The following is a 118,988-nucleotide window of genomic DNA, read 5'->3' as shown; positions in this document are numbered from 1 at the left end:
GTGTCACTGCACAACTGGACATCAAGAGCTCACATCATAAGCAGGCAATGAAAGGAGACACAGTTGCCATCTATGTTTTGCTGCAAATAGGAAAACATCCACTGTAAGCATGAGTTAATGGGAAAAAGTGAAAGTGACTTGCAGAGAGTCATGCAGAAAAAATGGTTGATTTCAAAGTTAAAGCCGTGTCTGAAAGCATGGATACTTTTCTCTGAAGACAGCCTGGAGTAGGGAATGATTTTATTCAAATGTTTCCCTCTCCACAATTCTTCATCTTTGAGACCTAGACTTGTGTCACCCCCTACTCAGCCCAAGCCCCATCAGGTGCACATCCAGACCTGAACTCAAGTCTGTGTTGCATTTGCAGTATTTTGTATGTTTGCATGTAACACCCTGCCCTGTTCCCGTCCAGGGCCTTGGACAACAGGATCCTTGTTCTGCTGCGCTTCAGTTTATTGTCTGTTTGCATGAAGGGGGAGCATTGCTCGCCCACATTAGCCCAAAGCAGCGTCTGGGTCTCCTTGCCAGCCTAGCCAGTGCCTTGTTGCTGTGTGCACATTTACATGCGTATGAAAATGTCACTGGGCTTCATTAACGCTCCTTTAAAGGTGCCTGGGCACTCGGTTCAGTCTGAAACTGGAGCGCTGGATGCTGTGCTAGGAAATCAAATTCCTTGTCCTAAAGGTCAAAAGTCTTCAGTGTGTGTTGATTTAACAAGTGGCATGAACAGATGGGATGGAGATAGGGCAGCATGGAAATGTTGGCTAATATCTAATGGTTGCACTGAAGTCATGTTCCTGTTGGAAATACTGTCCCTTTGTAAGCTGGGTTTGGCTCCTGGTCACAGCTGAGACCTTGTGTTTTCAACTTGTTTCAGAGTTAGCTTGTTCTGTAGGATCTCATTTTCACTTGTTTAGCTGGAGGCAAGAGTAGGGTGGTGAGGCCCTTTCTTTAGCCTGTGGTCTGCTGGATTTAGGCACTGACCTACTCTACTGCTTTTGGGCAGAAGCAGGAGGCTCTCACCAAACCTGTGCTGTGATCCTGGGGGCTGACACTGTGAGGTCTTGCAGCTAGCCTGGGGAGAGAGATGGGGGAAACTGCGGCCCCATGGTGCGATAAATTTGGCTGACTCTTTGTTTCAGAGCTTCACAGGTCTGTTGTGTTCCTGGCCTCTCATCCCGGTGCCACATTACACTCACTGTTGTGATCGACAAGAGCATTCAGTCCTTTTCTCCAAGGTGCAACAGACTCACTCCTGGCCCTTGGCCTTTCTCACCTCTACGCTAGGTAATTGCAGTTAAGCTATCTAGAGTTTCCTCATAAATTTTTTCAGAAACTGTAGATAGTGGGGAACGTGATAAGCTGCTTAAATAATTGCCTGCCAGCTGGCTTATGAGAACTTTTAATGTGTTTGCTTTTGGCCTATAAAGCTCTAGTAATTTGGAATCTGGCCAAAACATCCTTTCTTCTTGAGTGGTGGTGTGGCGGCTCTGATTTTCAGAGGCAGGAGCTCTCGGGGGAGCCGGCATTAGTTTCTCTTTTTGTTTTGCTGGAGCTGAGCCTCAGTGTTGAAGCATAGCTTTATGGTTTGGGAGTTCCATATGGGCATTCCTACAGCCCTGCTCACGAGCTGTCACATAGCAGGAGACAAGCGTGCCAGGGCTGGCCGTGCTGCAGAGAGCGGGAATCCTTTCAGGGAATGTCCTTCAGGAGCTCTTGGGTGCCTAGGGCTCACATTTCACACACGTGCCGCTCTGCATCCTCCTGAGCAGCCCCCCAAGCAGCACATATATATGTGTATATACATATATATGATATATATCTCTGCTCCCTGAGCTCTGCAGAAAAAACAGGTGAATCAGGCAGACGTGGCCTGTCAGGCAGGATGGGAAGAGAAGCATTTTCTGATCAGTATGGGAGAGTTGCATTAGGTGACAGTATAGGTTATTGTCATATGAATTCTGGTATCTGTGTACAGTGCTCTTGTTTTTGATATCCTGCCATGCCCAAATCCCCTTCAAAAGCACTGGGCCCCCGTTCTGTTCAATTTGGTGAGTTAATTGGGCTGCTTTGTGCATCTCTGTCTCTCCGGTGCTGCATGCTGTGCTGCTCTGCGGCTGTCCTAGCCTGTTTATCTGTGTGCTTCAGCAGCCCTGACCAGATGTCACCAGCTTATTTAAATGCTGGCATGCATCCAGGTGTGCCTCATTGCAATTCCAGCTTGTGAGAGTTTACACATCTGGAACATGGGATGTGGCCTCTGACACACTCAGCGGTGTCTGGAGAGGACTGCTGATGAGAAGGGGGTTGATGTGCTCTCATCCCTTGCAGACACCACGATACAAAATACAGATGCAAGGCTGCATCTTGCCCATTGCACCTCCAGAGTGAAGGAGCATTGTGAAATTACAAAAGTGTAACGGACAAAAACAAGAGCTGTGATTTCCCGAGTACCTTTGTCCTTTGTATTTGCCAGGCTGTGACCATGAAATCTCACCCAAGAGCTGGCTGTGGGTCCAGACCCAGGTCTTGGTATCCCCTTGGTCGAGAAAAAACAACACTAGTGGAGTGAACCTGTGAGTGCTACAGCACAGGATATTTGCATTGTGATGCTTTACTTGAGCACTGACAGCTGATGAGATTCCCAAATGTGTTCTGGGTGTGAGTTGGGGCCACCAATTTGGGGTGATTATCACTCTGTGGGAGGGCTAGAGGAAAGCACCCTTCCTTCCTTGCTGGTTTGCTCAGAGTTCCCATTCTAGCTGCTACAATGGCTTGTTAATTTTGCTGTGCTGTTTTTGTGTGATTGCTTGATTTTTCAGATCAGAAGTAAACCTGATTGTTGTGGAGGCTCCTCTTTATAGCTGGTAATTCTGGTCTGACCCAGACACTGGCTTGGAGCTACTGGCCTGAGAAGCATCTTCTCCTTGCTAGTCTTTGAACTGCATCTTCCCCTGCCTCTGAAGGATGCCCTAGGGCTCTTATCTTCAAGTGTAAGGATGACAATCAGAGGTGCAGGCAGCAGTTTCTGAGTGCTAGAGGCCAAGGAAATAAAGGTAGGACTGGCCTGTGCCTCTCCTTGATTCCTGGTACACTCAAAATGGGGAAGTAAAGAAGTTAAAGACACTTTAAAATGAGGATAGTAAGGGAATGCTGTTATTGTTGGCAACTGGAAAGTACCCATGCACACTCTGAGGATACAGACAGGTGTGGACCTTGCAGTCCACCCAGCTAAGGACCAAATGGGCAAAAGTGGGAAGAATATTCCTACCTGGGGTGTGAATAAAGCTGAAGAGCAGTCAGTTGGCCAGAGTCCATGGACAGACATTCAGTAAAGAACTGTAGATTACACAAGGAAGGTGTTAGGGTTCCTGAAAAGTGAAGGTGTCCTTGCAGTTTGTTAGTTTGATCCATAGTCAAATGTTTTGGTGGGTAATTTTGCAGGGCATGGGGAAAAAAATGCCCCAAATCTGTGTCCTAGACATGGGACACAGCGCTCAGGGCAGATACCACCTGCCCCCCTGAGCATCTCAGATCTGTGGTACATTATTCACAAAGCAATTGGCTTAGATTAGTAAAACAAAGCAAAAAAGATGCATTGTTTTGTCATGATCACAACTATATGACTGGGGCAGGGAAAATACACCAATTCAGTTTCTATACAGACTAACCCCAGGCCCTGGTAACCTTCTCCTGAGGGAGGCAGCGTGCCCAGTGTGTTCTGGGTGGTGGGAAGCAGCTGCAGGGCTTCCTCGGGCTGTGACCCTCCCACCCTGTGTTCTGGATGGGGCCCTGGGGTGCTGCTGGGTCCCCCCTGGCTCCCTAGCACTGCTGGCGTCTTGTCTCTGCCTCACGTGGAGCTCAGCTCCTGCCTCCTCAGCCCCACGTCCCAGCCGTCCCTGCCTGATAGCTTTCAAACCAGCTCCTTTGTGCTCGGTCCCATGTCGCCCCTCACACAGAAGCTGGATTTCCTCAATGTTTGCAGTGTGACCTGATTATTTTTCTTGTCCTTCCTTGCCTTCCTTTTTAATAATGTCTACAGAAAAGCTGGCAGAATTCAGTTGTATCAGTCATGCTGACTGATAGTGCTGCCTCTTCTCTTGGGATTCCTCCTCTTTTCTGTTTCTCCAGCATTCATTTCAGATTTAGCTATCAGCCCTCTAAAGACAGGGTATTGCCTTTGTTCTGTGTTTGTACAGCATGGAGCACAGTGGAGTCCCCAGCTGTGACCAAGGTTCCCAGTGCCACAGTGATAAAAGTGAATAGATCAGTAACGAGAAGAGGCAGCTGCTGCCTTCTAAAAAGATTCAGTTTTGGTGCTGGTTTCAGTGAAATCAAGATTGCATCTAAGGCGCCTCTTCTATTGCTGCTCCCAGTAGGGGTTTATATTAAAATAAAGACGCAAACTTTAGACTGCATTGGAAGTCATGAAAATTGGAGCAGCATCGTTATTTAATGCAGTTACACTGTGTTATTCTGATGTGAAGGCAGGCATATGAGCTTGCAGGTCTTTAATGTAAAGTTAGTGGGTTTCTGGCAGTAGCTGTGCTTCTGTGTATTTTTACAGAGCCTTGGGTAGGTGGCTGAGCCATTACACAGCGTGGGATCATCCAGAGCTGTGCTGGTGGTGCTAGGAAGGAGACTTGGCGAGGAACATCGCCATGAACGTGCGGCTCCTCACTAAGGCGCCTCTTTTCATCCTGCTAGCACTAGAAGGCATCTGGATGCTCTGATGTTGTGGCGATGGCTGATTGAAGTATTGCTTTGTTGACTTCAAAATATTCCAGTGGCTATTATTAAAGATATCATAGAAGAATTCACTGAGGTCAAACTTGAGAAGTTCATACTGAAATGCAAATCTCTTGATGTTTCACACAAATTGAACTGTCTTGCTATTGCAGTTTTCTTTGACACTGGTAATATGTTGCATTTTCAGTTTCTTCCAAAGTGAACTTCTCTCCCCCTTCTAACCCTTCTATCTTCCCAGATAGGTCTGTCTCCAGGTTCACATCACAGATGTGTAACTGATACTGCAGAGGTCTGCTTTGAGTCCTTTACTGAGACAGAATTTGAATTCATAGGTTACAGCAGTAACTTGGATATCCTCTTTACCTGGTGTCCAAAAGATGGCCAGGTGTTACATTAGTTCCAGGTTGTCCAGCACAGGCTGCCATCAAATAATAGCAGCTTTCTTTCCCAGCTCTTTGCTGCATATTATTATGTGGTTCACATAGCTAAAAGACTTCAATCACTCCGTGTTAGCTGTTTAAATGTGAAGAAAGCAAAGCAAAAATTTAAAAGGCAGTATTATCTAGTATGGCTTGCGTGTATCAAGTCTAGAGACAGCAGGCAAGGGCTGGCATCCACTGCACGGTGCTCTGTGTACTCATCTCAAAAGGACTCTGCCTCTAAAGACCTTGTAAGTATAACACTAGGCAAAAATTTCTGCGTCTTTTTCTTCACATTTTTCAGAGACAAATCAGTCATCCTATGAAGAGTCACTGTGCCAAATCTGAGGCCTGAATGTGATCTTTGTTATGTTGTTGTACAATAGTGTCAATCTGAAGTACAGTCCTTAAAGCAACCTTAACTGTGAAGTCACTTCTAATGTCTCTGTGGTCCATTCCCATTAGACTTCTTTGTACATATACAGTTTTTTAATCTATAAAATAATTTGTCTTCTAGTGCTCTTGTACTTAAAATGATTCCACATAATTCCGCCATGGTTCTTTCATCTCTTTGCAAAATATGGAATGGCTCCTATCTGGCTCTGCAAATACGGTCTTCAGACATCCTCATTAATTGATTCCTTACTCTGGCACAACATCGGAAATGATGCTGCCTCTCTCTCCCTGGGGAAACGCGAGCCTGTGTGCATCTGTCCTGTCTCCCTTTGTGCCTAGCCAGGCAAAGAATCACTCAGGTTTTGTGTCCTTTAGCATTGCAGCTAATCGCTCTGCTCTCAGTATTTGGTAATAGCCTGGCTGTTTCTCACAGTCTAAAGATTTTGTTATTATAGAAGGAGATATTTCTTCCATTATCTGCCTTATTTTCAAAAGCTTTTTAATCCTTTTACTCCCCTATGGTAAGACTCATCTACTGTGGTGTGTCTGAAGTGTTAGCTCTTTACCAACAATGTATGAAGTGCGTAAAATGTCACCAGAGGTGGATTTTGCCCACTGAATGGGGTACATCAGACTCCTCCAAAATCTGCAGTTTCCAGCTTTTCTACTTTCCCAGCTAGGCAAACACAGCCCCAAAGGTACCTCTTCCTCCTCTTTCTTGGCTTACTTGTATTCTCCTTATGTTTTGTTTCATCTTGCTGGACCCTCTTTCTACCTTCACATAGGTGGAGTTAGAACAATATAAAATCTGTAAAAGCCACTAAAACAGTCAGGTCTCACCTATCTGCAAGCTTGCTGCCACGTGACCTAAATCTGCTGGCTTGCAGAGCTCTTGCACCACAGGTTCAATCACCAGGTTTTGCCAGTTAAAGTTTCATTTTTGTCTTCGTTTCCAAGGCATTTCACTGGCCTGGTTCTAGTTACCTTAGGGATTAATTGATCCATCATGATTTTGACCTCCTGCACCATCCACTCCCCATGAAATGATGGGGCTGTCATGCCTGAAGCAAGAACGTAGTGTGTGACAGACAGCTTTCTTTGTGACTTGGCTGGGATCACAGGCTTCGCTTCTAAAAGATACTAGAATGGCAAGAATCTCAGCACAATATAGGACCCATTTTTTTTAATCTGCTGTCTTAATCACAGCCCTATTAGTACAAGGTTTTATTATTCATTGGGATTTTATTTTATTCATGGGATCAGAGAGGAAGCTATTTATTCCTTTATTTTAATGTCTTTTGAGGTGTTGTAAAGCAATCTGAGATCATAGCATATAGAATATACAACTGTAATTGCAAACAAAGAAAAAAAAAAGGCAACGAACTCCCTGAATACATGTTTGTCTTCCATTTGCTGCTGTGATATAAACTGTGAGTGTAGGTAGAGTACATCCATCTTCTTTTCTTAACACGAAAACAGCAGATGGGGCACATGGTTTTTTCTGAAGGTTATAGTGCGTGCAGCAGCGAGGATTGGCAGGGTTATTGTGTGTAAAGCCAGTGGGGGCTTTATCTTTGCTCAGAAATAGGGGTTTGCTTCACATTTCCATTTTGATTAGCAATAATGATACAAAGGCAAATTTTCTGAGCGAGGAAGAGCTGCTAATAAAGTGACCTTTCAAAATTAAGTAGCTCATTGAAGTGCCATACCACAATAAGAGTATACAAGGCTGGAACCAGCTGCGGCAGGCGGGGAAACTGGACAGGAATCCAGAGAGATGTGGAACGGGAAGCCTGAGGTGGATGAACAGCACACAGTGGCACAGTGCTGGTAGCAAAGGGCAATGGCCAGATGCTGTTTCCAGCTCAGGGGGGGCTGATCTACGTGCTTGTTCTTGGAAAGGATCTAAAAGTGTGAAAGACAGAGGCAGAGAGTGTTTCTAGCAAGGTTCCTGGGCATGGGGTGTGCAGTTAAGGGACTGGGTTATGGTCCTGCCCGCGCCTTAACGTCGGTTGTGTTTGGATGCTGTTGGGAATGTGTTTGCATGGCTTTACCCATGGTAAACACCGGGTGGATTTGGGGCTATTTTATGGATTCCTCTTGGATACAGGTGGAGAGCACTTAATACCATGCTGGTCCTGATTCAAAACCTTGGTTTCTATGTAGGAATTATTTGCCGTTAAACTCCAGCTACGCAGCCTTTGGCAAGAGACATGAATCAATTTGTCCAGCTTTTCTTTTCTGTTTTGTCTCTGTGTGAAGGCTGATGCCCAGTGTGTGCCAAGGGGGCCTTTCAGCCCCAATAATGCGCCCTTGTGTCTCGTAGCATGCGTGGAATTTGCATAGGCTGTGCTGGGACAGGCAGGTTTCTTTTGTTGCTGGAAACAAGGAGCAAGTTCTTTTCCCTGTCTCCGCTTCCTAATGCCTCTCCAAAAGCTCTCGGCACTCATGTAAGAAATTTACTTTTTATCTATTTATTTTTGCATTAAATGTTGTTAAACTTTGTGCAACTTGTAACGCTGGCTGTGCTGAGAAGTTATGTCAGTCAGTTCTAGTTGACAGAATTGTTTAATTTTCTTTCTCTGAATCTAGATATCTAATTGTCAGAGGGAGCAGATAATCTGTGATGCTTGATGTAACTGCTGCAAAGTATTTGCATATCTCCTCTGTGGGGAAACAAAACTGCTAGTGAGTGAATAACAGTGCACGGATCATTGCAGGCAGGGTCACTGGGCCTATACATTTGCTATTAACCCTTCTCAGGATCTGTATTGCCACAGAATGAGTTGTCATGGGTTTCAGGCAAAGGGCTTGCTCCACATTATGGGCAGAGCTGGCATTTGTTTGTGTATTGTGGCTCAGTGCAATGAAATGCGAATATGATCAGATCGATCGGCAGTTGCTTTTTGGCAGCTGATACCAAGTCGTTGTGTTTCAGTCTTGATTTATTGCAGATAACAAACTGCTGAAAAACAGACTGGGAGGTACTCAGAAAAATATGGCCCCCATTTGGAGTCGGCAGCATGCTTGCTGGGCCACTCTGAGCGATGCAGCTGGGAGCCTTTAAGAGCTTTCTAAAATTTTAGATGACCTGGCAGATTGCCTTGCAGTCTGCCTTGCAGACCTTCCTCCTCTCCATCCTCTTGAAGGAGGCTTTGACATCCATGGAGAGCAGTAAAAGGGGGGAGAGGGTTTTGTGCAGATTCTCACACTGCAAGTGTCCCTGAGAGCCTTCTTTCTTCTGATTTCAGAGAGTATCCTTCTCCTTGTGGAGCCTGAGTTCTTGCTTTTATTCTCTTATTCTGATCGCACAACCTGGAAATCACACCAAAATGGTCTTTCAGGTCAAAGATGTACAGCAGCAGCTCAGATAACTGTTGGGTTCACAGGTGCTGCGTGGAGGCAGGCTGGAGTTCAGGTGAACTGCCAGTATGTGCTTTGTTGTCCTACCCTTCGTTAGCTACTGTTGGTTTACATCAGAACAGTAAGTCGCTGAGATCTCTGAGCTAGTAGCTGAAGTGCTCTGCTGCTTGAACTAATGGATGTCAGGTCTGGTGTGCTGCACATGTTGTCGGTGGCAGGAGTGCTCAGCAGTGAGCACAGATGCCCAGTGTGGTCCAAACAGTGATGTGGCTTTCACCCCTCTGCAGAGAGGAAGGCCAGGGTGCTCTGGTTTTCTGTGGGAAAGCCTGCTTTGGGGAGAAAGCCTTTGGTGGCCCGGGGGGAGATAGGCAGAGCTTATGCATCCCCTGGGTACCACACCATGGAGGGATGGAGTGATCCCTGGGGCAGGAGCACAGCCTTGCTGTTTGTTACCTGTGTGCCTGGCAGCTGCTCTTGGAACATGGTGTTTGGTGGGAGCTCAGAGCACTGAGGAGGGGTGTTGGGACAAGGGAAAGCATTGTGTAAGAGCCCAAGAATGATTAAGGGTTGGGGAATGCCAGGCTGGGTGGGCAGGCAGCCTTCACCCAGAGCCCTGGGAGAACTGGCACTCCAACTCGCAGGGCCAGAGCATGACATTGGGGCAGTAGCCTGTGACTGGAGAATAATGACACTAATCCTCACATTTAAGTAAAAGAGGAACAGGAGAAGCAAGCTAGGCAACTCTAGCCTGTGGGCTTGACTTGAGAAGTGTGTGTTTGAAACAGGGGTGGGAAGACTGTAATGGAAGACCTAGAGGTAGATGGAAATTGGGATAAGCTTTAAGCGTGAGCATTAAGAACACTGACTAACCTGAGATAGCTCTTCATTTTGATTTTAGACATGGTAAGTGTAGCTTATCTAGCCTCTGGAAGGGCTAAGCGTATTTTACAGAAAACTTTTATTAAAACAGTGTCTTGGGTGCATCCCTTTTTCCCGTTCCACATGAGAAGCTATGAAACGAAGAAAGTAGGCATCAGCAGAGGATAGGGAGGTTGGGTAAAGGACAGCCTGAAGGAGACACAAGAATTGGATGAGCCAAAATGAGATGTTCTAGAAGAAAGGTTAGTGGGGGTTCCTCAAGGCCTGATCTTGCATGACTCCTGCTACTACTGATGAGTTCACACTCGCTCCAGACTTGGAGTGCATGTGTATAATCTTAAAAAAAAAGTCCCAAGACGTGGGAACCATCCATTTGTTGATAGGAAGATAGGGATGATGGAATGGCAATGGCAACTGATGAGTATAATCTGGCTGTGAAGAAATTTAGGTTGGGATTGAGACTTTCAGGCCACTGGGAGTGAGTTTAAGGGCAGTGAGACAGAACCAAACTTATTCATGACTGAGTGTGGTAATGTAATGTAAAATATTTGGTGTCATATCTGCCTCAGCTAGTAGGTTGTTGACACAGTGCAAGTCTTAGTTGGGTGCTGCCACATGTCACGTATGTTACCATCAGGCCATAGAGTGCTAGTCTTGGGCTGTGTTGTACAAATAGGCCAGAAATATTTTTGCTCCAAAGGGAAATGTAACTTCACTGTGCTGAACACTCACCAAAGACGTGCTGTTGGTGCAGACTGGTAGCTCCGGTGTCAGCAGATGTCTCCTTCAGGGCATGTCAGCTGGCTGTTAAAAAAAAAAGTAATGAGGAGTTACTTTATTTTTTTTTTCTCCTTCCTTTTTTTTGCAGTGATGCCATCTGCAATTTTGTCATTTGCAATGACTCCTCCCTCCACAGCCAGCCGATCATTTTCAATCCTGACTTCTTTGTGGAAAAGCTGCGCCATGAAAAACCAGAGGTGTTCACTGAGCTGGTTGTCAGCAACATTACCAGGCTCATTGACCTGCCAGGGGCAGAGCTGGCCCAGCTCATGGGAGAGGAGGACCCAAAGCTGCCTGGAGCAAACAGCACAGCCTCTGGATTTTTTCGTTCTTTGATGTCTCTGAAGCGCAAGGGTGAGTATGGCATGATGTCTGGTGCCCACCTTGAGGGTGATGCTGACTGTCATCATCTGTTATGTGTTGTTTACAAAGCTTTCAGTGTATGACTTGTTTTGAGTTGATGTTGGATGCTTAATACTGTAGGTTTGTAATCATGGGGATGCCACCTCTAGAAAGGAGCAAAACAGAGGCCAGGAGGTTCACCCAGGAAATGCCCTGCCACTTTTGTAATAGAGTACCTTCTCCCGAGGTTATTGCTGTGGTCTATGTCAGGTTGGCCTTGGTGGGTTAGCTGCTCTCTGTGCTCAGTGCAGCGCACACCACAGAGATATCGCTGTGGTCCTTGGGTGTTTCTGGTCTGACTCTGTGGATAGCACTGAGCTGGAGAGAGGTGCCCAAACAACCTGCAAGTTCTTCCAATACACACCAAGGTGTTCTTGTCTCTGCTTGTTCCTGTCCATGGCAGTCCATGCTCTGTTTTCCTTAGCTCATTAGCTTTCCATATAAATGATAGAATGTCAGTAAAGGCTGAGACCATCAGGTTTCATGAAGAACAATAACGCCCAGGTTTTCTGCACAACTGACTTCACTCAGTGCCCACTGTTTCATACAGTAGCTGTCCCAGTTCTCTGGAAGGTCTTGTCTGTGCAGCTCAGAAATCTGTAAGCTTCTCCCATCCAAATGCCAGTGTCACTCTGATCCACACCCCAGTCCAGTGAGTCAGTGACAAAACTCTGCAGACTGACTCTGCTCAAGTGCAGATTCAACCGGGGCAAACTATGTATTTCTCTTTTGCTCTGAGATGAACATTCATCTGAAACTTTCTTCTGGCAAATGGATAATTCTTCTCTTTCAAGTTCAGCTGTCTTGGTTATGAAACATTAGCCTCAGGCACCTTCTTGCAAGTCTGAGACTTGCTTTTGAGCACAGTTGTATTCAGATCCCCTCCTCTTCACTGGGTGGCATTTACCAGTGTGTTTTGTTGTAACTAGAAGGGTGTGTGCTCTCTCCCACCTCTGCCCACATTCAGTAGAAGCCTGGTTCTCCTGATAAGTTCAGTTAAACCTTCTCACTCATCTAGAGAGAAACTGCCTCTATCTGGACACCTCTCGCATGCCTCATCAGCTCTGGTTTCCTAGCTAGACTGGCTGGCTGCTGCCAGAGAGGCTGTGGGCAGCTGCCTTCAGATGTTGGCAGCCTGAGGTTGAACTCTTCTAATTAGTCCTCCCTTCCTTTGAGCAATTCTGCTGTGGTGAGTACCTCTGAGAAGGGAGCTGTCATGATGTCTGTACATGGCTTTTTTGGTCTTCAACTTTTATATAGTTTCTCTAAGGGTTTCTGATTCCACCAAACCTATTTGTCCACTGTGTTTCATAAGGACAAGCCCTGCAGCCCCACTGCTCAGGCTAAATTGTCTGGTGCTGGCTTCAGCTCTTGGCTCCTGGCTCACTCAGTGGGAACCCTGGTAGGTGCACTCACTTCTGCCTGGACAGCACTGCAGGGGTAAATCAAGCCCTTTAGCATCCTTAGGTGAGAATTATTCAATATTGCCATGACCTACCATGCTGCTCCATAATCACAGGTCTTCACATAGCCCCCAAACTGTAGTTAGACTGTGTTCATACCTGTCATTGCTCCTGCCTCAGTTCAAGGAGGGTAGCAGGACACCTTAAATTCAGACACTTGCCACCTGACAAACAGAAGTGAGTGGGTAACCAAGCTAAAAGTGTTTTCTTAGCATGTATGGAAACTTCCCTGTTCTTCACAAAACCTTCTGGCAGGGTCTTGTGAGCCTTTTCTATTTTTATTTTTTTTTTTAATCTTAAATTATCTGTACTCTGCTGGAGCACTGCTCTTATCAGATCTGATGTCTCTCGCGAGCTCTTCCCCAAGAGTTCCACCTTCCCCCATTCAGATGTTTCCATGGCTGTGTGTCTCACCACAGCTCCAGCTAGCAGATGTTTCCAAGCCTGCTGGCTGCTCTCCCAGGCTGCAAAGGCAGCGTCTCCCTGTGCTGACAGGCACTGTCTGTGAACTCCTTGGCCAAACCCTGAGAAAAAGGAGTTTGTGCCTATAGAGAAAATCAGTTTCATGTACTGTGTGTTTCATCTTGGAGCCATCATTTGTTTTCCTTTGTGTTATAGACCAGCTAGAACAAACAGGTTTTATTTCTTCAAAGCCAGAGGCCATGGACCACAGAACTCAGAGCTGATCAAACTGCAAATACTTACAACTTCTTTGAGTGTCAGGAAATTCAATTTCATGCTGCTGCTTAGTTTCAGAAGCAATTGTACAATAACATCTAAGCCTTCGTAAGTCAGCATCCATTTTCCAAACATGTCTTTCAAGTTTCTTTGAGAATCAAATTCTCATTCAGATATCAACTTCTGACTTAAAAAGTAAATCGAATTTGTCAGGCCCTGCATGTCTCAAGAAAATGTGTTTTCCTCTTCTCTTTCTGGCCACTATTCTATCTGTTGAACGTCTAACGAGTTTAGTTTTCTTCAAGGATGAGAATCTTTTGCCAACTGTTCTCTGCCTTTGCATTCAAGCTTTTCAGATCTTATGTGTGGATCAAAAGGTCACATTTTCCTCCTTTCTTGTGCAAGACTTTCTTGTGCATGCACTTTCTCAGAAAGAGGTCAGAAAGTTCTTGATTTAACAGGAGGCTGGAGTTCCTGGTGGCTTACTATATATTTCAGAAGTCCTGGAAGAAAGTAGAACATTCTTCAGGTGGAATAAATTTAGTTGCATGGGGAGGCTGCTAGAGAAGTGCACAGGGTTAACCAAGTCTTTCCCACATGCTGTGAGCATCAACACCACAGAAGAGTAAGATCTGTAGTACAACAGACCAAAAGATAGTAAAATCAAGATGTGCTATGATGATGGGGAAAAAGGGCAAGAGAAGACTTGCGAGTGAGATAACTTTTATCATACCAGCCAATGCACTGCTTGGATTACTGTCAGCTGTAACAATAAGGGGGAGAAATCTTCAGCCACAGAAAGCTGGGATGCAAATGCCCAACTTGCCCTCAAAGTGGCCCATGCTCCTGGCAGTGAGGTCACAGAGAAGGGAGAAATATTCTTTTCCTAAATCCATTGGCTCTTTGAAGCCTAAGTGCAAGGGCAGGACAAACCAGCTCTGTACCTGGTTCCAGTTGTCAGTCCCAGTCAGCATGTTGCAGTATGGCCTATCCAGCATCTTGTCCCTGGCTGTAGCCAAAACCTACACGCATCTGAGGGAAGAAGTGGTGCTCAGGGCTCTGGTTGGTGCTAGTGATGTCCCTGGGAGTTGCCTCAGCTTTCTGAGGGACAGAATGTGCTGGCTGTGTGTGTTTGGGAAAAGACATTCACTAGCAAGACTGCACTTACTAGAAAATACTGTCCTGCTGGATAACCACTGTCTTACTTGGGAAGTCCCTCTCTAGACAAGAATAGTTTTCTGCATTGGTTCAACAAGTGCCTTTCAGTTAAATGGGATTTTCATCTAATGTTTCCTCCTATGCAGGGATCTCCTTCCTCTCAGCTCCATTGCTTCTATCTCCTTTTGAGACTGTAGCCTGTATCTCTTCCAGCTGATGGAAGAGAGATTCACTGGGATCAGGGGATTTCAGGGATTATCCATCCCTGAAAAGGAGACCAGTGTGAGCCAATTGGATGATGTCTGCTCTCCCCAGTAGTGCTTGTTCTGCTCTGCCACAGTCTCATGGCTGAACTGCTTCTTTCTGCTCCACTCCATGTCAAGCCTCAGTGAGGATTAACCTGGACTTTCTTTCCCAGGTGGGGAATATGCCAATGTGGCAGCATCTGGGCAGGCCAGGCTGTCACATCTGCCCTTCTGGCTTCACTGTTTCCATAAGGTCCAGGCTTGCAGATGATGTGCCCTTTAAACTGAAGCATCTGTTCTGGTGGTGTTTTTTTTTTCAAGAGCTAGAGATTATTTCCTTTAGCTGATAAAAACTGTAATTAAGCTGAGGTAGGAAGCAAGATGATGAAGCCCTTGTAAGTACAGCATGGTGAGATGAAGTGACTTTATTAGTGCTTGTGATATCTCACGTCTCTGGGGGAGCCTTGTGACCTTCACCCTTAACATTTTGGGACACTGATCTTTGCATGCTGAGATGCCATTCTCTGGGGACCACTCGTCTCTGTGACTGCTGGGCTCTGCACTGTCTGAACACATTATCTTCTGTTCTGCAGAGAAAGGAGTGGTGTTTGGCTCGCCACTGACAGAAGAAGGCATTGCACAGGTCTCCCAGCTAATTGAATATCTGCATAAAAGTAAGTGGCTCTGTCTTGCTCTCTTCCTGTCCCAAGGGGTATCTGTCTGGCCCCTTGGGTCTCTGGTGCAGACTGAGGGAAAAGCTCTGAGGTCTCTAGCAGCAGAAGTTTGGGGCTGGACTAGACAACTGTTTCCCAGAATTGCCTAGCAGATAAGTTGATCTCTTTCCCTCTGAGCATGGACTCTTACCACTGGTGGGAACCAGCTTGGAGTCATGTCTCTGAACACAGCTCACTGAGGCTTGCTGTCAAAATCTGGAAATGGGAAGGAACTGCTTTAGTAAGAATATGGGAATCAGCCTCCGATTAATCAGTGGGTTCTTTTCACCATTTTGCTGAGCAGATCTACGAGCAGAAGGTTTGTTTCGGGTGCCAGGCAACAGCATCAGGCAACAGATTCTAAAGGATGCTCTGAACAGCGGTACAGATATTGACCTGGACTCTGGGGATTTTCATTCCAATGATGTGGCCACCCTGCTTAAGATGTTCCTGGGTGAATTGCCAGAGCCGCTGCTGACACACAAGCACTTCCATGCCCACCTCAAAATTGCAGGTGAGTAAAGCAACAAGAGGCAGCAATGAGCAGAGGGAATGGAGCCAGCTTCCTAGAAAGCTGGTAATACTACAGAACTGCACACTAGGCTTTGGAAATGCAAGCCTGAAGGCAGATTAAGAAAGAATCTTCCTGCTATCTCAGCCTCATGGTGGAAAGACTAGAGCGGAAAGTCCTACGGTATCAGACCAAGTCTGTCTAGCCCAGTCTTCTCTCTCCAGCAGCAGACGTAAACAGATGCCTACAGGAGTGGAGCCCACATTGGGTTTCCATCTGTTTTAAGCCTGGGTGTCTGCTGAGCTGGGTGTGGGGTTTATGTACTTAGTAACCACTGCTGAACTACTTTATGTGAACTTCCATCTTGCCTTCAACCTATCACAACTCTTAGCAGCTCTGTTGTCCTGTGGGATGAGTACCCATCAGGTGCGGAGCTTGAGAGCTGGGGGGAGAGAGATGAAGGTTTAAGAGCTGTGCAGGAGTTTGGAAGAGATCTGCATGTAAAGAGGGAAGGGTAACCAGTGTCAATAGGCCTGTTGTTAAGGAAGGTAATGGATGTCCCTCATGTTCTGCCTTGTAATTTGGCAGACTTGACGCTGTTTGATGAGAAGGGGAATAAGACCAGCACTCCAGACAAAGAGCGCCAAATTGAAGCCCTCCAGCTGCTGTTTTTGATCCTTCCGGCGCCCAACCGCAGCCTGCTCAAACTGCTGCTGGACCTGCTCTACCAGACCGCCAAAAAGCAGGACAAGAACAAGATGTCTGCCCACAATCTTGCCCTCATGTTTGCACCCCACATCCTATGGCCCAGAAATGTGAGCAGTGCTTCAGTATTTGTGGGTGGGATATTGCAAGATAGAAGGCAGAGACTTGGCAGGCATATGGAAGAAGAACCAAGATGGGAAGATTAAATATTGATAGAGTGATGTGAAGGTTGGAGGCTGGGGTGGTCAGGTAGAGCTTCCTGGCAGGACTCCCTCCTAGTGTTCAGTCCAGGCCTGCCATAGGTCTCATTTGCAATTGACGCTTTATCTTTTTCAGTAAAATTGAAATGACAGCACAGTCCTTCTTTTAAGAAGGACAGCTCTGGACAAACCCTGCAGATCTCGCTGCATGGCCTCCTGTGCTGCTGGTGAGCAGTTTGACCCCAGAATTCTGTAGTTCTCCTCTCAGAGCAGCTTTGGCTCCATGAGCTCTGCTTGTTGGTGTGCTGTGAGCCCTGACTGCCCATCTCCTCAGAGCCAGCCTCCTGCCAAGGCAGGAGATACACTGCGTGTATCTATGTCCCAGAGACAGCAAGGACAGCAGGAGACCCTTCCTCCTCCCTTTCTAGCTGCTGCATCTTTGGCTGTGTCCCCTTGCCAGGTGACAGCAAATGACCTTCAGGAGAATATAACGAAGCTAAACAATGGAGTGACCTTCATGATTAAACACTCTCAGAAGCTCTTCAAGGTAAGTGTGCTTTGAGGACTTGCTCTCCTTTGCCCTTCAGCAGGAGACTGAATGCCCCTTGTCCACACAGATTGTCAAGTGTATATTCTGCATGGTCCTTCTCCGGAAGGAGAAGGAAGATTTCTACAAGAAACTGTTTCTTTAGAGACAAGGGAGGAGGTCTTTTCTGGGCAGGCAGTGCCAGAGGTGGCTTTGCCTGGCAGGTCAGCAGCAGTGTGCTGCCACCCTCTACACCCTGGCTGGGAAACTTGGTGCCTGGAGATGGGTAGCAACTGGGTTCCCCTCGGGTTCTGGCAAGGTAAGGAAACTGAAGTGGCTTATTCTGGGTGAATGCTACCAAAAGCTGAATACCTAATATGACAGGTCATTTTGTTGTGAACTTTTCTGCAGGTCATAGTCAACCCACTGCTGTTACAGACACAGTCTTGGGCCTCTGTCCATCTCACAATGGGGTGCTGCAGTAGGACAGTTAAGGATGTGTGAGGCTTTATAGGTTCCTCCAAATAAGTGTTTCTGCAACAGTCAGTTTCTTGACTTCTTGGGACCTTCCTGGTCACTGTAGGGATCTGATCCCTGCAGAGTCCTCCCACAGAAAGTTCCCCTTCTGCCCTCTTCATCAGGCTTTTGTTTGGCCAGCTCAGAGCTTGGGGAATTACTTGGAAAAAAGCTTCTTTGGAACATTGCTCCTACTCTGTGCTGGTTGCCTGCATCAAAGGGAAACTGTGATCATGGATTGCACTGGGGACATGAAATCCCACTGCTTTGTCTGCCCTGAACTGCTGAGTCTCCATGGAAGTGGCTTTTTTGGTATTGTTGAAGAGCAGCTCTTATGGGCCCACTCTTGCCCCAGGGTCAAACATACTAAACATATGTTTGGCCTTTTCTCTGCTCGTTGTCACAGGCACCAGCGTACATCCGGGAGTGTGCCAGGCTGCACTATCTGGGACCCAGAGCCTACACATCAAAGGTAAGGCCAGCAAATGAAAAAGGCAGAGGCTGTGATACTATGAGGAGATCCTTGTGAGTGAAAGAAGCTGGAAGCAAACCAAGTTACAAAAGAGCATCTGTCAGAGAGCAGGAGTGAGGGAACCATGTGGTATGGTAGTGCAGGTGGCTGTATTAGGGAAACTGGGCAGAGTTGAAGCATCTGTTAATCACAAGCCCAGGGAAAGCTACTAGCCCCTGTTTAGCAGCAAACCTGCTCCCTGTGCCCAGCACATGCAGCACCTGCTCCTTCATGGGCTTGTGCCTTCCAAACAGACAGACGTGCCTGCTGCCATGGCAAGGCTGCTTGGAAGAGGGGCTGGGATTAAAGGCTACTTGCTGCCACTGGGACAAGATCTGTCTGTGTCTTGCCAGCAAATGCTTCCCTGCCTCGTATAGCTGCAGAAGAGGGAAGATGCATTGCAAGGAGCTGCACTGACCCTTCTCAAGCCTGGAAGGGCTTCTGCAGCTGGCATCCAGGAGGGGAGGGAAGAAGCAATGGGGTCACCTTTGTATTGCTATCACCTCTTCCTGGCACAGGGCCTGCTGGTGCAGTGCTGCTGCAGATGGGTAGGGAAAACACAGTTCTGTGCATTCACTGGGGGTGAGGCAGCTCAAGACACTCTTCCCAGCCTGGCTCAGATGGGTGGCTCGTTTGGATTAAAGAATGGCAAGCAGCTGCTGTCTCCACTTTCCCAGGACGATCTGGATTTGCTGACAGCTCCTGCCTCCAAGGAACTACAGCCCCTCAGGTCTCAGAAGCGAAGCCGACTGGACACTTGCAACCAGGAGGAGACCCAGCAGCGCACAGAGGAAGCACTGAAGGAGCTCTTCCGCCACGTCCACAATATGCCTGACTCTGCAAAAAAGAAGAAGCTTATCCGGCAGGTAGTGTGGGGAGGAAAGATATCTTTGGGGTGTGCTTGTCAGCACAATCCTGTGCACAGGGCTAAAGGCAGGGCCTGCTTGAGAGCTGCTCCTAGCTCTGGGCAGGCTGGGGAGAAGAGTGGGTTTTGGGCTGTGTAAGGGGCAGAGCTGTAAGATGGGAGGAGGAGGCCTGTCATGGATGTGGCTGACAGTGGAGCTTGCTGCACCAAGCTGTGCTTTGAGCTCTGTTTTCCAAGTCAGGGACTTGCCAGCCAGCAGTTCCCCAGTCCTGATTATGGCACTGTTTGAGCTTCATTGCTCAGAAAGGGAAAATCCTTTTCCCGCTTGCCTGCAGGGGAGTGGACAATTGTTTCCTCTTGGTCCAGTGAGCATTCCCAGCCAACCTGCTGCTCCAGAGAGACTGGGTGGCATGGTCAGCACTGGTCCTGGCTGCCAGACTCCAGCTGCTGCCCAAACCCCTTTCTGATCCAACAGCTATTGATTTTGGCTAACCTGGTAGCCAGCACAAATCCACCTCTCACCTAAGTTCCCCATAATCCTGTGTTGGAGACGTGGCCTCCATCTGCTTTCTTATGCCTGCAACTCTGAGCTGCTGTTCTCTTTTGGAGTGCAAAAGAGCCAAACTGAGGTCTAGGCAGAGGGCAGCAGGTAAGGCAGCACACAGCAGCAAGGGACTGGTTTAACTGTAACAGTAGCTGTGCTAACACACTGCCCTCATATTTCCTCCTAGTTTAATAAACATCCTACAGCTCTCACTCCTGGCTCTGATGTACCCACATCCCCAGCACCGCGACGCACCCGCTCACGTTCCTTCAGCGGCCTCATTAAGGTAAAGGCGGCTTCTGACCCGTGGTCTCTGCTGTGAGTTTCTGATGTTGCTCTCTGCTTCTGCCTTGCCCTGGTTTGAATGAGGCCCTCAGAGGTAGGGACTGTTCAAAGTATTAGGTGCCAAAGAACACAGATCCACTGGGGACAGAAAAGGCAGCATGGTGAGAATAAGCCTTGCTAGTATAAAGTGTAATTATCTATGAAATGTGTGACTGTAGGATATTATGCATCTTTCTGAAGGACTGGCTGCTTACTGAGATGAGGACTGACAGGGAGCTGGTCATGTAGTCTGGCCCGTTAGCACAGATGTTAACACACTGTAGGCTGCCCCACAGCAGTATATACCTGCTTCTGACAGGCTGGGCTCCTGACCAGGCCTCAGGTCAGGTCCCAAACTGTTTACAGTCAGGTAGGCTCTACCTAGTGCTGAGGTATTTCTGTTGATTCTGCTTTGCAATCTTTGTCCAAGCCTGGCTTCCTTTTTTCTTTCCCAGCATCCAACTGCTTACCAGCAATGCATCCTGCTCCTTCCCCTTCTTTTTCACTTTGCACTCTAAGCACTAGCCAACAGCCCTCTCTTCTTACGGCAGCGGAAGGTTTTGGGAACCCCAGTTATCCTGGAGAGGAAGAGCAGGGATGCCACACCAGAGCCTGAGCGAGTCAGCAAAGAGAACGTCCACTTGGTAAGGGCTGCTTAAGACAAGGTTTCCAAGTTTCTTCTGTATGATCAGATAAAATCTTTGGAAGCTGCTCTGGGGACACCACAGCAGATGGTGGGGGCAGCATTAGGACAGGGGTGGCAGCACTGGGCCTCCATTCCAGCCTTGTCCCTCTGACTTATCTGTGCCCCTGCCCTGGGACATTGGCTTGTGCCCCCTTTGCTCTCTCCCATCCCCCTCAATAAGCCGTACACAGCCTGCTGCCTGTGAGTAGCAAGGCTGTCCCACAGCCCAGACAAACCGAGAGTGAATTTGGGTAGTAGCTGCTCCCTGGTGACACAGGCTGCTCCCAGGGAGGGCTGTGGCTGCTGCTTCATTCCCCTGCTCTCTACTCCTATTGCGCTCTCTTTCCAGTTACAGAAATGTGGATCTCCAGCTCACATGTCCCAAGCAAAGCTGAAATCTTTGGAGGGCCGAAAAGAGGTGAGACACACATGCCCATTGTCCTTCCCATGGGAAACCTCCCCTGCTGGGCTTAGAGACCTGCTGAGGCAATGGTGTGCACACAAGGCTCTGTCTCAGGCTCCGTGACAGTTGTGGTCCCCTGGATTGTAGCAGTCTGCTCCGTGCCAAGCCACTGGAAGCCTGGGCTTGAAGGGCTTCACCTGAGCAGGTGTGTACAGCCCTTCTGCCTGTGAGCTGGCAGGCTGGCTGTCACTGCAAGAAGAGGGAAGCTGTTGTCATGGGGTAGTGCTAGCAGCCTGTCAAGGTGGCAGTGGGACGAGAGGTTTGTACAGCCCAAGACCGACTGCTGTGTTTGTTCCCACTGCTCACTGCCTCTTGTCTAATCTTTTGTTTTGGTAAAAGGCGTGAGAGGCAGATTCCAGTAGGGGAGTCCTTGCAGGGGCAAGACAGCACCTTAGCCTTTTCTTGCATTACATTCTGTGTCTCAAGCATTCAGTTGCTCTAATTCTCTGCTCCAGGAATCCTGCAGACGCATGCGAGCCCACCTGCTTTCCAAGGATTCGTCATCCCTCTGAATCACCTCGCACCAACACACGGGTGGGGAATGCCCAGCTTCGAAAGCTGTGAATAATGTGCTGCACTGAGAGGAGTGCTGCAGGCTCACAGCAACCCTCACCAACACGGCAGTGCTCTTGAAACCGGACCTTTGCAAAGACTGCAGGGACTTGTTTCTTTCTGTATATAAATCATATTTCATTCTACTATGGGGCAAACCACTATCTAACCAAAACTTGTGCAGCATGTCTGACCTGCTGGCTCTGGGAAGAGCTGGAGTGCTTGCTTACAAGGAAAACCCTGTGTATTGTGGGATTGTTTGCACTCTCAGCTTTCTCTGCAGTGTTGCTAGGCTGTATTTCTTTGCTTTTCTGCTCTGAAGTTTTAACATGTTGGCTTGTTTTTGGTCCGTCTCCTCTGTTAGCAGTAAGAATGATGGACTCCAGCCTTTAGCCACATCCTGACAGCTAAGCTTACCTCCAGGCCTCCTCTGGAGCCGTCCTCTCCTCTACTTCCTCTGGGCCCCATTTTGTCCTGCTGTCCCCAAAGATCTGGAGTGCACAAACGGTACAGAGCACAGGCTGTGCCTGGGCAAAGAGGAGAGGCTCTGGGTGCCATGATTTTAACTGGGCCCAGGCAAAAGCCACTTCCCCAATAAATTTATTCCTCTATTTCAGCTTGAACTGGAGGCAGCCCTTGCTTGCTGCCTTTGTGTTTCCATGGCACAGTGTGGCTGCCGGGCTCTGCCTGGTGAGCAAGGAGTGCCTCTGCTTCGTGTTCCCCCAGGGAGGCTGAGCCGAGCAGGGCAGGGGACTGGCAGAGGCTGTCTGGGGCAGGACAGCCCAGGCGCTGGAAGCTGGGGTGCCTGGGGCAGGCAAAAGTTGGCAGCTGTGTGTGCAGTGTACGAACAGCATCAGCAGCATGAGAGGTGAGGAAGGGCTCTGGCCATGTGTGATCTGCTGCAGATGGTGCCAAAGGCTTTGGCTCAAGATAGCTGGATGGCTGATTAGCCATTAAACCGGGGGGAAAGGACTGGAGCTGGGTTCAGCTCTTTGGCCTGAGCTGCAGAAATGAGATGAAACCACCTAGATACGGGATAAACCCTCATCACAGCTGGCCAATGTCAGCTGCCTTGTTAAGCTAAAGTGCTCAAATAAGCCAGTCTTGCCAAGTATAATACCTGTCTGCAAGCACCCTATGGCAGGAAACACACCAGGTCACTACTCTGAAATAAAGATTTAATCAGCTGGGGAACCATCTCAACACTTCTCAACCCTTCTCAGTGAAGCAAATAATCTCTGGAATCCAATTATAGTTTTCTTCTAATCTTTAAGAACCAGCAGCCAGCAGGAGTTAGAGATCTGTCCTTGACAGCTTTCAGAGACACGTCATGGCAGGAGGTGTGAATATTGGGATGTGAGCAGGGAGTTCAGTCAACTGGCTAGAGCTGTCAAACCAGGGCATCAGAGCCCTGTGCAGCTTAGCTGGAATTTGTCACTTTTTTTTTTTTTTTGAGGAACAGAGCTATGTACCTCACACTATTCTGTCTAAAGGGATGTTGCTGGTAGTTTATTGGGGGTGCCTGTCCCCAGTCTGACCCCAAATTGTAGAAGCTGCCTTGAAAATGTAGGAGGTAGTGAGACAGTAAATGTGTGAGTTAGGAGCTGCTGGTGTTAGGAGCCTCTGTCGCAGCAAAGAGCGAGCTCTGGTTCTTCAGGGACTGGGCAGGCAAGGATGCTGTGAGGAAGGACAGAGGCTGTTTGCTGTGGTAGTAGTATGTGCTGTTTGGATGTGTCTGTAGTCCTTCCCTCTGGAGGCTAAAGCTGCCTATGTGCTCTTCTCTGAAGGGCATGGCATGTTTTGCTGACTGCACTTCTACCCTGCCCCTGCGGTTCGCTGTTAGCAGAGACCTGGTGATCTCAGCTTTGCCTCTGAGCAGAGATGAGGCAGAGCTGGAGGTTAAGAGGCAGCGCACAGAGAGCTGGGTCTGGTCCTGCTGCCTCTGCTTTTGTTTACATCGGGGGCAGCTGCTGAGTAAAGCATTTGCTCATCCTGTTCCTCCTCTCCATTTCCCCTAGCTTACTTGGGCATGTATCTCTGTATGGGTGTCTGCTTGGCAAGGCAGTTCTGTTCCTCAGACTGAATACACTGCTTCTGTATAGATGAGAGAAATGTAACTCTTCTCTCCACTGTCGCCCCTTACTGATGGCTTTAGCTCAGGGACTCTGTCTGGCTTCTGGCACAGCTGAGATTTGCTTTGCTCTAAGAAAAATTATCTATGAGGCTTTAGCCCAATGTTCTCCGTGTCTCAGATGCTTTGCCTGCCAAAGCGGGGGTGCAGTCTCCAGGCAGAGCAGTCCCAGGAGGCGTTTGGTGCCCATGGTGCTGTCCTCCCTGTGCTGAGGATGATGGTGGCTGATGGATTCAACCTCTAGGGCTCTTGGCTGTTGCAGTCTCGATGCATTCACACTGTCTCACAGGCGAGGGAGAGTTTCAGTCATGCTTGGATGTGCCTCATTTGTCTGCCCTGTGTGATGACTCACAAGGATGCTTCCTCCCAGAGCAGCCACTAACTGTTCCCAGAGTCTGTAATTTCCAAAGTATTCTTAATCTCTGTGCTTATTTATATATGCTATGTATGTACTGTTTCAGACTGTTGCCTTTCTGTGTGTTCATGTGAAAACCCCATATTAAATGCTTTTATTTTTAGTGGTTTTGTTCAGGGGTTTAAGCAGTTTCATTGGGAGAGCGAGGACTTGGTGGTGCATTCACCTTCAAAAGGAAGGAAACATCTGCTCAGAACCCCAGAGCCCCTGTGCCGAAGTGTGGGGGTGCTTGGTGCGGCACCTGTGGGGACGGCACCGGCTTCCTATGGCTCTGGGGCTTGTTCCGTCTCCGGGATCCTGGTGTGGTGCAGGGTGCCCAGAAGGGCTGTCTTTCCCTTGGTATGAAGTTAGACCTCTTCTTTTCCTGTCTCCCCCCTGCTGTCATCCAGGGTGATGGGAAATGCGATTTACAAAGAACACTTTATATCAATAATGGATCAAATGAATACATTTTTGTCTGCAGGACCATTCTTCTCTTGCCACTCTTGGCTGCCGAGGGAGGATGGTTTCTGCTTGCATTTTCTTTTCCTCCTTCTTAATAATGGCGCCTCAGATTTTATGCAGATTATTTCTCTGTGAAGTTCTTCCACGTTTGAAATGCCCTGGGCTTGCCTGCCGTGGCTCAGACACTCATTAGCATCCTTGCAATGCAATTGAAAAACAAGCAGGAGAAGCAAGCGGGCTCAGTACGTTTGAAACCAGCGCTGCCTTCCTGCAGGGTGAGCTTCAAGCGGGTGTCAGCCAGGTGTCATGGGACTGGTGTGCCCCATCTCCCCAGGGCTCGGGGAGCGGGAGGGGATGAGCCTCTCTGCACTTGAAAGTAGGCACGGGAGTCCAGAGAGACATTTCTGTTCTTGAACATGGTGAACAAAGGAATGCAAAAACTCACAGTAACTATTTTGAATACTGCAAACCCAAATATCACCTCCCTGATAAGCTGTGATTCAAAGTGACAGCTTTGTATGGCTTACATAATTTAAATAAATGAATAGTTTTTAGCCCCTGAAGCCAGAACCCAAGCACTTACGCTTGGCTGCCAGTGAAAGGGCAGCAGTCATTGGGACCAAACACTGGGGGAAGGTACATATTTAGAGATGGATTGCTCAGCTTTCAGTGTGTTTGCTTTGGCCTGCTGGTATTCCTGCACAGCAGTAGCGTTACAAAACAAACAAGCAGAGCTCATCCTTCTTTTCATTAAACAGTTTTTATCTCAAATTGCACAGTACAGACTTGCAAATAAGTTCTGTAGAGTGTCACTGCTATCTAAATCAATTTTTGCAAGTTGTCTTTTTTTTTTTAAACTGTTCTGCGCTGGTTCAGAGTTGAAATAAGATATTTTTTTCTCTCTTAAATTGTGTGGCTGAGAGCTGTCATGCTGCTACTGCATCTCACTGCCCAGGGCAACAGTGTAGACAAAAAACATGAGTACTGCTAGCGATAGATGTTGGCACCAGCCAGACCACTTATCAGGCTTTACAATCTCATTGGCTTGGATTAACTAATATTTTTTTGTGGAGCGAATGAATTACCATGTTTAGTTCTGTTTGCTCATTCCCCCAGGGAGGGTTTTGTGCTGAAGCTCATAAATTGTACAGGCACGTAGATGGCAAGAGCTCTGTACTGGGTCCTGCACTGACCATCTACTTGTGATGTAGACCAGGGTGGGGTCTCTGCTGGCAACAGCTCTTGGGCCCAGCTTTGCTCCTGGGAAGTGCCCACACGTGAGAAATGCCGTCGGGTTGTTTCTGGGCTCTCATGTCTTGATGCAAGGAGAAACTGTACCCAGCTGTACATCACAGGATGAGGTTCAGATACTTCCCAGGACCAGCCTTCGAGATGCTGATTCCAGTTTGGGGGAGCAGAGCTTTCCCTTCCCTGCTGAGTCCCAGCTGGGGTGGGCATTGCCATGTCTCCTCCCCAGTCTCACCTCTTCTGGATTAAACTGGGGTCCTCTTCCAAGCTAAACCGTTCTCCCCTCGCTTGCTACTGGGAAGGATTTAATAATCCACCTCCCAGCCCCCTAATGATGCATTATGTGATTTTAAGCCTGGCTTCTTCTGCACCAGAGAGGAGAACTGGGTCCCACTTCATCCCCTCTGCTTCTGGCTGAAGCTCCTGTGCTGCTGGGGCTGAGGATTGGGATGAATGGAGGTGCAAGCCCACGTTGGCCACTGTGACTGAGTGCAACCGGGTGCATGCACAGCTTTATGATGTGGGGGTGTTTGCATTGGCCTGAGACTGTTTTAGGGTTTGTTTCTTCTAACCTTTTCACTTACAAAGCCTGAGCCTTGCTCCCCTGGGGCGAGAGGATGGGAAGGATGCCAGGCCAGGAGCAAAGCTCCCCAGGGGAGCAGGATCTCAGCAACTTCCTGCATAAAATCCTCTGGCTCCATTGTGCCTCACTAAGGCCGTTCTGCAGCAGCAGCACAAGAGGGGGCTGGCAGCACACACTGCAGGATGGGACCCCCTGCCTGCCCGGCAGCACTGAGGGCCCCAGGGTCAGATGTGCTGAGTAGGGGGGAGCAGGACTGGAGATGCCTGGATCTTTCTTCCTGGCTGCATCTGGGGGATGGAGCGGATAGGAATCTGAGGCTATAAGTAAGGTAAATAAGAACATAAAGAGCAGAGAGAAGCCTGAGGCAAGAGGCTGGGGAGGAACAACTTATTGCAAAGGATGGAAATCAGCTCTACAGGTGGTCCTCCATCTCCAGTGAGAGTCCCTGCCCGCATCTGGGGCTGAGCAGAGCTGTCACAGAGCAAGCTAAACCCTTTCACTCTCCTTTTCAAGTTGTTTTGGCTACTGGCATCTTCTTGCCATCCTTCAGAGCAGGACCCTAGCAGCCTCTCACTTGGGCTCGTGCCTGTGGGGCTGTTGCTCCTTCCAGCAGCGCCTGCACCTTGAAAGTGCCTCCTCTGCGGTGTGGGAATTTGGGTGATGAAGGCAAAGTGGGACTGGCACCACCTTCCCTCATGGAGCAGGATCTGACTTTCTTCCAGCCTCTAGGAGCTTCTTACCCTGTAAGGGCTGGGGAAGGAGGAGTGAGGATACAGAGTCACACACTGAGGGACCAGCAAGGCACAGAAAGGCTGCCCGTGACTGCAGAAGCACAATGAGCCCAAGCAGGCACACAGCTTATCAATTATATCCCAGCATGGGACCAGCTGCCTGTTAGCCATAAATATAGAACCTCATCTCCACATAGGGCATCTTCATTAACAAAATGAGGACAGAGCCACTGCCTCCCTCATCCATCAGGCTGAAGCGCTCCTTATTTCTCAGGTTAGATGGTTTCCCAGCTCGGGGATATCAGTGCAACGAGGATCACAACAAGTAGAAGGGTTTGGTAGGAACAAGCCCTGTTCCTCTAAAAACAAAGCCCGGTGTATCTGTTCACCCCATGGTCGAGGTCATCAGCTGAATCTTGAAAAGCCACCTGCTCCTATTGGAGTCAGGGTTTTATGGCAGAGGAGCGGCAATTTATGGAGAAATATGTTAGATGTGCTTGGCGAATGGAAAGATAATCTATTAAACAGTAAATTATCCTTCCAATGCGTCTCCATTGAGGAGGGTTAATGAGTGGCTCCAGGCAGAGTGAGCAGGGAAGACCATGTATGTACAGTGCAGATGTGGAATGATTGCTACATCTGGGGACCCCCGAGCCCCTGATCCCACACTGCACCAACAACAGATTTTCCGCATGCAAGGTGCTTCACAAATACCTCCTCACGTGTGGTTCATTCAAACCAGCTTGTGCTGCACCACAGAGCTCCCAGAGGGTTGCTGTGTCCAGCCATGCTGGGAACAGCATCTCCCCATCTGCGTCTGGGCTGCTTAGTGGAAATATTTTCCTCGTGGACTAGAGCTGGTTTTGGGAACCCAGGGTGTGGGGCTCGGCCCCTCTGCTCATCTGTGCAATGAAGCAGGGATGCAGTGCCTTGTTGATTGTCCTCTTCTTGCTGTTCTGCAATTGTTCAAGGCAGCAGGACAGGCTGAGTGCCTCCTGCTCAGACAGTCCCTGTTGTGTGAGGCTGGGGCAAAATTCACCTGCTTGGAAGCCTCAGCATCTCCCACACCATCCTGGAGGACGTGACTGATGCTGCTCCCTTTACTCAGTCCCAGTGGGGAGGTACCCAGGCAGTGGAGCTGCCTCTCTCTCCTGCAGCCAGCAGGGCCATGCTCATCAAGAGGTGCCAGCCATGTCTGCAGGGTGATGCTGGCACAGAATGATGTTGGCCATGTTCACCGGGTGAGGTTGGTGGTGTCCACAGGGAAAAACTGGCAGTGTTTGCCGGGAGATGCTGGCGGTGTTCGCAGGGTGTTGCTGGTGATGTCTAGAGGGTCGTGCTGGCCATGTTTGCAGGGCAATGCTTGCGGTGTTTGCAGAGTGATGCTTTTGCTGTTTGCCAGCGAGGTAGGGCTTGTCCCTGGAGAGGCACCAGAGAGAGCGCATCCCAGCCCTGCCTGCTGCTGCTGCTAACCAGGAGAGGTTTACTGTGATCCCAGCGGCCTCAGCCACCTGCACCACTCCATAATAGACCCATCAAGGGCATTGTCACACTGCACAAGCCCAACAGGTGCCCTAATGGGACTGACACGCCAGCCTGCTCCCACACAATGCCTCACTCTCCAAAGCTGAGCATGTCTTGTGGGACAAAGGCAGCCTGGCTGTCCAGCACGAGCCAAGCTGGCCAGGCGTGACAGATGTGGCCCCGGCCAGCGGAGGGGCAGCCTGCCCTGTGTGGGGTCTCTGGGGGACACTGGGCAGCCAGAGGTCACGGCCACTCTGCTCCTGGCATGTCTCCAGCTGGGACTTGTGGCTGCTGCTCCCAAACCAGATGTGTGAGAGATGTTGCTGGTGGGAAGAAGGGTTGGAAGCACAGCCCTGGTGCAGGAGGAGCCAGATCTTGCTGCTGGCAATGCTCCTCAGCAGGAGAGTTGGAGCAGGCAGCATGCATGCATGCTATTGACCATGTTTTCATAGAATCATTTTGGTTGGAAGAGACCCTCAAGACCATTGAGTCCAACCATTAACCTGACACAGGCACTAAACCATGTCGCTGATGCTTCTGCTCTGCACCAGTGCCTAGTCCTACCCTAAGAAGGGTTGGATGCTGCTGTGGGCTAGTGGAAGCCATGACATGGCTACAAAGTGCCATGTAAATGCCACAACAAGCATGGTCTGGGACGTGCTGTCTCCTCCCCTTCACACCGAAGCACGGGCTGCAGCAGTGCAGTGTGGTGGCCTCGAAGCTCAGGTGTGCTGGAAGGTGCTACCAGCTACTGGTCACTTCGATGGGGACCCAGTGCCTGCCTAGACTGTGAGAGAGCTAACAGGGGCAGGCTGTGACCCATCCCAGGGTGGGTGGAAATGCCTGGATGCTGCCCTGGGGGTCTTGGCTTAAAACTGGCAGCAATTTTTGTTTGAAGCTTTGTAGCTGCTTCGTATCTCTTTGCACGACAGGTCTGGCGCATACCCTGGAATCTTTCCCTGGATCTTCCCATGAAAACCCCTTTCCTGCAGAAAAAGCTTCTGCTTCATTTTAACTAAACCCAGAGCCCATCAGACGATCCAGATGGTCTCTCTCTCTATCAAGGAGTTTGGCCCAAATCCCGGTGGCAGACGGCAGGACCAGGCCTCCCCCGATAAAGAAAAGTTTGGGTTTTATTTTTCTCCCTGCTCCTCATCCATATTCAGAGGCATCCTGTGCCTTTCCCGGGCAGCTGTTGCTCTCTAAGGCCCGCATCACCACATGCAGCGTGCCTGGGAAATTTGGGATCGCCCAAACGCACCAGGGAATGAGGTGTGGGAGCGGGCTCTTGGCTCACAGCCTGTCCCCTCACCCTGCTGTCCTGGCTCCCCAGGATCACTTAGTCCTTACTGTGTTGGCAGCCCTGGAAGGGGGTTGCTTTTTCAACCAGAGCAGCTGCAGAGCAGTCGGCTGCAGCCCAGCTCAGTGGGATCCTCCATGGTGCTGGGGCACTGGCTGTTAGGCAGGTGGTAGCAAGAAGCTCCCACAGGAGAGCAGCAGTTGAGGTACCTGCAGGAGAAAATGTGGATGTTGTCCTGAAACGGGGTTTTCAGCCTCCCAGCCCTGTACTTCCACTGGAACTGGAGCAGGCAATTGTGACCTCCAGGCAGCCCCCTGCCAGGTACACCCACCACTGAGACCACAACCCCAGCTGTAAAGTGACTCGATGTTTCTGCAGCTGGACAGAGAGACAGAGGGAGCCTATTTATTCTGCAAATCACAAGGATTTGCCTGGGGCAAGTGCCTGCAAAAGGGAGGAAACAAGATCCCTCATCCCATTCCTGCTTTCCTGCCAGCGTCAGAGGTAAAGGGCAGGTTAGGAAGACCCAGCTCTGCTCTGCTGGCCAAGGGGGATTTTGGGTGGAAAGAAAGGGAGCTGTCAGTATCGTACCAGTAGTGGCCAGCTTGGGGTACACAAAGCCACTAGGAAACAACTTTCACCCCTAGAAATCTAGCAGAGGTCTTTGGCACAGGGCCCCTTAGGGTTTTCTGTGGTGCCACTGCCACTGGAGTGTCCCTGGGAGACCCAGGTCAGGCTGCAGGGCCACCTCTGCTGAAGCCATGCCAGTGAGGAGTTGGCTCCTAGAGTCCTGGGAAGCAGCTCATCTTCCTCGCTGTCAGGACAGCTGGGTAGCAACAAGGAACAAACCCCTTTCATCCATCTCAGGCACAGCTTCCTCCTGGGATTTGGGCCAGAGGAAGGAGATGTCACAAAAACGTAGACAGATGATGGGAGTCTGCATTTGGAATGGGAAAGGCTGCTGATCTGGGCCAAGCTGGTGCAACCCTGGCTGTGAAGTGGACCTGGAGCTCTTGCTGGAGTGAGACCCTGTGCAAACATTTCCTTCTTGCCCTGACTGAGGAGCTTGTGGAGCTCTCTGTGCAGGGGTCATTGATTTAAGAGGCGTTCCTGCCTGCAGGACCTGCCACCATCCCTGCAAATATCCTGCTGGCTGGGGAAATGAGTGCACAGTGGAACGCCTATGCTCACACACCTCTCCTCCTGCTACCAGAGTGATGTGACAGGCTCCCACCTGCCCTCCTTCCATGGGTTCCCTCTCTGAGGAGGACATTGGCAGCAGTTGCTACCTGCAGCCAGGGCTCTGTTGGGCACCTCAGATGTTGTTTTTCTGAAGGACTCAGCTCTTGGAGCCATGGGGTTATAAGAGTTTCGGGTGTCATTAATAAAACAGGTGACCAGCCCTCCTGGTTACACCCTCCTGCTTTGCATTTGCAGACCTCAGGAGAAAATGGTAGGTAGTAAAATGAATGCAAGGCTCTCATTTCTGAGATGTCACATTGGGGGACAAGCTCACAGGATTTCTTGGCTTTGCTTTTTTTCTTGTATTGAAATAGGTATATTTTGCCTCATACTTCTGTGTGGGTTAGCCACAAAGACATTTTGGTGTCTTTGATATTATGATATTCCACTGGAGTGGAAAAGCACATAGCTAATGCCACAGCCAGAACTCCAGAACCTGCTGTCTGTGTCAGGGAGGGAAAGAGCAAAGCAGAGTTGCATCTCCAAATGCTCCCTGCGTGCTGGGGTGCTTGGCTGCAGGGTTCCCATGAGCAGAACATCCCAGCTGACCAGTGCCAGCCCGCTGTGTGGTCCCCGTGATCTGCTGCGAGACTGTGCCTCACCTGGGTTCTGCATGGTGGGGCTGGGGCTCCAGGCTGCCGGGTGGGAGAGAGGCCGGGCGTGCCTGGAGCACACCGGGGGATGCAAAAGCTTCTGGCACCCTCCGAGGAGAGGGCGGCAATGCTCTGCCTGCCGCCGCTCCGTTCGCAGGTGTTTCTCCGGTCTCTGCCAGACCCCGGGGTGCCTCTGCCCACACGCTCCCCGCCCGCCCTGTTGCACCCCGACATCCCGCAGCCATCTCGCGGCGGGGGCGGGGGTCTGTTGCCCCGCGGGCCAACGTCGCAGTCTCGGGTGGGGACACCGAGCCGGAGCCCACCTTGATGCCCGGCCGGGCCCGTTCAGAGCCCCGACGGCTCCGGGTGCCGGCGCCCTGCCCGGAGCCGGGGGCGCGGGGAGGGGCGGTGGTGGCGGCGGGGGGGCCCGTCGGGGCGGGCAGGGCGGGAGGGAGGAGCCAGCGCGGAGGCTGTGCCTGGGCTGCGGGATGGGGCGGCAGTGAGGGCGGGCGAGAGGGTGGGTGTGCGTGTGCCGACGGGGCTCTTCGCCCCGCAGCCAAACCGTACCCGAGCCGTGCCGAACCCAGCCCTGCTCCCCGGTGATGCTTAGTGACCCCGCCGCCTAACCCCGCTGTCCGCTGCCATGGCGGCCCCGACCCCCGGGGGCGCGGCGGGGGTCCCGGCGGGGCTGCGGGCCACTGCCTGGCTGCTGGTGTGCGCCGCGCTGTGCCGGGGCCGCGCCGCCGCCTGCCCGCCGCTTTGCGCCTGCAGCGGCACCACGGTGGACTGTCACGGCATGGCCCTGCGCGCCGTGCCCAAGAGCATCCCCCGCGGCACCGAGCGCCTGTGAGTACCGCCGGGCTTTGTCCGGAGCGGCGCGGGTGGGAGCGGCCGCCGCTCGGGTGTGCAACGGCCTGTGTCGGGGGCAAGGGCTCGTCCTGGGGGGTGTGCGTTCAAAAGCGTGTGGGGAGTGTGGGAAGTGCCCGGCGGGGGTATACGTGTTTAAGAGCCCGTCAGGGGATGCGTGCGCAAGAGTCTGTCCGTAGAGGCGTGTGTGTGCGACAGCCTGTCTGGGGGGTGTGCAAATGCCTATCCAAGGGGGTTGCTTATGTTTGTAAAGGGGAGTACTTGCGCAAATGCCCGGGGGGGCAAGTGCAAAAGGCTGCCCAAAAGGTGCTTGTGCAACAACCGGGGTGGGTGCATATGCAGCGTCCTGTTCAGCAGGTAAGTTGTGTGTGTGTAAAAGTGCCCATCCCGGGGACACGTGTGCAAGAGCCTATCGGGTGGGTGCGTGTGCATCATCCCCTCCATGAGGTGGGTGCAATAGCCCGTTGAGGAGGGGAATGGTGCGTATACAAGAGCTCGCTGGGGCGGGGTGTGTGTGCAGCCCTTCATCTGTGGGAGGCGTGTGCAAGGGGTGCTGCGTGTGCAAGGGGTGCTGCGTGTGCACGAGCTTGTGTGTGTCAGTGAGTGTGTAAGCACTCGAAGTGGGGCTGGGATTAGAGCTGTGCCCAAGGGGGTGGGTTGCTCGGTGGGGGGCATTTGTACTGGGGCAGCCCGGAATGGGCTGCATGTGTGGGGCTGCATACACCATGGCACCCACAGGCAGGTGTGTGGCTCCTGCTGTTACTTGTCATGGGGCATCCACACAGCTGGAGGGATTGCCTGTGGCTCCCCACCACCCTGAGCCCCTACCCATGCTGGGCACCCCTTTGTCCCTGGTGAGCCCTCCTGGGGATGTTGTACTGGGAATCTGCTTGGGATCCTCTTGGTGTGACCAACCTCCAGCTGTGCACACAGCTCACCTAGCCCTGCCAGTCTCCTGTCCCTGCACCTCCTTGCTCATCACAGCCCCTGCCACATCCTCAGGGGTATTGGGGCTAGTTCTTGGGTCTCTCAGCTGAACCCCATAATGAAAGCTTTCTCCCATGGAGCACAGTCGTGGTTCAGCCAGCTGCAAGAGTGCTACAGTGTGCGCTGAGCTCCCCTGAGCAGGGTACCCCTCTGCTGTAGGCATGTCTCCCTGCTTCAGGGTCCTCTAGCTGCAGCAGGTCCCTACTCTGGTGAAAGGGTCATGAGCTAAATGTGTTCAAACTGCTGCTGGTGTCTCCAGTCCTGGGAGGAGAGCTGAGCTGTCCCCAGTCTTTCCCTTCCACTCAAGGGCAGGGGGTGCCCCATCCCAGGGACTGCAGTGGAGCCTGTTAGCAGAGTAGTCCTCTCCAGCCCCAGCTATGCAGCCAGGCTGCCCAACATCCCCCGTGCAACACAGGGCAGTGTTGGGCTGCTTCTTCCTCAGGGCAGCATGTGACCTGGGACAGTCACACACATGGGGCTCCTCCTGCCCCTATGCTCCTCTGCCTCTGGCTACTGGGGTGTGAATGTGCCCTTTGGCTGCAGCTGGGGAGAGGCCCCATGGGCAGGGACTGCAGGCAGTCTGGCAGCTGCCAGGGCTGCACCCAGCATGCAGCACTGGGAGCTCTGTGGGACACTGCTTTAAGTGGAGTTTTCCTTCTCCCGCCATAATTATCCTCATACAAATGATTATTACCCAGCACAACAGCCAGGCTGCTGTGAGCTGCAGTCCCATAGAGCTGGTTTTTGAGCTCAGAGACAGAATCCACCTTCCCTTCACACCCAGGATGGAGAGGAAGATTTGCGCACGGCCACACCTGCGTGCACTGGTCCTTTATGCCCCTCGGGGAGCTCGGTGGGCTCCACAGCATCTGCTTTCCACACACCCGGGTGCACGGCATTAGGGAACACAGATAGCAAGCCACCACCTCTGCCCACTGAGCAGGTGCTCAGCACCACTCAGAAGAGATGATGCTGGAGTAGACTGACAGAGGATGCCCTAGGGTGGGTGTCTCTTTCCTGTCCCGCAGGACATCTCTGCCTCTCTGAGAGCAGGTCCTTCTGCAGTCTCCTGTTCTGCCTCCACTGAGCCTGTCCTCTGTGGCTGCTGCCACTCGGTGATGTTGGGTTTTCTGTATAGTTATGCATCTGGATGTGCTGGCTGGGTCAAACTAGACATGCTGCTCTCTCATGGGTGTTGGCTGCTGGATAACTACTTCCCGCTGTGTTGCGCGCCCTTGCAGGTGCTTGAAGACATCAGTGCAGAGCAGGTCTATCACTGAGCAGTGATTTTCCTGCTGTAACAGTTTGTGAGTTTGAGTTCCCTGTAAAGAGGCTGCAACCTCCCCATCTCCAACTTCTCACTCCTTGACAGAACAAGCAGCTGCAGGGGAGCTTGCAGCAGGGTCTGTGCTTGGAATTTGCTCTCTCCAAGGGATGACTTTCTTTGGGAACCCAGCAGACCCTTACTGCTGCCCTTCGCTGCTCAGCGCTTTCCCCAAGCCCCAGGATATGCAGCATAAGTGATGCTGAGCTCACCTTGTGTCCCACAGTGCCAGTCTTCCAGCTGGTTGAGCCCCATGGTGATAGGGTTTTGAACTCCAGGATGGGGCAGCACTGCTGTTGTGGCCACATGTGCTGACAGTGCCGGAGTCATCACAGGGACTCAGACAGCAGCATCCTGTGGCAAGGTCTAAGCTCCATTGCTTTTGAAAACCACTGTTTTCCTTTGAAAAAGAGGGAATTATTTCCCTTGCAGAGTCACTGCAATTTTGGAGAATCATGGGCTGAGGTAAAATTATCTTGTTTGCTGCTCGAAGGTTTCCCCTGTGATGTCTCCCCAGTGCTGTGCTGTTGGTACAGGGTAAGGGCTGGAGATGTGTCTAGGAGAATGAATGGTAGCTGGGTGGGGGGGAACAGCGAAACCCTCTTTCCTTGCACCAAAGCACAGCACGTTGTTCCCTAAGTGCCTTCTAGTCTGCAACCTGATGTAAATACCAAAGGGTGCTCGCATCCCTCCCAGCCTGAATCAGGCATGGAGTGGATAGGCTTATGCTGCAGCAAGGGAGGAAGCAGCAACATCTCTGGGTGCTTTGCACGGCCTCCTGTGCTCCTGCCTATGCCTCTGGCAAATGTGATAATGCAGGTCCTGGAGGCATGGTAGGCAGGACAGGGTGATTGATAATCCTCCAGCACTCCAGTGTTATTTGCTCCCAGGAGTACCTCAGGTCTCAGATGCTGAAGGAGAGCTGTGGGAGAAGGCAACAGTTTCCTTCCTTCCTTCCTTGGTTCCTCTGAAGAGCAGTCTATCCCATTGGGGCACTGGGCCACTCTCCCCATGCTGACAGGATCGGTGTAAATTTGCCACTTTCAAGTGGCTGCTTCCAGCCCAGCTCTTTGCTTGTGGGAGATGAATTGAGCTGGATGGTGTTGCACTCACCCTACTTTTGAAGTTCTCAACTCATAGCTGATAATTGTCCCACTCACCCATTTTGTCTCCACTGTGATGGGCTGAACAACACCCATCTCACTATTGGCTGTGCTATGCCACTCTCCCCTCACATGGGGGGCAGCAGACCTGGGTTTGGGGGTCCCTATTGCTGTAACCCCTTGTCTCCCTCTTCTCCCTTCCAGGGTCCCTGGCCTCAGCACGTGGCTCCCATTAGCCTTGTTTCCCCAACCTGGGTTTGCCTGTGCTGAAATGGGCCTCATCTAGACTGCAGACAGCTCTGCTGTCTCCCCTGCCTGTGTGCTCTTCCACCCAGCCCCTTGGCAGGGGGAAGAAGGGGTGCTGACCTCTAGCCCTTGCCTACAGGAGCTCGGTGCCAGGGCAGCCACACCAGAGGCACACTCGTGCACTGCCTAACCATCCTCTGCCGAAATTACAGCAGCCAGCTCTTGTTCAGCGTGTGTTTAATTCATGCACATGCATCTCCCTCTAGCTGGTTGATCAAAATGTCTTGCAGCACCAAAGCTGGTGTATCACAGCAGTGCTCGTGTATTTGACACCAGTTATTGCTCTGTGTCTCCTGGTGGTGCTTTGAGGGACATTAATTCTTAGGAAGTACCTCGGGAGGGGCAACCTGTCCCTCTGCAGGGGTACCTGGGCAAGTGTTTGGTGTTGCAACTGAGCAGACTGGCTGCAGGGGCAGTGAGGGAGCGTGCAGGCTCTGCAAAGCTCTGGGGTGGGATGCAGGACTGATTTCCAGCCAGGGCAGTGCTTGGCTGGCCGTGCTGCCTTTGGCTCTCTGGAGAGCTAGTGCTGGGCACTGGGAGGATGCGGGCTGGCTGGGGAAGGCAGCCTGCTCAGCCTGCTGCAGTGGCTTCCTTGTGAGCCTTAGCGGACAGAGGAAATTTGCAATTCTATTCCAATTTTTCCCTTCAGCTACGTCCAAGGCAGATGCTGTCTATATATCGCCATGGTAACACTGCGTTCTTGCTCTCCATGGAATTGCATGCTGGAAAAATATTAGTTTAAAAAACTGTGTTGTGTTTGTATTAACTGGAGCTGAGGCTGATAGCAGAGGATCTATTGTGCCCTGCTTGGGAATAGTCACCGGTACAGGCAATAAAGCCAGGTAGATTGGCCTCTAGTGACCACTTCTCACCCTGCACAGCAATTGCTTCCCTATAAACCCTTCCCTGGCTCTGTTTTATTGCATCTTTTAAAATAGATATTTTTGCCTTAAATGTGTTGCCACTTTGTTCCTCGGGGGTGATGCATTGTGCCACTGGCAATTCCTCACCTCACTAGGAGAGAGGACGGGGAATTGTTCCTGGCTATAATTGTGAGTCCCTCATGTGCACTTTCAAACACCGTTGCTGCTGCAGCCATGTGCTGGGTATGGTGGCAGCGGTGCTGGTGCAGGAGAGCACCCGGTGCGCACACACACACACATATAAACTGTCTAGCCGGCTCATTACGGAACCCGCATTTGCTTTGAGTTTCATGCTCCCCTGCTTCATTGTTTCCTACTGAACCTCCAGCCAGCAAAGGAGTGAGGCAGCTGTGAAATGGAAATGATACTCAAGAGCAGAGCCCACAGCCCAGGGGAACAGACTGGACTCAGGATACCACCGAGGCAGTGTGGGCAAGGGAAGGGTGTCCTGTCCAGGGAAAAGTGTATGACACATGACCCTGTGGTGAGACAGGCCTTTTCTCCATTCTTGCTCCCATTTTCTCCCCAGGGAGCTGATGTGGGCAGGCAAGGCAAACGCTGGAGCAGGACGTGTGCATGTGTGTGTATGTGCATGTGTGCATGTGTATGTGTGTTCATGTGTGCATGCACGGGAGGGTGAGGGGGGCAACCCAGGAGTTGTCTTTGTCTTGCATCTGAGCCCTTCATGGTTCCGTGCCTGCTTCAGAGGTACTTAGTGCTGTGAACGCATCCCCTTTATCTTCATTGCTACCAAAATAACCTTTCATAAAACCTGAAAGGCAAAGTGATGCTTCTGTGGATATTTTTCTAAAAGGCAATAAAAACCAGTTGTGTGTTAGCAAATGGCACCGTCCCAGGGGATGCCAGACCCAGATCACTGCTCCCCAGCATGCTTCCAGCACGGGTAATGCCAAGGTCACATCCAGCAGCTGGTCCCTGTCCCCACACGGGAGACAGCCAGGGATGGCTGCAGCGGTGAGCGGTTTTCCTGCTGTGGTGCCAGGCTGCAATTAGCAATGTGGGCAGTGGGAAGGGATCGTTTGCAGCCTGGTCATTAGGTTTGAGGTGCTGCTGGAAGTGCGAAGGGAATGAGATGGGATGGAAAGTCTTTCTCTGTGGCATCGGTGAAGGGTCAGTCCCAGGTTGTCCCCCCCGGGAACACCTCAGGCCTCCCTGTCACATAGAGCTTCTGAAGCTGTGCTCAGTAGCTGTTTTCCTGCCATGCATTTTGGATGCATTTGCTGCTCAAAATAGTGGAGGCAAGTGTCCTATGGGGGAGAAAGGCTGCTAGGAGGAGAAAGATCAGAAAAATGGGAAGATTAATTTTTTAAGCGATGCAGCTGAGGAGCAGCCCTGGGCACCAAGAGTGGGGCAGATACAAGCTCCAGGCTCCGAACATTTCTCATTGGGAGGAAGCTCCAGCTCTAAAATGGGATGCTCCAGGAGATCCAGCTGGTCTGGGGTTGAGCGGGCAACCCGTAACTGAGCCGTTTGGGTGCACTTGTCCTCCTGTCCCTGCTGTGAGTTGATCCAGGAGGGATGAGCAAAGAGGATTTGCTAGGAAGATGCAGGGTGGATTGGACCTCGATCTGCTGAGTGGCAGGATGAAGCCTGAGGGCTGGGCTGCCTCCCCTGCCCTGGGAAGCAGAGGAGCCACAGGATCAGCCATCCTGCTTGCCAGGTCAGTCAGCACAGCACAAAAAAGCCCAATTTTGAGGCTATCCAGGTAAATCTGAGTCTCAGTTTCTGCATTTATGAAACAGAAACAAACTGCTGCCTTTTCTCTCTCACATCGGGGTTGGGCAAGGTTTTTTATTTATTTTTGACCTGAAAGTGACACACGACAATGCTGCACAAGTGTATAGCACTCCCTAAGTGAGAGCGGCTAATGGTTGTGGCATGAAAACCCCAGAGAGAAGTTAGGAAAAGCAGAAAGCCTTCCAGATCCTCACCATTACTCGCACAATCGATGCTGTTTGTAACGCTTAAAAATTTATTGTGATGCTAACCTGCTTTAGTACCTCATAAAAGCTTACAGAGCATCCCATGCTCTGGGGGCCAATGCTGTGCTCGGGGCTGGGTTCCCTTTGGCTAAGGGCAGTTATTCTGAGATGACCCCAGATAGCACATAACTGCTTTTGGAGCTCTCCTTTTTGGACACAACACCCTGCAGGTATCTGGTAGGGGGAGTGCTGGCAAGGCATTCACCCCGGCAGATGTGCTGAGTGTTCCTCTGTGCTGGTGGTGGAAGGGACCAGCTCTCCCTGGACTGGGAAGGGCTCTGCCCTGCCTGTCCCTGCTTGGGCAGCTCCCCACGAGCCTGTGCCGGGACTCAGTTATGTTCAAACAGCTGGGTGAAATCTTCAGAAGACTTGAAAAATGCAATAAAAGTATAGGATGAAAGGTTGCAGCTGCTCTGTCCCCCAGTGCTGAGTGCAGAGGGATCAGTCCGGGGTCTGAGCCTCGTCTGTTTCCATTAGCAGTCTGTGTGATGGGACATGAGCTTCTTATGGCATTGGCAGATGCCATCAGGCTGGGAGAGATGCAAGAGGGCTGAAGGACAGGCTGAAATTTCACGGTGGGCTTGGTGAACAGGAGGAAAGGGCCGAAAAAAATGTTGCTGTTGCCTGGGAACTCAAGGAAGGGGTTTGATGGGACAGAATCACCAACAGCACAGATGTGGGCTGGGAGCGTGAGCTGAGCAGGTCCTGCCCCTGCAAGGCAGAGAGGCCCTGGGGGAGGGCTGCACCCCTGGTGCTGGGGGCTCACTGGGGGGAATGAGGCAGGGAGGGGGGACTGACATGGGCAAGGGAGCAGCCTGGTCTCTGCCCTGTGGTGACCAGACAGGGATGGGGTTCATCTGCAGTGAGAAGGGTTCAAGTCGGAGTTTTGGAAACGGTCTTTGAGGCAGGAGCAGTGACACGCTGGAGTAGGGCACAGGGAGTGTCAGTCCCTGTCCCTGAAGGATCTGTGTACCTGTCTGTCAGGACTGATGGAGGGCTGCAGAGACACTGCTGTGGGGTCTGTGACCTTGCAGCCTTCATTTCCCCGCTTCTCTGATTATTATCTGGCACTGGTGGCTCCAGCTGGGGTCAGGGTTCTGGGACAAGGGCTTACGGAGCTGCTGGGAGGGGAGCCGAGTCCCTAAGGGCTGGTGCTCTGAGCCAAGAGCAGGGTGATGAGGACCATGGAGGAAGGGATGCATTGCAGCAATGGTGCCACTGCTGGCCTCACCAGGCACCGGGCCAGCGGGCCAGCCCTCAGAGCAGGGCCCGCAGGAGCCCAGACAGCTGGAGGCGTTGCTGGCACGGACCCCTCCTATGCCAGCCCCTGCCTGGGTGCTGTGGGTGATGCTCTGTGCTGGTGGGGCCGGGACGAGTTTCTCTACTTGTGCATGCAAATGCAGGGTTTTGCATCACAGACTTTCCCTCTGTGTTCTTAAAAGCGGGAGTTTGGGGAGCACAGTGCTTAGGATTTGTGCCTTGGTGGGAGAGCAGAGCAGAGCAGAACACAAGGACAGGACTCACGTGTGTGTCAAATAGCTGATGCTTTGCAACGGAGTACGGATAGCGGGATTGTGCTGTCTGCTCCTTCCCCTTCCCACTCCTGATAAATCAGCGCCCAGGGAAATATCACTCATGTTGGCTGTATTTAATAAATTACCTCTCAGCATTTGCGCTCTCTGAGGTTGTTACTGAGTTAGTGTAGCTCCAAACCCTGCAAAAGGAAAAGACGCATCAAACCCCTTGGGAATGGAATAAGCCATCCAAAGCTAGAAACCAAATATAAACGCAGACTATGCAAATCCAGTCTAACGAACCCTGCTGCAGCACAGACATCCCATCTGGGAGTGGGATGATCCACAAGCAAAGGAGCAAAGGGACTGCTTGTTTTAACGGCTTTCCTCTTCCCAAGGAGAAATGGGAGGATTGTTTCTGAAACTTGAAGGTTGCAAATGAGAAGTCACTGCCTCTCCAGTGGCAGTGTGAGATGTGGGGTGCAGAGGGGCGGAGGAGGGCAGCCTGAATGAACATGATAGTGCTTTCTGGCATTAAAGCCTATGGATTAACGGAGGAAGAGCACGTCCTACATCTCTGCTTTCAAATCACAGTCCAGAAATGCAACCAATCTGCCAGGCAGCTCCCCAGACACATCAGTCCTATTGAAGCTCTGCTGTGCGGGGCAGGGCAGGGTGTTTCGCTTCACTAGGAAAGGGCATGGAGGCAGCGGGTGAGGAGCTGAGCAGCAGGGATCCAGCTTTCTGGGCACAGCAGACTCTAATTTATCTCCATGAGAAACTGAAGGGGATTTAGAGGGGAGAAAATGTCACGAAGTTAAATAGCAGTGTTGCCTCGGCATCCTTACAAATTAGCTTTACCTGCTGTTCGTTTCCATCTTGGTTGCAAAGGCCATAATTTACCCGAACAAAGGCAAGGGGGGATGCTGAGAGCAGTTGTCAGGGAGGACACAGGGCCACTCCCTGAAGGAGTGAGGCTGCAAAGGGGCCCTGGGACACTGCCCTGCCCACAGACAGCCACCAGCCCCAGTGCCGGCACACCCTGAGGATGCTCAGTGAGCAGAGCCTGGAGTGGGCAGCACAGCTACATCCTGCCTGTACCTTGGTTGTGCTGAAAAGTCTTTGGGTTCAGGCTGCGCTGTCCCAGAAGGTGCCTGGGAGAGAGAGCAGAGCCTGGTTTTGTCATGTGGGGGGATTGGCCATGTCTAGTCCTTGGCTGTTTGGTGTTTCTGTGTGTCTCCATGCTGCTTTGCCTGTGCTCTTCCTCTGGGGTGCTGATGCTCAGAGGACCCCAGATGTGTCCAAGCCCACCTTTGGGCTTTGCAGGCTGAGGTATAAATCTTGGCTTTCAGGTTAAGCAGTTTTTAAATCAAGCTTCTCTGCTCTGTCCCTCTGCAGAACTAGAGATTTCCTAACTTCCACTTACATATTGCAGCCAGAGTAATGTTATGTATGTTTAAAAGAAGGTGAAATGGGAGGCCTGCCAGGGACCCTCCCTTGCCAGGAGCTCGGATGGGTGCTGTTACCTCCAGCCCGGCCATGGGAAGCTTCCAGGTATTCTGCTTTTGCAAGGACTCTTCAGGACACTTGGGGAAAAACACCTGAAGCTGGGGTTTCTCCCTGCCCTTAGCTGTCCCCGAAGCTGTGGTCCATCACAAGGTGGGCACATGTCTATGTGTAATCCTTTCAATACTTAAAAGGAGGTTATAAGAAAGACAGAGACAGACTTTTTAGTAGCACCTGTAGCAATAGGACAAGGGGTAATGGTTTCAAAATAAAAGAGGGAAGATCCAGAGTAGACAAAAGGAAGAGATTTTCTACTGTGAGTGTGGTGGAACACTGGCACAGGTTGCCCAGAGTGGTGGTAGATACTCCATCCCTGGAAACATTCAAGGCCAGGCTGGATGGGACTTTGAGCAACATGATCTTGTTGAAAATGTCCCTGCTCGTGGGAGGGGGGTTGGACTAGATGAGCTTTGAAGGTGCCTACCAACCCAAACTATTCTACAATTCTATACCAAGACACTCCTCCTGTGATGACAGATGCCCCTAAAATGCATGACCCACTCCAGCACCTCGGGATTTACAGCTTGGCTGTGGGTTTTGCTCCCTGGAAGAGGGGCAGGAGGGAGCCCCTCACAGTGCAACTTTGTGGGCTGGAGCCCCATCCACGGAAGCCAGATGTGCTCGCTGGCCGGACAGGGAGCCGGGCGAGCCGGGGGGCTGCAGAGCCGGAGCGTGGGTTTCCGTTTAATCGCAGGGGCTGAGAAGCCGCTATTCATTCCCCGCTTGCATTCATCTGTGTCCTAGTAACGTGCTCTCCCCCGCTCCTTCCCAGCCACAGGCACACACGGCTGGATAATGGCAGGAGCCCGGCAATCTCGGGCGCTGAATAGCAGTGTAATTACGAGGCTATGATGGCGAGCTGGAACTCATTAGCCATTATCAGCCGTTTCAGCAGGACAATGACAGCACCCCGGGGTGCGCGGCTGCGCCCGGCGGCCCCGCACGCTGCTCGGCGGCTCCGGGGTCAGCCCGCCGCTGCCCTCGGCCCCTCGCATGGCCGAAGAGCCCGGGGAAAGGGGGCTTTGGCTCTGGATGGTAGTGACGGACTTTGTATTCAGCCCTTCGTGTGTCGTGGGGCATTCCTGCTCCGTGGTCCCGCTGCTGGGGCTGGGGGATTGTAGAGCCCTGGGTGCTGGTATCCTGTCTGGGCATTGCAACCTGCTCCGGGGGGACAGCCTCCTGCCCCTCCCCTGTCCTGGCTCCAGCAGCTCGTCCTTCCCTTGACTGCCACCCCCTCCTGTAGTTTGCTTCATCTTTATGTGTCTGCATTCAGTGCAGGTAGCAGGAGTCCAGCATGGGAGCCCTCCCTGGGCTGTGCGTTGGCACGAGCATCATTCATCCCCAAGGCATGCTGTGGGCAGATTGGCTGTGTCCTGCCATGGGGTGCTGCACAGGGACTGCCAGTTCTGCAGGCTGTGGGTCCCAGAGCTGATGGTCCACCTTTCCCTACAGCGCTCACAGCCCATAATAAGGAAAGGCACTGCAAAGCTGAGGCTGCGAGGCAAAAATCTCTGCATTTTAAAGCAGGATAATCCTAGCAGGGGCACGTTGGAGAGCGTGGCAAGAGTAGCTGTCAGGCTGGGAGAAGAGTCCCTGCCAGGTGTGGGTCCGGCAGTGGGGAACACCTTACCCTGGCACAAAGCAGAACCTGAGCAGGACAGCAGCCGTGGGGTTGCTGTAGACACCCCATGGGCTGCCCCCTCCCCTTGTTTCCACCAGTGGGGTGAGCAAGCTGGGACAGCATCTCCCTTCTGGCTGGAGTGCCTTTCCCTGCAGTCACCCTGGGCTTTTGCATGAGAGAGCAGTGTCAAGAGAAGCAGCCTGTCATGTACAAGTGTCTCTTGGCAGGTGAAACTTGAAGTGTGGCTTATTCTCCTGGCAGGTGTGAGATGGCTGTGCACTGAACTAGTTGTAATGCATGTAGGTGACCAGCAGCTGGGTGTCTGGAGGGATCCTGCTTTCTGGGGATGGCTGTTTGCTTTCTTATTAACCCTGCCCTCTGTAAGCTGCTCTGTGTGTTTAGGATGACCCTACCAGGTGTTTGCTGCATTTCCAGAGCAGGGTAGTGTGCATCCAGCCAGGCAGCTGCTGGTGTCGCTGGGCTGCTCATTGCACTGCTGATGGCTCTGTGGCTTCTGTCTGAAGGGAGGCATTCAATGTGGGGACAGGGAGATGGGGGAGACGGGCAGACCCTGCCACTTAATACTTTATGGTCCGTGAAAGACGCCAGCTTACCCATTCCTGGCCAGCCAGACTTCTGTGTGTCTAGCACTGCTGGTCATTGAGGATGAGGTCCTCTCTGGAGCCAGCAGGCAGCTCTGCCGTTCCTGGTGAGGAGCACAGAAATGCAGCAGCCACTGCAGTCCTTTGGGCTCTGTCTGCCCTTTGTGAGAAGCTATTGGGGAGCCCCAGTGCCTGGCTACCTCCTGAGTGCTTCCTTGCTGATCTCTGTCTCTTCTCTCTGCAGGGAGCTCAACGGCAACAACATCACGCGGATCAACAAGAATGACTTTGCTGGGCTGAAGCAGCTCCGCGTCCTGTGAGTTCCCAGTGAGGGGCCAGTCGCCCCGACCTTGGTGGGCGCTGTGCTTGGCTCACAGCCACTCGTGGGGCTGGTAGAGATGATGCTGAGCCCTTTGCTGGTGGGGCTGGAGGGCATCTGCTTTGGGCTGAGCATGGTGGGCTTCCCACCAGTGGGGCAGTGGGGAGAAAAAGTCCAGGTTTTATTGAGGGGTTGGTGGGAGTGAGGTGGCCCTGGGTCTGCAGGAGCACTGGGGACACCACCAGTGAGCCAAGGGCACTGGGGACCACCTTTCCAGAAAGCTGACCCCTTCTCTCCACAGGCAGCTAATGGAAAACCAGATCAGCACGGTGGAGCGTGGGGCATTTGACGACATGAAGGAGCTGGAGCGGCTGTGAGTGCCTGGGCATGGAGGCAGGTCGGCAAGGGGCAGCCGGGTTTAGTTGCAGAGAGCATCCTTTCTTTTTTTCCCCTTAGACCATAATGTATTGGTGCTGCCTGACTTCAAACAGCTTCTCTGCTGGTATTTTATAGTGTGGGAAGCAAACCTATTTCTGTTTCTATAGATCCTAAAGTCCTTTCTAATGCTTTTGAGGTGAGGGGCAGGTTAAACACAAATCGCTCTCACTGCTATCAGCTGTGTCCTGTGCCTTAGTGAGAAAGCTGTAAGTTCCAGTCCAGTACTCAGTAAAATAGCTCAGCAGTTTAAAAATCCTGAGCTGCTCATGCAAATATGAGGAGCTGAACAAGCAGCAGGCTAACAGCACAGTTAAATAGCAGTCAGCAGTTAACAGCTCAGAGTCCTGTCTACATGTAATTACAATATTGTAAATCTATTAATACCCTGTTGGTTGCCCCTGCCCTGGAGTATGTGAGCAGGACAGGGGTGTCCTCAGCAGGTGGGATGCTCTGCTTTAATGGCCTCTCTGAGTGAGCCAAAGAGCCCCAGCTGAGCCCAGAGCTGCCAGCTGGGTTGCAGGCAGGATGATTGCTTTGCCCCCGAAACCCTGACCCTTTCTTCTTTCCCTGCAGACGGCTGAACCGCAATCAGCTCCACACCCTTCCTGAGCTCCTCTTCCAGAACAACCAGGCGCTGTCACGGCTGTGAGTACCTTTCGTGCCCGTGGGGGTTGCTTGTGGGACCGTTGAGGGATTTGGGGCGGCACTGGCATCCCAGAGGGTGCTGCTTCTGGGGGTTTGTGCTTGTGGTTACTGGTGTTTGGTCCCAGTGAGCACCCAGTGTGTGGCAGAGGAATGCACCCTGTTTCTGAGCAGCTCGAGTGTGCAGCACAGCCAGGAATTGGCTTTGCCCGGCAGAAGCCCTGAGACCGGTACTGTTAAAGTTGGTGTTAGAAGCCCTTGTAGTGCATGAGGATGTGGCAGGAGGTGCTGGTGGTTTGGGCTGGGGCTGGTGTTGCGGAGCTGGGCTGTGCCTGCATGGTGCTGGTTGCAGAGGCACTGTGAGCCATGCAGCTTCCTCTCTGGGTGCAGGTCACAGCCTTTGATTGGGTTGTCACAAAGGGAGGGTGAAAGAGGATGTCCCTGGGGGGGTCACATCCTGCCCAGAGAGCCCCATGGCCCCACTCTAGAGCTGCCTTTCTGCTGTTGTCTGTGGCAGCCTGGGGAAGGAGGGGAAAGCCCTGCCTGGGGCAGATCCAGCCCCTCACTCCTGCTGCTCCCTCCCTGCATAGCTCTGCCTGCCTCTGTCCCTTTCTGTCCCCCTACACCTGCAGAAACACCCACAGGGACCATTTCCTGTCATGCAAGCCCCAACTCTGCAGATCCCTGTGCTCTTCTGTCCGTGCAGCAGCAGGCTGCCTGGGGAGGGCTGTGGGTTTTGATAAATGTTCTCTTTTCTATATTGCCTTTCCCTTGCCTGGGGCTGCTTTGATCGGGCAACAGTGCCATTGGCACTGCCAGCATTGTTCAAACTGCAGGAAATCCTCTTAACAAAGCGTTTACTGGCACTCAGCTATGTCAGGCACGATGCACATCAGGAAGGGGGCTGTGAGGAGCAGAGGGTGCCAAACTGAGGTTGGGTGCTCTGCATTGCTCAGAGAAGATGCTTACAGCCTGTGGCTGATTTGCAGTGGATAGGAGTTGGGAGGTTGTGGCTGGGACACAAGGTCTATCTTGTATCTCTGTTTCTCAGTTGTGAAATGAGGATGCCAGATCCCTGCTGGAGCAGGTCAGGAGTGGATGAAATAACTGAATGGGCTGAGACATTGCCAGGAAAGGCATGGCCTTGTCGGGGCCAGACAGCACTGCCCGCACAGGCAGGCTGTAGCTGAGCCATTTTGCTCAGCGCTGGTGCTGGTTTCTCTGACACAGCCAGGGACTCAGTCCCGGCGTCCAGCCTTAGGCGGTGTAATGAAGGGTTAAAACACCATGTGGGTTGCCAGCGTGGGATGTGTGAAGTGGTGGACCAGCGCCAAAGATGGGCCTAGGTAATGGCAGCTGATAGCACAGGCGTTCAATTAATTATCAAATGGCATTTGTTGAGCTCAGCTGTGCCATATTGTGGTGCCAGCAAGGGCCCATCCTCCTCTAGCCACCCTGTGCATAAAAAAAACATGGCCAAGAGAATAATTGTACAGACATTAATGTTTCCCTTTTAATCTTCTCTAGATTTGAATATCATGGTCTTTCAAAAAAACAAACCCCAACAATTCATCAGGGAGATGCAGAAGGGCACCTTCCCAGGTGGGCTGTGTGGTGTGACCCTCTGCAGCCCCTGGGCTCCTGTGGAGCTGGCGCTGTGCCGCAGTGTGCATGGGGCTGTGTGTACCCCCACGGTGTGTGTATGGGGTGGTGTGTACTGCTGTGGATGAGAAGAGGTGTGCAAGAGTCTCCTTGCAGCCACCCTATGCACAGGTGTGTTTCAACCTCTCCTGTTGCTTTACTGTCACTTCCTGCAATGTGGTGGTTGTTTTGAACCAATTTTCCCCTGCCCAAAAACTGTTTTCTGGCCATCTCTGCTGTGACAACCACTGCCTGTACACCAGCACCCTGAGCTTTTCTTGTGCAACCCAGGGCTGTGTGAGTGGGCTCAGATTTTTGCAGCTCTTCAGCTGCAGGCAGCGCTATGTCTTGGGGATCTTTGGTGCATCCTCAGAGCAGAGGGTCCCTGGGACGTGCTGTGGGATGAGGGAGGGGACACACACTGAACTTCCTGCCATCCTCCTCTGCAGCCCACCTGCTGCCTGCATGAGTGACAGCAGGGGTGCAGTGCTGGGGCTGCCCAGGGAGCACATCAGGAGCTGCTGCCCTGGAAGAGCCTCGGGTGCTGTGTTTGGGCAGCAAAGCACCACAGATGACCCTCTGCTCCATCTCCTCACAACTGCTCGTTGCTGAGGTGCCCAAGGGTGGTTTGGGGTGGACAACAGGGCAGGGAGTGCCCAGGGCACAGCTTGTCTAGCCACACTGTCATGCTGGCTTAGCTAGAGGTGAGATCTTGACCCGTGCTAGTCCAGCTGGTGTAGGAGGTCATGACGATGCTCTTAAATTGCTGCAAACCTGGCTCAGGCTGCGGGGATATGAGTCAGTGGGGAGCACGTTTAAGCTAAATTGAAATCAGCTTGCCTTGAACTGAAATTGGAGCCTCTCCACCAGGCTTTACACTTATTTAACTGCTGAAATGGATCTGCAGTGGCCTCACTGCTCAGTGCCCCCCTCTGCCCTAGAGTCAGACTGGGATGATGGGGTGGGAAGAGAGAGCTCTTACAGCATCATGCTCTTGTAGACCCTGGTCTCCAGATCATTTCCAGCAAGCAGTTCCTGTGCAGGCTTCCCCTTGCACTGCCCACTGTGGTTCCCCACTATGTGCTTCTGGAGCTCCTGAGGTGCCTGCTAGGTCCTCGTGTCCCAGTGGGGCTCTTGCACTGTAATACTGGGAGGTCCTGAATTAGCAGAAACTAGCTGAGCAAGTTGGGCTGAGATTTGTTTATGTGAGAAATGAGGCTGCTGGGTTTGGCAGGTGGGTGGCAACTGAGGCAGAAAGCCAGGTGTGGGACCAGTGGGGGTTGCTTAGATGGGTAGCTGGGTGCTGGCCTAAATGCTCCAGCCTCTTCCAGCCTTAGTCTTCGTGCATCTTTAGTAACACAGCAGCAGGTTAAGGCAAGTCTATTGAATGTGGGGTATGTGATACCCACAGAGCAGTATTCCACTGTACCTTGAGCCTTATGGAAATATCTCACAAGCACAGGGAGGAGGGCCTTGGGCTGGGGTCAGGATAGAGAGCTGTTTGTCTGCCTCATGGGTCTGAGTGTCAAAGCTTAATCCACCTTGGTGGTGCTTTGTGGTCTCCCAGCCTAGCTCAAGCTGCAATTAGTTACTCAGATCTTGGCTATAAAGAGCATTTGTGCATTGGGATAATGGAAAGGGTTGGAGTTAAACCTGATCCGTCAGGGCTTAAATAAACTGGGGAATGGCAGGAAAGGGCCAGCGGAAAGCAAACCTTGGGTGAGGGCGTGGGGGAGGTGAGATAGCTGGAGAGGAATGTTTTCCCCTTGGTATTTGGAAATATTGAGCTGACGCCTGCCCAGAGCCCCTCTTGGTCTGAGATGGTGAATGAGGGGCAGCTGTGCCAGTACCTTGGCAGGAGGACTCTCCACATGGTCTCCCTTATTTATATCTGCCGCAAGGAGCAGATAACTCATTAAGCAGTCCCGGTGGCTGGAAATGGTGCTGATCTGAGGTTTCGCTGGAGAATGTGTGACCCCAGCGACCCCATCTCAAACTGAGTTTAATTAAACTGTCAGCACTGGATGAAAGAACAAAGCGTCATGGGCTTTGGGGGGGGCTGGGGTCCCCCCCACAGCTCACTGGGGAAGAGAGCGTCCCCTGCGAGGTGGAGAGCTGAGGAAAAAACATGGATCTTTCCTTACATTGAGGAAAATCACCCAGGCAAGAAGATGACCTCTGCTCTTGTGCTGCCCAGCACTGGTCCCCTGGCGCCCTGCAGCTGCGCACACCTGGGCTCAGCACCAGTGCCTTGGTGCAGCCTGTGGCATGCCAGAAGCCAGGGGGGACGCTGACAGACCTCACTTCAGCGTCTCTCCTGAGTTGTCAGGAGTTGTTTATTCCCCTTGGGATTCCCTTGGGAGCAGGGACCAAAGCCCTTGTGTTTCTCTCTGCTCCCTTGGGAAGGATGGGAGAGAAATTTTGTAGCCCTGTCTCCCTTCTCTCCCTACCTTCCCTTAAAACCTCCTCCTGAAGCTGTTTCTAAGCCCCTTTGGGAGTGCTGGGTGGGTGAGGTGAGGAGGACAGAGGAGGCGGGATGGCCATAGCAGCAGCGTGAGAACAGAAACCCTGCAGGAACATCGTCAGGGAGGCAAAGACGTGGGCTGTCGAAATGTGCTAAAGGCAGCCAGGATGGCTATAAATAGTTTTCTCCAAGAGAAGCTGAGCTGGCATGAGGAAAGAGAGGAGAGGTGGGTGTTTGGCTGTGGGGAGCCCTGTGGAGATAGATACTCTCTGAGGGGACGGGTGGTCTCAGCTGGATGTATCCCTGTGGCTGCCCAGAGGTTTCCCTCACCAAAAGCTGCAGCAGCCGCTTCATGCTCACAGAGTGGCAACTGGGAGAGGATGAGCAGAGAGCAGGGGAAAAAGGTCTTGTCTCCAGAAGGAGTAAGATTTAATACATGGGCTGTGGCCCATTGCTTATTGTCAGACCTGTGCCAGCAAAAATGGTGGAGGAGACTGTGCTGCATCCGAGCTGGCAGCCAAGCCCAGGGGGAAGGGCCGGCGGTGCTGCTCTCCATCTGTAAGGGCAGGGGCTCCCTGGAAACAGCATTAACATCTCAATCAGGACCAGTGGCTTTCTGAGCCAGGGACATGAGAAATGCTGTAGGAGCTGGGGGGATTGTCACGCTCCTGTGAGACTCTCCTCATGCAGCTGGAGCCTGCAGAGAAGTAGTGATGCTTCTCTGCTTGCTTCTGTCTGGGAGCTGAGACAGAGACCAGGGGCTGATCTAGTCACCCTCTGGACCAGGGGTATTTAAAGATCTGGGTGATGAGGAACTTCTGAGCTGAGTTGCAAAACACACCTAAGGTGTTTGTGCCCAGGCAGGAGAGGTTGCATTCCAGTGAGCTCTGGGGCAGGTTCCTCACACCATCCCTGCATCTGGCTAAACCCAGCCCTAATTGCCTTTAGAAAAGCAGGCAGGGGAAAAATGGAGCAGTGCTAAATAGCCTGAGAAAATGCAAATCGCATCCTTCAAGAAGGAGAGGACCATAACCAGGCAGAAGGAAGCTGTGAGCTGAGTAGTAGCAAAACAGGGTGACAAGTGAAAAAGGAGCTGTCGGAGAAAGGAATAACAAACCAGGCCCTGCTCGGATGGGGCTGGCTGCGTGTGGGAGGTGTTGCTTGCAAGACTGTACCAGTGACCGTCCCTCTTGGTGCTGCACTGGGAAAACCCCCAGATAGGAAAGGGAGAGATGAAGAAATGATGGAACAAAAATGCATGCTTGGTGGCGGCTGGGTGGGGGAGCATTCCCATGTCCCTGCGGTGGGTGGCTATGCTAGGGGGGAAGTGTGAGTGTGGGGGGGATGCTTGCTGGGGGATGTGGGTTCTGCAGCTCTGCTCCCCTCCCATCTGGAGGGACTCACTTGCCTGAGCCCTGGTTTCGATCTAATGGGGGAATCTTTGGTGCCTACCTGCGTGTTGGCTTCTGGAAATCCTGCTGTGGTGGTATGCTGGTTCTGGCTGTGCACCGGCTCTCCTGTGCCTGTCACTCACCTGTCCTCCCATGGCCACTCCCATTGGGGATTTGGCTGAGGTTCACTACCCCCAGAGAGGTTTTGTGCTTGTTCTGCAGACTATGTGCTTGGCATGCGGCTGGGAGCCTGCAGCCGCTGATGTGGGAAGGAAGCTTTGGGCACAGCTTCATGTTTTCATCTTTCTGTGCTGGAGCACGGTCACTTCGGGTCCCCAGGCACTTGCCCCTTTGCTCTTTGCACAGATCCGTACATGCTGGTGTCCCTGCACAGAGATCCACAGTCTAAGAGCTGGGTGCCAAGGTCAGAGCAGAGAACAGCTCCCCTCAGAGCAAACCTCCCTGCTTCCCCAGCATCCTGCATTTCTCTCCCAGTTTGCCCCTCCAACAGCATCCCCCTCCTCTTGCCAGGCAAATGCCAAGTGTCCTTGCTGTCACTGTGCCCACGTTTTAGCTGTTGTCTCCTCGACTCAGGGTGCTGTATCCCCTCGCGCTCCCCAACAAAGCCTCTTCTGTTGGTGATGGAGTGGGGCTGGGGAAGGGGCAGGCTGAGACGTGTCCCCCGAATACCAATCAGGAGGAGGAGCATGTTTACCCTGTCAGCTGGGGGGGAGACTGTGGGTTCTGCACCCTGTGACACCCCCCACACTGGTGGGGGGAATGGGGAGGGGGAAGTGTGGCCTTGTAGCAGCCCCCAGGAACAAAGAGTCAGTGTGGCTCATGACAGCTCTAAGGAAACGCAGGAAAACAAATGTGCCACTAATAGGTGGGGAGGTTACCTTGGAAAAGATGCTGCTGGGCGGGCAGCCAGCCCCTTCCCCAGCGGGCTGGCAGGCGGCTAGGGGCTGGGGCTGGCACCCCCGGCCTCGGGGCGGTCGGGGGACTGCAATGAGCTGAGTTGGGTTTGCATGTCCTTGCGCTGCTGTCCCTGCTGGGGACAACATCCTTATGGGTGCAGTAAGGGCACCTCTGGGCTTTTGTGCTGGGTGTCCCCTCCAGGGAAGTGGCACCGTTGTGCAAGGAGCTGCTTGCTGCCTGCTTGCTCTCCCCCTTCTTCCTCCACCATTGACATGCCACAGACCTCAGCTATTTTTTTTTTTTTTTTTTTCCAGGACCCCAAAGAGCTTCCCTGGGGAGTCCTGAGTACAGCCCAGCCTCAGGGCCTCATGAGTTAAATGATTTTTAAAGACCTCTTTAGATTTAGGTGCTTCCATAAACTTTTTGGTACCTGACTCACACTCGCTGGAGGCACAGGAGTACCAGGGCGAGGGTCACAGCCGTGCCCCGACCTGCCACCAAGAAGCCTCCCCCTTTGCTTCCCACCAACCTGGGCCTCCTCCCACCGGGGTGATGGTACAGACCCTACACGGGGGTGCCCCATCTCCCCGTGCGCCCCATTGTGGCCCTGACTCAGGGCCGGCTCTGGCTTTCTGGGCATTGAGCTGCTTCCAGGGTTTCCCTGGCAATGCGTGGGGTCAAGCCCTCCTCCCGGGGTGCCCTGCTTGAGCCACCAGAACCACTGGACACACACTCCGTCTTGCTTTGGGTTCAGGCTTGAATTTGGCTTTCATAACGTTATTAGAGCAAAAGGGTCTGGATCTGTAGTGAGGTGCAGCTTCAAGACCCCTGCCCCTTTTGGCAAAGTGCCCCCCTCCACGAGCCATTGTGCAGGGCAGCCCTGCCCACCTCCCCAGCGAACCCTGTCGCACCAGCAAATGGGAATTTGCAACCCACAGGAAAAAGTGACAGAAAATCAAGGCTAGGTCTTCCTAATGCTGGGCAGTGGTGCTAATTACACAGCTGTTAAACATGATGAAATTATTTATTCACCCTCCCTTGCAGCTCATTCACTGCATTGTGCCACATTCACCCCTTGGCCACCTTTGGTCCCCTGAAAGAGTTAAAAGAGCATTCGGAGAAGCCGATCCCTTTGTCCATGCGTTTTGGGAGCAGAATAAAGGCATTTCCTTTCTCCTGTTTTCACAGCTTGGATAGTAGAAAGGTTCAAAGTAATTTTAAAGAATCGTGAGCAGAATGAGCCTTTGGTAATTAGACTTCCAGGATGTAGAAGAAAAAAGTCTTACATGGTGATTTTAGGGTAATTTATAACTTGGTACCCCTGCACATGTCTCCCACAGGTGTGTTAATGTGCAGAGCCAGATAATTAATCTGGTTTTGCTGGTTGATTTTTCTCACTGCCGTAGGTGGGTAGTTTTCCCCATACTAAAGTGCTGTAAAGACCAAATGTATGTGGGTGGGGAAGATGCCCCTTCTCACTCCCGGGGGGTTTCCTGGTATGGCAGGGCTTGTAGACATTACGAAGGAAAGCTGTGGGCTGGGGGCATCTCGGTTTGGAGAGCCATATTTCCCTGTGCTTGCAATTGGCATTCGGGCACAAGCGCAGGGCAGCTGCCTGCACAAAAGCCCATCTGACAGCATGCTGGGGGTGGGTTTGGGGAGGTGTGGACTCGTTTTCCAGATTCTCATCTGTGTTAAATTAATTATTCTCCCAAGCTTATCCTCACTTAACCAGCAAGACGCAGACGTCTGTGGTTGGGACCCCCGCTGCCTGGCCAGAGCTAAGCAGTGTATGGATTAGGGAGTCTTACTGGCTGCCTCCTCTGGCCCCTTCATGGTTCTTGCACCCCCCTTCTCCCCCGGAGGCTTCAGTCCCTGTTTGTGTCTGTCTTTCCCTTCAGGACAGGAAAAGCTGGATTAATTTTTACTGCTCCCGAGGGAGCTGTTGGTAACCGAAGACATCTCGTTGTCTTATGTTCTGTAAACTGGGAGGCAGGAAATGGCAGGGATGGTTTAAAATGGTTTCCTCACCCCCCTTCTCTTTGTCTGGTCCCCACTGCCCCTCTGATGGGGGATGGCGTTTGTGACAGAGCTGCTTAGGGAGAAGTTGCTCAGACTTTTTCCAGGCCCTGAGGCTGGAGGATAGATGTTCCTCTCGGATGTGCAGGTGGGAAGAGCTTGACTATCCTCTTGAGTGCTTGGGAAATTGTAATTTCAGGATCTTATGAAAGAGGAGTTAAGGTTGTTAGCCCCATTGCACAGGCAGAGTATTAAATGTGGAAAGTACAGGAAAAGCTTCTAAAAAGTGCGTCTCATCCTGGAGCTGGGAAGTCCTCCATCCCCACACCATCCTGTGGCAGAATTGGGAAGGGGACCCAGGAGTCCTGGCCCTGCATCCCCCTTGGCTTCCCATCCCTGGTACAGCACTCAAAGGAGCTTTTGTCCGGCTCCAAGCCCCACAGGTGGGTGGGCGCTTCTTCCCCCCTCCCTTACCCTTGGGCTGGGATGCTTTTTCCCAGGGGCTGCAGTTGGCCTGTCGCTATGGGATGCGGGCTTGTGGGTCACCTTGGCAACCGGGGCCTGGGGATGCGGGTTGGAGGTTGACCCAATCATGGGACACTTTCGGCATGTTTGCCTGGGGACTGGTGATCCTGTTTGCCATGGACTGGCATGTACCCAGCAAAACATGCAGCCATGCAGTTTACTGGGTACGTGCTGCTTCATGGCAAGTACAGTGGAAATGCAAGATTAGTGCATGTGTGGCACAGGGTGTGCAGGTACCTGGCGCCAGGATTTCACCTCAGGGATGCTCCGTTGCAGGTTCTCTGCATTGCACAGCCAGGCTATTACTGCCTGGCGATTACTGCCAGCACTGTTAATTACTAATCACAGGGACAAAGTCAGGGCAGTGTGGTGGGTTGGGGGACGATCTGTGCTTGTGGGGTAAATGGGAGCAAGCAGGAAGCCTGGCTGCATTCCCAGGACTTGGTGGTGTTTCCAGCTCTTGCTGTCTGACCAGAGGCATTTCTACCTCCTGGTGTTGCTGTCCCGCTCCAGCTTGCTTGTTCTCTTCCCCACAGGCACAGCGTGTTGCTCATTCCTGCATCCTATGATTTCACAGCATCCCCACAGCCGGGTGTTAATGAGATTAGACCCAAGCTTTAAGATGTCTCTCTCTATCCTTTGCCATCCAATTACACAGTCCGCCTGGCATCTGATTGCCTGCAAGAGGGGAGGACTGGGGCTGGCTGGGATGGCAGGTTGCAGCTGGTCTTTCTGGGTATCAGCCCTGCCATGCCGAGTGGTTTTCTTTCTTTTTTTTTCTTTTCTTTTTTTCTTTTCTTTTTTTCTTCTCTACTCCCCCTTGTCTTTGAGCTGCTTCATTTGGCTTTTTCATCACTTCTCGAGGTGGCGGCTGGGCAGAATTTGTTTAAATTAACTGCTTGAATGGCAGCGTTTGTGTGTGTTGGTGGGGGGGAGCTCAGACAGCACCAGAATGGATGAGTGGGATTAAAGGTGCCTAATGGGTTCCAGATGGGCATCACGGACTGGGAAACACCCCCGCAACCCCAACCCCAGCCAGAGGCTGCTGGCAAGGAGCTCATGGCTGAGAGCTGGGATGCTATGGTGGGGGGCTGCCTGGCTCTCCTGCAGCAGGGTGGCTGCTCTGAGCCTGTTCCTGTGGGACTGGGGTGCTCGTGGGCTCCTGGGGTGCTGGGTGCCTCTGCACCGCCCAGCTGTGCCTGGGGCAAGCAGACAGATGCACCGCCGGAGGCACCTGCCCTAGCTGGTAGGGAGCACAGTGTGCAGCAGGCTCTGCTCTCCCCACTCCAAGTATCACAGGCTCTGGGGACACAGGGCTGGGGACAACCCCAGCTGCATGTGAGTCCAGCTTTCAGAGGTGCCTCAGCTCCAGCATTAACTGACAATGCAAATACAGTCTGCAGGAGTGGCAGTTTCTGCTCAGCAGTCTTGGTTGCAATGTGAGGAATGATAATATTTAGTCTTTGATGCCCTCCCCCTGGGCTTTAGGGTACCTTGGGGTGCTCTCTCAGTCTGACATCCTCGCTGCTGCAGACATCATCATGCTTTTTCTTATTTACAGCTGGAAAACTGAGTCCCAGAGACAGGAGCTAAATTGCTTGCGTGGCCCTGCCCATACCTGTAGGGATTAGAGATGTGGTGATGGCCCTCCCTGACTCTCCCAGGGCTGTGCTTCCCACCGATGGCCAGATTTCTCCTCCAGACCTGCTACATGGTGCCAGGGCTGCCTGTTCACAGTGTGTCTGCTGGCAGCACCCAGACTGGAAGTCCATCAGTCCCAAGCAAGATGAAGCGTGCAGGAGAGAAGGACTGCTGGGGAGTGGTGTCACTGCTGGGACCACAGGGCTGCCAGCAGAGTCATTGCTTTTGAGTTTTATTAAGGGCTGAGAGTGGAAGCAGGACATAAGCCAGGTGGCTGCTGGGAATATCACCCATGGGAATATACCCATGTTGTAGGATGGCTCATAGTTTAGAGGGGAATTTAAGCTTCTTAGGCGAATGGGCTGCAGAAGAATTGATTGGGTTTAACGGGAGCCTGTATCAAGTGGTACTTTTTGGCACTGATAGCTAGGAAAGCCCTGCTCCTGGTGGGAGTGAGTCCACATGTCCTGCAGTGGCTTTTTGTGAATGCAACTGTTTGCACCAGCACATCCAGCTCCATTCAAGCAGATAGCCGAGCTGGGGAATGAGACAAGGGACAGGAGAGGAGATTCACCACTGTGTTCCCCATCCAGAGGGGCTGCAGCAGAAGGTGGGGCCTGAGGGAGGTTCAGGCAGGGTGTCAGGGAGGTGCATGAGGAGGTTGGGAAGCGATGGCCAGCCTCCTTCATCTGCTGACCCTCAGCCAATGCTTTCTGCCAGCCCTCCTGGCCTGTTCTTGGCCTCACATCTTCCCCCCAGCTCTTGTTTCCTTCTACGAATATTAAGAAAATAAATAGCGTGGCTGAAAAGGGGTGTCCTCGCATCCCTCCACACACAACTGCCTCCCTGGGGAGCTGCACAGGTGGTGACCCCACATTCCTCAGCCTGAGGGTTAACCAGAGGGAAAACAAATATTGGCTGCTCCAGGGTCTGCCCCAGCCTGCAGCCAGGGCTGCCTCTTGCCCAAGGAAAGGTGCTTGCGGGGTGGGCAGGTCTCCATCCCTGGCAGGGGTGGTTGCTCAAACCTGGCTCTTTGCTCAGGTAGCAAAATGTCCCCGCTGTGGTCTGAGCCTACTCCTCGGGGCAGGAGGTGCCCCAGCTCAGTGGGGAGAGGCAAAGCCCCATGTGTGATGAGCTGGAGGATCAGCCTGTGCTGGGCATTGGCTGTGGTGGGCTGGGGGTACAGCCGGTGTGCTGCCAGGGCTGACTGCCCCTCTGCCTATTGCATCTGCACCTGAGCACTCTCCTGTGCCTCAGAGAATTGAAAGCACGTGGCTGGAAAGGGCTCGTGGCTGCCCCATGGCATGGGGAGCTTGTGCAGTGATGATGGCATGAGCACTATGCTGCTGGTGTCTGCGCCTCTCGGCTGAGCTGCTCCCGGTCCCCATCAGCTATGTAGGGGGCTTTGTGGCCCAGGAGCTGCTCCATGAAGCATGGGGAATGGGAACCGGTTGGTGCTGGGAGCCTTTACGAGCCCTCAGCACCCCAGAGCAGGATATGAGCCCAGCAGGGTCCAGCATGGCATGTCCTCACTCTCCCCCATCCTTCCTCACTTTCTCCATCCTGGTCTTGTCTCTTAGCAACTGCCCCTGGCCAGGACGTGGGCTGTGCAGGGAGGGCTGTGACACTTTCCATGCATCTGTCATTTTGCCACCTCCAGAGTGACACTGAGGTTGTTAACCCCTGTAGCACTGGCTGGGCTGAGTTGCCATGAGTGAAAATGGAGTGTCTCTGTGACACCTCTGCATGGGTAGCAGCCAACTGCTCTGCCTCCAGCTTGACAGCGATCCCCACTACCAATAATGATACAGGCAGCAATCAGGGAGGAATTAAAGGATAATTAATGCCAATCCACATGGAAAATTGCTCTCGTCAAACAAATGTGATATCATTTTTTTTTATGAGCTGACAAATTGGGTTGATAAGTAGCGACTGTGGTGACATGATATACTGAGACTTCTGCAAGTCATTTTACTCTTGCCTGGAGGATATTGCCATGAAAACATTAATATTCTGCAAAAATCACTGTAGCATTTCTGACAATGTGCTTCACTGGTAGACTTCCTGCAGGAACTGCCGTGATCGCCTTTCTGGCAGGGTGCAGTGGCGCTCTGATAGTGATGAACTGATTTTCACCATGTCTGCAGAGCCGTGGTCGTCTTGGAATCTTTAGTGGCAATATTGACTTTTACCAACCCCCCCCGAGCCTCCTGACCTCTCGTTGCCTCCTTCTCTTGCCCTGCTCCAGCCAAGGGTGAGCAGTGAGCTGGGCCGTGTAGGTGATGTACCTGGGGAAAAAGCCACCTGCACCACCACAGAGCACAGTTTGGAAGGAAACACAAACCGATAGATAAAAAGAGTGGGGCTGGTGCTGCTGGCGGGATGCTCCGCCTGAAACACCTGCGCTGGAACACATCCTCATGCAAGGTCATGCAGCTGGGGAGAAAAAAAATGTAGGTCACAGCTACAAGATAAGAAACAGCATCTGGGGACGTGGTTACACTGGAAAGGACTTAGCAGCCGTCACAGCAGCACGCTTTGGGATGCGGGCTTCCAGTGCTGCAGCTCGCGGGTGATGGATGAGCAGAGCAGCTCTGGGTACCAGCAGCTGGGTGGGGTTGCTGTTTTGGGGGGCAGTGGGAAAGCCTCTGCTGAGCATCGTTTCTGCTGCAGGGCCCACAGTTTAGAGAGACACTGGGAAATTAGAAAGTGCTCAGAGAGGAAATGCAGGATAATTGGAGATCTAGAAAACCTGCCTTGCAGTGAAAAGAATTAAAAAGCTCAGCCTATTTAGTGTATGCAAGAGGAAGCTAGGAGGGATTTGATCCCTGTCTCTGTGTACCTGCATGGGGAGAAGCCTGATTGTAGGCACCTCATTAATTTTTTAAAAAAGAAATGAAAAAGAGAAAAAGCACAAAATCATTCAATAGCTGGAGGCTGAAACCAGACAAATTCTGACTAGAATTAAATTTGGCTTTTTCACCACGGAGAGCAGTTAACCATTGAACACTCAGGTGGGAAGAGGTAGATTGGATGTCTTTTGAAGCTGTGAAGGAGACCGTACTTCTTTCCCAGATGGTGAAAACGGGAAGGGACAGGGTTGGAGCAGGAACCCCTGGGAGGGCTCTGCATCTTGACCCAGTGCACAGAGGTGTCCCAGTGATAGTGTCCCCTTCTGGGTGATGGATGTCTTTCTCTGGGCACTGGGGAAGTCAATCCAGCTCCTCCATCCCAGGCCAGGACCTTAATTGCTCACAAAGCCCCTGAGCATTCCTGCTCCCCAAAACTGGCTGAGCAAAGCCATCTCTAGACGCTCATCTCCATCCCAGATGATGCAAGGCAATATCTGAGCAGGCACATCTGCTGGTGGGGATGGGGCTGGTACTGTTGAGGGGTGCTCCCAGGCTGCCCCCACTGCTCTCAGTGGTCTGGGGGCCATCTGCTGGCGCCGGTCTTCCCACACTTTCCCTGGGGGATGATCAGCTGTGGCCTTCCCAACCCCTGAGCTGCAATCCTGTCTGAGCATCTTAGACAGAGTTATATTTTACAAGTGCAGTAAAAGGGAAAGATGGCTTTGCTTTAATTTATGAGCTACAAAGTACCTTGCCTGGTGAGGTGCCGGCTGAGCTTTGCAAGGGCTCTGGTTTGGAGTTCAGAGGGCAAATAGTGCTGGCAGTTGAAGATGCTGTCTCTCCCCTATGTCGCTCCCTCGCCCATCACAACTGCTCTTCCTCCAGTGCCCCCATCTCTGTGAAGCCGGGCAGGATCTGCTCCTCTCCTGTTCCCATCCCTTCACAGAGAGACACCGGCAGTGGCTGTAACAGCAAGTCCAAAACAAAGCACTCCCAGGTTGTCCAGCCATGGGGTTTTCCTGTCTGCCAGTCCCCTGAAATTGTGCCTGGGACAGTGGGAAGGCAAAAGCTGGCTGTAGCTGGGGATGTGGCTCTGGGAAAGCTCCATCCTGGCTGCACATTTGGGGACAACATATGCAGAGTGCTGGGATGCTGCGGGGAGCTATCCTTGTTCCTGTGAGTGAGATGGTGTGTACAAACACATGTATCCTTGCAGCCTGCTGACCCCTGATCCCCTGGTTGTAGGAATGTCTTTACGTGCTCTGGGAATCTCTGTGCTCCTGTCCTTGCAGCCTGCCACTGCTGGGCCTGGGTTTTGTGCTTTTGCTTCTTTTTTTTTCCTTTTTTCTTTTTTTTCCAGCCTCTTTCACAAAGACACCTATTCTCCCTCTGCGCCCCAGGGATTTACACAGAAAGCTCACCCTCAACACAGCAGAAGAAAGGCCTGGGCGGCCCGGGAGAGGAAGCACACACAAAATGTGGTGTGTGGCTCTTTGTGTCCCCTTTGTAATTCCTCTGCACAATGAACTGCCCAGGCCACCCACCAGCCCTGGGGTACCCCAGGTGCCCCATCTGCTGTGCTCCCTGATGCAGCAGTGGGTAGAGCTGGGGATGCTCCTCACTAGTCAGCCAAGAGTGCGGTCTTTGTGCTTGGAAAAGAGGAAATTTGGGCAGAATGGAGATTGCCACGTTCTTGCAGCAGCAAAAAAAGCCTCCTCGTGTCCCTGCTGGCCCCTGGGCAGAACGCTGGGGGGGGTCCCTCCAGCGAAGCCCTTCCATCAGACCCGCTCTGATGGCTTTTAGCATGCTAATGACCCTCTCAAGGGCAGGAGCAACTCTATGTAAAACCCATGTTCAGCCCTCGGTCATGGACATTTGCTTGGAGATGCAGTGTTAAATATTTATCCTCCTCGCCTCCCTCCCGACTCCGCAGGCATTAACAATAGCAAAGGCAACCGGCCCCTTCCCCCTCGCCAGGAACATGTGGTTCCTGGACCATGACAGCCAACGTTATCGTTTGTACCTGTGAATTATTGATAAGGTATAAGATAGTTCTTGCAGTGAAAAAATAATGAGGGGGACAGGCTGTTTGCAGCCTGGTGGGGCAGGCGCTGCTGCAAGCCCTCTTCTCCAGGGGAAAAATGGGTGGTGGGACCCGGTTCCTGTGCCCCCCATCTGCCAGCTGACTACGCCAGCCCTTAGCAGCGTGTGGCCACACCAGGCTGCCTTTGTGCATAGTGGCTCCTCTCTCGGCGTGGGTCTGCCTGGCGCCTGTCCCCTCCTGCCTACCCGCTGCCTTCCCCAGGGGACGTGGGCAGCTGCCCTGTCTCCCCAGCCCCATGCTGCCTGCAGCCTCCCTGGGGCAGGGGTTGCTCGCTCCAGCAGCTGCCTGCTGGCCGCAGGGTGAGCAGGGATGTCCCAGCTCTACGGGACAGCTGCCCACCCTGCAGTGCTGTAGTGGGGAAGGGGCAAGTATCACTGGGCCCTGCAGACGCTGTGGCTCCAGTGAGCAGATGGGTTTAGCCTGGGAGAGCCTCGGGAGAGGCTTGGGAGGTCTCCATGGACGGGAGGAGGAAGAGTGGTCCTTGGCTTTATGGCCACTGATATGCACTGTCCCTGTGCTCTGATCTGTCAGTGAGGCTGATAAGTCCCTGGAAAACAGGTGGCAGCCCTGGGAAGGGATCTGTCCCCCTGGTTCAGGGCTGTCCTTTAGTTGAGAGCTGAGCAGAGCAGCTCAGTGCATCCATCCCCTGAGCTGCAGAGGTGAGAGCCTGTCCCAAAGAGCCCCTGGCTCCGCCAGCTCTGCTGGGTCTGAGCTTCAGCTGCATTTTGCGAGGCTCTGGGATGCCACACAGGAGGGTGCAGATGGCTTGGGGGGATCTTGTCAGTTGCTTTGGCAGTATGATTAAAATCAGGGTGCCTCTTTAAGCCAGTTTAAAGCCTGGGTTTGAGATACTTAGACTCAATCCTGCTGTGTTTTGCGGGGAGAGCATTAGCAGGAGAGGGCATTAGTGTGTGGAGACTGTCTCAATTTGGGGCTACACATCTCTGTCCCTGGGCTGGGTGATGGGGCACCAGGGTGCTACACCCACCCCGGGTACAGCGAGAGTCTGGGGGGAGCCCAGCCGGGATGAGGAGCCCTCCTCCCTTGCACAGAGACCCACTCCAGCAGCACCACCCCTGCCCAGGAAGGGGCTGCCCAGACCTGCCACGCACTGATATCAGGTGTTGCTTTCCCAAAAATGTGTCTGAATCTGACGTCCTAGACTCCAGAGATGCAGGATGTGCTGTTATTTTTGAAGATACAGCAGTGCCTGGGAGGCAGAGCAGCCCCTGCCCTTCACCTCCCACAGCCTGAGCCATGGCTGGGCTACCTGGGCTGCACTGCTACCCACCTCTTGCCCCATTTGTGGCTTGCAGTAGTGGCTCTGGGGCTAGGAGGATTCCCATGAGCCACCAGTCTCTGTGGTTCCCTTGCTGGGTCTCCTGGGGAAGGTGGTGATGTAGGATGGTTGTGAGCACTAGCAGGGAGCTGGATGTCTCATGCTGTTCCTCAGTGTTGGCACTGCCACTGTCCCTTTCTGTCTGGCCTGAATGTTTTGGATACTGATTTTAGTTGCACACTGAAGTAGGAGAATTACTCCCAGTTGCTGATTTCTGTCTTCCTCCCTGCCTAACCTCCCCAGAGTACTCACAGTATCACAGTATGTTTGGGATTGGAAGGGACCTCAGGGTCAGGCAGCAATACCCCCATGTACAGCTACAGGACGGGAGCTGTAGTGAGGAATGGGTGAGTAGGGTTCCTCTGCTATCACAGAGCATCCCTGAGCACATGATTGATGCCAGCATTAAAGGCTCTGGGAGTGTGAGCCCTCATCTCCCTGCTCACCCTTCTGCTCCCTGACGTGCCGCCAGTTGTGCAGCAAATACAGGCCTGGCCACTTGGATATCAACTTTGAAGTGTGAATTTCAAACACTCACTCTGTCCACATCCTCTCTCTGGTGTTTGATGGGAGGCAAGGAGAGTGGCAGGAGCACCCGGCACATGAAACAGCCCTGTTCAAAGCCTGGTGGTGTGGCTCCTGCTTGCAAGCCGGGTTAAGTTTGCAGGCAGTTACCCGGTGGTGTTCCCTGCCTTCACTCCCAGCCTTTCTCCCTGCAAACCACCTGCTCTTTCCTGTGCTAAAAGCACAGTAAAGAGGGGAAGAGCCTGGCACTGGAGCAGCCGTGAGCTACATCGGGCTGGGCTCCTGCCTGCAGGTTATGGTGGGGGGGATGCTTCATGGTCCCCGTGGCTCTGTCTCAGCACAGAATTTGGCTCTTACACCAAGCAGGTGTTGAGGGTGGAGGCACAGATTCTTTCCGTGCAGGGGGGGCAAAACAAGGCAGCCATGCTTTGGCCCATTCAGAGCTGAGACATGAGGACAAGACCAAACCCAAGGTCTTTTCTCTCCAGTGGTCTTCTGGCTGGAGAGGTGCAGCGGGGATGCCTCATCCCATCCTGGATCTCAGGGATACTCTTCTGCTCAGCTGGGGCTGTGTGTGCACAGGGAGGATCTGGCCCCTTCCCTGCGTGAAGCAGAGGCAAGACAGCGTGTGTGAACTTGACTTCACAAGACATCAAATGCGCTGCAGTCGGGTGGAAATTGGCTCTCAGAGTTCCTTTCTTCTGGTGCCGAGCAGCTCCCCACTCCTGCTCCCCCCTCGCTGGGTGGATGTGTTGATAAAATGAGGAAGCGCCTGCTCCCCTCTGAGCTGTGGTGCCTGGGATCACATCTTGGGGCTCGCATCTCCGGGCTCACTGACAATTTGCATTAACGTTTACTTAACTAACCGAGAGCCCTCTTACATCCCACCCGCCTTTGTTGTGGGGCTCGTGGGGGTGGTGAGCCTGGCAGAGGCATTTCTGGGCTGCCTCCTTTGTGCTTGGGGAATCTCAAACCCTCAGAAAAAACCCTTCTTACCAGAAGAATGGGCCCTTCTCCCAATTTACTTGAAAAGATGTTCCAGATTTCTGCTCAGCCAGGATGCTGCATTGTTCCCAGGCAGGATTTCGGTGGGGGAGCTGGTTAATTTGCAGTATTTTACATATTTAATATGTTGTCAGTGATGCTTTAAAATCCCTATAATATTTAATTAGGAAACAGCTTTTGACATACAAGACAGAAACGGTACTGGTATAATTAGTTATTGACAATTTCATACCCATGAAGATAATTAGGTTTCTTAAAAGCGGGAGGCAAGATCCCATGTATGCATCCACCCCAATTTGGAGCTGCTCTGGGGTGCAGCAGGGTTGATGCTGGTTGTCTGACCTCGGAGCAGTGTGTACCCATCCAGGGCTGCTGCTAGGCTCTCCTGTTCCATCTGTGAAGGAATGGAGCAGGACATCCACCACAGTTGGGTCTCTGGCCACCCCTCACGGGGCTCTGACACCTTCTTGAGTCCATGACATAGTGTCTACCCAACCTAGTATTTTTAACTTGAAACTGAGTTGGGATCTGACAAAATATGAATTATCCAAGCAATGTAAGAGTGTCAGAGTCCCTGGCAGACTGGGGTATATTTTTAGCCTGCACGTGTTGGAATTCAACTGTTTCTTAGGAAAAAAAAAAAAAAAAAAAAAAAAAAGAGGTTTTTCAGATCTGAGTGCTTAGCTCTGGCCATGCTGGGAACGCTGTGCAGTGCGTTGTCCACCTTGAAAATAAAGGTTTCCGGCAGCGTGGGAAGGAGGATGAGAGTCAGGCTGTGCTGCACAGCCCCTGCTTGTCCCCACCTTTGCAGAGGACTGTGCTGGGGGTCTGAGCCCTGCCCTGTGCCCACCCCCAGGAGATCTGGGGTGCTGGGATGTGCACATTCATGCAACTGGGGGTTGGCTGCTCACTCTTCTGCTGGCCTGGTCCAGCAGCCATGGCTCAGGATAACGACACCTGGAGCTGGTCACGATTGGGGCACTCCCAGGAGCAGAGTTGTCTCTGGAGGCACCAGCAGCTCCAGTTGCACGTGGAGCCTGACCATTGCCATGTTCTTGCACACATGCCGGTGACGGATGGCACACATCCCTCCCCAGGCCGCCCTGAGATGGTTCCTGCTGCCTCCTATGGTGTGGTTCCATCCTGTGATGCCCCCACTGTGAGACAAGGCTTCCTGGCCAGCCACCTCCCTCTGAGGGGGCTGTTATCTGCCCGGCTGCGCCTGTGTGGGTCTCTCCCCCTTTGTGGGATTTGCAACCAGGACTCCGCTGTTCAGGAGATTTCATCCCCCCTTTAATCTTGGCAGTTGGGAGCTGGGGAGCCGATAATGATGAAGGAGTGTAAATGTCAGCAGGAAACCAGCTTCAATCAGAACTGTTAAAAATAAACCTGCCAGGCCTGCTCTGGCAGGGGTAATCAGCCTCGGCGGCTCCTCTCCCTGGGTCCGAGAGCATGAGCTGCAGCCGTGCTGAGAGCTCCAGCCACCCGAGCAGCCGCGCTGGAGGCTGCCTGCAACGCTGGCAGGTCCAGCCACGGCCAGCCTGGAGCTGTGAGAAGTGTCACCTTGAGCTGGACAGTGTGCAGGGCCCTGTCCCTTCTCTGCAGATGCACCCTGGCTCTCCCTTAGTGGGAATCCCTGCTGCAGTACTGGCTGGGCTTGAGCTGAGTTTTAAATGGAAGAGCATAGCATGGGAGAAGGGCGCAGGGCTGAGCTGCTTCTGGTGTGCATGTTTTTTCCTCTGTCATAGCGTGGGTGATTGTGACAAGATGCTCAACCTTCGTGAAAACACCTGTGACTGTAGCTACCTCCTGGGAAATGCATGACCTCCCCTTCCCAGCTCAGCCAGGCTGTGGCAGGAGATGTGTGGACACATGGATAACACAGCCTGTGGATATTCAGGCATGTGCACAGGGCAAGATCAGTTGTGGGATCTCAGGGTCACAGAGCTGGTGTCCCCACCTGATGTGAGATGAGCTTGGAGCTGAGACAGGAGGTGCATTGTTAACCTCAAAGGTAATTAACTTCAGGGCAGCTTGCAAAGGGATGTGTGGCTGTGCCATCACTGGAGCTTTAATGTGGAGGCTGAAGGTCTGTGCAAGACCTCCAAGCACCCATGCACTCGGGGTCAGGGCTCCCCAGTCTGTCCCTTGCAGTCAGGTACTGCAGCTGAGCTCGTGGCTCCTCTGAGGCTCCATGCACAGGTCAGAGAAAGGCAGGAGGAGCACCCAGGCGCACTTCTAGCAACTCATTTCTGCCTCCCCAAAACAAGGAGGAGCTGTTGATCCCCAACACAGGCGAGGTCCATGGGCGGCAGTGTTTTGTGACTGTGGGGTCTGCAGCTGTACTAACTGCCTGCAGGGAGAGGCTTCCCCAGACTCGTGGTATGGTTTTGTGCTGGGGGTTCTTCAAAGAGCTCTTCTGCGGGGAGAAGCCAGCACGGCCCCGTCGGCAGGGGTACAGCTCCCCCGTGGCACGGCCACGACTGGGTGCTGCTCACCCAGACCCTCTCAGGAGTGATGTTACAGCTTGGACCCAGCCTTCTTGTAAGGCTTTGCTGCCCTGCCAGCAGTTTTTTATCATGGCTTTGATGTGTACCACTTGGGATGGAGTCTCTTTTATCTGTCTGTTGGGTTTTCCCTGCTGCACGCCGCTGCGCTTCTTATGCTTGGGCATCTCATTTCCCAGGCTACTTTCCCTTCGGACCCTTCTTCTATCAGTCCTGTTTCCTTCCAGGCCTGTGTAAAATCACATATCTTTTTCCAGCTGCTGGGCTGGATTTGAGATGCCCTGCTGGCTCCACCCTGGCTGCCAGTGGGGGCTGATGCTTTTCACCCTGTGATGTGTCTCCCACCTTGCATCCCACCACCAGCTCTGTGGTGGCTCCCAGGTGCTTTCAGAAAGCGAGGCTGTGAGATGCAGCCACTGCTGGGGTGAGTTTTGCCCCTCTTAGTGCTAGGGCTGAGCATGAGCAGCCTGAAGGACTCAGTCGTGCCACAGCATCTTGCCAGATAATTCCAGCTGGGTCTTGCAAGGTTCAGCATTGGTTTCAGAGCACCTTCCAGGCTGGAGTTTGCCTTAGCCCTTCCCAAAGCTAGAATCAGGGTTTAGAGTCTCTATCCCAGGGCTGTAAAGCTGAGGAGCAGTGTGGCAGGTCCACAGCATCACCCCTTGGCTCACCAGCCTGTGCCAGATCTGGGACAGCCAGGATGCAATTCTTAGCTTGGCTCAGCCTCATTCACACCTCAGAGGAATCCAGGAGGGCCGGCAGGCCTGACTTCACACTTATTAGCAATTAAAAGCCTCAGAGCCTGGAAGGCACAACCAGCTCCCCACAGGGCTCAGGGCTGGCTTGCCAGAACAGCTATTTGCTTTTTCATTTGCACCTTGGATAAGTATTGCTACCTGGAGTTCAAGGTGTCTTCTTGGGTGCGAGCTGCTGGGCAGGGACCAGACGCTGTGTGCTGAAGGGTGCAAGGACTCCCAGCGTGCAGGGCTGGAGCCTGGCACCTCTCCCAGCATGGCACAGCACCGTCACCCGGCAGAGCTCTCGGTGCATGCAGTCATGGTGGGTTGAGGGGGGAACTGACCTTGTCCTTAACCATCACAGGGCTGTGTGAGGGGGTCTCACAGCAGCACTCTGTTGTCTGCCAGAGATACAACCACGTGTGGTCCAGCAAATCCCCGTTGCCTCCTTGTCAGCTTGCTCTGCCCCAAGCTCCGCAGCTGCCGGGCTGCAGTACCCGATTGCCGGGCGCTCCGAGATGTGCAGGGTCCGTGAGTGCTGGGTGCTCTGCTGTGGGCAGTGAGCCAGAAGAGAGCATGGGAGGAGGCTGCGGGGCTGGGGGGCCTGGTGTGCAGCCCTGGGGAATGGGACAGCTCCTCGCCTTTTAGATGCAGCATGTCAGGAACATGCTGGAAATGAGCCGAGTGATGCAAATGTGAAGCAGGTATGTGCGGAGGCTGGAGGGCAGTGTGGGAGATGGAAAGAAAACATGCTTTGGTGGAGGGTTTCATAGGGATTTCCTGCTACGGCAGGGCAAGACAGAAGTAAAAACATGAAAGGAGGGAGGAGAACAAGCTTGCTGAATACCAGAATGGAGGGTACTTGAAGGTGTTGAAAAGCAGGGATGGAGAGAAGCAGGAAGCCATGAAGCTATGGGGCCACTGGCTGGGTGCAGTGGCGTGCCTTGGCTCCTGGTGACAGTGGGACATGAGGCTGTGAGCTGGGAAGGTGCAGTTTTAGGAGCCAGGTGTCCAGCCAGACAGTTGCTGGAGGGGCCAAGCCCTCGTGCTGTGGGAGCTGAGGGAGACGTGACAGCCACACAGTGGGTCCCTTTGCAGACAGGAGGTTGGCTGCTCACCAGTGTGTGCTGCAGGGCACCCGCTGCCCAGCCCGGCCTCTGCTAGACCACAGGGCGCTGGGCATGGTAGGTGCTGTGGCTCTCTGGAGGCACTTTGGCATGCTGGGGAGTGAGTGGCGATGCCTTTGCCTTTCCTTCCTGCAGGTTTCAGGAACAAAGGGACAGCATGGGGAGCGGGTGGCGACAGGCGCACGGGGTTTGCAGCTTGTTATTTCACTTGTGTTTCCATTAAAGCTGCTGCTTTTAACTTTTTTCAGCCTCTGAAGAGGCTCCAGGGTGGGTGGCAGATGCTTTATTCCCCCTTCGCCTCCTTCCCACCCTCCCCTCTTTTCCTTGGCCAGCTCCCCTTGTTCTCGCAGCATCCCCCTTCCCACTGGGGCCAAGTCCCCCGGCTCTGGCTCTGCAGCACAGCCCACACAGAGCTGCTTCTTGCCAGAGCTGGACCGGAGCCGCCGCACAGGCGCTGCTCTGTGCAAGGAGCCACCCAGAAAAGCCTACATCCTGCAAATGCCATCCTTGTGCAGATCATCCCACTTGCAAGAGGTGTCACATGTCCCCGACTACCCCCATGCCCAAACACGGGGCTGCTGGTGTCACCTGTGGTGCATGCACCCATACATCTCAACATCCCCAGTGCACCTCCTTGGCATACACAGGCACCATAGTGACACCACTGGGCGATACCAGCTGGTGTCAGTCACTGGTGCTCCCATAAGGACAGTGGTCTGGGTCATGACGCGGGTCAGCAGTGTCTCTTTGAAGTCACTGAGATTTATGTGTGCGCTGAAATGTTTTGCTATGTCAGCACCATGGCTCTGGGGCTGGGACTCTTCTCACTAACTGTTGCCGTGAGCATATGTTGCATTTTACACATGCTCTGCTCAGCTGTACAAGCAGTGAACATCCCCAGCTCTTATGTTTGGGGAAAGCATCTGCATCTCTGGGGAGAGAAGGGGCTGGGGCCAGAGCCTCGGGTCAGCACAGCACTTCGGGAAGCCTTTCCTGGCAGAGGAGTAGTGTGAAGCATTGTGCCCCAGTCTGGCAGTGTTCACCTTTACTCTTTGCTATGTGTGCATGGTGGACAGGCAGAATTTGTTGATTTGGCTTGTGCCACTGAGATCTGTGGTCTGAAACACTTGGCACGACATCATGATGTCTAGCTGTGTGTTGCCTTGCTCCAGCAAAGGGTTGTTTTGTCCTTATATAAATGAGCCTGGTAGGGATGAGCTCTGACACATTGCTTTCACTGATGCTGAGATAACAAGAAATATTACAGCAAAAACCTCAGGTGGGGATTGGGGCAGCTCTCCTGTTGTTGCTTGGACCTTGGTGGACGTGACCTGGTGTGCCATCCTGCCTGCCAAGAGGTGCTGAGGACTCTGGTCACTTCAGGAGGACTGTCCCATGGCCAGAAATCACACCCCTGCCCCCCATGGCTGAGGTGCGAGCACGTGATGGACATGATGGGTATGTGGCTCTTGCACAGGGGAGGGGGGACCCCAGGGCCAGGCAGTCCGTGTGACTCAGAGCATGGGGACACTGCAACTCACCGCTGGGGACAGGAGCCTCCCTTTTCAGCTGGGCTGGGGTAGAGGCATGCATGAAAGTGCATATAGAGTCCAAACTCCCCATGCCACCCAGGAGCAAAGAGCCCTGCACAGGGCAGGAGAGGCCAGCAGTGGCTTTCAGGTTGCTGTGGTGGCTAGAAGAAGGATGCCTGGGCCTTCTCATTTCTAAGGCCCCTGTAGAGACACCTCTCTGCCTTCACACAGCACTTCACTGTGCCACAGAGATGTCTCCTTGTGCTGAAAACAGGTTGCTGCCGCCATCCTTGTCCCCTTTGTACCATCCCTGCTCCTTGCACCTTGTCCTCAGTATCCATCAAGGCTGTCTGGGATGCGAAGCAGTTTCTGTGGCTGCAGGCTGTGGTCTCCTCCAGAACACTGCGGGCTGCAGCACCCGGAGCCAGGAGGATAATGAGATCTTAATAGTCCAATTATATCCCATCGATTTACTCAGCACGTAATCGTTGGCGGCTGAGGCTGCCTGATGAAGCACTCGCTCTGGCTGCCAGCGGGGAGGGCTGTGCCGTGCCGCCCAGCCTGGGATGCTCCTCACAGGCACCAGCTGTTCCCCCTTGAACAACCGCAGGAGCAGCCCTCCCATTCACCGTTCCCTTCCCCCACCCCAGGAGGGTCAGGGACAAGAGTGGCAGGCAGAGATTTGAGCAGGGACTCTGGCACCCAGCTGGCACCAGGCTGACTCCAGGCTGACATCCCCCACGCTGCTCTGGGGAGCAGAAGGGTTGTGCGTCTCCACCTGCTGCTAAGACAGGCTGACAGGAGAAGTGACTCCTGGTGGGTGAGAGTCCCTGCCGGCTGCGTCCTCAGCCATGCCTGGCAGCCTGCACCGGGCAGCACAGTGGCCACTGGGATGTGCCCAGCCAGCTTACTGGCAGCAGGAGCCAGCTCCTGAGCATCCACCTGCAGGTGTTTCTCGCTGCAGCCTGGCATTGCAGGTGCATCTCTGTGGGTGTCTTCTACTCCACTTTTGAGCTGATTGTAGCTGGGAGTCCTATGGACTGACCATCCCTCATTTGGAGGAGTCACTCTTTCCTGTGATTTTAAGCCTGGTAGTTGTGCTGGTCATCTCTTGTTCCGGTGTTGTGAAAAACAGCAAACAACGTTCACTCTCTTGTCACCATTCTGCTTTGGACTCTGTCCCATCCCGTCTGTTTTCCCTTTCTGGCCTCTGCCAAGGTGGTATTTCCAGAGACCCCATGATCTCTTCCCTGAGTGGCAGGGGCGCACGCTAAGCCCACCCTGTCTTGTTTGCATGCATGCACCAAGCTCTGCCATCCCACCTTGCCCTGTGCAAATGCCATCAGCCCCAGGGGCTGGGGTCACAGTGGGTAGCAGGCAGCAGCAGGCAGCATGCAGGCTCCTGGTGACCTTGGGATGGCGAAGTAAGGCAAGGGTGGAGGGGGTGGGAGGTCTGTCTCGTCCCCCTCAGTCAGGATGGAGCAGTGACAGCAGCTTGGCCAGCGAAGCCCATTAAGAATCAAACAGCCTGATGTAATGCTGGGGGTGTGTGGCAGGAGCCTGAACCTGAGACGGGACTGCAGGGGCCTGGGCAGGTGACGTGGTGAATGAAACCCTGCCTTGTTAACCCAGCACCCTGCTAATGCAGCAGCAAGGCAGCTGCCCTCAACCTCCAGCAAGCCCTTGCCTGGGGAGGACAGAGCCCTCCAGGACACCCCTCCTCACAGACAGCGTCCTTGCAGCATCAGGGACTCATGACCATCACCTTGAGTGGCTTGTGTGGCTGGGACATAAGGGTGACACTTGTTTCCCCCAGTGCAGGGCTGTGGGTGCTGATGCCAGCACAAGCAGTGGATGCAGCCGCACCTCCCCTGCAGTGAGAAACAGGCATGCAAAACCCCTCAGGGGGACCCTGGGCCGTCAATCGCTAATGCAAGTGCTGATTAGTCTATCGATCTCTCGTAATGTAGGTGTCTTACTTTCCCTTTGTGCTTACCGGTGTCACCTGTCAGGCAATGGAGCTGACAGCATGAACAGCCGTGCTGGCTGGGTAGCCATGTCCCTGCCTGTCCCTCTGCCTTGGGCAGGCTGTGATGGGACAAACAGCATGTGCAGAGTGACCCGAGGTACACCAGGCTGCTTAATAGCTGCTGGTACTGTGGTCCTTGCTGTTTAGTCCCTGGCAGGCCCTTTGGCTTGGGGAAATGCTGGCTGTACCCTGGCACAGCCTTCTCTGGCACAGTGCCAGCGAGGTGAGGCTGGGATCCAGGGACCACCTGTTCCAGCCCAAAACGCTGGTGCTGCCCAGGGCTGTGTGGCTTTGATTGTGAGGGCACCTGCCTTGTCTGCTTGAGACTTGGTGGATGGCTATTGTGGGCTAGCTGGTGCCTGCAGTGGCTGGTTCCAATGCTGGTTGAGTGGGGATACTGGGGGAAGCGTCCAATCTGTGAGCAGGGGGACCTGTAGTGCATTTTCATCGTGGGAGCAGCAGCCTGGTAGCAGCTGAGAAAGGTCAGTGCCTTTGATGTGTGAGAGTCTGGGAGCCCACTGGATGGTAACGAGTTTCCAGTGTGAAAGCTGAGGAGAAAACATATTTAAGACAGGAGCAACCCCCTTCGCTTCACCTGCCTGGAGCCAGTGGCATCTCCTGCGTGTATGGGCACTGCTGGGGCAGAAAGCCACTCACCTGCCATGCTATGTCCCCCAGCCTTTTCTGGCATGGCTGGGGCATGACACCGGCTGCAACTTTTGCCTGGACAGAGGTGCCCCGGTGGCCACCGGTGCTGGGTGAGATGGACCCCTGCACCGCTGGCAGGGCCAGCCCTGTGGCCGCTACCAAGCCGGGCTGCCTGGTGAGGAGAGTGCCATGTCGGAGGGCTGCCAGGCCGCCCTGGTGCTCTTGGCAGGCGGTGGGGGGCTCGGAGGGAGAACGTGGGGCCAGCGCCGCTGGGAAGCAATTACCTCCCTGCTGCGTCCGGCCCTAATCCCCTCACACAGCGCGCCAGGAGCCGGCTCGCCAAACAAGGCTCAATCAGGTTAAAGTGTGAAGTCAGGATTAGCCGAAAGAATGAGAGCGTGGTAATAGCCCCGGCCTCACCGCCCGGCTGCCACAGCCCCGCTGCAGCCCCCTCCCTCCCAGCCGCCCTCCGGCCCACCGGGCTCTTGCTGGGGAGATTAAGACTGCTGGGGTTTGTTTGTCTGAGTGGGCTCCCCACTGGGAAGCCATGTCGAACAGTTTTGCTCAGATGCCCCGCTAAGTGCAGGGCAGGGCGGCACACCGGGGGGTTGGCTCCCGCCTCCAAGCCCCTGCCAGCCCGAGGGAGCTGTGCCCTGTGTCTGGCTCCTCGCCGAGGCTCCCTGGGGACCCGCGGCGGTGGGGCAGGGGCTGCTGGCTGCCAGGAGAGCCATGCCGGGAGCACGTCCCGACCCACCATACGGATTGCACCGGCAACTGTAGTGCACACAGTGGGGCGTAGGATCCAAGCAAGGGAGTTTAAAAAATCCCAATCCCTGACTATTGCCATCCTCCATGCTGCCCAGTCTGGGGGGGACTGCATGGACGTAGCTTGACCATAAGGCTTTTGGGGGACATTGAAGGAAAGCAAGTGCCCTCCTTCTCCCCATGGCACAGCTATGGGTTGGAGCTGGCTGCTGCTAATTAACAGGCATCTGCTGGGCCAGAAACCCCTGTGGGAGGGGAGCCTTAGGCCAGGAAGGGATGGAAATGCAGTGAATTCCTGGGGAGCATGTGGGGGTCCTGCTTTGCAGACAGCCTGCTGAGGACTTCCCATTGGGACATGCAGGTATGCTACAGTCTCTCCGCAGGGTCTGCCTGGCTCTGTCCTCTGGCACTCACAGGGAGGAGGCTGTGTGTCCCCTGTCACCTGCTCACCCTTTGTCATCCTTCCCCCTTTGCACCCCCAGGACTACTGGAGCCCTCTGCCCTCTGTGACATGCAGGGAGAAACTCCAGCTGCATGGTCCCTGTGGCATGGGGGTGGGAAGAGAACAGTGGCATGGATGGGATAACTGCTTCGACATCCCCTGGGTTCAGTAACTAGGAGATTTGGAACTAGAGGAAAATATCTGGAAGCAAAAAGGCAGAAAGGGTGGTTGTGACAATGGCAGGGGGGTTGCCTTCTTTCCCCCTCTTTTGTCCGTGTTTGTCAGCTGGCCAGTCCCCAACAGGGTTGTTGGACATGTCAATGCTCATGGTCACTGATGGAGCTCCACGTGTGATGGCAGCAACACATTTGTGTTTGGTGGTGCAAGGTGGCACCGACACAGCCACCAAGGGTGCTGCAAGCCATGTGATGGAGTGAGGAGAAGCCGTGCCATCTGCTGTTTCTTCGGTGCCAAAGTGTAAAGCAAACATAGCTGGGAGCTATGAAACACCGGGAGGGAAGGGGCCGTGCCTTGTTCCAATGCCGGGGCCACGTATCCCTCAGGCAAAGCATGTGTTTGTCCTGGTGTCAGTCAGCGGTGTAACTGTGCCAACAATGTAAGCCCAGTGCTGGGACCTCACTGAAAGCTTCACATCCAGTGTCTGTCCCTCTTAGCTTTGGTACCGTACCTCCAAAGGCAGCACTTCATCAGTGACTGTCACAAAAAGCTGTGAAGGGGAGAAGCCTTGCAGAGTCAGCTGCAACCTTCTAGCAGCATTTCCCTCGCGAGCTGTAAGTGAGCAGCTTGCAGACAGACGCCTGGGTTTGTTCCCCGGGTGTGCTGGGACTCCCATGTGCTGTGAGTGGAGAAACACAAGCAAGGTTTCCATGAGGGAACCGAACAAGCTGCAGGAAGGGCTGCCTGGGCAGGCAGTGCCGGAGCTGGGGGGGGCAGGTACAGGGCGCTGAAGCATGGTGGGTGCTCCCATGTTTGGCCACACTGCGACCGATTTAACGTTGGAGGACAGGGAACTGCCAGGGGAGAGAGCTAGATGCATTGAATGAGTTGCTAGGAAGAGTGGTGAACTTCATCTGGGGGTTTCTGGAGGGTTTTCTAGGGGATTCCTTCTTCTAGGAGCCAAAAGAGAAAAGGAGATTTGGGTCAATGCTTCATTTTTCAGAAAGCTCATTGCAATTCCTGGAGGTCCCCGGGATCATCGCATCCCCATCAGAGGATAAAGAGGGGGCATTTACATCTGAAGGGGTGCTGGGGTGTCGGGTCCTTCCCCTCTAGAGAATGCGAGGCGACCCCGATGCCTTCGCGGGGGGTTGGTCTGGACCCCTGGGAAGAGCTTGAGCAGCCTGGGCAGGGCAGGCAGGGCAGCCTGGCAGTGCCGCCGTGCGGGTAGCGGTGGAACTGCGCCTGCTGCACACCCGGCTGCTGGCAGAGGAGCTGGGCTTTATCCTCTCTTGGAGGCTGGACCCCTCCAGGAGCAGCATCTCCCTTCCTCTACCCAGCAACGGCACTTTGTCAGCCGGGTTTGGTTCCCCAGGAACAATCCAGCATGATGCACAAGCCCCTGCTCCCTGTATACAGTACCAGAGCAATGCACCAGCCCTTGCCCCCTGCACACAAAGTGTGCATCGCTCCAGCACCATATGGCATCTCCTTGGTGGCTTGGCATATCACCAGAGGGCTGGGCAAGCCCACTGTCCTTGGGTTTTCCTTCTCCTCATGCATCCATGCAAGTAATGCTGGTGCTTCCCTCTGGCAACTTTTTCCCGTCATGGCAGTGAAGTTTTTGGCTGGGGTGAAGAAAAAATTTGGAGACCTCTAGGTGTTTTACAAGCAGTTGGTAGGCCATGCTGAGCCCATTTTCTGGAGGAAATTGGGGCATGGGGCAGAGTGTGGATGCTGTGCCTCCATCCCGACCCAGCTCAACTGCCCTGGGATATCAGTAGTGAAAAGGCTTCATTATGTTGAAACAGAGCTGGTGAGAACCGAATGCGAAATGTTGATATTCAGGGACAACCCAAGCCACCTCTCAGGGATGGGATGGGGGTGTCTGTGTGGCCTGTGTAATGCTGTGGGGAGCTTAGTCCATGCAGGTTGCCCTGGTCCAGCTCCTCACTCATCCATGGACTTGCTGCACAGGACAAATGCTCTGACATGCCTCAGTTTCCCTGCTGCCGGAGGGAGCTTGGGACTTGGCCTTCTGCCTCATGGGTGGCTGGAGCAGGGCTGTTCTGCCATGGGGCTGGGGGCTGGCAATGTAGGTGCCTGCTGAGCTCAGAGGAGCTTCTGGTTTTGGGGTGAGAGAGGTAATGGCAGCATGGGAGCTGTGAGGCACAAATACAATAGACAGGTCCCCTGAGGATAGGGTGAGCTGAGCCAGTCCACCCAGACTTTGCTGTGAGATTTTTTTGCCTTCATGGTTGTTAAAAGCCAGCCCAGGCACAGTGCGGGATCTGATGCGCTGCCAGCCCTGCAAACACAGAGCCCGTGCTGGCCCGGCACTCCCCGGCAGTGCAGAGTGGTGCAGACAGTGTGGTGTAGTGATGAAGTAATTAATGACCCAATTATTTGTGCCCTCTAAAGTGCAGGGCAGGCTCCATGGGAATGCCTACTGGATCCACTAAGTGTAATTACCAGTTAATCAGCAGGGACCTGTAATTATAGCAGTCACAGGGTATTTAAGTACAGAGGGTTTTTCCAGAGCTGTGTCCTGCTGCTGTACTTATCAGAGCTGGGGACACCAGTGCCTGGGGACCTCCAGCCACTTGCATTCACAATGGATGGAGCCACACTCGCCTTGGGACAGCCAGCAGGGCTGCAAGTCCTTGGTTGCCAAATTACAGCTTCCTAGAGCCTCTTGGGGATTGCTGAGTGCTGGGCTGTGTCTCTGCCTGTGGATGCCCTCGTCCCACGGAGCATTGTGCTTTGCAGGCACTGCTCATTTTCCTTACTGTCTCTTTCTTCTGCAGGGATCTGAGTGAGAACTTCATCCAGGCCATCCCCAGGAAAGCTTTCCGTGGGGCCACTGACCTCAAGAATCTGTGAGTCGAGTCCCAGCAGGGATGGGCACGGGTGGCCCGAGGGAATTTGGGGTTGGGTCTGGTGGCAGGAACATCAGGAGTGACTAGTTGCTCTCCGCTTGGGCTGTCCCAGCAATGCTTCCTCCAACTTTTTCCCACAGGCAGCTGGACAAGAACCAGATCAGCTGTATCGAGGATGGGGCTTTCCGCGCCCTGCGGGGGCTGGAGGTCCTGTAAGTGGCTGGGGGCTGGCTGGAGCCTCCAGCCTGCAATCCCCATGTGGGGCTGCGGGTATCCCCGGGTGCTCCCCACTCACCAAGGTGCTGCAGGGACATCCCCAGCACGCCACCTCTCCCTGGCCCTGAGGAGAGGCTGAGCAGGGGTCTGGTACCACTGTTGCGGAGCTGTGCTCCAGGGCCTGATCCTGACCCTGGGGAAGAAGCCTGGAAAGGGCAGCAGGCCCTACCGGGGGTTTGGGCTGTCCCTATCCCTCATATCTCCATCTATCCACCCTGTGCCAGGAGGTGGGTGGGTACTGTTGCTTCCAGGGGTCTGATGCCACCTGGACCATCTCATGCTCCCATTTACGGCCTGGCTGCCCTGATCTGCTCCCCTCTGCCTTCCTGCAGGACCCTGAATAACAACAATATCACTTCCATACCTGTGTCCAGCTTCAACCACATGCCCAAGCTGCGGACATTGTGAGTGCCAGGGCAGCAGGAGTAGGAAGGACCCCCTGGGCTGGAGTGGGATGTCCCCGGCTCTGGTGCTGGTGGCTCAGCAGTGCCAGGACAGCACCATGGGGAGGGGATGGAGGGGACACCCTTTCAGTGTGTCTGCAAGCACTGCCAAGCAAGGTAGCCTGGGCAAACAGTGCAGAAGCTCTCAGGCTCCTGCATGTCCCCTGCTGTACACCCACAGCCATTGGGATGAGCCAGGCTGGGGCAGTCAGAGGGCACGGGGTGGGGCAGGAGCCATCTCCTGGCCACCAACTGCCCTGTCCGCCCACAGCCGCCTGCACTCCAACCACCTCTTCTGCGACTGCCACCTGGCCTGGCTCTCGCAGTGGCTGCGCCAGCGTCCCACCATTGGGCTCTTCACCCAGTGTGCCGCTCCAGCCCAGCTCCGCGGCCTCAACGTGGCTGAGGTCCAGAAGAACGAGTTCAGCTGCTCCGGTGAGGGGGATGGGTGAGGCGGTGGGTGCCAGGGCAGGGATAAAGGTAGGGGGGACAAAGCCTGTCCCATCGAGGCAGCCCACCTCCACTCCCTGCCGTGAGCCACAGTTCAGAGCCTGAATGCACACTGTGGGCTTGGCTCAGGACGACACCGTCCATGCAGCAGGGACAACATGGGGACAACACCACCCTATCAGTGTGACAAAGGGCACATCAGTCAATGCCCTTGGAGCTGTGTGTCTTTTGCATGGGGTTGGGGCACACCGGGACCTTGTGCACCCACTCGAGGGTGCCACAAGCTGTTCTGGCATGCCAAGCTGTCACCAGGGTCCCTTCCTTGGGTTGCTGCTACCCACCCGCCTGGCCCAGCTCTTTGCAACTCCATGCTGGCTGTTTCCTTGGCAGGACAAACGGACTTGGCACGTGCCCAGCTCTGCAGCTTGTCCTCTGGTTCTTGCCCGGCCATGTGCACTTGCAGCAACGGCATCGTGGACTGTCGGGGCAAGGGTCTGACAGCCATCCCTGCCAACCTGCCCGAGACCATGACAGAAATGTGAGTACAGCACAGCACTGTCCCTGCTGGGTGGCTCGAAGCAATGGCAACATGGGGGGCAGGCCCCAGGACTCAGCCACTGCATGGGGCAGCAGGCCTTCCTTGCCCTTCTCCCACGTTGCCCAGATTTAGCCCTGGATTTAGCTGCATTAAAAATGTAAATAGAGAAATAATCTCCTTAGAGGAATCCAATTATGGTGCAAAGCCCCTGTTGGCTCAGCATGCAAAGCACATGGAAGGCAGCAGGCACCCCCAGACCCAGGGTGCTGAGGCGAAGGAGGTGATGCCACCACCCCAGCCAGCACGGCCACCCCCAAAACATGCCACCACTCCCTGATGGAGAAAGCCCTGAGCACAGGCTGCAAGTTGTCCCTGGGGTGAATGGTGCCACTCCAGTGGGGTAACTTACTGCAAGCCTGGGGGTTTTGCAGCCCTCCAATGCTGTCAATGGGGTGCTGGGGCTCAGCCAACCCTACAGCCCTAATCTCTCCCTCTTCTCTTTGCAGACGCTTGGAGCTCAATGGTATCAAGTCAATCCCCCCAGGTGCCTTCTCCCCCTACAAGAAGCTGCGGAGGATGTAAGTGTGCAGCCCCTACCAGCTCACCCCAAACTCCAGGACCCTTTCCACTGCTAGCCACTGCTGTGAGCCTGTAGCCCCCCACAAGAACAGGCATAGGCCACCGGGGTGACCCACATTGCAGCACTGGGATGGGGTCTTGGATACCCCCAGCTCTGTATGCCAGGTGCTGGGGGTCATCTCATGGACCCAGCAGGAGGATAGGGGTGTGGGCAAGAGAAAAGGGGACCAGGCCACCTTCTCCCTTTGGTTTTCAGAGACCTGAGCAACAACCAGATCTCAGAGATTGCTCCCGATGCCTTCCAGGGACTGCGCTCCCTGAACTCCCTGTAAGTGCCCACACTGGGGTGTGTGGGGGTGGACACTGCACCCCCTGAACCATGTCCCCCACTGCTCCCCTATGTCTCTCACACCAGCCTTTCTCTCCCAGGGTGCTGTACGGCAACAAGATCACAGACCTCCCCAAGGGTGTCTTTGGGGGACTTTTCGCCCTGCAGCTGCTGTAAGGCGCTGGTGGCTGGGTGGGATGCTCTGTGGGGACATCGGGAAGTGGGGCAGAGGTCCCCAGCGCCCATGGTGCAGTGAAGGGGATCCCCAGCCTCACTTCCCTCCCTTCCTGCCAGGCTTCTCAATGCCAACAAGATCAACTGTGTGCGGGCAGACACCTTCCAGGACCTGCAGAACCTGTCGCTGCTCTCACTCTATGACAACAAGATCCAGAGCCTGGCTAAGGGCACCTTCACATCCCTGCGGGCCATCCAGACCCTGTGAGTGCCCATGCCACCTCCAACACCCGGATGGTTGGGTGCTTGGGGGAAAGCATCTTAGCGAGTAGACAGGGTTAGCGCTGGCTGTCACTCACTGTCCCCAGCGGTGGGTCACCCAGTGTCCCCGGCACAGGCACCTAGCGCAGAATCCCTTCGTCTGTGACTGCAACCTCAAGTGGCTGGCAGATTTTCTCCGTGCCAACCCCATTGAGACCAGTGGTGCCCGCTGCGCCAGCCCCCGGCGCCTGGCCAACAAGCGCATCGGTCAGATCAAGAGCAAGAAGTTCCGCTGCTCGGGTGAGAGCCGTCCCTGTCCCTGCCACAGGCACCCTGCAGCACAGCTGTCCTCAGCCGCCTTGCCCCAGCCTGGTGGCTGTGTGCTCAGGGTGCTGATGTGCTTTTCTCTCTGCAGCCAAAGAGCAGTATTTCATCCCAGGTAAGAGGAAGACCCACATGTATATGTGGGTGTGTGATACCCTTTAGACCAGGCTGCATCCATGGGTGGTTGTGGCAGAGCCCTATGGTCTAGCCCAGCAGGAACACCCTGCATTGCCCATCATTTCTGGTTGCTGAGTTCCCAGGTGCTGCAATGATAAAGCACTGGGTACCAGGGTGTGTTGCAGTTGTCTCCCATTGTGCCATTACCTGGATGAGCACAGGGGCATCCCCAGGGTTCAGCTCTGGCTGCAAGAGGGGAGAGGGTGGTGGACAGCACAGCATTCCACTTACTCAGGATAAATATCCCTGTAGAAAAGCTGCTTTGGGCATGGAGAGTAATAATATGTGCTCAGTGACTGGAATGAGGGGAGCTGGGGAATAGATGGAGCCCAGCTGGGGTTGTGGGAGGATCAGAGGAGGGGAGGGCAGCTGCCCATGGGAACCCACACTGCCCTCACCGGCGTGCAGGGACGGAGGATTACCAGTTGAACAGCGAGTGCAACAGCGACGTGATCTGCCCCCCGAAGTGCCGCTGCGAATCTGGTGTGGTCGAGTGCTCCAACTTGAAGCTCACCAAGATCCCGGAGCGCATCCCACAGTCCACAGCTGAGCTGTAAGAACCTCCTCCTCCCTTCTGCAACCAGAGCATTGTCAGTGCTGCGTTGGGTTTGTGACAGGCCCTTCACAGCTATCTCCTGAGCTCTTTTCCCTGCTACCCACCCCAGGCGCCTGAACAACAATGAAATTACCATCCTGGAAGCTACTGGTATCTTCAAGAAACTCCCACATCTGAAGAAAATGTGAGCATTGGGCAGGCACAGACCCGTTAGGAGTGCCCAGGAGCTGGGAACACACGTGGGGGTCCTGATGCCAGGGCAGCCTGAGGCGTGAAACTGGGGCCGTGTCCTGACACAAGGGTTCCCCAGGGGCCTGGGCATCACAGGTTATTTGGTGGGACCTGGGGAGGCAGGGTTCAGGATGAGGTCGGTACAGAGCCCCCCCATCCCAGCCTGCTTTCCCCTCTCTGCAGCAACCTCAGCAACAACAAAGTGTCAGAGATCGAGGACGGGGCATTTGAGGGAGCATCCTCGGTCAGTGAGCTGCACCTCACCGTCAATCAGCTGGAGTCAGTGCGGAGCGGCATGTTCAGGGGCCTGGACGGGCTGAGGACCCTGTGAGTTCCCCCTCCACCATGGGCACAGGGACAGGAACATCCCTACTCCTTGGTCCCCTGTGCTGCCAGGCTGGTGCTGTCTGCATCACTATGGGGCTGGCTCAGGAGTGCGTTACCCATCTGCTGGCCATATCTAGAGCTAGGGGACAGGTTTTTACTGCTCAGGGACTGACTCAGGCTCATCCTGCTGCCCGGCAGCAATGTGGGCACAGCCTGGGCACTGCTGAAGTGCATTTCCCCCATGGTACCCACCCGGGTTGTTAGATGCCCTCATCCCCTTCCCTCTGCAGGATGCTGAGGAACAACCGCATCAGCTGCATCCACAACGACAGCTTCACAGGGCTGCGCAACGTCCGCCTGCTCTCCCTGTACGACAACCAGATTAGCACCATTGCACCGGGTGCCTTTGACACGCTTCAGTCCCTCTCCACGCTGTATGTCTCAGGGCCCCGGGGGAGGATGCTCCCAGGCTGACCCGGTTGCCCTGTGGGGCTGCAGGGAGTTCCTTTACCTGGGGGCTGCTCAAGTGACGCCCTTGTGTTCCCTCCCATGTGCAGGAACCTGCTTGCCAACCCCTTCAACTGCAACTGCCAGCTGGCCTGGCTGGGGGACTGGCTGCGCAAGAGGAAGATTGTGACGGGAAACCCACGGTGCCAAAACCCTGACTTCCTTCGGCAGATCCCACTCCAGGACGTGGCTTTCCCCGACTTCAGGTGTGAGGAAGGTAACTCACGGGCCCTGCGATGCTGAGGGTGAGGGGAGACCAGGCTGCTCCTCCCAGGCTGGCACTGCGCTCCCTGTCCCAGCACCATCCCTGCTCCTGGGATGTTCAGCAGTGTCCCACAGCAAGCCAGTAGCTCAGGGGGTCCCTGAGCCCATTAGCATCCTCCCTTAATGATGCACAAGTTTCTCTTCCTGGTACCCAGCCCCTAGGGCTGCACTCAAATACCCACGAGCTGCTCTGAAGCCGGTGGAGGAATTTGCACCCACTGCACTGTGTGGCCTTTGTACGTGGGCAGGTCCATGCTGGCAAATGTTGTGCCCTGGGTGCTGTCAAGAGAAGATGAGAAGGCAAAACCCACCAGGATTCATCCTGTTCCTTCTCTTCCCAGCCCCACACATGCACCGGAGCTGGGCAGACGGAGCAGGCGGGGAGTGTGCATGTTGGAGAGAAAAGCCTCTTAAAAAAAATTTTAAATTTAGAACAGCTTTTGAGCCCTCTGGAAAATATTTACAAACAAATCATCATTTCTTCTGCTTTCCCTCCTCCACCACGTCAAAGACTGAAGGGTTGCATCCTGCGCCTTTCCTGACAGTGCGAGATAACATACGGTTGTCCCAGGGATGCCTCTCCTGCAGGAGCCCAGCGCTGCGGCAGGGAGAGGGGAGCAACACTGGCTCCTCCGTCTGCTCGGTGCAGGCATCTCGCCTTCTAGCCCGTGCCTGAGAGATGAGTGAAGGAGAATATTTCAGGAGGATTTGCAGGGCTGAGCCCCTTCTTCCACGCTGTCCTCTCTGCTGTCCCTGGGACTGCATTTTTACTTCAAAATGGTGAAAATCAGAGCAGCCTTGAGCCGACTGGTTGCATCCATCCTGGTGGGACAAGCAGTTTCTGGGTGCAGGAGCCATTCTTGCGCTGCTCTCAGCCAGACTGTGGCTGTTGCCCACAAGCAGGCTGCCTGCAGCACCCTGCTCTGGGTGCAAGAGGGGATGGGGTGCATGGCAGGTGGGCACAAGGCATTGAGCCCAGGCACAGATGGTGCCCAAGAGCTGGGTTCCAGTGACTTTGTGACTCTCTGTGCTCGATGCAGGTCAGGAGGAGACCAGCTGCATCCCCCGGCCCCAGTGCCCGCAGGAGTGCACCTGCCTCGACACCGTTGTCCGCTGCAGCAACAAACACCTCAAGGCCCTGCCAAAGGGGATCCCCAAGAATGTCACAGAGCTGTGAGTGGTGGGCGAGTGCCCAGGATCTCCCCTCAACTGCCAGTGACTTTGCAGCTCTAGGTGGGGGAGTCTCTGCTGTGGGGTTGCAGGTGTCAGGGCAGAAATGCTCCATCCCACGCACGCATCCCAGCCCCAGTCCAGTAAAGGAAACAGGACCCCCACCCAGCTATGGGACCCTCTCCAGCCCTGATCCTAACAAGGGACTCAGCAAGAGCCTTTCTACTGACTCTGGGCTGCCAAGGGTGATGTGCAAGGGGAGTCATCACAGCAGCTGGGTGCCTGCTCTTTGTCCCTTGGGAGGGCACAGTGCAGGACAGACACACCCTGCAGCTGCAGTCCCCTCCAGCCTGACATCAGTGACAGGGACGGGGCCACCCTGCCACTGCCACCTCCCCAGCCCCTCTTGCCATCACTTCTCACCACAGCTGTGGGGATGCTCTGGGCAGACCCAGCTCTGAGCACACGGGATGTAGTTTGCCTGGGCTCAGACACCTGTCACTGTGGGTGTCAGGGAGATACCCAAGCAGCCGTGCCAGGTCTGGATGCGTGGGCACTGTGATGCCCTTCACTGCAAAATGGGCTCTGCACCTGTCTGGGATGGGGGACGGCAGCACATTCTGTGCAGGGGGTGTCAGCACTGGCCATGCACCTACATATGTGAACCACCCCCTCATACCCCTGTGCTGTCTCGCACACCCCTCCTCTCTGCATCCTGCGGTCTCTCTCACACATGCCTTGGGAATGGTTACAGCTGCCCACGTTCACATAGGATGTGCAAACACAGCACGTGGCTGGCTGTGCTCACACAGGCAGGCTGCTGGGAGACTGTCCCCGGGGACCCGCACACAGAGCCCCTGGGTGTGCTAGTGCATGCCAGCTCCCACAGCAACCTGGGGGTCTCCCAAGAGCCTCATGGGCCCTGAGTGCCAGAAGGGATGTGATGCTGGAGATGGTCCTCACAGCCTGAAGTCCATAGGGGTGTCTGTGCAAGAGAAATGGGAGAGTGGAGGGAGGAACTTCCTGCTCCTCAGCCACCTTGAGGTATTTTCATTCTCCCTTGCAGCTACCTGGATGGAAACCAGTTTACTCAGGTCCCAGGGCAGCTCTCCACCTTCAAGTACCTGCAGCTTGTGTAAGTAGAAGGGAGCAGGAGCCCAGGCAGCCAGTCCTGCTGCTGGGACCTGTGGGTGAGAACAGGGGCTGCCCCTGTGGTGCATGATCCCAAAAAGGGGCCTGGAGGTGTGCAGGGACCCTCAACATCCCTCTCTGTCCCCCCTCCATACCAGTGCACAGCTGGCTGGCAGGGATGCCCAGCCCCTGGGTGCTCACAGCCTCTGCTGGTGCTGGGCATAGGGCCAAGGGGTGACAGTGGTATTGCTACCATCACCCTGTGTGACAGCCCTGCTGGTCCCTTGGTGCCATGCTGCTATTAGTGCCCCATTGCAGCTGAGCGGGTAGAGGAGCAGTGAGGAGGAAAAAGGGCCTGGCTGGCTCCAGTCCCTGGGGTTTCTGTTTTCCAGCGATCTGAGCAACAACAAGATCAGCTCCCTGAGCAACTCCTCCTTCACCAACATGAGCCAGCTCACCACTCTGTAAGTGTGGTCCCTGCGGCATGCCACACCAGGCTGCCACCCGGCTGAGCTGTGGGGTGTTGTTCCTAAGGTGGAGGTGATGTGGGGTGGTAGGGTTGGCTGAGGGGATGTGCAGTGATGCCTGTGGCATTGCTGCCGGTGCTGTGTTTCCTCCTGCTTCCCTTCTGCAGGATCCTCAGCTACAACTCCCTGCAGTGCATCCCTCCTCTGGCCTTTGAGGGCCTCCGCTCCCTCCGGCTGCTGTAAGTACCTGCCTGTAGCCCTGCTCCCAGCCCCACTCATCCCCTTCTCTGCTGCTGCCTGTATCCCCGTGTCCCCTGTGCCTGCTTGGAGTGGGGTGCAGACAGGCAGGCAGGGTACAGGCTGCAGGAGGAGCAAGGGGAGATGCATCGGCTTCTTGGAGCTGATGGTGCATTTGCAAAAGTGACAGTGCGGTGGGGTCCATCTCTGTCACCCATGCCTGCATCCATGGGGTGGGTGCAGCCCAGCTGGCCATGGCCCCTGCTGCCCACCTTGGAGCTGCAGGGATCACAGGACCCTCTGTTCTCTGCAGGTCTCTCCATGGCAATGACATCTCCAGCCTCCCTGAGGGCATATTCGCAGATGTCACCTCCCTGTCCCACCTGTGAGTATCTCCTGCTCTGCAGGGCCCAGGGCTGGACGCAGGCTCAGGAAACCTTTAAAAGCCACAGGACTGAGCTCAGCTTCTCTGGGACCTGAGCAACCTCCTCTCCTCTTCTCTGAGCTGATACTTGGAACAGTGTTTGTGGGGTAGTGCTGTGCCTGCTCTCCTTGTGCTCAGACCTCAGGTCTGGGTGTGTACCTGAGCCCCCCAGTGCTGCTGGGATGGCCCTGTGGTCCTTGCTGGAGGTGGTGTGGCATCTCCCACACCCCACCAGGTCCCTGGGGTCCCCTAGCACAGAGGTCAAGCCATGCAAGGTGTTGGCATGGCCATGGGTTGACAGGAGCTGTTCTGACCCATGCCAGTGTGTCGTTAGCCTCCTGCCAGGGTGCTTCCCTGCAGCAGCTCCCCCAAATCTGTCATCAAGCATCCTCCTGATGGTGGAGTTGTTTCAGCCCCTCTCTGAGGGAGCCTGCACCCCAGGAACACAGTCCTATACCCACTGCCCAGGGCAGAAGTTCAGCTTTTTTCATGGTGACTTTTCAGTCCCTTCCCTGTCCCCACTAAGCTGTTCCCACCTGCCTGCTGGTAGCTGGTCCTGCTCCTGGCATCCTAGGGGTCTCAGGCTGTTCCTCCAGCATCTTGATTTCCAGTCTTGGCTTCTCTATGTGTTTGGGAGCAGCACTATTTGGTCTGGTCTTCTCTGCCTCTTCACCAATTTCCCTTGCTGTTGCCTTTGCTGCTGCCAGCCAGTGCTGCCAGTTCCCGCAGGGCTGAGCTGTGTCACCAGCTGGCGCTGTTGGTGCAGTAGGACCAGCTTTGTCATCCCCAGTGGATCTGCTGTCCCTGCTGCCTGCCTTCTGGGCTGCTGTCTCCTTTCGTCACAGGCGTCGGTCACGCCAGCCCTTCATCACTGCTGACCTTCGCAGTGACGGAGGATGCAAAGAGGCATCCAGCCCCTCAGCCTCCCACCACATCTGCTGCTCCCTGCCCCGCTCTGCTGTGGAGCAGAGCAGCCCTCCTTCCTCCTCCTCTCTTAGAGCAATTACTTGCTGTCTCCCAATGCTGTCCCCACGAGCTCCAGCCATGACCTTCTGGTTGTTCTCAGCAGCCCATTCCCATGTTCCTGCTCTGCAGGCTTGTGTGGCAGAGCCTAGGCTGGCCCCACAGCTCCTGTACAACAGTCCTGTTGTTTCTGTTTTCTCTGTTTGGTCTGGAAATAGAGAAACACTGGGTTCCCCCCTCATGTGGCAGCCCAGCCAAGAGACCAAGTCCTGTCGTGTACCAAGGTCTGCAAACCCAGTTCCCTCTGCAGGGCAGCAGGTGCAGTTTTGCCCTTTCTTCCCCTGTAGAGCCATCGGGGCCAACCCCCTGTACTGCAGCTGCAACCTGCGCTGGCTCTCCAGCTGGGTCAAGACAGGATACAAGGAGCCAGGCATTGCCCGCTGCGCTGGGCCCCCTGACATGGAAGGCAAGCTGCTGCTCACCACCCCCGCCAAGAAGTTTGAGTGCCAAGGTGAGAGGCGTCTGCGCCGTCTGTCTGGCCACCCGTGTACTCCTCAGGCAGGGCAGCAGGTGTCATGGGGAAACAGGCTGCCTCCTGCCCCATGCCCAGCAGAGAGATGCTCTGTGAGTCTGGCAGACTCCAGCATTTAATCTGTTGAGCTGCCTTGTGGAAAATGGGGACCGGGATGCTTCTGTCCCCTTACCTGACTGGTGGCATGTCCCTCATGACCAAGTGGAGCATGTGCCTGTCCCATTGCCTGGCACACAGCCCCTCAGCAGGGCAGGCTCTGCTCCCAGACACTGCTGTGGCTCTGCCCCCTGTGTTGGTGCCCACAAATGGACACTTCCCCATCACTCCCCACACTGGTGGTCATCTCCTCACCTCCTGTCCTGCAGGCCCACCGGCCCTGAGTGTCCAGGCGAAGTGCAACCCATGCCTCTCCAGCCCCTGTCAGAACCAGGGCACCTGCCAAAATGACTCCCTCGGCTCCTACCGCTGTGCCTGCCCCAGTGGCTACAAGGTACCATCGTTCTAGGGGTTCCCAGAGGGGAAAGGGGCAGTGTGGGGGTCTGCCATGCCCCCAGGGCTCACTGCCTGCAGGACCATTCCCCCCTCCCTGCACACCTCAGTGCCCTGCTGAGTGGGACAGGGCAGGGGGAGCAGGACACGGTGCTGTGGCACCCTCCTCGCTCCCACATCTCCCTCTATCCCCAGGGCAGGGACTGTGAGGTGGCACTCAGTGGCTGCTCCTCCAACCCCTGTGCCAATGGGGGAACCTGCCAGCCCCAGGAGGGGGAAGGACTTGGGTTCAGGTGAGTACTGAATGGGAACCCATGAAAGATGAGTGTTTGGGCAGTGGCACAGAGCCCTGGCATCCCACAGAGACATAGTCTGATGCTTCCTTCCCTGCCCATGTGCTCCCTTGGGGGTATAGCTGGGCTGTTGCATTCATGCAGCAGCTCCAGCCTGTGGTGCCTGCTCTCTGCAGCCCTGCCTGCAGCTCCTACCAGCAAACACCAGTAGGGATGAGCACTGGCTCTGTTTCCCCATGCCTCCAAGCCCTGCAGGCTCCTGTGCTGAGGGCAGGGGACAGAGAGGGTCTCACTGCCACAGGAGGTGTGGGGAGGCAGAGGGCAATGAGGATTTGGACTGGGTCTCACTGCCACAGCAGGGCTGACTGTGCAGGACAGGGCAGGATGCAGCCCTGGGGCTGCTGCTGCTCCCTGCGGGGCTGCCGTGCCCCCATGCAACCCTTTATACCCTGAATGCTTCAGCCCTTTCTGGGAACCAGGGCCCAATTAGTGGCTGAAAATAGACAGGAGGCCGGGGGCGAGGATGTGGGCTGCACAACTGCCTGGACCCCTGGGCTGAGTGGCCTCTCAGCCTGTTGTCTTGGCAACTCAGCATCCTCACTGTGTGCTCTGTGTGGGGCTGCACGCTGCCACCCTCCTCTGTGCCTGGTGTTCGGCAGGGGGGCACCAAAGTCTGCTTCACAGAGTCTCTCGGCATGCCTGTCTGCTCCTTGCCAATGTCCTGTGTTGCCATTTTGGGGGGGATCACCCCAAAACACTCTATTTCCCACGCCCTGATGATGCCCCATGCCCTGCGGCAGGTGCCTATGCCCGGTGGGCTTCGAGGGCCTGAACTGCCACACTGCCAGCGACCCCTGCAGGGAACACAGCTGTGAGAACGGGGGCTCCTGCGTGCCTGGTGCCACCAACTACACCTGCCTGTGCCCTGCCCGCTACACAGGTAGGGTGCTACACACCTGCCTGGCAGGGGGATGTGCCCAGTGCTTCTCTCTTCCCACTGATGAATGCTAATAGCTTCTCTGCCTGCTGTCCCAGTGCCCATCACCACAGCCTCTGGGACCAGCCACCTGAAGTTTGGGTACACCTGGCTGAGTCCCCATCCCCTGGGGTGTCCTCACTACCTGTCTGGGGCAAGAGCTGCCTCCAGCAGAGCCCTGCACCCACGGCAGTGTGAGCCGCGGGCTTCACAGCTCCCTACCTTGAGCTGAGCCCCGGGGGCTTCCCCTGCCCCATGGGGGCCAGGGCTGTCCCTCCAGTCCCAGAGCTGGTGGGCACCCCCTGGCACCCCCTCGTCTGCCCTGCAGGGGATTTCTGTGAGCAGCCATCGGATTTCTGCTCAGCTGAGCTCAGCCCATGCCGGCATGGCTCCACCTGCATCTCCACCAGCCAGGGGCCCAGGTGAGAACCCCTCCCCACACTGCTTTCTCCCAGCTGTGTGGTGGGGAAGCTTAGCTCTGGGCAGCTGCAGGTTATGGGCTGGCAAGGGTCACGGGGAGGGTGACACCAGGAGGGAGAGGTGGGAAGGAAAGAGGCGGCTGTGAGCCTCTCACCTGCTCCAGGTGTGAATGCGCGCCTGGCTACGTGGGGAGCAACTGCAGTGAGGACTTCGATGACTGCCAGGACCACCGGTGCCAGAATAACGCCCGCTGCCTGGATGAGGTGAATGGCTACTCCTGCCTCTGCACCGAGGGCTACAGGTACTGCCAGGGAGATGGGGGGTGCTCTGAGAGGGTAATGGAGAAGGTTACATGTCACTGAGCAGGGGGGACCAGCCCTGGCTACCACATCCATCCATCCATCCCAGTGCAAGAGGAGGGAGTGGGGCTAGTGGTGTATGTCCTCATGGGTAAAGGCTGAAGGGAGCCAGCATCCCTGGGGAGAGACCCCAGGACAGGAATCAGCATCCAGGCATTCTTCTGACACCACTGGCTGGAGAGTCTCCCTGGGGACCCCAAAGCGGAGTGCTATCAGAGCCCCATGGGGCAGTGGGCAGCAGGTAGGGTGCCGTCCCATCCCTGTGCCCCGCAACACCCTTGACCCTGCAGTGGCCAGCTCTGCGAGATGCCACCCCGTGCCACCGGCCAGCCTGGTCTCTGTGAGCGAGCTGAGTGCCAGAATGGGGCCCCATGTGTGGAGCGGGGCACCCGTGCCCTCTGCCAGTGTCTGCCTGGCTTTGGTGGCCCCAAGTGTGAGAAGCTGCTGAGTGTCAACTTTGTGGACCGTGACACGTACCTGCAGTTCACCGACCTGCAGGACTGGCCTCGGGCCAACATCACACTGCAGGTGAGCGGTGGGGGGTGTGGGGGCATTGGGGGATGGCATCAGGGGTGTAGCCCCAGGGATTTGTGCTCTCCCTTCTCCCCCTGCCAGGTCTCCACAGCTGAAGGCAATGGCATCCTGCTTTACAATGGCGACAGTGACCACATGGCTGTGGAGCTGTACCAGGGTCATGTCAGAGTCAGCTATGACCCCAGCACTCACCCCAGCTCGGCCATATACAGGTACCTGCCACCCCTTCCCTGCTCACTGGGGACTGCCAACCCCATTGTATGGGCTTGGGGGGTCCTCAGCCCTCCTCACCAGCCCTCCTCACCAGCGCCGAGACCATCAACGATGGGCAGTTCCACACCGTGGAGCTCGTGACCTTCGACCAGATGGTGAACCTCTCCATCGATGGTGGCAGCCCCATGACCATGGACAACTCGGGCAAGCACTACACGCTGAACAGCGAGGCCCCCCTCTATGTGGGAGGTAGGAGAGGGGCTAGGGGGCTGGTGGGTGGCAGTCAGACATGCTGACAGCCCTGTTCTCCCCAGGGATGCCTGTGGACGTCAACTCAGCTGCCTTCCGCCTCTGGCAGCTCCTCAATGGCACCAGCTTCCATGGCTGCATCCGCAACCTCTACATCAACAACGAGCTGCAGGACTTCACCAAGACACGGATGACGCCCGGGGTGGTGCCAGGCTGTGAGCCCTGCCGCAAGCTCTACTGCCTGCACGGCATTTGCCAGCCTGCCGGCGCCCAGGGCCCTGTCTGCCATTGCGAGCCCGGCTGGGATGGGCCCCACTGTGACCAGCCCCGCGGGGGCCCCTGCCAGGGGCACAAGTGAGTGTCCCCACATCGCTGCCACACAGCAATGGCCCTGCCCGCCCCTCCCATTGTCTGTCCAGCCATGCCATGGCGGTGCTGTGCCGTGGTGGTTGCGCTGTGCTGTGGTTGTGTCATGCCATGCCACTAGCACAGTCGTGTCGGGGTTGCACTGTGCCCATGGTGCTGTGCCAGAGCCACACCAGCGCTGTGGCTGTGCTGTGCCACCATGGCTATGTTGTCCCCAAGCCAGGGTTCTTTCTGCCTGGTGTGCATGCATGTAAGCCAAATTTAGCACACAGCAACGAGATATTGCTTATTACAGAGTTGCACAAGTTTGGATGCTGGAATAAAGCGAGCACACCAGAAAGAAAAGTAACAACTATTATATATGAAATCTTATCACTACATTCACACACTCAGGGCAGCCCTAAAGAGCCAATTGTTTACATATTTGCATATTGGTTACATAGTCATTTTAGCGTATAATGAGCAATGTTCAGCTCAAGGACATTTTATCCAGCAGTCTTGACATACATGTTAAAACAAGACTCAACTAATTGTATGGGCTCCAGAATTTCTAAAGCTGCAAAGGTCAGTGGTCTGTGTAGTTTCTGATTAGCTGTTTTGCAAGTCACTCTTATCTTCATTAGAGGAGCAGACTGACCTAAAACTGAGAGGATTTACACATCTTTAGGTTAGCAACTGCCAACAGGGTTCATGCTTTTAAGTGGTAGTGACTAGAGATGTGCCATAGCAGTGCCGTACTGTGGCAGTGCCCTGTGCGATGCTGTGCTGGCGCCACGCTGGTGCTGAGCCACGCCATGCTCTGTGCTGGTGGGCCATGCATGTTGTTGCCATGCTCGTGTGTGCCTGACAGTGCTGGGTGCCCACAGGTGTGTGCATGGGCTGTGCCTGCCCCTCGATGCCCTCTCCTACAGCTGCCAGTGCCATGAGGGCTACCAGGGTGCCCTCTGCAACCAGCCTGCTGAGCCGCCTGACCCCTGTCACCACTGGCCCTGTGTCCATGGCCACTGCCGCCTCGCCCCAGGGGGCCAACCCACCTGCGAGTGCCACAGTGGATACACCGGAGCCCTCTGTGACCAAGGTAGGTGCGGGGGAGGTGGGTGCCCAGGGGGAGCAGCCCCACACTGGGACAACGAGGCTGAGCATTGCTGTCCCACAGAGCCCGAGTGTCATGGGGAGCCGGTGCGGGACTACCACCAGGTGCAGCGGGGCTATGCCATCTGCCAGACGACACGGCCGGTGGCCTGGGTGGAATGCCGGGGGGCCTGCAGCAGCCCTGGAACTGGCTGCTGCACTGGGCTGCGGCTCCGGCGCAGGAAATACGCCTTCGAATGCAGCAACGGCTCAACCTTCGTGGAGGAGGTGGAAAAGCCCAGCAAGTGTGGCTGCAGCCAGTGCCTGTGAGCGGCCACTGGCCCTGGAGAGCTTGGGGGCTGGTGGGGAGCGCCCCCGGAGCCAAGGACTTTGCTTTGCCCTGCAGCTGTGGTGCTACTGTCTGGGTGTTTCCGAACTGCATCTGCATCAGGGAAGCCTGGCGGAGGGTAGAGCTGTTGCATCTAGAGGTTTGGGGAAACAAACAAACAAACAAAAAAACAGAAACAAAGCAAATGTGTAGATAGAGGATTTTTAAGAACTGCAGCTGCACAGATGTGTGGATATGGGGTGGGCGCTCCGCCCAGCTGCTCCCTGCCTGCTCCCTGTGGCACTCTGCCTTTCCCTGGCACAGCCCTGCAGCCATGGAGGGCAGCGCCTGTGTCCCTCTGTGTGTCCCCTCCCCAGCAGTCCCATTCCTTGTGTCCATCCAGGTGAGCTCGGGGCTTTTCCAACCCCTGGGGCTGGAGCAGAGGGACCTGAGGTGGCAGAGCCTCACAGACTGTGGCAAGCTGGGGCTGGCAGAGGGCTGCGTGGTGCAGCTGGTGTCCCGTGGTCCTGGCAAGCCCAAAGACTGGCTCCCTGCAGCGAGCGGCTCCCCAGTGCCCTGGCTGGGGTGCCGGAGCCCAGAGTGCCCTAAACAGTGTCACCAGCTCCACAGCTGCACACTGGTGGCACTTCTAAGCTGTGCTCACTGGCTAGGCTCTTGAGTTTCATGGGACACAGCTCCAGACACTGCAGTGGCATCAGGGTCATGCCAGGTGGAGCGGGACCAGGCTGGTCTCAGGCATGCTGAGCAAGGGTGTAAGCAGTGGGGCACAGGTATCTGGGGAGGGGGGCTGTCCCAGCACCACCCCTGCCCTGTTCCATGAGGTCCAGCACTGTGCTATTTGGAGGGGGCCCCAAATGCTGCCAGGACAGGTGGGTGGCTCTGCTCCAGAGCTGGGAGCAACATGGGAACCCCTTTCCTCCAGGCTTGACCCTGGGGGAGCTCTGCAGCTGGGTTAGCGAAGTCCCACTGGCCCAGCCAGCCAGGGCAGGAGGCTGCTGGGACAGCCAGGGTGTGCGTTTGCTGTGACCATCACCAGGGCGTCAGCCTTGTGGGTGCCGGCGCCTATTTGAAGACGCAAGCCTGGAGCTGACACTGCTGCCAGGGCAGGTACTATCAGCTCCTGGACTTGGTGTGGATGCCCAGGCAGCCCCCTCAGAGCCTGCAGCGGCTGCACAGGAGCCGGGGCAAACAGAAGAGCCCATGCCAGGGAACCACACACACCTGACCTTCACAGCATCACTTCTACGCCCGTGGGCACCAAGGATGGTGGAGGCCTGACCTGGGATACTATGCACAGCTGGAGAATGTCACCACATCACCCAGGTGGACCAACTCACCCCAGGACAGCAACCCCAGGTCCCTCCATCTCACCATTCCAGCACATCGGCTTCAGGTCTGCACTGCCAGCTGTGGCCAGGCCCTGGGCATCTCTGCCGGGTGCACCTGGCTCCGTGGGTGCCATCGCCATCCCTGCTCACCACCGGCACCCAGGACATTCCCACCACCACGGGAATGTGTTTCTGCCACAAATGTCCTCTCCACGGGAGCCCCCTCTGCCGCACAGAGTAGCTGGGATGTGTCTCATTTTACTCGTGGCCTGGCCGAGGCTTGATTGTGTTGTGTTTCTGTTCTTGCTGTAAGCTAACCGCTAAAGTATCTCTTTATACAGAATACTTACAGATTCTAATATATATTTGTATTTCATTTTGTTATAGTATTTTTATATGTTTGGGGTCAACAAATGATGTTTTCTTTTTGTTTACAGATGCTACTGGGCAGGCAAATGACAGTGGCTTTGTTTGGCCCGTGGGGTTTGTGTGTGTCACTGTTGAAGATGCTGGTTTGTACTAGGCTGGTGAGGGAGGTACTGAGCATCCTTCCGCTGGCAGAGGCTGTATTGTTCTAGGAGATGTTTGGTATTGTCTATGTTGTCTTCCATGTGAACATGACATTTATTCAGTCAGAGGCTTGGCCTCTTCTTTCCTGGACGGGAGAAGGGGGCAGCTGGTGCTCAGGAGCTGCTGGGGAGATGATACTTGGTCTTACCATGGGTGCTGACCTGCTACTCCTGGAGCAGCCCCAGCCACCTCTTCTGGCCAGAGCATCGCTCACACGGTGCAGGGACGTGCAGCCCTGGGGTTAAGGGCTCATCTCCCAGGAAAGCCGGTGTTATCTCTGCACCACCTTGCAGAAGGAACCATTGCTGCCTGGGGCGTGCGTGGGGCAGCGTGAGAAGGCAAAGGGCCAGGTGTCCCTTGTGAGGATGGGACGGCTGAGGGGGAAACGGGACACCCGTAACTCTATGGGAATGGGAGAGGGGACCTGGGTAGCATGAAAGGATTGCACCTTTTGTGCCATGGAAGGTGGCACCACCAGCTCAGGTGTGGGTGCACTCAAATCCCACCTGGGCATTTATATCCCCTCTCCAGAGAGCGGGAGTCCCACCCCACCCGGAGGGTGCCAGCTTACTGCTCCCCTTGTGCACTCACTCACCTTCGCCCTTCCCGAGTTATCACACCAAACAAATGTTGATATCAAAGAAATGTTTAATAAGCTGCAATAAAATACGGACCTTTAGAAAGCTCATAGGGTGAATATCGACAGCAAAGAAAAGAAAACAAGGTGGTGGGAATCCTTGAGGAGTTCAGATCTGAGTCAGGGACCTTTTACCTGGAACAAGAACACAAATTCTTCCATAGGCTAAGATGAAATAAAAGACAGGAGCACAGAGTTCACAAAATGTCAACATTTAGAGAGTCGATACATATTCAAAGTTCAAATGACCCAGCTCTTATAGCTATACATATTGATTTAAAGCAACTTAATATAATTTTATTTTCTTTTTTTTTTTATATACACTTTCAAAGGTTCGTCAGGTGAGGTATGTAAACATTATCTAATGGAAACCCCTCTCCACATTTCCAACCGAGAATTCACAGCAGACAGTTCATTTTCCCAACTCGTGACGCAGTGCGTCCTGCTCCCCAGAGCAACCGGGAATGCCGGCCCAAGCCACGGCTCTCCCGGGCGCCGCCACCGGCCCCCAGTTCCCACCGCTGGTCTGTACAGTTCACATTGCTTAGGCTCAAACATACAGTACCGGACAGGAGGACTTTTCAGCTCAGTATCTACAATTCATATAGAAACAAACAGAGAAACAAAACTCTCCCAGGGAAGCAGACACAGATGAAGGAAAAACATTGGCCATCAAGGTGGAGATAATATTTAAACCTTGAGCATCTTAAGAAAAAAATTGCTGGGTTGTCGTTGCCTTTTTTTCCCTTTTCTGTCTCTTTTTTCTTTTTTTTTTTTTTCTTTTTTTTTCTTTTTTTTTTTTTTTTTTTTAAACACACCTGTTCCAAGGGTGAGGGAAGCATGGGGCTGGCAAGGGGTCCTGTGGGGCCAGGACCCAGCAGCACTCCCTGCTCCAGCCTCCAAAATTGGGGACCCATCACCATAAAAGCAGCAATGATCCTGCTGACACTGCCCCACACAGACAGCCAGGGTGGGGGGCACAGCCAGCAAACACTTCCAGCAAAAAAGGCGTAAAAACACCCCACAAAAAGACACACACACAATAGAAACAGACAAACAAACAAAACCACAGAAGAAAAAAACAAACACCTAGGAAAAAAAGAACGACCAAATTACCTCAAACCCCCTGGAAGAAGAATAGAAATTGCAGAACAGCAAGTAAGCAAACGACCTTCTGGAACCAGCACTGGGGTTTTAAGGGCGACTGTGGCGCTGTCCCGGGGGTCACCCAGACCCGCAGGACGCGCAGGAGCCCCGAAAGGCAGCTGCTCGCTGCAGTAATTCACTAGTGGGAGTTTGCTATCAGTAACAACCTACCCTACCCTGGCCGCTTTAGCGGGGATTCCCTGGGGGTCACAGCAACTCCCACTTCCCACATCCCTGGGGACACCTCCTTAGGCATCCCCAGGTCAAGAGACCCCCCAATCCCACGCTGGACCAAGCCCCTGCCGGGAGTGGGGTCATTTCCAGCTGGCCCTGAGCCCAAGAGCCCCTGCCATCAAAGCAGGCATTATTACTACAAATCTTATTGCTTGCAGTGCCTCCCTCCTGGGGAATGGCCGTCCCATTGGCCACGGGAGATCACTGTCCCCCTGGGGACCATGGCCATTGACCAGGTCTGACATCATCACAATGAGATGAGTTAATGCTTCAACTTTGACATGACATAAAAAAACCAAACACCACCACCGCCCCCCACCCCATTCCCATCCCGTCCCCCCACGCCATAGCCAGCCCTTTGGTTGCGGCACGCTGGGGTGATACAGTCCCACCAACCGACATACCAGTCAGAACAAGAATCTGTGGAAAGCCCATGAAATAAATATTAAAAAAAGACTATTTACAATATTAGATCTGTGAGCATGAATTGAGAGAAAAGATGCTTTTTCCTGCCCCAAAAAGCTTAAAAAGTAGGTTAGCATCCTGCCGCCTAGCACAACACTATCTTACATGGCACCTACACATAATATATATTCACATTTCATTTTAAAATTAGGTATTCTTACAAACAGACTTAGAAAACATTAGTTAGCAACATATCCCAAGGGACTGGCCGGCCTGGCCTCTGGACCCACGCCACGCCGCAAACACCGGCCGGCTGCATCCCAGCTCCTCCGGCTGCCCCCAAGCTGCCAACCTGCCCTGAATCAAAACTGCCAGCTGCCCCCCGCCATCCTTCAGGGAGGGGGTGGAAGTGCTCGTGAAAGAAAGGGCTTGTCCACAGGGAGGGGAGGAGGAGGGATGGGGACCGTGATTTCTGCTAAGCCTAGGGGTGAGCTTAATACAAACAAGAACTCCTGAGAACATCTTAGAACAGATGGATTCATTTCACAACCACCAAGCTAAAGGATGGGCTGAATGGATGCTACGATACATGGGGTTGGGGGGAAACACGGGTGATGTGGGGACGTCGTAGCCTTGTGGTTTGCTCAAAAACACCTACTGCTACAAGAAAAGCTGCAGTGGCATTCCCTGGCAGGGGGGAGCCTCCCCCCACCTCGCTCCCGGGCCGTCCAGGCACACAGCCCAAGGATGCAGACCCCAGGATGCCGTGGCTGGGGCTCAGCCCTCTTCCCCTGGTGCAACAACCGACGGTGCAAAGGCGAGAGCCCGTGCCAGACAGACAACAGCCCATAGCTCCCTGCTGCCCCAGGCACTGCCGGTGCCCATGGGAGGCTGAGCACCGCAGCCTTCCCAGTCGCCTTCAACGGGGAATGCAGTTGTCAGGCTGAAAGAATACAGGCTGGAGGGAGAAACTGTCCATCAACAATTCTTAAAAGCAGGACAGCAGTACATCTGTGTCCTTCTGAGATTGCGTGTCTGTTTCCCGGGAGGTTACAAGGGGCTAGCAGAGCTTTCAGAAACATCAGCATTTCCAAAGGTGCTGTGCAAGTGGCTGGGACACGGGCTGGGCTGCAGCTTTGCTCATCCACACACCAGCACAAAGCAGCTCCAGATGCTTGTCAGCCCACTAGGTCCAGCACCGCACGGCTCTCCCCATCCCTCCTGGGCCGGGGGCACAGAGAGCAGTGGAGACTTAGATCATCTCACTGTCCCAGCTCATGAAGGATGATCAGCAATGCAGCTGGAAGCGTCAGCACCAGCGACCCAGCGCTTTGGAGGACGTTTCCTCAAATGCGTCTCACTGATATGTGGGCAACTGAACACTGAAAGACCACAACACACAGCAAACACAAGCAAGTACCTCATCAGTGATGAATTATTAGTGATGAATACAAACACATGCACACCTTGGATATACTGCACACATCCCATCAGCTGAGACACCCATTCCAGGGCACGCATTGCTAGGCAAGAACCAAACAGCTGCAGATAGAAGGAGCCATCCTGGGCTCCAGTTGCTCTTGCTGTAGCCCTCAACCCCCAGACAGATAAACTTTGACTCTGAGCTCAGCAAACCCAGCCCCTCCTGGAGGTCAGATAAGATGGATGGTTCCTGATCACGAGAAGACCCTGAGCTGCCAATGACAAGGTGAGAGAGGAAAAGGTAACCATGCAAATGAGGGGAGGAGGTCTGGCAGCAAAGGGACAGTGAGGACATCTGTGGAGGTGCAGAGCTAAAAGATGCTGCTCCTTGTAGATGGACCACAGGAGCTGGGATGGAGACTATTACAGTTTCAAGAATAGGATGAGAAAGTGGCCAGCAAGGAAAGCCAAAGTAACAGCAAAATGAGAGGACTGTTATGAGGGACACAGCACTTGTGCTGAAATGGGGGCTGAGGATGCAGAGCAGGGAGCTGTGGGTTGGCTGAGGAAGAGGAGAAGGAGGAAGAGGAGGAGCGCAATGAGGCTGCAGAGCTGACGATGGCACTGTGGTAGTGCCAGTGGGCAGCAGTGCACCACAGCAAGCAGAAACGCTCTGATGGCCCTGTGGAACAAGGCAATAAAGCATGTTGCTGATTTCCTTCCATTAATTAAGATCAGCTGCAGCTCCCTGTGCATCCCTTGCATTGCGTAGAAGCTGCATTTACTGCAAACAGGCTGCTCTGAAGCAGGGGCCGTGCCCCAGCAGCACACCTCACCGCTGACTCGCTGCAGAACAAACAGAAACAAGCAGTGTATGTCCCAAGTCAATAACAAAGAGCAACAGGTTATATATGCTATTACCTCTACATATTTCTGTGTCTCTTGTGTACTCTTCTAGCTGAAACATGGCTGCATGGAGAGGGGAAATTGAGAAGTAAATTGGGAAGGGAGTAATGCAACATGAGGACTGATTAGGAAAAAAAGAAAAGGAAAAAATTAAAACATCTGAGCACTGATAAAGAAAACAGAGCTACCCAGAAAACGCCACCCTGCACCTCACATGCAGACCCTTTAATTAATTAGCAAATTACAGCATCCCTCCTTCCTGCCCCAAAGTAAAGCTCTCACAAAAGTAAGTGTGAAGCACATCAAAAGCAGGTCTGGTAGTCTGCAAGACCTGGCAGCCACTACTGGTGTCAAGTGGAGAATGCACACAGGGGAGGCCAAGGGGCCACAAACAGCATCTCCCAGAGCAGTGAGAGCAGGGAAAGCAGCCCGGCAAGGAGCTGGGGGTTTCCTCAGAGCAGAAACTCCTAATGCTTTTCTAGACAGGATGACCATCCCTGCTCTACCTCACCCCTGGGGCAATCCAAAGGACTGCACAAATCTGAAATTCAGAGAATTTATAATAAAGCACCAATATGCCCACCGGGAAGTGGGCTGGCGAGGGCATGCCCCAAGTGCTCCCTGCAATAACTCAGCCACAGGTGATGGCTTCACCCTACCCATCCCTTGACAAACAAGCCTCCTCTCTGTAAAAACCACCTGCATGAACTAAACCCACCACCCAGAGCAGCAGCTGTGGGAGGAAATGTTCCTGCTGGCTCCTCGCAAGCAGCACGATGGAGAGACGAATCATTCCGGTTCTGCTTCAAAACTGTAATTTTAAAATAAAGGGGAGTTGTTGGGAGAAAAAGAGAAGGTGGGGAGCAGAGCAGCTCTGAGCAGGGAGCTGGGAGGGGCCCCTGCTGACAAGACCCCAGATCAAGTCACCCCCACCTCGGTACCTCCTGCGAGCCCCTGCTCCCTGTCCCTGCAGATGCCCACAGTGCTGCTTATCTGCCCACCGGGGCCAAGCGCCCACAAGGGACAATGCAGCACACACCCGGTCTGGGCTGCTCTCAGGCAGTAGTCTGAGGCAATTGTATTTAAAAATGGTTCTCTTTGAAAAAAAACCTCAGAATTATTTGCTTTCTCTTCATTTCCTTTCCAAAGATAAGAATAACAGCCAAGCTTAGACCTCTTGTTTCAGCCCCATCCTGACACAAAGCACACCTTCTACCTTTTCTCATTAAAGGGAGCAGAAATTCAGATGTACATCTATGAGGCACTGCCCAGCTCCCATTAAAAGTCAGTAGGCTCCTTGCACAGATTTCACGAGTGTTACTCTTTGCACAGAGCACACTGGAGCTGATGTGGGAAAGCCAGGGATTGCTGAACACCCCTGGCATCCCCCCAGGAGGAACACAGCTGCTGGCTGAAGGTGATGGGAGCCTGGGACAACCTGCAAGCACTTTGTGCCTCAGGCCACGTTGCCTGCACACTGCCCAGAGTGGCCAAGACCACCTCAATCCTTCCCAAAGCCCTGCGACTCCTACAGCATCTGCTGACAGGGCTCAGTCCCACGGAGACCTGCCTTCAGCACAGGGGATCTCCATCCAACCAAGCTGAAACACAGCAGTTTGGCAGAAAGCTACAGGCTGATCCCGGGAATTCAAAGGGGTGGGAGGAACGCAGTTGCCCTTTAAGCATCTCTGATTCCTCCTCATGACGGGTCCCGGCCATTGCTCTCCGGAGCTGGCAGGGACACTGCCAGGAACCACCTAAGCCAAGCAGCGCACACCGAACTGGAACAGATGCTCCTCTCCCACACCAGTGTGGTGCCCACTGTCTCCCACCCTTGCCACGATGGGCCAACAGGTGCTGGAGGAGCCCCAGGGCACGGGAAGACAGGCAGGAGGCTGGAGCAGCCACACTCCAAACAGAAAGCCTGTCTCCACTTGCTTTGTCTAGGTTTTTATCCTAATTAGGTTCCCACTCCCAGAAGCGGAGAAGATGGAGAGCAGAGCAGCCTGCATTTACCAGCAGCTAAAAAATTAGAGAGAAAGGGAGAGAAAAAGCCCCAAGGAGCACCTGGTGCCCCACACGTGCTGCAGGAGCGATGGTGAAGGACTGGTGAAGCTGGGAAGGATGGGAAAAAGGAGGCTGGCTGCTGGGGAGCAGCATCAGGAGCTCCAGCCCAGAGGAAGGAGGGGGGACCGAAAGTATGGGTGGAGAAACAACAGGGAAAGACAACCTGTAGGAAAGGTACAGCTCAGTCATTTAATTGCCATCAGTGGCCTCCTGCCTCACACCTCTCCTGAAATGCTTTTAAATCTTTTCTGATGGAATGTTTGACATATTTAATGCATGCAGTAAAAATTAAAGTAATAGATAACTTCATATTAATCTGTACAGGGACTGACAGGCTAGATTTAATCACTTCCTAGCTGTTCAGAGAGTTAACTTATTCTAGCATGATTCAAAGGAAAGGTAAAGAATTTTTCTTTTTTAAATCAGCCATTTCATAGTAAGAGAAAAATGTGCTGCAGCCTCATGTGCGTCAGCGCTGGGGGAAGGGAATACCTGCAAGAGAGCCAGAGGTGCTCTGTGAAGGGCGTGCAAACCTCAGCCGCCTTCTTTCATCCTTTATACTAAATAGGTACAATGAAAGATTTAAAGACAATTATCTGCTTTCCACCTTCAGTCCACAGGTTTTGGGATCTGGGGTTCAATGCCAACCACGAAAAGCAATTCCTATTGCAGTGGAGCCCTCTCGAGCCTCTGCCCCCAGGCAGGCATCTCTCCAACAGTGGCCTGGCCGGCAGCCTGGCCCTGAGCAGGGACAAGGAGCTGAGCAAAGACCAGCAAGTGGCTGTTAAAGGCTGGGTGACCGCAGAGCCCACACAGTGCCCTCTTGGGCACCGGTGCTTTCTGCACCATCAGGATTCACGCACACAGACTTTGTGCAGTGACACGAAAGTGAAATCATGGAGGTGCAATGGCTGAGGAGAGTCCCATCCCCAAGCACAGACCCAACAGTCCCTTCTCAGCCAACAAGCATCCCTGCCCAGCAGAGCCAGCACAGCCACCTGCTCTCTGCCCCTCTAACAGGGTTTTCTCAGAGTTGCTGGGCACTATGATCCTGTTCTGCCACTGCAGACCCCCAGCTGGCTTTTAAATGTGCCACAGGGGCTTGCAGAGGAGCCCTGCAAAGGGCTCGTGCAGGACAGGGCAGAGGCTTGGCCACTTTCAGACTCCACAGCACCATGCACAAGCAGGGACAAACCAACCGCAACCTGCTAGTAAAAGGACAAAATGCAAATTACAGTAAAAAAATAAACTTAACTCAGTCCCTTCTCTTAACCCTATTCCAACTGCAAATCCTGGCTTAGGAGGGTGCCAGGCAAGACATCATGTACAAGAGCACAGGGCAACGGCCAGGGCTCTCCTGCTGCAGAGCACCAACATCAGAAGCTCGAGCCTGTAAAAAAGGAGAGATTCAGCCTTCAGCGAAGCGCTGTGGAAACTGCTTTGCCATCAGAGACCACAGAAATCACCATGAGCGCAGCAAAATGGGAGCAGGAGGTCTGTCCAAAAGCAGGGTACGGCAGGACCAATTAATCCCTGAAGCCAGCAAGAAAGAAAGACAGATACAGCCCAGTGTGCCCGCCCGACAGCAGTGGATGCAGCAGCCTGGTACCTGCAGCATCACCTCTGCCTGAGCGGGACCTCCCCACCCCTTGGGCTGTGCAACTGAGGAGCAGGACAGCCCCCCATCAGCAGTACACACACCAGTAGCTAATTAACACTTTTGTGCAGGTAACGGTATGGGACACCAGCAGCTGCTACTAACGAACCGACAAAAGACAGATTTGCCTTTCTCTCCCTCACTGATGGGAAATGGTTTTGGTTTTGCTTTAAATGCCACTAAGAAGACAGACAGAAGGAGGACTCTGAAGGAAAGGGAAATGTTTGCGTGCACCCAAAGGCTGCCGAAAGCTACTTCATGTGCACGAAGGTGGTTTTCTTTCTGCTACAGTACAAGTGCTTGTGCCTCAAGTATAAAACGCAAGCCTCCAAATCACACAGACGAGCTTCTTATTTTTATTTTTAAAGTGATAAATAAGGCACTGTACTTTTAACTAAAACTGCCTGGTTCCAAGTTTAAAAAAACCCAAGGAACTTTCCAGCTGCAGAAACTTCCTTCTAGACAGCAGAGCCAGACAGCCCGACCTCTTCTCTGTCCAAGACACATCTGCCGATGCCTAAAATCACGAGCGTTATCCTTTAAAACTGCGGATTTTTAAAGGCTTGCTACAGCTTATAAAAGCAGCTTTAGTTAATGCATGGTAAAGGGTTACTACTATACATCAGTTTTGTACATGGCTACCGGTTCTTTGCTATTTCGGGTCCAGGCGCGAGCGCTTGCTGTGCGAACAGTCCACTTTCGCCCTCAGCTTCCTCTTGCCCTGAGACCCGTTGCTCTCCTGCATCTTCTTCATGGACCTTGTCAGGGTCTTCCCACCGCTGGGTTTCTTGTTGGCCATCTTTTGCGACCGTGTGGAGGACTCCCCCAGGGGCTTCTGCTTCGGGGACGTGGCCAGCTCGTCGTGGCTGAGGGCCAGCACGGCCCGTCTGCTCGTGTTCTCCTTGCCCTTTCGTGTGGGGAGCCGCAGCTTCTCCAGCTGCCTTTTCGGGGCTCTCTTCTCTTTCAAAGACATTTTTCTAGACAGTTTATTGCTCCTTTCCGTGACAGCCTGCTTTCGGGTGGCAGGAGCTTTCGTGCTGACCTCTGAATGCTTTATTTTACTGGCCTTCTTGGCAGGCAGCTTGTCCTTGGTGGAGCAGCCAGACCGCTCCTGGGTGCTCCCGCTCTCCTTCAGCGTCCTCTTCTTCCTGCTGAGCTGGAGGTCAGCTTTGGGCGAGGGGTCCTCCTGGGACCTGCCCTTCCCCTTCCGGCCCTTTCCCATCCCATCCACTGACAGAGACTTTGCCGGAAAGGCATCTGCTTTGATCTGCAAGGCCAATTTTGGAGACATCAGTGGGTTGATGCACACGCTCTTCCGGTTCTGCTTGCTCTCCAGGGGTGGGTGGTCCCCTGAGCCATCGCTCTTCTTCTCCGCCTTCACCAGGCGGTGCTGGGCTCGCAGCTTGCCCCGTAGGTTGGAGTACTTGCGCAGGATCCTGGTGCTGGCCTGTGTGGGCAAGCTGGGGGCAGGCTGGATGGTTTTGTCTTCACTCAAGTCCTCGGTGCTGGTGTCAACTGGAGACATCTGGCTGGGAGCGGTGGCTTCTTCAGCCTCCACTTTATCAGCATTCTCCCGAATTTTGGCCCAAAGCTTTTGGTTCTTCAGGTTATTCCGAGCCGGGGTAGTGGCAGCAAACTTTTTGAGGTGTTTTTTCAAACGTTCGGCTTGCAGTGAGCTGGGATAAAGACTGGAGGAGGAGTATTTCTGCATGGGGACTTTGATGGGGGGGATCTCCCCCGGGAGGCGGGTGTTGAGTTTCTTCACGATCACTAGAGACCTGGTTTCAGTTGTCTCCATAAACCACTGGCAGATGTCAGACAGCTTAAAGGCCTTCATAAACAGCATCTGGACAGGAGAAAGCTTTTGCACTTCTAGCGACCCTCTACTTTTCCGTGTCCTTTTCTTGCTTTTCCAAATCTCTTTCAGCTTGTCGGCTTTGTTCTTTACCTTGGGGGCTGGCTGCACCTCCTTCTCCAGCTGAATCCAGCCCTTCTGAACTTTCATGTACTGGGCATTGAACTCAGCAATGAGCTCCTGCGTGTCCTCTTCAGCACACCACTCCACGAACTTTGGTTTGCTGTCAGCCATGTCCATGTCCTCCAATGCTGGGGAGTTGTCTTTCCCTGAACTGTATTCATCCCTCAGTTTGGGGATTGCTTGCATAGACTCCTTCCCTTGTGTGCTCTTTTTTGCAGTGTCTACAGGTGCAGGTGCGTGTCTTAAGTTATAAAACTGCAGGGCAACCTTTTTATGCTTCGCAGCCTTTGCTGGAAGATGCTTGCTTCCTCCTCTGCTGCTGGGACATGGAGGTGAATTGGCCACCGGCTCGGAGTTCTCCAGCTTGCCCATGTCAGAGCCCTTCTCATCTTTTGCACTGCCATCGGCTGGTTTCACATCCACTTGCCCAGCATCATTTGCAAGTACGCTGGTCTCCAGAGGGAGGAGAATGCTTTGCTTCTCAGAATCAGCCTTGATGCAGATTTCTAGCATCTCACCCAGCTGACTTTGGGTGCCATTAGCAGGGGGGTCGTCTTTAGAGGAATTTTCTCCCTCTGCTGCAGTTTCTTCCGCTAAGATGCTTTTATGGGTTTGTCTGGTAGTGACCCCATTCTCCTCGCCTGGCTGCTGCTCAGCGATGCTCTCTGGTGCCCGGCTGGTGTCTGGCCCCTTGCTGGATTTGAGCAGCACATTGGGGAAGCAGTCGTTTGGGAAGTGCACGGATGCTGCCCCATCCAGCTGCACTTCTCTCTTGAACCGCTTAGCACCAGAGGTCTTGGAAAATTTGATCTGCAGGCAAGGAAGCTGCACAGAGCTGGAAGAACGAGCATCCTCAGCATTGCCCTCGGCAGGTGACTGGGATTGCTGGCTTCGGAGACGGCGGTCCGATGCCACGAGAACTCTCCTGCCTTTCTTTCGTTTCTTGTCTAGACTGTCTTTGGAAGAGGTGGAGTCTTTCCCTGCAGCATCTGAGCTGTGGTGTCCAGGTGGCATTTCCCCTTCAACAGGCTCTTTTTCACCTGCTGGGCTGCTATTCTGCACTGTCTCCCCTTCTGAGATTTCAGGGAGGGCTGGGCTGGCTGGCACAGCCTCCTCTTGCTCATCTGCCACGCCCAATAATTCAGCTTCTGGTTCAGCATCGATGCTTTTGTTCACATCCATGAGCTGCAAGGCGGCAGGTGGCTCTGGGGGGCTCTCCCTGTCCGTGGTGGCAGGTGACTCATCAGGAGCCTGCTGATCTGGAGAGCATGGGGAGGGCTCTGCCGGGCATGGCCCGCAGGGCTCTGTGTCTCCCGCACCTGTAGGCTGGACAGGATCGCCAGCACCATCAGGGGCCAGGAGTGCCGTGTCCGCAGTGGCAGGGGGGTGTGAGGAGGCCTTTGGCTCCGGGCTGGTGGGAAGGTCTGGATCAGTTTGTACATCACAGCCTGAGCAACCTTCCTCCTCACCAGGTGCTTCTGAGATGGGAAGCGCAGCAATATCGGCAGCCTGCCCACTGCTGCTGCTGTCCTTGGAGGAGCCCTGGCTGCTGCCACCCTCCTCAGGAACAGTGCCTCCCACTCTCGTACTCCCTGCTTCAGCAGCAGGGGAGCCAGGGGGCAGCAAGCCGGTCGAGCTGTCCTCTTTTTGCGGGCTGGGTGGAGCAGAGAGGGAGAAGAAGGGCACAGCCATGGCAGCTTCCCTTGACCGCAGCGCCCGGGTATCCCGGGGCTGCACAGTGCCCACCTCAGCTCTCTCTCTCGTTTCTCGGCCAGTTGGTGCCCCTTTGGCCAGAAGCCTCAGGGAAACCCTTTTCTCACCTTCCCGTCCTGCTCCTGCAGACCCCCCCACTGAGAGCACCAGGGGCGGCTTAGCACTGAGGAGGGTCTCTGTTCGCAGGGCCAGCTCCTCTCCCCGGGAGCTCTTCACCAGCGTGCGGACGGTGGGGAGCTCGCAGCACTCCCCGTTGAAGTAGTAACCCCGGGTGCTCTTCCTCGCTGTCTTGCGGGATGATACCGACCGCTGGCTCTCGAAATGGCACTCGGTGATGGGCTGGCTGATGTAGACCACGTCACACTGGTTGTCGTAGTCATTGATCCTCAGCCCTGACGCCTTCTTGCTCTTCCGAGTGGATCGGAGGGTGGCTGCCTTGGCGCGGGGGTGCCCGCCGGGGGTCCGGTGGGTGGTTGGCGTGGTGCCGGTGGGCAGCCAGCCCTCTTTGGACTTGTCCAGCGGGCCCTTGTCGGCCGGAAGCAGGGGGCAGCCTGCCTTGCCCTTGGCCACGGCATGCAGGTGGTTTTCTTGCTTTGGTCTCGCATCTTGTTCTTTTGCGTCTAAGTCCTGGTGCAAGGATGCTTTTGAGCTGCATTGCAAAGTGTTCTCTTTGTCAGCTCTGCGAGGGGGGGTCACTGCAAAGCCAGGATCCCAGGACTCTTCTGGCAGAGCTCTGAAAGAGCTCTTTTGGGGCCCCAGACAGCTGTCTAAGCTGTCCTCGCTGCTGTTCACGTTTGCCACTTTGACCGAGATATAACCTTCCACAAGAGTCTTACCTGCTAGCTGCTCTTTATTGTCCTCACACTTTCTGACACCAGCTTCTTGCTCGTGTCCAGCAGCTTGCTGCCCTTCCAGGCTCTTTGCAGCATGATGGAAATTCAAAGAGGAAGAATTCAATGTGCTGAGGTATCCTTGGGTGGAACTATCCTTTGGACTAGCAGAACGAAGCCTGGTCATGGGGAACTCAGACAAGTCCCTTCTCAAAGCAGGACTGGAGCTCTCTGCTCTGTCCAGAGACTTCAGCTCCACCGGCTGCTTTGGGCCTTGTCCCATAACATGCAGGAGGCCATCGGACCCCGACTGTCCTGGGTCCGAGGAAGAAAGGGGCTTTGATTCAGTACAAGTAGCACCCTTATCCTGATTTTCAGTGCTTCGTTGGCTACAACCAGAGCCACAAGTAGATGCCTCCATGCTCTCGGATTCAGACAACTGCTGGCCTTCAGAGTCTGGTTGTACTTCAGTGTATATGTCGTTTAGCACACGAATGAATTGCTTCTGGTGATGTGTACACAGTCTGACCATAAACTTCTCCAGTGGAGACTTCGGCTGATTGTTAGAGTCTATTGCTAAGGCCTCTGCTGCATCCTCACTAGAGAGACAAAAAGAGAAGCAATCAGTAACATGTACCAAGGAATAAAAGGTTATGCTGCAAAACTGGAATAACCCTTCTCCTCCCACTCTGGCCTATCACTTGCCTGACCTCCAGGTGAGATCAAGCCCCCTGTTGTCACAGGGCTGGCAGGTATTCCCTCAGTCCCCAGCAGGCACACTTATATACGCATACTGCTGGCAGGACACAGACTGTAGTTTTGTTTGTCTCCCACTGCCAGAGCACCCATAATTACCCTTCTGCCTTGGACATCCAGGTGCGTGGGCACCATGTGACATGTTCAAAGCAAACCTAAATTTTCCAGTGTAGAAGGCCCAGCACTTCTGGGGCTCACCAGAACGACTGCACACCTCTGCATGCTCCATCTGCACAGCCAGGCTGGCTGGGGCAGAGCAGCATCCCAGCTGGGCAGCCAGATGCCAGAAATACTGTAAGTCTTCAAATCCTGCTTATGCCTCGGTGGCAGAAGATGGGCCTAGGGCAAACGGAGCAGACCCGAGCCTCCTCTCTAATCAGTGCAGGAATTTTGGCGAGCTCCCAGCCTGCAGGACATGCAGGCAGCAATGCGCCCTGTGTGGTGTGGTGCCTTGCCATTTGCACTGACCCGTGATTTACTGCCATTTAATAAAGCAGCTCTGCAGCTGCAGGGCTGTCAACAAGCAATGGTCACTCAGAAAGCTGTGATTCTGCAGCACCAGAGCACTGCCACTAGCTAGGTCTCAAACTGAGGCAATTACCATTTACCTCCTTGGCAGAGGCAATTATTTAGGACGTACTGGTGGAGAGGCTAAGGGATAATGACCCAGTGTTTGCATGGACTCCTCAGGAGTGCCAGGCCAGGTGCTGTTATCGAGACCATATCTGTTCCCAACGGCAGTGCAGGTGATTCCCACTCAGTCCTGGCCACCCCGAGGGGGCTGCACACCATGGCACCCACACTGCCTGGCACGGGACCTTTGCCAGCAACACCGGGTTGCTTTGCAGTAACAGTTGCACTTTGCACCTCCTGGCCTTGTACTGGAGGAGTGAAAGTCTTTCCCCCATCTCTACAGTCTTGCTCTTCCCCCCAGCATCACATATTGACCTCTCTCACTCAGCTGGATTGAAGGAGGCAATGCTTATCGCAGGGTTCTGGTCCAGGGTGAGGAAAAGCAGCTTTTTCTGGAGCGGGTTTTCCCTCCCCACACTGCCAGGCGCAGGGCTCGACGGGTGGACAAGGAGGAAGAGCCCTGGGCAGAGAGGAGGAGGAGGCAAAGCTGGGGAGCGGAGCCGGCCGTGCTGGGTGGCAGTGCTGTGCCGGAGCCAGCCCAGGCAGCCTCACCTGCTGCTCACCTACTGCTCGCTTTGGCCTGGCAAGTGCTTCCCCCTGATGTGGGTCTGCTCCCAGGCTCGTCAAAGGGCAGAAAAAGGTGCCCAGGGGCCGCTGCAGGCTGGCCAGGTGGCATCCAGTCTCCTCTTCGCCCAGCAATGCTCGGCTGCAACCAAGCCTGCTCTGAGCAACTGCTAGCCAGCCCTTTGCTTTCCAGTTTGCTCAAATATTTCAGTGTTTCAGAGGCTTTGCCTCTCAATCATGGCTGTTCAGTTTCCTTAAAGGCTTCTTGGGCAAGGGTCTCGCAAAACTGGCCAAGAAGGCTGAGCAAGCTCTGCTCGCTGAATGTGCTCCAGCACCTCCAGAACATGCTCCCAGGTCTAGTGATAAACAACGTACCTCAAGACTGCTTTACTACACCCAGGCAAGAAAAACACCCTCCAGCAACAGTCTCAACTGGTTCTACCTAGCGCTGTGATGACTTTCGATTTGCCATGCCTGCGATTAATTCAAATAAAAATGCTCAGGTACAACCTGGCCCCTCTCCAAAGCCCTGTATGGGAGGGTTGTCAGCCAGGATCTCTTACACAGCCCAGCTCCTCCCCTTGCCCTGCTGAATAACAAAGGGGATTAAAAAAAACCTTTTGCCCCCCCTCTGCAAGAGAAGGGCTTGGAGCAGGGGGCTTTGCAAAGAGGCAGAGCTCAGCACAGGTTTGGGGTTTTTTTCCACCTTTTGCAAAGAGGGTGGTTGCTTTCCTCTTACCTGCTCGTCAGAGCAGCTCCTAAGAGCAGCAGCCATCTTTCCTCAGCCAGCCTGAATTTATACGGGCGGCAGCAGAGGTGTGGCCCTGCCCCGGCCCACTCCGCTGCCACACTCCCCAGGGCAACCTCAGCAAGGTTATGGTGCCAAAACAGCCGAGCCCCTCCTTGCCAGGGCACTTTTGGGTGCCACACACACACAGCTGCGAAGGAAGAGCCCGTGGCACGGGCAACGCGGTGGGTGATGGGGAGGAAGAGGTAAGCTACAGGCTGGGTGAGGGAGGAGATTGTGGGTCTGTGTATGGAGTCCCTGATTTGTGAGAAGAGACCAAAGTGCTTGGCCACAGTCCTTCCTCACCTTGCAGTAAGGATGCTGAACACAGCTGGCCGCAGGTCATGCCTACTTTGCATGGGTGCACAGGGCTGGAAAAGACTCATGTCCTGCTTGTATGGCAGAGGGGACCTGGGATCCCTCGTACTTAAGGCTCCTGGCGGCACTTCTGCCTTGCCTTTGACTAGTTTCTTCCTCTGAAGTTTATCTGAGGCTACAGTGCTCATTTTCACCTTATTTGCCCCACTGTACTCCAAGGAGTCAATATGAGATACACACAGCTTGTCAAGCTGTAAATTTAAAAAACAGAGAGAAATCTTTTTCCTGCTTGATAAAGGAAATAAATCCATTCAGCCTTGATGCCCTTTGTCCTTAGAAGACCCATCTCATGCTCAGTGACACAGTTCACCTTCTTCTGTTGGCACACTGCACTCAAGGTCTTCTGCTTCCACATCACTTTGGCTCAAAGGCTGCAACTTCTCACCTTGAGCTCACCTGTTCCTTCTCCAGCCCATCCCCATTTGGGTCCTGCAGGCAATATCCCCTTTTTCTCGGTTTCAAAGGGTAACCCCGAGGCACAGCTCTCCCTGGCATCTGCAGTCAAGCTCTGAGCATGGCTGGATCCCACCTCGGTCCTTCCTCTCCCCATGCCCCGGGGTGCTGAGCCGCAGCCTGTGCCTCTCCATCCCCACACCTCCCAGACACAGCTCTGTGCTCCCTGGGACCCAGTTATCTGCTCACCGTGGTACCTGAACAGCATTTCCCACCATTCCCGTCTGTCTAAGCTATTAGTACTAAACAAAACATGCCCATGGCCATTCTCTTGCCCGGTGGCTGATGGATGCAGGATTGCCTGGGTCCTCACTACTTAAGGCAGTTTCAGAGAAGAGCTTGTTTCATGCTCAAGTATAATAAAAGAGTTTATTTCAAGTGCCCCATGGCTTCAGGCGGGGTTGCTTATGGTTTGTGTCAACTGCTGCAGAGAAACTATTTATGTGGCTTATCAGAGAGGAGAGGTGAGCTGATTGCAGAGCTGAAGTGCCTTCCCAGGGGAAGGTACCAGCTACCAACAGGTTGCTCAACCCTGCTGGCAAAGGCACAGCAGGAGCTGAAGACTGACTGGTGAACACAGAGGATGGGAACGGGGAACGTGGTTTTAAACAGGAGGAAGAATTGCTCTCCGGAGACAGTCACCCCTGTCGCTGAAGAGCCTGCCTTTTGGGAGAAGCAGAAGCAGCTGGGCTCATCAGACGAGCAAGGGAACCCGGGGCATCCCATACCGTCTGCAGCCTCTCCCCTGTGCCCATGCTCACCCCTTCCCAGAGGCCTTGTCTTAGCTTTGGGTGTGCATGAGCAAGGTCAACTCTCTCAAGCGCCAGAGGAGCCACAAGCCTCCTGCAGCTCCATGGCTGGGGAGAGGTGATTTACCAGGGACCTTCTATGCCTAGAGCCAAGCTGCAAGTGCAGCCACAAGCCCGTATGGGGTACCCAGAAGGATTCACTGCAGTGAGAGAGACAACCCACCTGCCAGGGCGCTTTCCTGCAGAGCACGGGAGATGGCAAGTCTGCCCTTTCTGGCCACCAACTCAAAATCTGTCTACACAAGGCTGTGGCTGCAGGGGATCCTCTGCTCCTGTGCCACAGTGCCCCCAATCCAGGCCTGCTGCATGTGTCACCCCATGCCAGAAGACGTCCCAGCATCCTAAGCAAATCTTATCACCTGAGCTCCTTGCTACCTCCTGGCCCTTCTAGCTCTCCCAGGGCAGCCCTGTTCTCTTCTCCTTCCCCGCCTGCTGAAGAAGGTGTCAGAGGCATCAAGGGGCAGGAGCTGTCAGAGACACAAACCGAGCTGTTGCTATGCAACCCCAGCAGTGCAGCAATTAACGCTGGCGAAAACGTGCTGTGCTCTAAAGCTATTTGCATAGCTGCGTGCTGCAACACATTTGTTTGCATTGTGCCTCTACTGTTTAGTGGAGTTTGAAGTCAACCCTCCCCCAGCTCTTGCTAGGGGAGACCCAGGGCTTGCAACAAAGGCCACGTGGCTGGGGATGATGGGGCTGGGGGAAGGCAGGGGTTTGTTTGTCGGCAACACCTATAGACTGCCCAGGTATAAGATATATAGTATGGGAGGGAAAGGCCAAGTTATCTGGATTTCAGCTTACGCAGCCCAAGGAGCTTTGCCCACCAGCTCCCTGCAGCGTCCACAACCCACTGGTGGGGTTGCCACATCTCCCCTTTTCCAGCTGCACCAGGGTGACACTGTGCTTGTTCTGCGTGTGAACGCCAGAAGCAGAGCTTTAGGGACAGCCCAGCCCGCCTCTGGTTCAAGAGTGCATTTTGTGGGGGGAGCAAGGGGGAGAAGAAAGAGAGGGAGAAAGAAATCAACTGGTTCACCCCAACCTGCCTGGGAAGCTGGCCTCTGAAAACCTGCCAGTTGCCAACTACAATCTTCTGGTTTGCCCACCCCAAGTTTCTCGCTATTGAACATGAAGCCTGTGCTCTTTTTGGGTTTATTTTTTTTAGCCCTTGAACAGCGGTATGATTGATTATAAGTTTACAGGTATGTTTTGTACCTCAGAGGCACAAGAAGCAGCAGCAGAACAAAAGTTCAAGGCTAAGTGTTTCTGTTCCTTTCAGACCACTTTAAGCACCAGGATTATAGTTCTGTAAAAGAAACAAAGCATAGCTACAAACTTATAAAATCCAATTTAGTATTTTTATGTGGGATGACCTATCCCCTCCCTCTCCTGCTGCCAAACAGCTGACTCTGTGCCAGACGGTGGAGCCACCTCGCACCACCCAAAACCAGAGGTACCCCTGGAGCACCCCACCCAGCTGAAGGGTACCTTGGAAACCTGGCTAAAGAGAAGATTTGAGAAACATGGATGACTAAGAAGAAAGCCTAACTTGTAAGTGATGCTCTCCATCAGCTGAACTCAAAGCCTGCTCTGATGCCAAGGTCCAAGGCAGCGTGTCTTGCCACCCTTGGGTGCCACCTCCAGCCCTGCTGGTTTCAGACATTTAATTTATTTTTCAGGGCAAGTGGAAATATCATTTTGAGGGATTGCAAAGGAGGAGAAGCCTATTAAAAGTAGCTCGCTCACTGCTGGCAGTTGGGTGAGCCGACCCCAGCCCTAGGGACGCTGTCAATCCCACGTGCTACATGTGTGCTTGGAAGCGGCTGCAGCTGTGGTTGCCAAGGGCACGCTTGCTTGCCCCAGTGCTGGGGGGCTGCATGCAGAGCCACACCAGGGTGAATTCTCTGACCGTCCCAGGCTGGCTGTGCAAAAGCAAACGCCACCAGGGAAAGACCTTGGACCAAGGCGGGAGGTGGCAACGCGTCTTTCAGAGGCAGCCCACATCTGTCACCGCAGCAGACACGGAGCCACAGCTGTCACCAGCTCACCGCCAGAAATTATTAACCCAGAGCAGCAAAGGCAACCCACGTTGCATCTTCCCTGCCTCGTTTGACACATGGTACTGTGCTCAAACTCATGTCGGCTCACAGCTGTGGCAAAGACCTCATGGCTTTGAGAAGCGGAGGTGCTGCAGGGACACGTTTTCTTCTGCTGGCCCCGCGCTGGGGCATGGCGATCCCTCGCAGGGGACGGGCAAAACAGCCGTGGGCATGGATCACATAAAGCCACTGCAGCGGGATTTTCTGGAGCTCATCTCTCAAAGCCCGAGTTAAAGGCTGACACTGGATGTACCAGTTTAAATGCCTGCATTTCAATCCTCAGAAATATGCCTGGCACCTAACACTCCCCACACAGATGAATGAGTCCCTTCACACCTCTGTGGGTGCTACAGTAATTCTCTCTCGCTGCACTGAAAAAAACCCAGAAAAGCAGCACAGAGAGAGCTGAGGCTTCACACAATAGCTAGGAAGGAGAAAAGGCATTTTTGTTCTCTAAATTAAAAACTGAAGTTGTGCAAAGCGTGGCCAAAATAACTATGGAAATATTGCTGCCGGGTTCTCAAGGCCCCTGAATTTACGCCGTCCTTGGTGACGTGCGTGGAGACGGATGGAACTTGCATTTCAACTGAAAAGCAGGAAGAAACAAGTTATAGATGGGGTTTGTTCGGTTGGGGTTTTTGTCAGCCGCATGTATTCCTCAAGGTATCCAGGTTGTACAATAAGTCAACTGACTGGATAAACAACAGACATCCATTACAGATTCACACTTTTAACCCTTCAGAGTAGTGTCTTTTATTTATTTATTTTTGAAGTAGTTAAACATTAAAAATCACCTTCTCCCCACCTGTAGCCAAATAAAAATCAAACAAACTGAAGTTTACATTAAAAAAAAATAGCAACCTGAAATAAGTTTATCTTTTTTATATTCCTGTCATACCTTCCTCCACTCCCACCTTCCCCAAGTAACTAATCTAACCATATTCTATAGTAGTTTAGCATCACTTGTGATACCTCTAATACAATATTTAATGACTAATTAAAAACCTTGCCACTGAGCTATTGCTTTAAAACCAAGGGAAATTTATCATGTTGGAAACATTATTCTACGTACCAGTTTTCAAAGCCTTTCCAGAATTGTCCTTGCTAATTTTTCTAATTATCAAGGACATCTGGGATCTTCCCTTTAAGGAAAATATAAAATTACCACAGGTGTTTGTCTCTGAGACAGGACTCAGCATCTTCCCTGGGCCAGGTGCTCCAGAAGAACAGATAGCTCCGGAGGACCAGAGTAGATAGAAAAACAGATAGCACCACAAGAATGATAACAAAGCATGCAGAGAGGGAAGAAAAAAAAAGAAAATATAAAGAAGAAGTTCTTACAAGGATTTTCACAGCTTTGCACGTTTTAAAAGACGCAGCACCCAGCTAAGGCAAGGGAGGACAAATGCCAGGGACCGGTCTTACAGAGTGGGGAGGGCTGCCCTGAGCGTCTCTGTTACAGCATTCCGGGCACGAGCTGGGAGCACACGCTGCTCCGGACCCGCGGTGAGCCAGGTGTACGTGGCCTCTCCCCGCTCCCAAGCCCATCGCTGTCGGTTCCCGTCCACCCCACAGTAAACCAAAGCTCTCGCTGCCCAGCCCTCGGGCACACATACATGGGTCAGCTGCAGCCACTGCAACCGCAGAGGTTCAGCGCCAGGCGAACCCCGTGGAAGTGCACACACGTGCAGGTCTGTGCTGCGCTGTGACAAATCCCACCTTCCCCTCCCACCTGTACCTACACCGCAGGGGGAAGAAAACCCAAATGCATCAGATGCCCTGTCTGCAGACATCGCTGGTCCCAGCCCCAGTGGCCACATTGCCACACGCAGACACTGTCTACTTCTAGAGGTCTTCAAGGTTTTTAAAAGCCTGCAAATATCCAGGCTATTTTTTTTTCCAACGTGGATATGAAAAACCAAATCCAGCAACTAGGTAGAGCGCTTGCTAGAGCCAAACACAGTCAGCCAAAAGCCAGAGCTGGGGGGGTGGGCAGTGGAAGACATTTGGAGAGCAGAGGGTATCTTGGGTATAATTAACAGACATTGGGGGATATGACCCCATTTCAGATAACCTGGAGATGCAGATAATTGGGCCTCAGATAATTAAGGCCATGCTGTTAATAGAAACAGTACTGCAACTCCTAACGGCAGCGTTCCCCATGTGCCGATGCTGTACCTCCTCACACAAAAATGCCTGGTGAAATAAGAATTAGCGGTGTGATTTGTGTCTGTGTCCTCTGCCAGCTGCCGGGCTGAGCAGCAAAGCCCGCTGCCGAGGCAGCGCTTGGGCCGCCTGCCTGGGAACTGGGTTAAGGCAGAGGGAGGCTGGCAGCCCCACACGCCTGGGGACCAGGCTGTCTCAGAGCTGACGGGCTAGGTAGGCTCTATTTTGAAAGTGGGTTAATTTAACTGCCATTCAACTACCATTAAATGATGGAGGTTAATTTTATAGTCAGATAACTATTAAGAAACCAAAACACAAGGCAGGAAATGTCTCTATGCGTGCCGGGGGGGAGAGGTTTCCTCTGCGCTAATGCACATCCTCCCCTTCAGCTCAAACCTCTCATCCTTCCATTTCTGCACATCTCTCACATCACCTCTCTCTTCTTTTTTTAACCCTTGTCATTACACACTATTGTCCTTGCTCCTTCTCTTAAGACAGTCGATTCTCCTCTCAAAAATTCACCTTGGTATCCTGGCCCACAGTTATTTTCCTCCTTCATTTGCATCATCACACATCTCAGTGCTAAAGGAAGACTAACAAATAGAGCTTGTCTGACCACGGCAAATGTCTGCTTAAAACGGTCCCATCTCCCCACACATCCAGTACTTGTCCAGCTACATGGCAAACTGAGGCAGGGAACTACACCTTGCTTAGCATGCAACATGTCATCATCACTAACAGACCCAGTTTTCTTTAGAGCTATTTACCATATTTAAAGCATCCTTGATTTTGGTGGTTTCCCCTTTGTAATTGGATGCTGCAGTTAAAATGTGCTTTATATCTGTGCAATTTTCCTTCCCGCAGCATAACGATAGGTATTGTTTGTTTCTTTATACTGGGGACAAAACCCATCAATTGCTGGTTTGCCATAAAGATAAAAAAAAAAAGAGGAAAAAATAATTATGAACCACAGCTTATGGCTGCAAAGGAACAGATCCTTTGGCTAAAGCTGACGTGACTCATCACTCCTCAGGCGCGGCGAGGACAGAGCGAGCACCGCAGATGCAGATCCCCCCAAGATGCCTTCACAGATCTGCTCCCACCAGCAGGAGAACGAGTCCCCAACCTTCGCAAGGGAAGTGAATGCGATAATGACCCATTAGCACACGCTGCCCATCAAGCGCTCACGGAGCTCCCCCGCCACAGACATTTTTTATTGCATTAACAGTAAGTGCACTACGCAAACCCTGAAAGCTCAGAGAAATGAACTGACGCTTAACCACACAGTGGTAACGAGAATACGGCACTAACGCGATGTTGGCATTTTTACTACGTGCTGTACGACCAGAGAAATACAGAATAGGACCATCCCCAGAAACCACAGCAAAGCCACCTCCGAAAAATCTTCCTCAGACCAACTCGCACATTCAGGTGGTGGCACCAAAACCCAAACGACATTCGCCGTGGGGATTTTTGACCCACAAAAGCCTGAGTGCCAGATAGATTCCCTGTTGTCCTGCTGAGCCCTGGCTATTCCTATTAATCTCACAAGGAAAGACCTTTTTTGGTTTTTCAAATTTATTTATTTTGGGCAGGAGCTATAAAAGAACAGATTAAACAGCCAAAATCCAAATGTCATCAATGTGCTCTTTGCCAGCACTAAACCATGATATTCATCACTTTGTGCTAGGTTACGTTGATTTTAAGCTTTATTACAAATTACTATTCCTAATTAAATAATAAACTCACTAAAGGAGCCACAAGGTATATTTCTTTTAAATCCCGAGTTATGTTAGTTTTGGTTTTATCAATCAGCAATCCAGTCTACACTCAAACAAACGTAAAGGCACTGACATAAGGACAGATATAGGCAAGAAGACTGGAATTAAAGAACAGTTGAGCAGTCACCCTTACTGTACACACTTGTGTCTGCCTATTGGAGAAAAGCCAACACAGGTCCTGAAACAGGAGCAAAAATCTACTCTTTTGACGCACCAGCAGAAAAGCTCACTGACTTACAGCCATGCAGGTTCCTAGCGAGCAGTCAAGTTAGGTATCTGTCACCATGGGCCAACGAGAACTTTGTTGTTAGCAAACATACTTTGGGTACAGAGCGAGCAGGTTTAGCTTTCTCATCTTCAATGAGAAAGGGCTGTTTGATGGCTAGAAAGCAGATGAAAACTTGTATTTACGTACCAGCAGAGTACGTTTGATACGAAAACTTCTTATGCAAAACTAGAATCCTACAGTATCTTTCTTTACAGTCTCCTTTCAAAGTCAGTTTGTTTTAAGCCACTGCTAACACCTCACACGCGGCTACTTGCTTTAAAGACCTGAAAGGAATCCAGCACAGATACTACGTGTGACCACAGCACATCTGAAAACAAGAAAAAATATACTATCACCTTCACGTAAGGGGGAACATGGTAGAAACG

The 118,988-nt window shown here is 53.7% G+C and overlaps 3 protein-coding genes across 6 annotated transcripts in view; 2 read left to right on the top strand and 1 right to left on the bottom strand.

The window, feature by feature from the left end:
• The window catches only part of ARHGAP19 (Rho GTPase activating protein 19), a 26,375-nt gene extending 2,079 nt beyond the window's left edge, over positions 1–24,296 (top strand). The window contains exons 1-12 of one of the 3 annotated variants that reach the window (XM_065068307.1): positions 1,105–1,287; positions 10,675–10,940; positions 15,126–15,206; positions 15,550–15,759; positions 16,345–16,571; positions 17,122–17,208; positions 18,110–18,175; positions 18,892–19,080; positions 19,811–19,909; positions 20,499–20,591; positions 20,982–21,050; positions 21,551–24,296. In XM_065068307.1, coding sequence (XP_064924379.1) covers positions 10,856–10,940; positions 15,126–15,206; positions 15,550–15,759; positions 16,345–16,571; positions 17,122–17,208; positions 18,110–18,175; positions 18,892–19,080; positions 19,811–19,909; positions 20,499–20,591; positions 20,982–21,050; positions 21,551–21,607 — 1,263 coding nt within the window. In that variant the 5' untranslated portion in view covers positions 1,105–1,287; positions 10,675–10,855 and the 3' untranslated portion in view covers positions 21,608–24,296. Of the gene's footprint in view, positions 1–1,104; positions 1,288–7,350; positions 8,015–10,674; positions 10,941–15,125; positions 15,207–15,549; positions 15,760–16,344; positions 16,572–17,121; positions 17,209–18,109; positions 18,176–18,891; positions 19,081–19,810; positions 19,910–20,498; positions 20,592–20,981; positions 21,051–21,550 lie in introns of those variants that run through there. The other 2 variants (XM_005506992.3, XM_065068305.1) reach the window with 2 other exon arrangements.
• Positions 24,297–32,340: 8,044 nt separating this feature from the next.
• SLIT1 (slit guidance ligand 1) lies at positions 32,341–94,983 on the top strand. Of its 2 annotated transcripts, none has more exons than XM_065068207.1 (37): positions 32,341–32,704; positions 44,919–44,990; positions 45,295–45,366; positions 46,005–46,076; positions 77,269–77,340; positions 77,481–77,552; positions 77,949–78,020; positions 78,331–78,494; positions 78,900–79,047; positions 79,554–79,625; positions 79,883–79,954; positions 80,056–80,127; positions 80,249–80,392; positions 80,526–80,689; positions 80,805–80,828; positions 81,299–81,443; positions 81,556–81,630; positions 81,861–82,004; positions 82,295–82,438; positions 82,562–82,728; positions 83,816–83,948; positions 85,012–85,080; positions 85,469–85,540; positions 85,711–85,782; positions 86,094–86,165; positions 87,515–87,678; positions 88,065–88,189; positions 88,384–88,481; positions 89,282–89,421; positions 89,786–89,879; positions 90,041–90,178; positions 90,527–90,764; positions 90,852–90,982; positions 91,078–91,232; positions 91,298–91,586; positions 92,465–92,676; positions 92,755–94,983. In XM_065068207.1, exons 1-37 carry the CDS (start codon positions 32,502–32,504, stop codon positions 92,997–92,999), a joined length of 4,617 nt encoding a protein of 1,538 aa, XP_064924279.1. In that variant the 5' UTR covers positions 32,341–32,501; the 3' UTR covers positions 93,000–94,983. The 2 variants fall into 2 exon arrangements, with proteins under 2 accessions (XP_064924279.1, XP_064924280.1); XM_065068208.1 differs by lacking the exon at positions 32,341–32,704 and adding an exon at positions 32,952–33,082.
• Positions 94,984–95,546: 563 nt separating this feature from the next.
• Positions 95,547–113,483, bottom strand: LOC102091690 (microtubule-associated protein futsch). Its single transcript, XM_065068209.1, has 2 exons — positions 110,604–113,483; positions 95,547–108,510 (listed from the first exon to the last, which is right to left on the bottom strand). The coding sequence occupies exon 2, from the start codon at positions 108,441–108,443 to the stop codon at positions 104,043–104,045; it is 4,401 nt and encodes a 1,466-aa protein (XP_064924281.1). The 5' UTR covers positions 108,444–108,510; positions 110,604–113,483; the 3' UTR covers positions 95,547–104,042.
• Between the last annotated feature and the right edge of the window lie 5,505 nt (positions 113,484–118,988).

The sequence above is a fragment of the Columba livia genome, chromosome 6 (assembly GCF_036013475.1).
Source record: "Columba livia isolate bColLiv1 breed racing homer chromosome 6, bColLiv1.pat.W.v2, whole genome shotgun sequence".
NCBI classification, from domain to species: Eukaryota; Metazoa; Chordata; class Aves; order Columbiformes; family Columbidae; genus Columba; species Columba livia.
Note: the sequence above shows the minus strand (reverse complement) of the source record. Positions and strands in the feature narration are given on the sequence as shown.

What these genes read in the sequence shown, in the direction of transcription:
- LOC102091690 (XM_065068209.1), bottom strand. Translation starts at nt 108,443, where the DNA reads ATGGTCAGACTGTGTACACATCACCAGAAGCAATTCATTCGTGTGCTA.
- SLIT1 (XM_065068207.1), top strand. Translation starts at nt 32,502, where the DNA reads ATGGCGGCCCCGACCCCCGGGGGCGCGGCGGGGGTCCCGGCGGGGCTG. An exon ending in CTTCAGTCCCTCTCCACGCT is followed by an intron (nt 82,439 to 82,561) that starts GTATGTCTCAGG and finishes TCCCATGTGCAG; the next exon opens with GAACCTGCTTGCCAACCCCT. An exon ending in GGGGAAGGACTTGGGTTCAG is followed by an intron (nt 88,482 to 89,281) that starts GTGAGTACTGAA and finishes GCCCTGCGGCAG; the next exon opens with GTGCCTATGCCCGGTGGGCT.